General features: G+C 35.7%; 1 protein-coding gene and 1 long non-coding RNA gene across 4 annotated transcripts; both read left to right on the top strand.

Moving 5' to 3' along the window:
- The first annotated feature begins 17,826 nt into the window (after window positions 1-17,826).
- Window positions 17,827-75,519, top strand: LOC137250040 (esterase B1-like). Of its 2 annotated transcripts, none has more exons than XM_067782262.1 (5): window positions 17,827-17,893; window positions 65,965-66,277; window positions 66,347-66,497; window positions 69,413-70,146; window positions 72,505-75,519. In XM_067782262.1, exons 2-5 carry the CDS (start codon window positions 65,969-65,971, stop codon window positions 73,213-73,215), a joined length of 1,905 nt encoding a protein of 634 aa, XP_067638363.1. In that variant the 5' UTR covers window positions 17,827-17,893; window positions 65,965-65,968; the 3' UTR covers window positions 73,216-75,519. The 2 variants fall into 2 exon arrangements, with proteins under 2 accessions (XP_067638363.1, XP_067638353.1); XM_067782252.1 differs by having other exon boundaries at window positions 17,835-18,545.
- An 8,264-nt stretch (window positions 75,520-83,783) lies between these two features.
- On the top strand, window positions 83,784-85,049 carry LOC137238912 (uncharacterized). Of its 2 annotated transcripts, XR_010949242.1 has the most exons (5): window positions 83,784-83,980; window positions 84,049-84,114; window positions 84,175-84,363; window positions 84,505-84,663; window positions 84,726-85,049. It is a non-coding gene; the product is annotated as an uncharacterized lncRNA (long non-coding RNA). The 2 variants fall into 2 exon arrangements; XR_010949241.1 differs by having other exon boundaries at window positions 84,175-84,663.
- Window positions 85,050-132,950: the final 47,901 nt, after the last annotated feature.

Here is a 132,950-nt window from a genome sequence, read left to right as displayed (position 1 = left end):
GTTTTTTATAAAATTTTTTTTTAAGAAAGTTACGCCTATAAAAAATAGTTTTAGGTTTTAAGAAAGTTACTTCTCCAAAAATATTATATGCTATTTTTTCCTTGTTACGTAGGGATCGTGAAAATCTAAAAAAATTCGAAATTTCGCTATTAAGTTTTAAGTAATGTTCCGGTGTCATTGTAAACTTTAATAGTAAACAATGCCCGGTATGCTAGAGACTTAACTCTTTTAAAATAGGTTAAGGCCCTATTTTTATACTCAGTTGAGCAGAGCTCACAGAGTATATTAAGTTTGATTGGATAACGGTTGGTTGTACATATATAAAGGAATCGAGATAGATATAGATTTCCATATATCAAAATAATCAGGATCGAAAAAAAATTTGATTGAGCCATGTCCGTCCGTCCGTCCGTTAACACGATAACTTGAGCAAATTTTGAGGTATCTTGATGAAATTTAGTACGTAGGTTCCTGAGCACTCATCTCAGATCGCTATTTAAAATGAACGATATCGGAATATAACCACGCCCACTTTTTCGATATCGAAAATTTCGAAAAACCGAAAAAGTGCGATAATTCATTACAAAAGACAGATAAAGCAACGAAACTTGGTAGATGAGTTGAACTTATGACGCAGAATAGAAAATTAGAAAAATTTTGGATAATGGGCGTGGCACCGCCCACTTTTAAAAGAAGGTAATTTAAAAGTTTTGCAAACTGTAATTTGGCAGTCGTTGAAGATATCATGATGAAATTTGGCAGGAACGTTACTCCTATTACTATATATACGCTTAATAAAAATTAGCAAAATCGGAGAAGGGCCACGCCCACTTTAAAAAAAAATTTTTTTTTAAGTAAAATTTTAACAAAAAATTTAATATCTTTACAGTATATAAGTAAATTATGTCAACATTCAACTCCAGTAAAGATATGGTGCAACAAAATACAAAAATAAAAGAAAATTTCAAAATGGGAGTGGCTCCGCCCTTTTTCATTTAATTTGTCTAGGATACTTTTAAAGCCATAAGTCGAACAAAAATTAACCAATCCTTTTGAAATTTGGTGGGGGCATAGATTTTATGACGTTAACTGTTTTCTGCGAAAATGGGCGAAATCGGTTGATGCCATGCCCAGTTTTTATACACAGTCGTCCGTCTGTCCTTCCGCATGGCCGCTAATATGATAACTTGAGCAAAAATCGACATATCTTTAATGAACTTAGTTCACGTGCTTACTTGAACTCACTTTATCTTGGTATGAAAAATGAATGAAATCCGACTATGACCACGCCCAATTTTTCGATATCGAAAATTACGAAAAATGAAAAAAATGCCATAATTCTATACCAAATACGAAAAAAGGGATGAAACATGGTAAGGTATTTGGATTGTTTTATTGACGCGAAATATAACTTTAGAAAAAACTTTATAAAATGGTTGTGAACCTACCATATTAAGTAGAAGAAAATGAAAAAGTTCTGCAGGGCGAAATAAAAAACCCTTAAAATCTTGGCAGGTATTACATATATAAATAAATTAGCGGTATCCAACAGATGATGTTCTGGATCACCCTGGTCCACATTTTGGTCGATATCTGGAAAACACCTTCACATATACAACTACAACCACTCCCTTTTAAAACTCTCATTAATACCTTTAATTTGATACCAATATCGTACAAACTCATTCTAGAGTCACCCCTGGTCCACCTTTATGGCGATATCTCGAAAAGGCGTCCACCTATAGAACTAAGGCCCACTCCCTTTTAAAAATACTCATTAACTACTTTCGTTTGATACCAATATTGCTCAAACGAATTCTAGAGTCACCCCTGGCCTACCTTTATGGCGATATTTCGAAACGGCGTCCACCAATGGAACTAAGGATTACTCCCTTTTAAAATACTCATTAACACCTTTCTTTTGATACCCACGTTGTAAAAACAAATTCTAGGGTCACCCCTGGTCCACCTTTATGGCGATATATCGAAAATGTGACCACCTATACAACAACACCACTCCCTTTTAAAACCCTCATTAATACCTTTCGTTTGATGCCCATATTGTACAAACAAATTCTAGGGTCAACCCTGGTCCACCTTTATGGCGATTTCTCGAAACGGCGTGCACCTATGGAACTAAGGATTACTCCCTTTTAAAATACTCATTAACACCTTTATTTTGATACCCATATTGTACAAACAAATTCTAGGGTCACCCCTGGTCCACCTTTATGGCGATATCTCGAAACGGCGTCCACCTATGGAACTAAGGATTACTCCCTTTTAAAATACTCATTAACACCTTTCATTTGATACCCATATCGTACAAACGCATTCTAGAGTCACCCCTGGTCCACCTTTATGGCGATATCTCGAAAAGGCGACCACCTATACAACAACCACCACTCCATTTTAAAACCCTCATTAATACCTTTCGTTTGATGCCCATATTGTACAAACAAATTCTAGGGTCACCCCTGGTCCACCTTTATGGCGATATCTCGAAACGGCGTCCACCTATAGAACTAAGGCCCACTCCCTTTTAAAATACTCATTAATGCCTTTCGTTTGATGCCCATATTGTACAAACAAATTCTAGGGTCACCCCTGGTCCACCTTTATGGCGATATGTCGAAACGGCGTCCACCTATGGAACTAAGGATTACTCCCTTTTAAAATACTCATTAACACCTTTCTTTTGATACCCATAATGTACAAACAAATTCTAGGGTCACCCCTGGTCCACCTTTATGGCGATATCTCGAAACTGCGTCCACCTATAGAACTAAGGCCCACTCCCTTTTAAAATACTCATTAACACCTTTCGTTTGATGCCCATATTGTACAAACTAATTCTAGGGTCACCCCTGGTCCACTTTTATGGCGATATCTCGAAACGGCGTCCACCTATAGAACTAAGGCCCACTCCCTTTTAAAATACTCATTAATACCTTTCGTTTGATGCCCATATTGTACAAACAAATTCTAGGGTCACCCCTGGTCCACCTATGGAACTAAGGATCACTCCCTTTTAAAATACTCATTAACACCTTTCTTTTGATACCCATATTGTACAAACAAATTCTAGGGTCACCCCTGGTCCACCTTTATGGCGATATCTCGAAACGGCGTCCACTTATGGAACTAAGGATTACTCCCTTTTAAAATACTCATTAACACATTTCTTTTGATACCCATATTGTACAAACAAATTCTAGGGTCACCCCTGGTCCACCTTTATGGCGATATCTCGAAACGGCGTCCACCTATAGAACTAAGGCCCAATCCCTTTTAAAATACTCATTAACACCTTTCGTTTGATGCCCATATTGTACAAACAAATTCTAGGGTCACCCCTGGCCCACCTTTATGGCGATATCTCGAAACGGCGTCCACCTATAGAACTAAGGCCCACTCCCTTTTAAAATACTCATTAATACCTTTCGTTTGATGCCCATATTGTACAAACAAATTCTAGGGTCACCCCTGGTCCACCTTTATGGCGATATCTCGAAACGGCGTCCACCTATGGAACTAAGGATTACTCCCTTTAAAATACTCATTCACACCTTTCTTTTGATACCCATATTGTACAAACAAATTCTAGGGTCACCCCTGGTCCACCTTTATGGCGATATCTCGAAACGGCGTCCACCTATAGAACTAAGGCCTACTCCCTTTTAAAATACTCATTAACACCTTTCGTTTGATGCCCATATTGTACAAACAAATTCTAGGGTCACCCCTGGTCCACTTTTATGGCGATATCTCGAAACGGCGTCCACCTATAGAACTAAGGCCCACTCCCTTTTAAAATACTCATTAATACCTTTCGTTTGATGCCCATATTGTACAAACAAATTCTAGGGTCACCCCTGGTCCACCTTTATGGCCATATCTCGAAACGGCGTCCACCTATGGAACTAAGGATTACTCCCTTTTAAAATACCCATTCACACCTTTCTTTTGATACCCATATTGTACAAGCAAATTCTAGGGTCATCCCTGGTCCAACTTTATGGCGATATCTCGAAACGGCGTCCACCTATGGAACTAAGGATTACTCCCTTTTAAAATACTCATTAACACCTTTCTTTTGATACCCATGTTGTAAAAACAAATTCTAGGGTCACCCCTGGTCCACCTTTATGGCGATATCTCGAAAATGTGACCACCTATACAACAACCACCACTCCCTTTTAAAACCCTCATTAATACCTTTCGTTTGATGCCCATATTGTACAAACAAATTCTAGGGCCACCCCTGGTCCACCTTTATGGCGATATCTCGAAACGGCGTCCACCTATGGAACTAAGGATTACTCCCTTTTAAAATACTCATTAACACCTTTCATTTGATACCCATATTGTACAAACAAATTCTAGGTTCACCCCTGGTCCACCTTTATGGCAATATCGCGAAACGGCGTCCTCCTATAGAACTAAGGCCCACTCCCTTTTAAAATACTCATTAACACCTTTCGTTTGATGCCCATATCGTACAAACAAATTATAGAGTCAGCCCTGGTCCACCATTATGGCGATATCCCTAAATGGCGTCCATCCATAAAACTATGGCCTACTCTCTCATAAAATACTCTTTAATACCTTTCATTTGATACACATGTCATACAAACACATTCCAGGGTTACCCTAGGTTCATTTTCCTACATGGTTATTTTTCCTTATGTTGTCACCATAGCTCTCAACTGAGTATGTAATGTTCGGTTACACCCGAACTTAACCTTCCTTACTTGTTTTTTGTTGTTAGTATTCAAAACAAAAAGTTTTTCTTGATGGGACAGAGACCGAGATATTAAGAGCAATTTAGAAAATCCATTTAAAGCTATTGGAATCTTGCGATCGTTCTCATTGAGCTACAAAGAGTTGTTAAACGGAGTTCGGGTTACTGTAAAAATGCAACAAAAGGTGAAAAAATTCCGCTAGATGGCGCGCGATTCGAAATATTAGAAAAATCATACTCATCGGATGTTTTATGCAATAATTTTTTAGAGACTTCCCACTGAGCTACAATCTTAACTGCCCGATGGCAATGCATTACATGAGAGTTAAAATTTCAAAACGAGTAGGTTGCGCCTGGGTCAATAGATTAAGAAATTTCGTATTATGTGATGAATTGAAAATGTTCATCAGACAGCAATAATGCAACTAAAGGGTAAAAAAATCCGCTAGATGGCGCACGGGTTGAAATAATTAGAAATTCAGTACATTTAAATTTGGACATGTTTTCAACGAACTTTCCGAATAGCTAGATTCCTGAAATATAAAACTTGGCTCAGAATTCAATGGCAGTTTAACAAAAAGTTTCACTAGGTGCTGCTCGGATCTAGATATTTCTGAAAGAACGTACTAGTCGAATGGAAATGAAAATTTGGTACCAAATGAGAAACTCATCAAGTTTTGTCGCAAACCTCACACATACGTAGATCAGAGTATCAAAACAACGCAGAAAAAGGAGAAAATGAAAATAAGGTAAACATAACAAGTAAATAAGGCTAAGTTCGGGTGTAACCGAACATTACATACTCAGCTGAGAGCTTTGGAGACAAAATAAGGGAAAATCGCCATGTAGGAAAATGAACCTAGGGTAACCCTGGAATGTGTTTGTATGACATGGGTATCAAATGGAAGGTATTAAAGAGTATTTTGAAAGGGAGTGGGCCATAGTTCTATAGGTGGACGCCTTTTCGAGATATCGCCATAAAGGTGGACCAGGGGTGACTCTAGAATGTGTTTGTACGTTATGGGTATCAAATGAAAGGTGTTCATGAGTAGTTTAAAAGGAAGTGAACCTTAGTTGTATAGATGGACGCCTTTTTGAGATATCACCATAAAGGTGGACCAGGGGTGACTCTAGAATGTTTTTGTACCTTATGGGTATCAAATGAAAGGTGTGCATGAGTATCTGAAAAGGAAGTGGGCCTTAGTTGTATAGGTGTAGGCCTTTTTGAGATATCACCATAAAGGTGGACCAGGGGTGACTCTAGAATGTGTTTGTACGACGTGGGTATTAAATGAAAGGTGGTAATGAGTATTTTAAAAGGGATTGGTCCTAAGTTCTATAGGTGAACGCCTTTTCGAGATATCGCCATAAAGGTGGACCAGGGGTGTCTCTAGAATGTGTTTGTACGACGTGTGTTTCAAATTCAGGGTATTAATGAGGGTTTTAAAAGGGAGTGGCCCCTAGTCATATATGTGAAGGCGTTTTCAAGATATCGACCAATATGTGCACCAGGGTGACCCAGAACATCATCCGTCCGCTAATTTCTTTATATATGCAATACCACGAACAGTATTCCTGCCTTGATTCCAATGGCTTTTGATTTCGCCCTACAGAACTTTTTCATTTTCTTCTACATAATATGGTAGGTGTCACACCAATTTTACAAAGTTTTTTCTAAAGTAATATATACTTTGTGTCAAACAACCAATCCAATCGCCATGTTTCATCCCTCTTTTCGTATTTGGATAGAATTATGGCACTTTTTTTTTAATTTTTAGAAATTTTTTGATATCGAAAAAGTGGGCGTGGTCATAGTCGGATTTCGCCCATTTTTAATACCATGATAAGTACGTGAACTAAGTTTAGTAAAGATATGTCGATTTTTGTTCAAATTATCGTGTTAACAGCCGAGTGGAAGGACAGACGGTCGACTGTGTATAAAAAATGGGCGTGGCTTCAACCGATTTCGCCCATTTTCACGGAAAAGAGTTATCATCATGGAAGCAATGCTCTTACCAAATTTCACATGGATTGGTAGATTTTTGTTCGACTTATGGCATTAAAAGTATTCTAGACAAATTAAATGAAAAAGGGCGGAGCCACGCCCATTTTAAAATTCTCTTTTATTTTTTTTTATTGCACCACTGGAGTTGAATTTTGACATAAATTACTTATATACTATAAAGATATTAAATTTTTTGTTAAAATTTGACTTAAAAAATTCTTTTTTTAAAAATGGGCGTGGTCGTTCTCCGATTTTGCTAATTTTTATTAAGCAGACATATAGTAATAAGAGTAACGTTCCTGCCAAATTTCATCATGATATTTTCAACGACTGCGAAATTACAGCTTGCAAAACTTTTATATTACCTTCTTTTAAAAGTGGGCGGTGCCATGCCCATTGCCCAAAATTTTAAAAATGGTCTTTTCTGCGTCATAATGTCAACCCAACTACCAAGTTTCATCGTTTTATCCGTCTTTGGTAATGAATTATCGCACTTTTTCGGTTTTTCGAAATTTTCGATATCGAAAAAGTGGGCGTGGTTATAATCCGATTTTGTTCATTTTAAATAGCAATCTGAGATAAGTGCCCAGGAACCTACATACCAAATTTCATCAAGAAAGCTCAACATTTATTCAAGTTATCGTGTTAACGGACAGACGGACGGACGGACATGGCTAAATGGATTTCTTTTTTCACCTAGATCCTTTTGATATATAGAAGTCTAGATCTATCTGGATTAGTTTATGCCGTTACGGGGTACCGTTATGGGAACAGAACTAATATACTCTGACAGCTCTACTCAGCTGAGTATAAAAACTTCCCTTATAAAAATATACCAAAAAAAAAAGAAAAATGTATTAAACAAAGACATAATCCTGTTGAACTTTGATATTCAAATTTTAATATAATACAGCTAACAGCCTGAAGGATCTACTTATTTCTGGATTGACTCAATGAACAGCAGATCCGACCGCTCTCAATAATTTGGAACCATTGGAAAAAAATGTGTATAGTATGTTCTGGTATTTTTGCACCTTTGTGCCAACTCAGAAAGAAAATATTTCTCAGGGCCACATGTTGCTCAGTTACCGATTTCTTAGGAAAGGAGCGTCAGGGACGATAAAAAGTTTCCCCTTTGGTGAGCTTCATGTAAAATAAATTTTGTGTTATGTAAGTAGAGATGTTTATATATATAATTTAAACCACATAATATCTCATTTCAAATGACATGCAAATATTTATTATACCTATAATAAACTTTTGTTGAATACTCGAAAATAACGAGAGTATGTAATCGCCACGTTAACCGACTATTAAAAACAAGGTTTTTCAAATATTGCTTATTTAAATTTGTGCACACGATAGAATAAATTCTAAATGAAAAGTACGAATTTTAAAGAGTATATTAATCCACACACATATGTAGTTTTAGATAAAAGCGATATTGGATCTTGCGATGAACGGGGCCCAAACGAAGTACTTATTGTCATCAAATACAAAACAGGCGTATTTGCAAATAACAACCAACACCATGTTAGCCTAGAAATCCAAAGGAGAATCACATTTGTCAACAACAAGCAAAATCTGCTTACATCGTACTCAACGCTACCGGTTCCTACAATACTCGGAACAACACATCACTAGTATGCTTGTTTATAGGGTAAATGCACTAGTACCGGGACACTTAGCTTTGACTTCATCGCTTAAAACGCGTCTGCTAGTAATAATATTGCTGGTAATGATGGCATTATTTCTTTATTATTAGTTTGGCATGTGCATAACTTTTAAATATAGAATTGTTAAATTGAAAGAATTAAATTTTCAAAAAAGTTCTATTTTCATTGGTACGCGGACAGTAAAAATTAGTCCTCAGACTCTTTTTTTATGATGATATTTTTATAGTTTTTCTTTTATATAGATATTATTTTATGATAGTATTTATAAAATATTTATTAATTACTATTATTTTTTTTTTTTATATCGACATCAGACACACTTTATACGAACTATTTTGGACATTGTCATATCTCAGTTTTTTTTAAACGAAAATACTTAGATACTTTCTGGTATTTATAAGTGAAAAAGGCTGCTATACTTACCCTTATTTGATCCCCAAAGCTATCCAGAAATTATTGTTTTGATGCTCAGCGTGGCCAGTAAGACTATCGATCTATTGTGGAGCTACCTCTCCGGAAAGTATGCTGTTTGTGAGACAGCTCTCCCCAATCCTCACTCAATGCTCTCTAGAAGAGATTTCTATGGATGGTTGACCTGTCTAAAAAAAGAAAATTTTCTCCAATCCACAATAACATTCCGCTTAGGAATGTGGATTACCGAGCACTTGTTCATAGTACTAGGAAAATGAAGAGAGAGAACAGTCACCGGCCCATCAATAGAAAAAAAAAATTGCGCTTATATCCCATAAGCACTAAGCCACTGTCTTTGCATCCATTCTGTTAAACATAAGAAAGGTGCAGATAAATTTGTATAAAAAAACAACAATTTCATACACAAGAGAGGTGTAACTCTTGCCCATATATTCTTAGTATCCAGACAGACAAACTCGTACTTAGAAAACTCTGTCTGAATACTGAAAGACTATGACAAAAGCTTTTTTATCCATTTGCAAATGTTGGAAGACATAATTAATTTTCATTTAAAGCACTTTAATGATATATCGCCATTTCTTTCATATTATCCGTGACTATAAATTGAAAAGTTGTACTAAATTTTTTTTTAAATACCCGGTCGTTTATAATTTAGGAGAAATACATATTTTTATAATTAAAGTTACTATATTTCCAGCAGAGATAACAAATATTGTTATGATTAGTTTGAAATTTCATTCTTTAAGTTTTATACTTTTGTTTTTTCTTTTTTTAGCCAAATCGGCTTAATCGGTACTACTTGACCGCAGCCACTAAAACGAATATGAATTCGATTTAACTTAAGCTTTGTCAGTTTATGAAGAGAATATACAGGATTGCCTTGTTATTTGAGATTATTATTATCTTGATTTAAAATAAGCACATTGTCACACTGCCCGGATACTAGCGCGTTTACCCTTACGCAGTCTAAAATTTTCTCGAAGAGGTCAAGTGAATTAGTGCCGCACTCACGTAAGAGTTTTTATTTGCATTTTAAGTATTTATTCAATTTATGAGGAAAATGTATGCAATAAAGATATACACTCAGGGAAAAGACTTCAGATAATTTATATTACTTATTAATTGTAAAAAGAAATAAATTACGAGACAAGAAAGAACGGAAACGCATTAAAGAATGTAAATGGACTTACTACAACATTTTTGATGTGTCAATCTGTTTATTCATAGTTATTTATACATAAAAGGGTAGATGAATATTTATATATAACCTGCGTAACAAGCTTGAAAATCTATAAGAGTGTGTATTAGATTGGGTCGATTTATTAACCGATATCGCGCCATCGATTTTTCTATAGGACTTGACCTCAGGAAATAAAAAGTTCCACTACGCATACCCAAAAAAATAAATTTCTAGCATGCGAAATTTCATTTTTTTGACTTTTTTTCGACTTTGATTTTTGAGGTTTTTTTCATGACCTACTAAAAAAATTTTCATTTGATTTTAAAATTCTCATGTCCGACCCAAAAATGTAAAAATATTTTTTGCTTCAAGAAACTATTATCGAAAACGTTTTTAGCGAACATTTTTGGGTCGGACAGGGTATACATATGAAAATTTTTTAGAAGGTCGTGAAAAAGACCTTTAAAATCAACGTAAAATAAATGAAATTTCGCAGGCTCGAAAATTATTTTTTGGGTATGCGTAGTGGAGTTTTTTTCTGAGCACAAATCCTATCGAAAAATCGATGGCGCAACCCAAAAATGTAAAAATATTGTTTGTTTCAAGAAACTGTTATCGACAACATTTTTAGCGGACAATTTTGGGTCGGACAGGGTATAAATATGAACATTTTTTAGAAGGTCATGAAAAAAACCTTAAAAATCAAAGTAAAAAAAAAAAAGTTAAATAAATGAAATTTCGCAGGCTCGAAAATTATTTTTTTGGGTATGCGTAGTGGAACTTTTTTTCCTGAGCACAAATCCTATCGAAAAATCGATGGCGCGATATCGGTTAACTTTCGTTCATACAAATCGACCCACCCTAGTGTATATATGTCGTGTAGAGCAAGCTCGGATTTCAGGGTCAATCGCATATTATAAAGATACGGAAATAATAGAATTTACAAACATTAGGTTGAACAAATTTATATTTGAACCATACCTGGGATAACTTTTAACAAAAAAAAAAAAAAAAAAAATTGCATGCTTGCATGTAAGACCTTTCGCGTGCAACTGGGCCCGTCATTGTATCATACTCGAATTTTTCATTTAGCGACGATGACGATACGCCTACAGATCCACTAACAATGATACAAATGATCGGCAAAGCACGAATTGTCGATATGTAGAGCGATAAAATATTTGTGTTCATACATTTTATTGTTCGAAAGGAGAATGAAAAATGACACTGAAGATAGCATAACGCCGTCTATAAAACAAATTTGACAAGGGATGATGAGAAATCATTCCAGTATACATCAATTACCTAATCTGTCTTAAAATCAATAAAACAAAATTAATAAAATAAATTAAACATTGGCTGCATCCAATGTATTAAATGCGGAATGTATGCACATTGCACTGGAGGAGATGGCTTGTGCCATGCAAAGACATTTCACATGCAGTTAACTTTCGAAATGTTGAAATTAAACAAAAGTTTGCCGGTTATAAGCGCTTCCTCCACTGTCCAAGGAAGACATGATTCTCGTTCATTGGGTGCTTTCCCAGATTTAAGTAGAAATACCAACCTAGTCTGTTTCTGCTCTTCCGGGATTGCGAAAGAACAGAAGATCGAAACATATGTGATTCCTTATCACCAAGATCTTTTTACATTGTTAGTTTTGCTATTGGAGTCCACGGTTTTGAAGTCGTTGACCTTTGCGACGCATATTTGTTTCATTTGTGTGCTCTTCCATGACCAATCTGACCTTGTCTACTGAAAGACACATAACAAATTTTCGGTAGAAAGTGGCTGCACATCTTTCGGATCCAACATAACTTTATCGGCAAAAGAGAAGCCCATCCAGTTGACTTACACTGAACAACCAGTCTTCCGATTTTCTGAGTAGTTTGTGTATGTGTGCTGAAGCATCTCTCATAAACAGTGTACAAACCTCGGTGTTTATGTTTACTCTCCTTCGAAAAAAGTTGCAACTTGGCAGTACGACACAAATCGAAAAATTCGTATATTTATTCAAATAATGTTGTACACATGAAATGATTTCGAGACGCTCGTCACCCAGGAAAAAAATTACCACTCACCAGCACAGCTTCCTTTTGATACCCATATTGAAGTTTTCATTAACAGCTTCCATTTGATACCCATAATGTAAAAACACATCCTAAGGTTATTCTGATCCTCACTTTGGGTAATATCTCGAGACCCTAGTCACCCAGATGTATGAAAATTACCCTCTGCTAAAGAACTCATCAACAGCTTTCATTTGATATCCATATTGTATAAACACATTCTAGGGGTATCTCGGTCCACGTTTTGGCCTATATCTCGAGACCCTAGTCACCCAGGGGTACGAAAAGTATCCCATATTAAAGTACTCATCAGAAGCTTCCATTTGATGCCCATATTATACAAACACATGGTAGGGTTATCCGGGTCCAGGTTTTGACCTATATGTCAAGACCCTAGGCAGTTTAAACAAATTTTTTTTTGCTAAAAACCTTCCCCTATTTGATCCCTATGAGTAGTTCCTTATCTGGGGTCATATTGGATTAAGCGGTAGCTGGTTAATTTGAGGGTATACAGACATTTTCCGCTGGTTTGAAGCGAATCGTAGTCAGAATGCAGAAATTAATCAGAATTGCAATTTTTTTTAATTTACAAAATTTTTTTTTTAAATTCCATAGCATTTTTACCTTTTTCAGGAACTCCAGAACTTTTGAAAATCTAATGGGAATAGTTTTTTAAATTTTTAGATTTTTCAACTTTTTAAAAAATGCGAATATTTGGCGTAATTTCGCAGAGTTTTTTTCTCCTTTTCAGGAACTCCAGAGCTATCGAAACAGGACGGTTATTTTTTTTAAGCTAAAAATTGTTTGCAATGAGTTAACATATGTTACCCGGTCTATGAAAAGGTGGCTTATGACTCAAAAAAAAATTGCGAGAAACAGCTGTTTTTTTGCGAGAAACAGCTGTAACCAGCTGCTTTTTTTGAGTCATAAGCCACCTTTTCATAGACCGGGTCACATAAAATCTTTAATTGGCCATGATGCTTAGTTTACAATTTCAGCGTTGAGTCGTTCTGTGGTAAGCATGTTGTTTTAGAGCAGCAGTCATCGATGAGTCCGAAATTAAAAGATACGAAACAGACAGTTGGGAAAGCTGCGTACATAAAAACAGCGTTTTGCTAATTTTTAATTTAATAATTTAAGTACCTTCAAATTTTGTATGATTTTATTGCGCGGAAGAGGAATTAAAAAAAGTTAACTTTTCGCTTATCCTAATGCAAATTCCTAGTTACACAGAAAGTATTTTGATAAAAATTTCTCACCCACCACCTGCGCTGTGTGATAATATCCTGTTGGGTGATGGGTTTGTGAACCAATTTTTTATATACAAATATATGTATATATATTTTCATAAATAGTTGTAGGCTGATGAGCCGTTAATAGCTTATAAACAGACGGGGCAGGGCAGGCAGCCGATGGACGGCATACATTTAGCAAACGTTGGTGTCTCATTCTTGTTTATAGAACTTTTTCAGACACTCAGCCACACATAAAAATGCAAACGTTGCAAAAACAAAAAAAGTTACTTTTAATCTATATTAATGTAAAGACAACGCTGCGTCAGCGTTATAAACTAACAGAGCTCCAATCACGCTCACATACTACACACACACACACACCCAAACACGTAGACGCAATCATGATTGTAGTAATAAATGATGTGTACAGTGGGTCGCTGAGCTTTAAATTTTACTTATGACATATTTAAACAGGAATTAAATATTATTTTTTTTACAAATCATAGTTTTATTATTTCTGATTTAGTAATGATATTCTTTGATTATTATAAACTTATGTAGTTAGATACAAGTTTCATTAAACTTCATACAGAACTGGGTTAATTAGCAATAATCGCCTAAGTCCCGTATAAAGAAATGGGATTTAGACGATTATTGCAGGTGACCATAGAACTATTGCGGGTGAAACCAGATAAGGCTTGTTTACAGACTTTAAGTATTAAACATCTTAAAATATGTTCCATTTTTTCTATGAGTTTATACCTATTGAAGCAGATCTATATTACCACAAAAATAGATCTATATTGGTCTTAACATGCTACTAGCAGAAGTTGTTCTGCCCTAATTTTGGTCATTTGCATAACTTTTCAAAAAAGTTTACCTCTTACTCTCCCACCCGCTGTCTCTACCTTTTCCTAATTCTTTTACTCACACCTCCCCCTCTGCCTTTCTCTGCACCTCTTTCACCCTTTACGTCTTTTCCCTCACTTATTTTCTTTCTAGCTCTCTCTCCTTCACCCCTCCCCGTTCCGTCTATCGATATCTCCCACTTTGGTCTTTTGGAGACACATAGTCTAGACCCCCAGTTGTTCCAATTGGAGTCATTATAAGATCGAGAAATTTATCCTTTTTAAAAAAAGTTATCTCATCAACTTCAAATGTCAGTCAAAAAGTGTTTTTTGTGTATTTTGCGTATTATAGTAAATTTTAAAAAATTTTAAAGTTTTCAGCTCAGGAATTTTTGTTAAATCGTTGCAGCTGACGCATCCTACTTCAAAAGTACGAACAGGGTATTGCATGGTATACCCTGCTGTTTTGTTAGAAACAAAGACCAAAATTCGTGATTCCTTTTACTGATACAGTGTTTACAAAAACATTGTACGTGATTGGATAGTAAGGTTTAGGTTGAATTTTGTGTTTTGTAGGGTTTTGTTCGTTGTAACATATTTATACAAAGCTTTGTTCGATTTAAGTAAAAAATAAATAATTACAAAGAGAAAAAAGAATTATTGAAAAGAAATACGATTAAATTCAACAAATAAATAAAATCATATTAAATTAAAAAAATTAAATTAAATAAACCAAAACAAAACAAAGTAAAATAATGAAAATAAACTAAAATTAAATAATAAAAAAAAAGATAAAATAAAACAAAGTAAAGAAAATAAAATAAAATAAGCGAAACTAAATAAAACAAAATAAATGAAAATAAAATAAAATAAAATAAAGTAAAATAAAATAAAATAGAATAAAATACAATAAAATAAAATAATAAAAAATAAAATAAAGTTAAACGAAATAAAATAAAATAATATAAAATAAAATTAATGTAATTCAATCGGTTTTTAAAAGATTTCTTATCGGCGTGTTAGCAATTTATCTCCGGTGTGTTATCAAAATTGTGTCCATTTATTGCTGCAAAGTTATCGATATCTTGTCAAAGTGCTACCAATTCGTTATCGGCATGTTATTGATTTGTTAACGTCGACTTTTTCTGAAACAAATACCTTCAAAGCTTCAATATTATATCGATGATACATATGTACTTCGATAAAAAGACATTAAGAAACAATAAAAAATCGTTAGCAAGCTGATAGGAAATCGAAGTCTCGAAGCTATTAATTTCCTTTTTCTTTATCAGATCAAAAGTTATCAGCGTATTAAAAATTTCAGTTAGTATGTAACTGCGAAAACGTACACTGACGACCACTGAACAAATATTTATTTTGCATATTTATACTCGGCTGAGCAGAGCTCACAGAGTATATTAACTTTGTTCGCACAACGGTAATCCGTAACGGCATAAACTAATCGAGATAGATATAGACATCTATATATCAAAATGATCTGAAAAAAAAAAAAATTCATCTAGCCATGACCGTCCGTCCGAAAACACGATAACTTGAGTAAATTTTGAGGTATCTTGATGAAATTTGGTACGTAGGTTCTTAGGCGCTCACCTCAGATCGCTATTTAAAATAAACGAAATCGGACTACAATCGCGCCCACTTTTTCGATATCGAAAATTTCGAAAAACCGAAAAAGTGCGATAATTCATTACCAAAGACGGATAAAGCGATAGAACTTGGTAGGTACGTTGACATTATCACGCACAATAGAAAACTAGTAAAATTTTGACAATGGGCGTGGCACCGCCCACTTTTAAAAGAAGGTAATTTAAAAGTTTTGCAAGCTGCAATTTGGCAGTCGTTGAAGATATCATGATGAAATTTGGCAGAAACGTTACTCCTATTACTATATGTGTGCACAATAAATATTAGCAAAATCGGAGGACGAACACGCCCACTTAAAATTTTTTTTTTTTTTTAAGTCAAATTTTAACAAAAAATTTTATATCTTTACAGTATATAAGTAAATTATGTCCACATTCAACTCCAGTGATGATATGGTGCAACAAAATACAAGAATAAAGGAAAATTTCAAAATAGGCGTGTTTCCGCCCTTTTTCATTTAATTCGTCTAGAATGCTTTTGATGCCATAAGTCGAACAAAAATTTACCAATGCTTGTGAGATTTAGTAGGGGCATAGATTCTAAGACGATAACTGTTTTCTGTAAAAATGGGCGAAATCGGTTGAAGCCACGCCCAGTTTTTATACACAGTCGACCGTCTGTCCTTCTGCTCGGCCGCTAACACGATAACTTGAGCAAACATCGATATATCTTTACTAAACTTAGTTCACGTACTTATCTGAACTCACTTTATCTTGTTATAAAAATGCCGAAATCCGACTATGACCACGCCCACTTTTCCGATATCGAAAATTACGAAAAATGAAAAAAATGCCATAACTCTATACCAAATATGAAAAAAGAGATGAAACATGGTAATTGGATTGGTTTATTGACCCAAAATATAACTTTGGAAAAAACTTTGTAAAATGGGTGTGACACCTACCATATTAAGTAGAAGGAAATGAAAAAGTTCTGCAGGACGAAATCAAAAGCCCTTGGAATCTTGACAGGACTACTGTTCGTGGTATTACATATATAAATAAATTAGCGGTACCCGACAGATGATGTTCTGGGTCACCCTGGTCCACACTTTGGCCGATATCGCGAAAATGCCTTTACATATACAACTAAGGGCAACTCCCCTTTAAAACCCTCATTAATACCTTTAATTTCGTACCCTTATCGTACAAACACATTCTAGAGTCACCCTTGGTCCACCCTTATGGCGATATCTCGAAAAGGCGTCCATCTATAGAACTAAGGCCCACTACGTTTTAAATAATCATTAACACCTTCCATTTGATACCCAAATCGTACAAAGGCATTCTAGTCACCCCTGGTCCACCTTTATGGCAATATCTCGAAAGGGCGTCCACCTATAGAACTAAGGCCCACTCCCTTTTAAAATATTCATTAACACCTTTCATTTGATTCCCATATCGTACAAACATATTCCAGGGTTACCCTACGTTCATTTTGCTAAATGGTGATTTTCCCTTATTTTGTCTTCAAAGCTCTCAACTGAGTATGTAATGTTCGGTTACACCTGAACTTAGCCTTCCTTACTTGTTTCTCCTTTATTTGTTAAAAATGTTACTCATACGCCATGTAATCTTTCGTAAAATATTCCGCAATGTTGCTAGCACATATAAAAATTATTTACGCATATTAAACTACTATTACCCATAGTGCAGTGGCACTTCAGTCTCATAATGTACTCTGATTTTTTCACAACCGGCTTGTACGTAAACACAAAATCGAGTTTTTGTTTGTGATAGTATTTTTTATTGGATTTTTAATTGGCATTATTTACAGTGTGAATGTGTTGGGTGAGTGGGACAGTCGGAATGTCGTTACTTCGTGTACGCCATATCAATATTTTTGCATAAAAGCGCACATACACACTCATAGGTGGCAATATACATACATACCAACTTATATGCATATTGAGTTTGTAGTTATGCGCTACTGATTGACTTGAACTATACACAGCCAATGTGTTTGCCAATGCAGCCCTATTCGTGCTGTGCAATTCTCAGTTGGCGAACAACCCTTGCGCAAAACGGATAGATAACACGGTAATCGTTACGTTAACGATTTACAAAAAAAAATTATAAAAAAATAAATTAAGTTAAAATTGATATATGTACATATTTGGGGTAAAGATTAAAAAAAAGTCAAATAAATGATCCTACAGGATTTGCGCTGTTAAACAAACCAAAATAGAAATCGCACAAACAAGCAACAAGTGTTGTGAAAACGCGCGCAAAAAAGCCGCAATATAAATATCCGCTTAAATGTTGATATTCATACATACATATCTACATAGGTATAAAAAGAACAAATACATAAACATACTTTTATCCTGCGGTCAACAATAAAGCATACAGACGTCCTTAAAGTACATAAAATTGAGAATCCAGCGCAGTGCAGTGAATTGTGCTTAATTTAAGTGGCTTTGATGTGCTGGAAGTGAATTAAAAGGAGATCATACATACATACATATATATAAGTAACAAAATAAATATTCTCTTGGCATATTAAATCACAGAAATCCTTATTGTTTTGGGCGGTTTCTGTAGAAACATATTATGATTTTTTAAATATATATGTAGGTGCATATATTTGTATATAAACGAAAAGCGTGTCAACAATATATGAAGTAATAATCGACAGCGTAAATATGTCGTTCGATATTTCCTTTACCGACCAAATGCGGCTTGCGTTGGGGTAAGATTTAATAAAACTTTTTTTTACCGTTACTCGAACACTTTCATATAGGTCTTATCATTATAATTCATTTAAGGTTTTGTTGTTAAATCAAAACAAGTAAGGAAGGTTAAGTTCGGGTGTAACCGAACATTACATACTCAGCTGAGAGCTTTGGAGACAAACTAAGGGAAAATCACCATTTAGCAAAATGAACCTAAAGTAAACCTGTAATGTGTTTGTATGGCATGGGTATCAAATGGAAAGTATTAAAGAGAATAGTTCTATAGGTGGACGCCATTTCGGGATATCGCCATAAAGGTGGACCAGGCGTGACTCTGGAATGTTTGTTGTACGATATGGATATCAAATGAAAGTTGTTAATGAGGGTTTAAAAAGGGAGTGGACATTAGTTGTATATGTGAAGGCGTTTTCGAGATATCGACCAAAATGTGGACCAGGGTGACCCAGAACATCATCTGTCGGGTACCGCTAATTTACTTATATATGTAATACAACGAACAGTATTCCTGCCAAGATTCCAAGGGCAGGTAGGTGTCACAACCATTTTACAAAGTTTTTTCTAAAGTTATATTTTGCGTCAATAAACCAATCCTATTACCATGTTTCATCTCATTTTTCACATCATAGAATTGTGGCATTTTTTCATTTTTCGTAATTTTCGATATCGAAAAAGTGGGCGGAGCCAAAGTCGGATTTCGTCCATTTTTTATACCAAGATAAAGTGAGTTCAGATAAGTACGTGAACTAAGTTTAGTAAAGATATATCGATTTTTATCCAAGTTATCGTGTTAACGGCTGAGCGGAAGGACAGACGGTCGACTGTATATAAATACTGGGCGTATCTTCAACCGATTTCGCCCAATTTCACAGAAAACTGTTACCGTCATAGAATCTATGCCCCCACCAAATTTCACGAGGATTTGTTAATTTTTGTTCGACTTATGGCATTAAAAGTATTCTAGACGAATTAAATGAAAAACGGCGTAGCCACGCCCATTTTGAAGTTTTCTTTTATTTTTGTATTTTGTTGCACCATATCATTACTGGCGGCCACCGTGGTGTGATGGTAGCGTGCTCCGCCTATCTCACCGTATGCCCTGGGTTCAACTACCGGGCAAAGCAACATCAAAATTTTAGAAATAAGATTTTTCAATTAGAAGAAAATTTTTCTAAGCGGGGTCGCCCCTCGGCAGTGCGAGCTCCGATTGTATTTCTGCCATGAAAAGCTCTCAGTGAAAACTCGTCTGCCTTGCAGATGCCGTTCGGAGTCGGCATAAAACATGTAGGTCCCGTCCGGCCAATTTGTAGGGAAAAATCAAGAGGAGCACGACGCAAATTGGAAGAGAAGCTCGGCCTTAGATCTCTTCGGAGGTTATCGCGCCTTACATTTATTTTTTTTTATATCATTACTGGAGTTGAATATTGAAATAATTTGCTTATATACTGTAAAGATATTAAATTTTTCGTTAAAATTTGACTTTAAAAAAATTGTTTTTTTTTAAAGTGGGCGTGTTCGTCATCCGATTTGGCTAATTTTTATTTAGCACATATATAGGAGTAACCCACGTTCCAAATTTCATCATGATAACTTCAACGACTGCAAAATAACAGCTTGAAAAACTTTAAAATTACCTTCTTTTAAAAGTGGGCGGGGCCACGCCCATTGTCCAAAGTTTTACTAATTTTCTATTTCGCGTCATAAGTTCAACGCACCTACCAATTTTCATCGCTTTATCCGTCTTTGGTAATGAATTATCACACTTTTACGGTTTTTCGAAATTTTCGATATCGAAAAAGTGGGCGTGGTTGTGGTCCGATTTCTTTAATTTTCAATAGCGATCTGAGGTGAACGCCCAGGAACCTAAGCACCAAGTTTCATCAAGATACCGCCACGCTTATCAGCTTAATTACTCTGAAAAATCGACTACACATCTTTTACATTTCCTTCCTCCATAGGGTGCTCATTGGAGAGATTGATTTTTGAGTCAAATCATGTCACCTGTGTCAAAGAAATCTTGCCACGGGCGCTACTCACATGGGGGCGCCAAATGAGCCGCAAAGCAGAACTTCCTGTATAATTTGTATTGTTATTAAAACAGATTTCTGGAAAAAATTGTCTGTACTAAAAATGCATGCATATATCCGGAACACTTGCGACAGGTTTGGAATTATTGAAAGCATATATCTTTTTTCTCACGTTCAATATTACGACGAGAATTATTAAGAAATTCTTTAACATAAACTGTCAAACATTAATCTGAAACACGATGGAGCGCCAGAATACAAGTAGTTAGCGTTATCGTCGATGGGCTAGGGAATGTAGTAGGACACTAAGAACAATTAGCAGATGACACTAACACCGTAAGTGACACCAGAAGCTACAATTATTTTGCAAAATATACTAAATTTTAGTTTCATAACATTAGCTCGTTTCTGGTATGAAGTCTTAAAGAAGATTGATCATGTGCAGCTCACATTGCAAGATCCGGGGATGAATTTTAGAGAAGCGTATCATGATCTTAAATTATTAGCGACTCAACTATTCGAAAAGTGTTCTCGATCGTCTCCAACAAGAAATACGTACAAGATATACACGACTAAATAACCTCAAAAAAAAAAAAAATGGTTCCCCGGGCGCAAGAAAACCTCACTACGCCACTGAAGGGGACTGTTCCTCAATAACAATAATTACAATCACTGCAAATATTAATATCTTCTGGGTTCACGATTGCAGTGAAATTTTGAGTCATTATACTAGGGACTCATGTTTTAAAATTCCAAAAACAAAAAGATGTCTATATAGATTTTTTTTTTTGTTAAGTTAAGGTGTCTGTACGAGTTCAAAACGAACTTTTTGTCTGTGAATGACATTAGCGTTGTTTTATACTTGATAATCTTCGCTTTGGCATTTAATGTTTATGGAACTGTTATGGCTTCTATACAAAGCCATCGGAGTAGCATGGAATGAAATGGCGCAAATTGCTTAACTATCGAAGACGCCGACGAAGGTTCGTAATATTTCCAGTTGAATCATTGTGAATCACCATGAATTTAGTTAAATTGAGCGCCACATTCCTCACCTGAAAATGCAACCACTTAATTGCACTCATAGCCCTAATACTACAGATTTTTTAAAGTATGGGATTGATCGAATACTTTTCACAGGCAAGGTTTTGCATTGTCATTCACTTTAATTTATTATATAAATTTGATTATTCAATTTAGACTAAAATATATTAATATATTAAATGGTCTGTTACACAATTAATTAAAAATAATTGAATATGAAAATGGCAGCAGGGTTTTATGGGTGTGAAAATATAAGATACTTATTTTCAATTGGCGGCCACCGTGGTGTGATGGTAGCGTGCTCCGCCTATCACACCGTATGCCCTGGGTTCAACTCCCGGGCAAAGCAACATCAAAATTTTAGAAATAAGATTTTTCAATTAGAAGAAAATTTTTCTAAGCGGGGTCGCCCCTCGGCAGTGTCTGGCAAGCGCTCCGATTGTATTTCTGCCATGAAAAGCTCTCAGTGAAAACTCGTCTGCCTTGCAGATGCCGTTCGGAGTCGGCATAAAACATGTAGTTCCCGTCCGGCCAATTTGTAGGGAAAAATAAAGAGGAGCACGACGCAAATTGGAAGAGAAGCTCGGCCTTAGATTTCTTCGGAGGTTATCGCGCCTATCAAAAGATAAAGAGGCAAATTTAAAAAAGCAAATTATTTCGGGTAGTTTGAGAATAACTTCTTCGTTTTAACATATACAGTGATTTATTATCGCCGAGTTATCGGTGTGTTATCGCACATGAATGAAGCATTATTCTATTCAGCACACCATGCTTACACCGAACGAAAGTCAATCGATATTGGATTGCATGGGGTGGTCGCGAATAAAGAGAAAGCTCTGGGACACTAGGAATATGCCCTAACAAATGTTTTTCTGAACTTTTCTGAGACTTTCAACTATGCCTCGAGGCGAGCAATCATCAACCGTCTCAACTCGATTGAAGTACATCTGTCCTTAACAAATTGGATAGGCTCCATGTATCAAGGGGATGCTAGAATGCACGTGGGGTCTATAGCCTAAACGGCAGTTATAAAGCCCATTCTTTAGGATGGGGTCCTAGTTCGGTGGACAGCCACAGAAAAAGTAGGTTTACCAAAAAACTGGAGGGGTATGCAGATTACTAATTATATGCATAACAGGAGCTCTAAAAACTACCCCGACAGCATGTTTGCATTAAATATAGGTCAAAGAGATTTCATGGTCCCGCGCGTGAGCTTAAAAAGAGGTAAGGGGACACAATAGAGCCGTAGAGTCGGCGTAAGTGTGCGGTAATGGCAGAACATACCCTACAGGTGTAAACCGATGATCCTAAATTAACTTAAGGGGTCAGGTCTACTGTCACCCAGAAACAAGTAGATATTTCAGACTGCCAGATCGCTTCAGTGATTTTCAGGCGGGAACTGTAGCCTTAAAGATAGCAGCAGAAATTCTAGAGTAAGCGTGCTTAGGCTGCAGTCGCGTCAATATATATATTAGGGTGGAGTGATACCCTATGTATTTTTTGTTTTTTGCTTGGCCTAGCAATGAAAAGTTGCCTTTATAAGAGTTAACCAAAACAACCAAATATTATTTTCGTAGGATGGCGTTTTGAGGTGCCCCCGCCCCAAGAGGTTGAGCAAAATAATCACGATTTTACAAAGCTCATTATTTAGATATTTATTTTATTTCTTTTTTAATATACGTACATAACTTTAGTAAAATTACATATTATAACTAAAAAACGACAAATTTTAATTGGTTTTTTACAGTTTTTTGTTGCTAATAGTATGTTTCTAATCAAGTGTATAAGTAAGATTTTTACAAGCACATAGTAGGCCATGAAAATCAGTAGGCTTTGAAATCAATGACCACTATAACAACAAGCGAAAGTAAATCAATTACAAAAAAAAAAAAAAACAAAAAAAACCTACCGTCTTTTGCAAAGTTTAGTTGCGTTGGGGCACCTCTAAACATACGATGAGTGAAATAAAAATTTTCAACTTTATTTCTGGTCTAGAAAGGCAGCCAAAAGCGACTTCGCAAAAAAAAAAAACCACCCTAATATATATATTGACAGTCAAGCGGCGCTAAAGGCATTAATCTCAGACAGTACTTCATCAAGAAGGGTCCTGGAATGCAAAGAAGATTTGGAAAGACTTCGCTAAGGTCATAAAGTGAAAGAAGTTAACGAAAGGTTTCTGAGTCGGCAAAGGAGGGTGCAGCACTCGATGAATCGACGGTATGCGTCCCAACACGTTTGGGAGAAATCAAAAGGAGACAGGAATGGAATATGACTCATCAGGCAGGATTGGCATGGACAGAAGTGCGGGACTGAAAAATTTCTAAGATCATGTGCAAATACGTTATACTCACTATAAGGGGCGACAGAATTGCTAGATCTCGAGGCAGCAGCTAACTTTGGTCCTAAAAACGTCTAGTATTTGCCAAGAGAATGGAGATATTCTATAACATTGTAAGTCCTGATGCATTATTGGGGATTCTCGTTTAATCGTCAAAAAAATTCCGGTAACACTATGAATATTCAGGTATTTCTTGACCGGCAGTTTAATCTTAACTCAACCTATTCTATCGGTTTGATAAGTCGATAAGTCGTCGAAGGCAAACAATACAATTGAAATCGACAGCTTTTCGATATCAAATCGATAGCTTTTTGTTAATAAATCAATAAAATTTTCGACAACAAATCGAATTTTTTTTTCATTACAATTCGTTAACTTTGTGATAATTATCGATAACTTTTTATAAATAATCGATAACTTTTTGATAATTAATCGATAATTTTTCGATAACAAGTCAGTATATTTTTGACAACATAGCGATAATTTTTCGACAAATAATCCATAAATTTTCTATATTAAATCGATTTTCTATATTTATTCGATAAATAATCTTTAACTTGGTAAATTTGAATGTAGAAAGATGGGGTAAAACCACTCTCTAGAGAAAAAGAAGCCTTAAGAATATAAGACCACGATCGCATTTTTGGCCCATTATGCGCTTCTTCAATTTTTTTCAAATATTCTTAGCATAAAAATTCCACAAAATGCCGTTTAAGTACATATGGGGTATTTCATCCCATTTCGACCAATTTTGAACGCGACTCCTTTAGAATTGCCCGAAAGTTTTTCTTCTTTTTCTAGCTTACGAAAGACGTTTTTCAGAATTTTTTCAAATTTTTTCACCCAACTCTAAAAAAATTATGAATTTAAAAAAAAAAACACCGTTTTTGTTTTCAAATGCTATAACTTTTTCAAAAATTGACCCTTTGGGATCTTTTTTTTTTTAATTTATTTTTAAATGTACTTTCGGAAAAAATACAAAAAAATTTTTAAAGTTGTTTTTAATTTTTCAGTTTTTCGAGATTTTTCGAATTTCGCCATTTTTTTTTCTCATAAAAAACTTAAATCAATTCTGCAATCATCCCCACTAATCCCGGAGTGGGCAGATTTTTTTTATATTTTTTTTATTTAAATGAAAAAAAAATTTTCAAAAATAAAATTTTTTTTTATCAATTTTATTTATATAACAAAAAAATGTAAGAAAATGATTTTTAAGTATTCTTTTCTTTATATATTATGGTAATCTACGATAAATAACACAGCTGGACAGCGAAGGCGAGTCATTTTAGTCGTAGATTACCATAATATATAAAGAAAAGAATACTTAAAAATCATTTTCTTACCTTTTTTTTATATAAATAAAATTGATAAAAAAATATTTTATTTTTGAAATTGTTTTTTCAATTAAATAAAAAAAATATAAAAAAATCGGCCAACTCCGGGATTAGTGAGGATGATTGCAGAATTGATTGAAGTTTTTTATGAAAAAAAAAAGTGGCGAAATTCGAAAAATCTCGAAAAACTGAAAAATTACAAAAAAAAACTTTAAAAATTTTCTTTTATTTTCTCCGAAAAGTACATTTTAAAACAAATTTAAAAAAAAAAGATCCCAAACGGTCAATTTTTGAAAAAGTTATAGCATTTTGAAAACAAAAACGGTGTTTTTTTTAAATTCATAACTTTTTTTGAGTTGGATGAAAAAATTTGAAAAAATTCTGAAAAACGTCTTTCGTAAGCTAGAAAAAGAAGAAACACTTTCAGCCAATTCTAAAGGTGTCGGGTTCAAAATTGGTCGAAATGGGATGGAATACCCCATATATACTTCACATTTTCTTGACAACCACTTGAGATAAGAAATAAAAAATGAATAATTCACAAATAAAATAGTGCAGCAGAAATCTTGAGAAATCTGAATAATAATAATCTCGGGATTGCATGGCAAATAAAATTTAACGGAATTTAATAAATTAAATAAAAAATTAAATGTGGGGCGCGATAACCTCCGAAGGGATCTAAGGCCGAGGGATTGCATGGCAAATAAAATTTAGCGGAATTTAATAAATTAAATAAAAAAATAAATGTAAGGCGCGATAACCTCCAAAGGGATCTAAGGCCGAGCTTCTCTTCCAATCTGCGTCGTGCTCCTCTTGATTTTCCCTACAAATTGGCCGGACGGGGCCTACATGTTTTATGCCGACTCCGAACGGCATCTGCAAGGCAGATGAGTTCTCACTGAGAGCTTTTGATGGGAGAAATACACCCGGAGCGTTTGCCAAACACTGCCGAGGGGCAACCCCGCTTAGAAAAATTTTCTTCTAATTGAAAAGCCTTATTTCTAAAATTTTGATGTTGCTTTGCCCGGGGTGCAAACCCAGGGAATACGGTGTGATAGGCAGAGCACGCTACCGTCATACCATGGTGGCTGCCATTTAATAAATTGATTCACCAATAAACTTCGTTTTTGCGGAAATAAGTTTGTGGCTTCCCGAAGTGATTCGCTATTTGATTTTCGGTAATGCCGGGAAACTATGGAAGTAGTTGGATAGTCTGTCCGATACTCAAAGGTTAAACAAAATGTTTAAGTTATACTTCTTTAGACGGGTTTATAAAAAAATGTTGAGAATCAATTTTAAAATATGTAACACAAAACAACAGGTTAAAAATGCAGTTCGTGTGTATGTTCACTGAGATCTGTACAAACACACTTGCTTTGAGTGGGACTTTCACCGTACCACATTATGCGTTACATATAAACATGTATATAGATACTGATGGATGTATGTACATATGTATGTACTTTCATATCATATCAGCTTGAAATAAATACATATTTATGCGTGTTAATGCTGTTTATGATTACGAATGTATTCATCTCTTGAGAAATACTCTTAAAATTCTTGAGCAAAAGTTCTTTTTTTGGGCTGAGCAGAACTCACAGAGTATATTAACTTTTTTCGCACAACGGCAATCCGTAACGGCATAAACTAATCGAGATAGATATGGACTTCTATATATCAAAATGATCTGGGCCAAAAAAGAAATTTATTTAGCCATGTCCGTCCGTCCGTCCGTCCGTAAACACGATAACTTGAGTAAATTTTGAGGTATCTTGACGAAATTTGGTATGTTGGTTCCTAGGTACTCATCTCAGACCGCCATTTAAAATGAACGAAATCGGACCATAACCACGCCCACTTTTTCGATATCGAAAATTTCGAAAAACAGAAAAAGTGCGATAATTCATTACCAAAGACGGATAAAGCGATGAAACTTGGTAGGTGGATTGGCCTTATAATGCAGAATAGAAGGCTAGTAAAATTTTGGACAACGGGCGCTGCACCGCCCACTTTTGAAAGAACGTAATTTGAAAGTTTTGCAAGCCGTAATTTGGCAGTCGTTGAAGATATCAGGATACAATTTGGCAGGAACGTTTCTCCTATCACTATATGTATGCTTAATAAAAATTAGCAAAATCGGACAACGACCACCCCACTTTTAAAACATTTTTTTTTTTAAGTCAAACTTTAACAAAAAATTTAATATCTTTACAGTATATAAGTAAATTATGTCATCATTCAACTCCAGAAATTATATTGTGCAACAAAATACAAAAATAAAAGAAAATTTCAAAATGGGCGTGGCTCCGCCCTTTTTCATTTAATTTGTCTAGAATACGTTTAATCCCAAAAGTCGAACAAAAATTTACCAATCCTTGTGAAATTTGGTAGGAGCATAGATTTTATGACGGTAATTGTTTCCTGTGAAAATGGGGGAAATCGGTTGAAGCCACGCACAGTTTTAAACACAGTCGACCGTCTGCCCTTCCGCTCGGCCCTTAACACGATAACTTGAGCATAAATCGATATATCTTTACTAAACTTAGCTCACGTACTTATCTGAACTCACTTTATCTTTGCATAAAAAATAGCCGAAATCCGAAAAGTAAAAAAATGCCATAATTCTATACCAAATATGAAAAAAGGGATGAAAAATTGTAATCCTATTGGTTTATTGACGCAAAATATAGCTTTAGAAACAACTTTCTAAAATGGGTGTGACACCTCCCATATTAAGTAGAATAAAATGAAAAAGTTCTTCAGGGCGAAATCAAAAGACCTTGGAATCAGGACAGGAATACTGTTCGTGGTACTACATATATAAATAAATTAGCGGTACCCAACAGATAATATTCTGGTCACCCTGGTCCACATTTTGGTCGATATCTCGAAAACGCCTTCACATATAAAACTAAGGGTCACTCCCTTTTAAAATACTCATTAACGCCTTTCATTTGATCCCCATGTCGTAAAAGCACATTCTAGAGTCACCCCTGTTCCACCTTTATGGCGATATCCTGAAATGGCGTTCACCTATAGAACTATGGCCCACTCCCTTTATCTTTAATACTTTCCATTTGGTACCAATGTCATACAAACACATTCCAGGGTTACCCTAGGTTCATTTTCCTACATGGTGATTTTCCCTTATTTTGTCTCCAAAGCTCTCAGCTGAGTGTGTAATGTTCGGTTACACCCGAAGCTAGCCTTCCTTACTTGTTGTATATATGTATGTACATGTATGCATGGATGCTCCGCCGATTTTTTTCAAATTTGCAGGATAGCTTCACAGTAACACGAAGCGTGTTCCAGGTGTAGTTTCTTTCCGGGAAGTGGGCCAAGTACCGATTTATTCGAATACAATCTATTCACTATCAATTTTCTTTATATTTGGTAGATAGGTAGCCCTTTTTATCATAAGGCACTTATAACTGTAGTTAAGATGCTATGGCAGTGGACATATTTTTATTTATTTTTTATAAATTGATTAGCGAGTTTGTGTTACATTTAATGTAAGATGATAAATATTTATTTATTTAATTTTTAAAATTGGAATGCACAAACAATTTGCATGCACAAAAAACAAAAAAAATCTAACTTCCCACGCGCGTACAAAAAAACACCCATTTTTTATCGTTTTTGTGTACAAACTGCAAATTTTTTAGAAAACCGTGTAAATATTTACATTTATACATTACAAAAATTGAGAGTCTTTTTATTTCAAAAAACACATTTCAATTTTCTTATTACGCAATCAATGATATCGAATTTTCCGTTCTACTATTTCCTGCGGTTGAATTTCTATAATTTTATTTCACAGTAAATATTACGGTTATTGAGTTGATTGCATGTAAGACATTTTTTTGTTGGCATAAAAAAATGCAATATGCAATAATTTTTGTTATTTGTTTAGGTGGCAAATTTGCACAGAAATAAAAAAGTAAATATTTGCAAACGATTGTTTGCATATATGCAAGCCCATGTATATGTGTACATATCTAAGAATAACAAAACCGGGGACCCAAATATTATACCTTTTATAGTTAAAGTCCTTCAGAAAAAGTTTTTTCAGTCCGAAAGAAATTATTAAATCCGAGCTTTTATTTTATAGGAACAGAATAAAAGTCTGGCCCTATAACTATGAACGGTTCATCCATACAAAACGAATTATTGAAGTTATACTTCTTTACGCGCATTGTGAAAAAACGGTGGGAGTGAATTTTAAAAAAATGTGACACAAAAGTCACAGGTTGAAAATGCAGTTCGTGTGTATGTATGTATTTATTCGAAAACAAGTAAGGAAGGCTAAGTTCGGGTGTAACAGAACATTACATACTCAGCTGAGAGCTTTGGACACAAAATAAGGGAAAATCACCATGTAGGAAAAGAAACCTAGGGTAACCTGGAATGTGTTTTTATGACATTGGTAACAAACGGAAAGTATTAAAAAGTATTTTAAAAGGGAGTGGGCCATAGTTCTATATGTGGACGCCATTTCGGGAATCAAATGAAAGGCGTTAGTGATTATTTTAAAAGGTAGTGGCCTTAGTTCTATAGGTGGACGCCTTTTCGAGATATCGCCATAAAGGTGGACCAGGGGTGACTCTAGAATGTGTTTGTACAATAAAGGCATCAAGCTAAAGGTATTAATGAGGGTTTTAAAAGGGAGTGACCCTTAGTTTTATATGTGAAGGCGTTTTCGAGATATCGACCAAAAAAACATTATTTGTTGGGTACCGCTAATTTATTTATATATGTAATACCACGAACAGTATTCCTGTCCAGATTCCAAGGGCCTTTGATTTCGCCCTGCAGAACTTTTTCCTTTTATTCTACTTAATATGGGAGGTGTCACACCCATTTTAAAAAGTTTTTTCTAAAGTTATATTTTGCGTCAATAAACCAATCGGATTACAATGTTTCATCACCTTTTTCATATTTGGTATAGAATTATGGCATTTTTTTTTATTTTTCGTAATTTTCGATATCGAAAAAGTGGGCGTGGTCATAGTCGGATTTCGGCCATTTTTATGCCAAGATAAAGTGAATTCAGATAAGAACGTAAACTAAGTTTAGTAAAGATTATCGATTTTTGCTCAAGTTTTCGTGTTAAGGGCCGAGCGGAAGGACAAACGGTCGACTGTGTATAAAAACTGGGCGTAGCTTCAACCGATTTCGCCCATTTTCACAGGAAACAATTATCGTCATATAATCTATGCTCCTCACAAGGATTCGTTAATTTTTGTTGGATTTATGGCATTAAAAGAATTCTAGACAAATTAAATGAAAAAGGGAGGAGCCACGCCCATTTTGAAATTTTCTTTTATTTTTGTATTTTGTTGTACCATATCATTAATGGAGTCGAATGTTGACATAATTTACTTATATACTGTAAAGATATTAAATTTTTCTGTTAAAATTTGAATTAAAAAAAATTTTTTTTAAGTGGGCGTGGTCATTCTCCGATTTTGCTAATTTTTATTAAACATACATATAGTGATAGGAGCAACGTTCCTGCCAAATTGCATAGTGATATCTTCAACGACTGCCAAATTACGGCTTGCAATACTTTCAAATTACCTTCTTTCAAAAGTGGGCGGTGTCACGCCCATTGTCCAAAACTTTATTAGTTTTACATTCTACGTCATAAGATCAACCCACCTACCAAGTTTCATCGCTTTATCCGTCTTTGGTAATGAATTATCGCACTTTTTGGATTTTTCGAAATTTTCGATATCGAAAAATGGGCGTGGTTATAGTCCGATTTCGTTCTTTTTAAATAGCGATCTGAGATGAGTGCCCATGAGCCCACATACCAAATTTCATCAAGATACCTCAAAATTTACTCAAGTTATCGTGTTTACGTACGGCCGGACGGACGGACATGGCTAAATCAATTTCTTTTTTCGTCCAGATCATTTTGATATATAGAAGTCTATATCTATCTCGATTAGTTTATGCCGTTACGGATTGCCGTTATGCGAGCAAAGTTAATGTACTCTGTGAGCTCTGCTCAGCTGAGTATAAAAAGCACCCTACAAAAAACCGTGCGATAAATCCCTAAAGAGAGCGGTCTGCGATTGCTCTCTTTCGTCCACGTTGTGGTATAATTGATCCCCTATGGTCCCTTTTGGGTATATTTAGCATCAGTCAGTTTGAAATTTATGTAGCCAATTGAAAAAAACAATAAAAAACAAACAGCAACGAAATTAATAAAATGAAAAGATTAACTGTGATTGAATAGCATTATTTAAGAAAAATGCGGAGCTCTGTAACCAACCTAAAATATTAGGACGTAATATTTGTTTTGTTTTTATTAGAGTTATAGAGTTAAAAAAATTATGAAATCCGTAAGAAATTTGGTACGGATAGAAAGAAGACTTGTCCGACAGTACCTATAGGCTAACAAAAAAGACTTCTGTGACTCAGGCACGAAGAGAATATGTCCGACACTACCCGTATCGATACAAAAAGGGCCTGTCGGACACTTCCCATAGGGGTACAAAGAGGAATTGTCGAACATTACAAAAAGTAACTGCCCGGCAGTACCCGTAGGGGTATAAAGAGGATCAGTCCTACACTACCCGTTCAGGCATAAACAGGTACAAATTTTCTCTCCATAGGACATGCTCAAATAAAAAGGACCATGGCAATTGTAAAGAATGAATGCATCTCTTCAAAAATAATCTTTAATTAAATATTTTAAACTTTTAATTTTATTTGTTAAAAGTTTTGGTACGCTAATTTTTGTGCATTAAGAAGATCTAATCTATTATTTATAAAAATAGATGTACATACATATGTTTGTATGCAGCTTATGGACCCCGAAACCACAATTCAAAATTGCAGGATAGCTGCTCAGTGACCCGGAGAGTGTTCCTGCGAAGTATCTTTCTATTGAAGCAAATTCTTTTCACGGGTCCATTTGCCAAAAATTTGGTATATACGTAGGTAGCTCTTTGCATTGTTTAATTATGCCCGAAAAGTATAACTTCTTACGCGCGTCCGTTAGTACACACACGTTTTTTCATACAGAATCCTTCTTGTTTCAACAGAAAGCGGTGTATCAAACTTCTAGGCCATATGTTTTTTTAGGAGTAGTGGTTTTCTTTGAGAGGTTGTTATAGTTTTCAATGATACATTTCTAGTATTAGGTTTCAAAACAGTTGTTTGAGATAATCGATTGGTAAAAAATTCATGTCAACAGGATAAGACGCTGCTAAGGTATGCGGACAGACTTTTATTTTTTAAGGATAGACTTTTATTCTATCCTAAAAAAATAAAAGTCGGGATAGAATAAAATTCTATACTTAAAAAATAAAAGACGGGTTTAAACATTTATTTTCAGATTTATAAAATAAAAGTCCGGATTTAACTTTTATTTGGGGATTTAAAAAAAGTCCATAAAATGAAAAATATGCATGATTCCTTATGAAAATGTTATGCGGAACCCTGGTATTCCATAAACTTTCACATAAGACAATTTTCTACTTGAACTTTCACAACAAAAAAAAACAAAACTAATCTTATATATTAATTCTAATTGCTGTTTTTATGTACAGGTGCATTATTCGCTCTTATTTGGAATCCAAATCTATAAATAAAGTTTTGGTTGTAAAGATGGAGATTCGTGCTGTTAGCGAGCTTTGGGCATTATTGGTCGTAGTGCTTTTGTTTAGCTATATTTTATTAAAATAAATTGTTAAAAATAAACAATTGTGAGCACACAGAGAAATCTATTTGTACTAGGGCACTATTGTGAATATTTGATTAGCACTAACACTGCATTACCGGGAGTTACTAGCATTCGCCAGATGGCAGCGCAATCGCATGTATATTTATAGATGTTTGATTGATAGGACAGTTGATTTATGTTGATAATTTATATGAGACTTTTATATTTGGTGCGTAAAGTGACCACGGGTCCGGCTCGTAATAATAATAACTAATTATAAGGGGGTCTGTACATAAGTTGTGTTACAGAATAGCTTACCTTTTATAAACGTGAAATCACATACTGCACTTCGTCCGATTTTGGTTATTATGAGAAGTGGAAAAATACATGCCAATAATTAAAGGTAAACTCCGTTTGCCAAAGCTCTATTAAAAAAAAAAAAAAAAATAGGATATACTTTCCATATACTAGAGTTTCATACTGAAAATTGCTTCGACCTTAAAAAATTAAACAGTTTACTTACTTCATTATTAAAATAATATTTCAATGCCATTATTTAAATTAAGTTACTATTTGATAAGCCTGGAAAAGACAGAGGACGATATGGCTAACTTTTCGATTTATCGTAAAAACCATTGTAAAAAATCGTTTCAATTCGTTTAGGTTTATTGGATGAAGGATTCGAGTTCAAGCTAAAATCATATAACAATAATTTGCATATATTTTTTTTTTTTAATTTTTCTTTAATTGAAAAAATTTTCAGACACCCGCCACAGATGCGCCGATACATATTCAGATACGTTTCGAAGGTTGTTAAGCCTTTATCAGCTCAAATTCGAGCCTAAAACCCAAAAAACCATTCGAGAAATAAATCTTTAGCCTCGGTTTGATATAAATTCAGTTTTTTCATTATTTAGGTATCTCCGCCATGACTATCCATCTTGTATACTAGGAATGATATATGATTTCAATCCTAACTCTTTTAGCCAGTTTATTTAAAATATCGCATTTGTTTCATCTGTTAAAGTATTTTTCAGACACGCTTCTTGGGCCCGGTTTTTCAGTAGTTAGTTAAGCTAAGCTTAAATTAAGTTTGTTTAAACTCTAGTCACATTTAAGCTCCCGTTAAACTACTGAGCAGTTTTTTAGTCAGAGTTTAAGGCCGCTTTTGGGGTAGGCTTTTTTGTGCGGCAACATTGGTTTTTTATTATCTAGATAATTTGTAGACACGGCAACAGCTGGATTTTGTTTACCCAACAAACATGGCATACAAATTTCTCCAGCGAAATATATATCTAGTTCCGGAGGTGATATTCAACATAATTAGTTAATTATCCTTAATCCAGATAGTTCTCTAGTTGATATCCAACTTCATTCCCCAATCACTATCCAACCTTTGAAAAATTTTGTAAAATTTAGAGTTCACAAGTTGATCTCTCACGTTCTTGGCATTATCAAACTATTATCCAACCTTTGAGAGATTTTGTGAAATATACAGTTCTCAAATGCATATTCAACACATATCTCCAATTGATATCCTACATTGGATATCGAGCTGAGGTGCAGTTGAAAAAAAATCTCCAAGGTGGTACCACCAAAACCAGCAGCTCTTTATTGTGAGAAATAAACACCTGGTTGATAGCAGTAATAAGGCGTAATTAATCAATAATAAATTATATTTATTTTATTTTATTTTCGTGAAAATACTGTAGTATATAATCTTACATTCGAGTCCAGTTAGAGATCCACAAATTAGGAATACAATTTTTTCAATTTAAATAATATCATTCTTTGCTTTTCAAAATTTCCCTCTTTTGCTGAGTACGCTATGATTTTCGAGTTGAGCAACTGTTTCGAACTACTCTTGAGATTGTAGATGTATGCCTAGTTATCAACATGAGCTCTAATGGTACTCAAGTCCAAATGCTTGTTGGGTATATTCGACGCCATTTCTAACGAACGCTAATAACTGATAGGTTAACTAGAGTTTAACCCTGCCACATCGGACGCACAAGTTAAGCTTAAACTTCAGATAAAGCAAACTCAAAAAAGCGTAGTTTAACTGACAAACTGAGTTTAACTTGTACTGAAAAGCCCGGCCTTAATGGAATATGCGTCTTCAGTGAAAATAATTTGGGACAAATCCTGCGTTTCTTGAATGACAAATTTATACTCGTTACGTTGCAATGTGGAACCAAGACCTCTAACACCCTTATCTCCCAGGTCCAACCCTGTTAGAGGATTTTGATGACAATTAGTGAGTTAGCTCACTATTGGAAGAGGCGAAGCATTACAACAACAAAAACAATATAAATATACAACACTCTCTTATTACTTAAAAATAATCTTTTTTGAGATGTGTTTTACTCGGTTTCATATATCCTAAATACACTCAGGCATAATATTGCAAATTTTAAATTGAGGTTTTATTATGCGTTGAAATCATTCCAGGCCGAAAAATGCTGTTGCGCAGATTTAATCTTTCAAAAGAAAATTCATGAACAATAACTCGTCAAAGTGCCCACCTGTCACTTTGGAATACTCCTCCATGCAATGTGAAACTCTCAAATAACGCACTTTATTAATAGCACTAAAAATTTTTTTTATTTGATAATCCTCTAATTACCTGTAATGCTTTCACGCGGCTGGACCACACCAATGCTGTTATATATCATAAATCCAAAGTGCGAATTGTATTATCAGCAACAAAAACACACTTGCACATTAACACATTTAAAATTATGATTGATTAGTTGCTAAATAAATACATTAGTCATGAAGCGAGTTCAAAGTTCACCGAAGTGATAAAGCTTAAATTGCCCACAGCCACAGGACACATTACACAATTTGCATATCTATTGTACTTACGTGCCTTACACAAATCAGAAATGAGCACATTATTTTAAATATATACATACATATATAGGTATGTAGATATATGCATGTGTGTTTATTAGGATGGGGAATTTGTTATCGAAAAAGATAAATCCGTGATCTTTTGTTACAATAAATCGAACCGAAGCATGTCGTTATTTACAGTTGCGTTCAAAATCTCAGTAGTGCTAATGGCTCTTTTCATTTAAGGGGACAAGTTTTTTGTTATCACAACAATTTTTCGGTATCTACTGTAAAAAAATTAGACTAAGGAATCGGCTACACATGTAAGGATTAACCCGTTGACTTTTTAAAATGTTTATGCAATTTTAGTTGCAACGGCTTTTGTGTCAGTAAAAATCTTCGAAGTGTGTGAAAATGTGTATAAAAAATTAATATTGTGGCGAGTAGTAGCATCACTATGCTGTTAGTAAATAATCACAACAACAAAAATAGCAAGCAGCTACTCTTATATACATGTACACATTAAGGCAAGCAACACTTACGTACATAGAAGGCGACGAAGAATATCTCACATACACATATGTAGTCATCAGCTAAGGGAAAAAGTAGCTACTCACACATACACACGCATATGGCTAGAAGAAAAGCATAAACTACAAATATACATGTATATAGCTGGGTAAACAAGCATGAAGTGCAGCTGTTCTAGAACACAGGTTCGTGAAAAGACTAGACCTTAGGAGAATTGGCGAACGAGGCAACAGAGAGTATAAGGGCAGCGCATGCTGAGGAATGGCAAATCAGTTGGATTTAAACACGCTATTAGTTGTGAAGTATAATAGTGATGTAGTACTCCCAAAGTAGTCCAAATTAAGACCATTTTGTAATACTAAATATTGGAGTTATTTATTCGATTCGAACGTTAGCAGAAGGTGTATAATTATCAGGAACTTCCCAAAGTCGTACAAAATTATTGCGACTAAAAATAAAACAAATACTTGGCGCGATTAACCTCGTAACAGATTTAGGTCGAGCTTCTCCGCTAGTTTGAATCGTGCGTCTTTTAATTGTCCCTTCCAGTTGACAGGACAGGACCTACATGCTTTTTGCCGGCTTCAAACGGCACCTGCAAAGTAGATGAGTTTTCAATGAGAAGCTTTTCATGGTGGAAATACACTTTGCTAGGGAGTTGAAACCAAAACCCTCGGTGTGATGGGCGGAGCACGCCATGTGATCGCTACTATCTTTCTGAAAATTTTAAAAGGAACGATGAGGTTAGTTTAATTAATATTCTATAACCAATGACCATATTTTTATTACTCCTTATTCAGTTATGTTGGGAAAGAAGAATTGCTTACCTGAACAGCGCACCCTCATAAAAAACTTATTGCTGAAGGCAAAACTTGGTTGCCCCCCAATAATGGAACGTTATTCCGTCTTTATACTCAAAGCAGTTTCCATTAGCGGCCACGACGGAGATTAAATATGCCTTAAAATTGTCCTCAAGTGTTGAGACTGTCGGCGTTTGCGTGAGCATGACCTGGGTGCACAAAGTCCCAAAAAAGTCCCGTTGTTGAACATTTGAATTGGCCTTTGGCCAAATGGCGCTACATTTTATGGGCGAATGAGTGCAATATTTTCACGTATGGTAGAAAGGGATCACGCCAACATGTAAGATGGCCTCCAAACACCATCGTACAATAAAAACCGTAAAGCATATTATAACAGTATTATGGCCTGGGCATGCTTTTCTGCCACATGCCAAAAACAAAGTGTCACGTTTTTGGACGTTGCATCAATACAACGACACGAGCTAAACGAGCAAAGTAGCTAAAATATGGTTTGAGGAAAGCCAGATCAGCGTAATGGAATAGCTGCCAGAGTTACCAGACATAAACCTTTTTGAAAATGTGTGGATTGATGTCAAGCAGGCAGAAGCCCAACGCAAGCCAACATGGAATTCACAATAATGGGAAGATGTTAAAAGCGAAAACACCAGTTTCGATATCTTAATCAGATTTCGAAACATTGAGCAATACCAGGATCTATGCAGTGAAACTTGGGTTAAAACTATACCCTGCACTATGTTTCTTAGAGTTTCGAAAAAAATTTCAGAACATAAGAAATTTACCCACATTAATGTTAATATATCCTCATCCATAAACCGATATAATGTATTGAACTAATGTTTATTGTGAACGAATTTTAAAGTGATTGGCTCATTTGTGGTTCTAATTTCAAAGGCGCTAGCACATGTTTCATAATAAATGCATTGCAACATTTCTGCAAAGCAATGTAATATACTAATTGATGTAGTTATTTACGTGATGTTAGCCCACAGAAATTAGACTCCCTCATTGGTGTATTTGTCATAACACTTTCATTTCGCACTGGAAGATTGAACCAGTCATTGAGCTATGTTAAATAATGCCTCACTATTAGCAAACACTAGATTTCTAGGACCTATGCCATTTGCTGCTTCTAGGTCTGACAGCTTTGTCGCTCCTAATAGCTGGAGTTTTAGCCTGCCGAGTGCTGGACATGAGCACAGTACGCACTAGAGCGTTTCCTCCTGCAAATCGCACCTCCTTCATCTGCTATCGCTGACCGCCAAAAGAGAAGGTCTAGTTAGAATACCTATCATTAGCCTACAGCCTTCTTCTTTAGTGATAGGATTAACTTTGTTAGACCAAGGCAGACCTCTTTCCATTAACATTAATACTCGTTAATTTCTTTGCCTTTTTTATACTCAGTTGAGCAGAGCTCACAGAGTATATTAACTTTGATTGGATAACGGTTGGTTGTACAGGTATAAAGGAATCGAGATAGATATAGACTTCCATATATCAAAATCATCAGTATCAAAAAAAAATTCGATTGAGCCATGTCCGTCCGTCCGTCCGTCTGTCCGTTAACACGATAACTTGAGTAAATTTTGAGGTATCTTGATGAAATTTGGTATGTAGGTTGCTGGGCACTCATCTCAGATCGCTATTTAAAATGAACGATATCGGACAATAACCACGCCCACTTTTTCGATATCGAAAATTTCGAAAAATTGAAAAAGTGCGATAATTCATTACCAAATACCGATTAAGCGTGAAATTTGGTAGGTGAGTTGAACTTATGACGCAGAGTAGAAAACAAGTAAAATTTTGGACAATGGGCATGGCACCGCCCACTTTTAAAAGAAGATAATTTAGAAGTTTTGCAAGCTGTAATTTGGCAGTTTGGTGTACAAACTATGACCACGGCCACTTTTTCGATATCGAAAATTACGAAAAATGAAAAAAATGCCATAATTATATACCAAATACGAAAAAAGGGATGAAACATGGTAATTGGATTGGTTGACGCAAATTTTAACTTGGTAAAATGGGTGTGACACCTACTATATTAAGTAGAAGAAAATGAAAAAGTTTTGCAGGGCGAAATCAAAAGCCCTTGGAATCTTGGAAGGAATACTGTTCGTGGTATTACATATATAAATTAATTAGCGGTACCCGACAGATAATGTTCTGGATCACCGTGGTCCACATTTTGGTCGATATCTCGAAAACGCCTTCACATATACAACTAAGGGCCACTCCCTTTTAAAATCCTCATTAATACCTTTAATTTGATACCCATATCGTACAAACACATTCTAGAGTCACCCCTGGTCCACGTTTATGGCGATATCTCGAAAAGGCGTTAACATATAGAACTAAGGCCCACTCCTTTTTAAAATACTCATTAACACCTTTGTATGTAATGTATGTAATGTTCGGTTACACCCGAACTTAGCCTTCCTTACTTGTTAATTTAAGTGATTAATTTTATTCGCATGAAAATTATAATTATAATTAGTGGGCGTTACAAAACTAGTCAAAAACAAGTAAGGATGGCTAAGTTCGGGTGTAGCCGAACATTACATACTCAGCTGAAAGTTTTGGAGGCAAAATAAGGGAAAATAACCATTTAGCAAAATGAACCTAGGGTAACCCTGAAATGTGTTTGTATGACATGGGTTTCAAATAGAAGGTATTAAAGAGTATTTCGCCATAAAGGTGGGCGAGGGGTGACTCTAGAATGTGTGTTGTACGATATCGGTATCAAATAAAAGGTGTTAATGAGTGTTTTAAAACGTAGTGGGCCCTAGTTCTATAGGTGGACGCCTTTTCGAGATATCGCCATAAGGGTGGGCCAGGGGTGACTCTAGAATGTGTTTTTACGATATGGGTATCAAACTATAGGTATTAACGAGGGTTTTAAAAGGAAGTGGCCCTTAGTTGTATATGTGAAGGCGTTTTCGAGATATCGACCAAAATGTGGACCAGGGTGACCGAGAACATCATCTGTCGGGTACCGCTAATTAATTATATATGTAATACCCCGAACAGTATTCCTGCCAAGATTCCAAGGGCCTTTGATTTCGCCCTGGCTTCAATCGATTTCGCCCATTTTCACAGAAAACAGTTACCGTCATAAAATCTATGACCCTACCAAATTTCAAAAGGATTAGTAAATTTTTGTTCGGCTTATGGCATTAAATGTATTCTAGACGAATTAACTGAAAAAGGGCGGAGCCACGCCCATTTTGAAATTTTGTTTTATTTTTGTATTTTATTGCACCATTTAATTCCTGGAGTTGAATGTTGATATAATTTACCTATATACTGTAAAGATATTAAATTTTTTGTTAAAATTTGGCTTAAAAAAATTTTTTTTTTAAAGTGGACGTGTTCGTCTTCCGATTTTGCTAATTTTTATTTAGCACACATATAATGACATGAGTAACCTGCCCGCCAAATTTCATCATGATATCTTCAACGGCTGCCAAATCACTGCTTGCAAAACTATTAAATTACCTTCTTTTAAAAGTGGGCGGTGCCACGCCCATTGTCCAAAATTTTACTAATTTTCAATTTTCTGTCATAAGGTCAACACGCGTACCAAGCTTCATCGCTTTATCCACCTTTGGTAATGGATTATCGCACTTTTTCGGTTTTTCGAAATTTTCGATATCGAAAAAGTGGGCGTGGTTCAAGTCCGATTTCGTTCATTTTAAATAACAATCTGAGATGAGTTCCCAGGAACCTAAATACCAAATTTCATCAATATACCTCAAAATTTACTCAAGTTATCGTGTTTATGGACGAACGGACGGACGGACGGACATGGCTAAAACAATTTCTATATCTATCTGGATTAGTTTATGCCGTTACGGATTATCGTTATGCGAACAAAGTTAATATACTCTGTGAGCTCTGCTCAGCTGAGTATAGTAAATAATTGGAAGATTTAGCCATTGTTTTGGATTAAAAATAATCAAACAACTTAAATTAATCAAATAATTAATATTCAAACAATTATTAAACTTAATTTATAGCTTTGATTATTTTCAAAAAATCTGTTTATTACACTTTATCAAACATTTATTTTAATAAATTTAATACTTTGTTTATTTTTATTATTTTAAATAACCAAAATAAATTGACTTAAATTAAAAATGTATACTAACTCTGTAATTAAATCCAATCAAAATTGTTTAAAATAACAAAATAATTATTTTAGTCATGCAATTAAAAAAAATGTATTTATTTTTATTGGAACGATTTCCTATTATCCCTTGTCAAATTAAGTTTGTAGACAAATCGGTTTCAGCGTTCCGCCATAATCAATATCCGAGGACGAAAAATGATACTGATGATAGCGCAAAACCGAAACCGGTTTGTCTCCAAACCTAATTTAATAAGGGATGACAGAAAATCGTTTCAATAAATTAAAAAATGTCAGGCGGGATAACCTCCAAAGAGATTTTAAACCGAGCTTCTCTTCCAATTTGCGTCGTGCTCCCAGGATCTTCGGTGTGTTAGCGGGAGCGTGCTACTTCACACCACAGCGGTCGCGTTTCAATATATGTACATCAATTTTCCATCCCGTTGAAAAATTAACAAAATAAAACAAAGCGAATCAATAATCAACGTTTACGTTACAAGTATAACACGTTAAATAGAAGTTGTTACAAGAACTATATCTGTAAGATCCAAATTTTTGACAATCCTAAGTCGTTTTAAAGCTTCGTGAATTCCTTCTAAAATGAAGCTAATTGATGAGATTTCCAACGATAGCTTCGAAATTGCTAATATGTTTGCGGATTTCTTCGAATCTAATTATTCAAACACCTCTGATTACCCGCCATTGAATTATCTTTTCAGATTATCTCCCCTGAATTCCCAGGCAGTCCCATATATATGTACTGATGATGTTTTAACTCATCTGGAAAATCTAAAAATTTCTTACTCTAGTGGTCCGGATCAAATTCCGTCAGTTGTGTTGAAATCTTGTGGTCGATACTTATATCGAACTTTAGCCTGTTTATTCAATGCCTCCCTGAAACAAGAGATATTTCCCAAGAAGTGGAAAGAATCAGTCATAATACCACTGCATAAAAATGGAAGTAGAACCTATGTTATAAATTATAGAGGAATAGCTAAATTCAACACTATTCCTAAGCTACTTGAATCGATAATCACAGAACGACTTGCTTTTAGAGTATCTTCATTAGTTGACTTTTCACAATATGGCTTTTGCAAGGGTATGTCTACCATGTGCAACTTGCTTGAGTTTACAACCTTTGTATCCAACAGTTTTAAGACTAATTATGAAGATGATGTTATTTATACTGATTGTAGTAAAGGAATTTGATAAAGTTTCTCATTACATACTTTTATTCAAACTTGATCGGTTAGGATTTCCTCCATTGTCCTCTCTTGGGTTTCTTCTTATTTGAAGGAAAGAAAACAAACTGTTATATTTCATAATTGCTGGTCTCGGTTCATTAACGTTACTTCTGGTGTTCCATAAGGCAACCACTTTGGTCCAGTTTTGTTCCTGTTGTTCATTAATGACCTTCCAAGTGTTTAGAAGTGCTGCAAGCCGTTGATGTACGCTAATGATCTCAAACTTGTAATGCCTATCCGCTTACCCGTGGATAGGGAGTCTCTTCAGGCGGATCTGAATAGTCTAGTTGATTGGTGTAATGTTAACGCCATGTTACTAAACCTCCCTAAGTGTAAGTTCATGTGTTTTACAAGGAGGTCCTTCCAACCCCATGATTATGCCATTGAAGATTATATAATTAAGCAAGTCACTAACTTTATTGATCTAGGAGTTACAGTGGATCCAAAACTGGATTTTAAATTTCATATTGAATCTTGCGTGAATAGGGCTAAAGTTACTTTGGCTTTCGTTAAACGTTGGTCTAAGGAATTCAATGACCCATACGTTACAAAAGCTCTTTTTATATCATTGGTTACTCCTATTTTGGAATACGCTTCAATAATTTGGTATTCACGTTATCAGGTTCATTCTGACAATCGGTCCAGAAACAATTTTTGCTTTTTGCTTTAAAACACTTACCATGGGATACTTCCAAAAATCTTCCCCCTATTGCAACCGGTTAAAAATACTACAGTTTCCCATGTTAAAGAGCCGTAGGGAGATGCTTGGGGTCTTATTTATTGTAAAACTAATAAGAGGGTCGATAAATAGTCTATTTTTGCTTGGTGTAATCAAGTTTTACGTTCCAATCCTAATTATTTTCTTTAAATTTTTGTAGCTACATGCAGATCGAATTATCAAATGCATGAGCCACTTCGCTGTTTATGTCATGATTTTAACAAACACTGCAAATATTTTGAGGCCTGTGACTCGTTTATTAGTATTAAAAAATATCCTTTAACTACATTAAATTTGTAATTTGAAATGAAGCAAAGAATGCTAAACCGTGATAATACTGTTCAACCTTCTATTTAAAATATGAAAGTACTAGTTATTGGAAACTTGTTTGCAAAATTGTGATTTGATCATTATCTTTATATGTATGTACTCAAATTTGTTCTGTATAAATTTTATTCTCTATAAAATTTGTCTACTATTAATTTGCTCTATTGTTGTCAATTTCATAAATTCACGTGTGCCCCCTACTGAGCAAACAGCTCCCTCATGAGTACTTTGAGTGAGGTTGTTTTGAGATACTTACAAGAATTCATTTACAACATTTCAAACTTCTGCATACTTCTAAGTTTTGAATTTTAAATTGTCAAGCGTTTAATTAAATACTGTTTAATATTATTTTAAAATTGATGACTGCATATGTTATTTATATCTTCCATTATATCTTTAAATTCAGTGTCTGTATATTTGGTCTGTATAATTGTTTAATTTGTAGACTGATAAATAAATTAAAATTCGATTGTTATTAATTACTAAAAAGTCACACTCACTGGCAATTAATCAATAAACGATTGCCTAAAGACCACTTAATATAATTAATAGTAATGAAAATATATAATCAATATTTAACAGGTCTGATTTTATATATTCTACCTTACTTTTAAGTTTTGACAATTTGCCATCTCACTGTTATTTATTTATTGTACGGTGTATCAGGAATGAGTTTTTCAGTAGTTAGTTAAGCTAAGCTTAAACTAAGTTTGCTTAAACCCTTCTCAAATTCAAACTCCAGGTTAACTACAGAGCAGTTTTTCAGTCACCCTTTAAGACCGCCTTTGGGATAAGATTTTTTGTACGGCAACATTGGTTTTTTATTATCTAAATAACTGGAAATATGGCAACAGCTGGATTTCGTTTACCCAATAAACATGGAAAAAATATTTGTCCAGCTTCAAGGAAATATATATCTAATTCTGGAGTTGATATCCAACATAATTCTCTAATTATTCTTAAATCTGATAGCTCCCAAGTTGAACTTCAACATCATTCTCCAATCACAATTCAATCTTTGAGAAAGTTTTTTTTACCGTTCTTTAGTTGAGAAATGTACAGTTCTCAAATGAATATACTACACATTTCTTCAGTTGATATCCTACATTATATTATGAGTTGAATTGAACTCATTGTTGAATTTGAAAAAAAAAATCTTCTACAAGGTGGTTCCGCCAAAGCCAACAGCTGTTTATTGTGAAAAATAAACACCTGGTTGTAATGAAGCGGTATAAATCTAAAATAAGTTATAAATGTTTTATATTATTTTCGTGAACCTGCTGTAGTGTTGGAATCTTACATTTTAGTACAATTACAGAACCACACTTGAATACAAGTTGCGAACTGTATCTTTTTAACTTAAGTAACAGCACTTTTGCTTTATAAAAATCCCTTCTTTGCTGAGAACGCTATGATTCTCAAGTTGAGCCACTGAGCCACAAGCAACTCTTGAGATTAAAGAAGTACCTATGCTAGTTATCAACATGAGCGCTAATGGTACTCATGTCCCAAATACTTGTTGGGAATATTCGACGCCATTTCGAACGAACGCAAATCACCGATAGGTTAACTGGAATTCAAGCCTTCCAGATCGCCCGCTTAAGCTCAGCTGAAAGTTCAGTTAAAGTAGACTGAAAAACTGCAGAATAAACTTAAACGTAGTTTAACTGACAAACTGAGTTGAACTTGTACTGTAAAACCGGGACTTAGTGAAACAAGTATAAGTGATATATTCATCAACATTAATAACGGCTATAAAACTCATTGCAGGTCTAGAATTGGATAACATATTTAAACCAGCTAAACTAGTTTTAACTTTGTCGACCGGCTATCACGCCTAAGATCCTGGGTTCAAGCCCCGGGCAAAGCAACATCATAAATTTGGGGACATGTTTTTCTGTTACAAAAAAATTTTTCTTAGCGGCCAAAATTAAAAAAAAAAAAAAGCTCTGCTTAAAATCTCTTCGTAGGTTATCTTATTTTTTATTGTTGTTGTTTTTAAACGAAACCTTGACAGTGATATTTGAAATGCAAACAAAGCGAGTTTTTAATTGAAAGAAAATAAAATAAAAAGTTATTCAAATATGCTGCTCACGGACAACAAAAATTCCGGCTTAAATGTATTAAGTTGCTCATTGAAATAAATTTCGGTTTATAATAATCACAACCAGTCAACAAATTTGCATCAGACACAACAACTTTAGTGCAGGCGTATATGTAGGAAGAGAGGTATATATATATTTCGGGTTTACCCATGACGCAGTTATATGTTTGGCTCATCTCATCAGCTGATTTTATTTTTTTCACTTCACTGGTATATGGGTTGTGAAAAGGAGATGGCAAAGGTAAAATTTAACCCATTGACAATAATTTACTGCCGTGGCACAGTGTTTCGTGTAGAACAAGTTAGCTGGACAAAAACAAAGTTCTTATTCCAAGAAAAGTGTAATGAGAAATGAAAGAAAACAAACAATATAACGGGATTTTTGATTTTTTTGATATTTTTGCCCATATATATTGAGTAATTGAAGTAAGAAGGCAGGAGTGGCCGTAAAATGCATTGATTAATTTGCAAAACTCTTGTTGAATATTAAGATTCATATTTCTTTTAAGTGAACACTTTTACATAATTTTTTTGATGGATTTTAAGCTCGAAGGTAAGTAAAATTTTTTAATAGTAATTCTTTCGCAATAAGAGTATTTTCAATATATCTAACATTCCGTTATTAAGAAGAAAAGGTATTTTTTCTCTATATTTTTAACTTTAGGAACAAAAAAGTTACATACATCCGGGCTAAATTTTACATATGTTATAGTCGCAAGTATTCTCTAATAGTCGAAAGAAAAAACCATTCTTTGCACATGTATTTTTATTTTTATTTTTTTTGTAGATTTAGTTATCTCTACATATCAAATAGGATGTATGTACGTACCAGCTCCGACGAGATATTTGAACCTTTAAAGCTGATCTACAAACGGCAAAACCAATTCCCTGGTACAGGGAACAAACATGTAGCCATAAAACATACAAAAATAAACGCGCAAGGTCAACAAGTTCACACCAAAAGCAAAAAGGCGAAGATATTGACTTGAACCTGCCACAACCTACCGCACCAGTCACCAAAGCATAAAAACAGGTACACACAATGGATTGATGAAGATAAACCAAATCCAGGTTTCGGCAATACCAATGACGGCAACACTGCTCGTAGGTTTTTCGAAAATTCTGAGGCTAGTGCTGAGATTACGGGATTCGATGTAACGCTCATCAAAAGATTCGACACTCTCCGTCGCGCATTAGCATCTGGGTACAATATAAATATCCAAAAATTTTAAAAATTTGCGGTCGGGACTAAAAAACTATACATAGATCTCTATACATGGTTTAATATGCCTGCTATAGTTCATAGAATCTTAGTGTATAGTACTGATATTATAAAATCAGAAATTTTGCCTATTGGTTAACTTTCTGAAGAAGCACAAGGAGCCCGTAACAAAGGTTTGAGACGATTCAGGGATGATAACACATAAAAGCAGTCGCGTGTAGCCACGAATAGAGAGATGAATATGTTACTTATAACAACAGATCCGTTAGTCAACAGCTTAAGGGAGATACCTAAGAAAAAATTTAAAAGTCTGACTTCAGAAGTCTTAAATTTACTGTCCCCCGATAATGTTGGGGAGTCAATAAATACCCCAGTTGTTTTAAGCTTTCACAGTAGTGTTGCTGATGTTCATGACTATTCCACAAGTGACTCATCCAATGAAAGTGATCATAGCGAATAATAACATAATTATAAAAGATAACCTACCCTATAATTTTTTGTTGGATCAGGTTTTCTACTTTGTATGATACTTTACTTTTAAGTTTTTGTAATAAGTAATTTTCACATAATTAATTTAATTATTTACATTGTTATTATTATTATTGTAATTCACTTGTACATTCCTGACTGGTACTATAAAATAATTCTGTAAAAATTGTAGTGCCAGGATAAATACTCAAATAAATACAAAATATGTATGTACATATGTACAGTCACTCACATAAATAAGTAGACACCCCTTTTTGGATAATTCTTACAATTTTCGCTTTCGCAAATTTATTTTAACAAATTTCTCATAAGAAAATTTGTTACGAACTATAACAAAAACTAAATATAAAAAATTTTAATTTTTTTTCCGAACTTTTAGAATTTTTTAGATTATTGAGATTTGTATTCCATTCAATTTGAGTACAATAAAGTAATATTCTTAAGTCCTTTAAATTTTTTTGAATCTATGTCACTTATTCACATGAGTTACTGTATATGAAATAAGCAAATGTATGCATATGAAGTAAAATTTTTGAAAAAAATAAAATAAAAAAAAGAACATATGGCTGAAAAAAATGACGTAGTTGTAATAAATGACTGCATATGAAACGGAAAATCTCATAAAATAATTTTGTCCTAGCTAGCTTGTTCTACACGAAACACTGTGCGTGGTGGTAAATTTTTTGTAAAGAAATAGTTCCACTCCACTTTCAGTTATTTTTTCAGTAAATGCATCTAATTTAGCGCACTATTTTCCCACAACATACAAGAATTGCAAAGTTTTATGTTTTCTCTCCATTCCATTCGCCTAACACCAACACGCAGATTTTGAAAATCTGAACAAAGGTATGTTGTTGCTGTAGAGATGAGCCATCCATATAGTTGAACCAAGTTGAACCATGGGTTTACCAAAGTTGGTTATTTTATTTCCTTTATATTAGGTCGATTGAATGTTTGTCCGCTTTCCATACAAATTTTGCAATCGATTTTTAAGTAACGCATAGGTTAGAACACCGTGACAATGCAACAAAAAGAAAAAAATCCGTTAAGTGGCGCACGGGTCGAAATAATTACAAGCGTAAAACTAAACAGATAGGTTAAGACACCGAGAAAATGTAAGAAAAGGAGAAAATGAAAATAAAATAAAAATATTTTAAGCACTTCCTTTATATAAATGAACAAAAATCAGCGAAAAAATGTCTCCTTATATAAAGACATGTTCTTGCTAAACTTTAATTTTTAAATTTTGACGTAGAAATTGCAAAAATATTTATGAGAAAATAAAAATATAAAGATGGAGCGCAATTGATTGACTAATAACATCTCCCTTTCCTACCAACTTTCCAATCCAAGTAATGTGTGCGCTCTACTTTTATATTTTTACTTCTCATAAATATTTTTTGCAATTTCTATGTCAAAATTTAAAAATCAAAGTTTAGCAAGAATATGTCTTTATATAAGGAGAAATTTTTCGCTAATTTTTTTTCCATTTATATAAAAGAAGTGCTTAAAATGTTTTCATTTTATTTTTTATACTTTATTTTTAGCTGAAACGCGTAGCGCGTTACCAAGGTGAGAACTTTAGGTATGATAAGAAGAAAAAAATCTTCAAATCTCATTGATGAAACCATGAAAGTTAGATCATCGTTCCCAGTGTGGATTTCTAAATATCAGAGTACAACAATATTACGACTTTTTCTTACAATCTAATAACCATGATATTTTTCAGAAAGGGACTTCATACAGATCATTTTCGCTGAACATACTTAATGCCCAGCACTTATGTAGTGTGCTTTATTTGTACTTCAAGGTTAATGGGTCTTAAGAGGTCAAATTTGGAACAGTCACAACTTGGTGTACTAGAAAATTTTGTTCTTTGTATAAAGCTTAACATTTCATATCAATACTGCAACTCCTAACCATTAGTCCATCGATAGATATTTTTATCCCAGTTATGAAAATGCCGAGTCAATTTGAAGCAACTTGTTGCACTAAATATATGTGTAGCTACTTCCTGGTACGCAATTAAAAAATTGATGGAAGAAGAAACGGGTAGAACTTTCGAGTGTTATTATGAAATGTAACCTATTCTATAAGGATCAATATATATCTTAAAGGCCACCATCCAAACATTTCCGGATCTTGCACATATCGTTGGAGGATACCTCGGTACGTTTTATCTTTTGAATGCAAATTGAAAAACAAACTAGTCATGCTGTAGTATAAGTTCTGTAACTCAACAAACTGTGTGTGTCGATTTTCATAAATATATCCTTGTAACGTAGTCGGAAAATTACTGTTGCACAGTGCATATATGTATCTAATATTTTATAAAAAATCTCACAAATAAATGTTGATTAACGAGTTTTTTTACATACAATTGCTGGAAATGTAAACACCCATAGGTATGTGCATAAGCGGATTGAATCAATATCTGTTCTATGAAGTTATTGGCAAAATCTTTTAAATTTAACAAAAACATACATATGTTTCTAATTACCTCTTCTTTCATTCTCGGTACTACAGTCATATTATGATATAATATTGATATTAGGGTAGTCCATAAAATTAAATGCGTAAATTTTTTCCAGCTCTCATCTGCACACAATAATTCTAATGGCAAGGGCGTAGCCAGGATTTGATTTTGGAACAATCAGGGGGGGGGGGGGGGGGTAATCCAATTTAATGTTTTTTTTTTATACCAGGAGGAAGCATCGAAAGCCTCAAAGTTAGTGTGGCACTTTAACCGCACTAAACCTCCTACTGTCTGAGTACCATATACCCCCGGTACCACAGTCAAGTATTACGTTGGAAAGTAGGATGAGAAAAAAGCTCTACGTCTGTCGGAGTCAGGTTGAGCAATTCCAACCAATTTAATGTCAAGAAACAAGAATCAGTGAACTATACAAGTGCCAAATGGCGTTGATCTTGTGCAAATCGTTCTAAAGCTCTGAGTACCATATCCTTTCCTTTGTCCTTGACCATTTTCCTATCTCCAGGATTTTGCATGATATCCTAAAAAAAATGAATCATATTCATCATTACAATCCGAGAATAACTTTTGGATTTTCATCACTTTTCTTACCATTCAAACGATTTTCCAGAACGAAGTTGAGCCAGAGTGACTCGCGTTTCCCTGGGGAGTATGCGTTCCTCTTCCGCAAGTTTTGGTTACTGTTCCCCGAGTACTGGATTCACCGGGCAATTCCTGGCATAAATGTCCGACGCCTGTTTGTGGAGTACACCAAGGACCTCCTTGTCTTTTTTGCTTCATACGGCTGAGTTCTCAGGTGCCGGAGATGACTCCTTAAGTCCCTAGGCGGTGCTAGCTCATCAATCAGATGTCTGTTGGGATGCCCAGGTTTCTGGGTATTCAACAGGAACTGTTTGGTTAGCATCTCATTTCTCTCCCTGATGGGGATTATTCTCGCCTCATTATGTAGACGGTGTTCTGGGGACATAAGAAGATAGCCCGTGGCGGTTCTGAGCGCAGTATTTTGGCAGCCCTGTAGCTTCTTCCAGTGGGTAGTTTTTAGGCTTGGCGACCATATAGGGGACGCGTAGCACGCAAACGGCTGGCCAATTTCTTTGTATGTGGTAATGAGCGTTCCTTTTTCTTTTCCCCAAGTACTGCCAGCAAGGGATTTGAGGATTTTATTTCGGCTCTGGATTTTCGGAACAATTGCGGCTGCGTGCTCACCAAAATGTAGATCCTGATCAAACGTCACACCCAAGATTTTGGGGTGAAGGACAGTCGGTAGCGTAGTGCCATCAACGTGGATTTCAAAATGGTCGACATTTGGGACGTCCGAGTTATAGATAGGGTCGTGGATGATTTAGTCGGTGATAATGCCAGGTTTCGCGAGGCGAAAAAACCGGAGAGATCAGGGAGGTAGCCGTTTATTCTGTTGCACAGCTCATCGATCTGTGGGCCTGGGCCTGTGGCCATTATTGTGCAGTCATCGGCGTAGGAAACGATAGTAACTCCTTCTAGTGGCGAAGGTAGCTTTGATATGTAGAAATTAAACAAAAATGGGGATAAGACACCACCCTGAAGCACCCTTGTTTAATTCTTCTTGGCTTTGATATTTCGTTTCTGAATTGCACCGATGCCTGCCGACCACCCAGATAATTTGCGGTCCACCTTTCAAGACATGGGGGAAGGGTAGACCCTTCCAAGTCTTGCAGTAACGTGCCATGGTTGACCGTATCAAAACATTTTGATAGGTCTAGCGCTACGAGTACTGTTCTATGGTGGGGCTTCTGATTTAAACCACAATTTATCCGGGTGCTAAAGGCATTTAGCGCGGTGGTGGTGCTATGGAGTTTTCTAAAGCTATGCTGATGACAGCCTAGCTGCAAATTTGCTTTGAAGTGGGAAGTAAAGCCACGTCAAAACCGCCAATGTAATTTCATTGACCTCTGGGATTTCTGCAAAGACTGCAGAGATACGTAGGAAATGTCGATACAAAAATACACTTGAGCGATTTTTCGAGATTCCGCTTCGTTTGCAAGATACAATGTTTAAAAAAAAATAAGGAATATTTTAATGAAAAGTTAATAACTCACAGGCTTTTTGCAATAAATCTATACAATTTTTTTAAGAGAGTAGGCAAATATTTTGTCTACAAAAAGAAAAATATACAGGCGAGTTCTTAACTTTTCACTAAAATGTTCCATAAAAAAAAAATGTTTTCTTGCAAACGAAGAATGTAATTTTGTATCGACATTACCTATATATTTTTGCTTCGTAGTTGAAATTCTAGAGATCAATGCAATGAAAGAAATCTCTCATCAAGTAAATCAAATGAAAATATGACCAGGAATATTTTTTTGTATTACGCCATAATAAAAAACATAGCAAAACTTTTTCAGGCATTGTTTGACAGTCCCAAAGGAGGAGCGACCAAGCACGTTCAATGATGCGTTAAATATTTGTTCCATGTCTCTTTTCCCAACGGTACATTGATATATAAAAATTGCTGCGACGCTTCCAGTTTCCATTGCTCCTAGCGAACGCTCTTTCTCTTCCCTTCGAAGGTTAAAAACTTATCTAAGAAATACAATTGGCCAGGAGAGGATGAATGGGCAAAACAAACAAGAACAAGTAAAGAAGGCTAAGTTCGGGTCTAACCGAATATTACATACTCAGCTGAGAGCTTTGGTGACAAAGTAAGGGAAAATCCCCATTTAGCAAAATGAACCTAGGGTAACCTTGGAATGTGTTTGTATTACATGGGCTTCAAATGGAAGGTATTAAAAAATATTTTAAAAGGGAGTGGGCCATAGCTCTATAGGTGGACGCCATTTCGGGATATCGCTATAAAGGTGTACCAGGGGTAACTCTAGAAGGTGTTTGTACGATATGGGTATCAAATAAAAGGTGTTAATGAGTATTTTAAAAAGGAGTGGGCCTTAGTTCTATAGGTGGACGCCTTTTCCAGATATCGCCATAAAGGTGGACCAGGGGTGACTCTAGAATGTGTTTGTACGATACGGGCATGAAATGAAAGGTGTTAATGCGTATTTTAAAATGGAGTGGGCCTTATTTCTATAGGTGGACGCCTTTTCGTGATATCGCCATAAAGTTGGACCAGGGGTGACTCTAGAATGTGTTTGTACGATATGGGTATCAAATGAAAGGTGTTAATGAGGGTTTTAAAAGGGAGTGGCTCTTAGATATATATGTGAAGGCGTTTTCGAGATATCGGCCAAAATGTGGACCAGGGTGACCCAGAACATCATCTGTTGGGTACCGCTAATTTATTTATATATGTAAGGGCTTTTGATTTCGCCCTGCAGAACTTTTTAATTTTCTTCTACTTAATATGGTAGGTTTCACACCCATTTTGCAAAGTTCTTTCTAGAGTTATATTTTGCGGCAATAAACCAATCCATTTACCATGTTTCATCTCTTTTTACGTATTTCGTATAGAATTATGGCATTTTTTCATTTTTCGTAATTTTCGATATCGAAAAAGTAGTCGTGGTCACAGACGGATTTCGGCCATTTTTTATACCAACATAAAGTGAGTTTAGGTTAGTACGTGAAATAACTTTAGTAAAAATATATCGATTTTTGCTCAAGTTTTTGTGTTAACGGCCGAGCGGAAGGACAGACGGTCGACTGTGTATAAAAACTGGGCGTGGCTTCAACCGATTTCGCCCATTTTCACAGAAAACAGTTGTCGTGTTAGAAGCTATGCCCTTTCAAAAGGATTGGTAAATTTTTGTTCGACTTATGGCATTAAAAATATTCTAGACGAATTAATTGAAAAAGGGCGGAGCCACGCCCATTTTGAAATTTTCTTTTATTTTTGTATTTTGTTGTACCATATCATTACTGGAGTTTAATGTTGACATAATTTACTTATATACTTTAAAGATATTAAATTTTTTGTTAAAATTTTACTTAAAAATTTTTTTTTTAAAGTGGGCGTGTTCGTCATCCGATATTGCTAATATTTATTTAGCACACATATAGTAATAGGAGCAACGTTCCTGCCAAACTTCATCATGATATCTGTAACGACTGCCAAATTACAGCTTGCAAAACTTTTAAATTACCTTGTTTTAAAAGACAGCGGTGCCACGCCCGTTGTCACTAATTTTCTATTTTGCGTCATAAGGTTAACGCACCTACCAAGTTCCATCGCTTTATCCTTCTTTGGTAATGAATTATCGCACTTTTTCGGTTTTTCGAAATTTTCCATATCGAAAAAGTGGGCGTGGTTATAGTCCGATGTCGTTTATTTTAAATAGCGATCTGAGATGAGCGTCCAGGAACTTACATACCAAATTTCGTCAAGATACCTCAAAATTTACTCAAGTTATCGTGTTTAAGGACGGACGGACACGGCTAAATGAATTTCTTTTTTCGCCCAGATCATTTTGATATATAGAAGTCTATATCTATCTCGATTATTTTATGCGGTTACGGATTACCGTTATGCGAGCAAAGTTAATATACTCTGTGCTCTCTGCTCAGCTGAGTATAAAAATAAATATTGATTTGTAGAAAGAAAGAAAAATTTCAAATAAATAAAAGTATAAATATGTAATATGTAAAAATATAAATATGTGTATATTTACAGGTAATTATTATTTACTGACACTTTGGCCAAACCTAACCTAAATACGGAATTAAAAGTGATCTCTTCCAAAATTGAGCTTCGTCAGAAGCAGGATGATTCGAGCGATGTTTTTGACGGTCCACGGTTCTGGGTTTTTGTAGTTATATCCTAGTTGTTCAGAAATCGGCTTTGAATCCCTAAAAGTCCAAAAGTTCAAAAATTCCAGAATCCGCATTCATTTGATGATCTTTTGCTAATTGAATGATCCGTTGGATTTGTTTTCTGCACGAAAGAAGATCCAACTGCTTTGATTGTAAAACATTAACCACTGGCTCAAGATAAGACGAGTATTTCGAAATCAAAGAAAGATATAAGATAAGTTGATTGAGTGACAGCTGAGTGCAGCTGAAAGGCACTTGTTTTTGTTGAAGTGTTTCCTTCGATGGAAAGTTCTTTTAATCCATTAACGATGCAGACAAAGTGCTGTAGAAAGATCGAAATACTCCTGTATTTCTCTGACCATCGTGTTTCGCGAAAGGAGCAATATGTGGAACATATTTCTTTCTGGCAAGAGAACCACGATAAAAATTGATGACGTCCTTGATTGTTGCAATAGTGTTACGAATTTCGGGGACTTAATTTAATTCATTTACTAATAAATTCAATTTGTTACTTATGCAATGAAAGTATAAAGCTTGAGGATATTTCTCCCTCAAAATATCTTGCACAACATTTTCTTTTCCTGACATTGTTGAAAAACCGTCATATCCTAGTCCTTTAAGTTTCATGGGATCAAGTCCTGTTTCAGTGATAAAATTATCTATCGCGGTGGCAATTGTTTTAGCGTCCATAGCGTCTAGTTGAACAAAACCTACAAATTCTGTTCGGACAACTTACTTTTCTTCATCGTAGAGTCTGATACCAATTGATAATTTTTCATTTCCTGCTATGTCACGGCTTTCGTCCCCCATAAGACTGAATGCTGTAGCTTTTTTTGCATCGTTTATAATGTCATCTTGAATAACCTGTCCACAAAAAGTGATGATTTCATTCTGGATTTGGGGCGTGGTGTAAATAGCATTTTTTCCCTTCTTCAAAATGCTGCTTAAGATGCTGATCACCCGCTTTGATTTGGGGCCGAGTAGGTCATAAAATACACCTTAAAGCATAAAATAGTTTTCGAAGTTTGCTCCAAATCATGAGATATGAGGATAGAGGTAAAAGTTTTTAAACGATAAGCAGTAACAAGGCAAATTAAACAAGGTAGAATTGACAACTGAAAAATTTTAGTTTTGCATGAATTGTTACTTCAAAAAATTGCAAACAAGCGCATTAACCCTTTTTGGCCTAAGCATATATTTTGGATCCTACACATGATTCAACTACTGCAGGTTTGCTCACTCGAAGCACTCGAAATCAAAAATCAGTACGGGTTGCTTTTACTTAGCATGGAAAAGGGGGAGAAATTATATCTTTCTCAGCAGAAATTGTAATAGAAAAGGCTTTAAGTAGTATGTAGTAGTATTAGTGCTAGCAAATTCGTAATTCCGAATAGGTTTTCAGAAAATTGTAGATTTCAAACTAAATATTTCGGCATTTTGGCAACCAGGTTTAGCAAAAAAATATAACCAGCTCGGTCGGAAATATGCGAAAACTTCCTTCGTGAACCCCTTGGAGTCGCTTTTCATCGAAATAGATGCCTTAAAGAATTGAACAACTGATATTCTGAGTAACTCCGTAAACAGCACAACTTATGAATTTATGATTTATTCCAGGATATCACTTATCACGGATGCACGTTGTTGTTTTTTTTTTTTCAACAAAAGTATTAAAATTGGAAATTTTGTGTGTTTACAAAAAAAAAAATTAAATTTTTCGGAAGTCAACGGGTTAAATATTTTTTTTATTTGCAACAACAATTCATACAGAGAAGGGAGAACTGTCAAGTTCGCTATTACTTTGTTTAATATACTTTGAACAGTAATACTCAGATTTTTCTTATTTACAACACTTCTATCTTATCACAAATGAAAATGAAAAGTGATATTTAGCTGAAGTGATAAAGTTACACAATTCTATATAAATATGTAATTTGCGAAGCTTCACTGGATGGTTCTTGATCTTCGTAATACAAATGCATTGCAAAGTGCGCATTACTGAACAGAATAATCAAAATGCACTTAATTAGAACAACCAAGTCTCAAATGATATTTGTATTTTTATTTGTTTGCGAAAAGCTGCTTATGTATATTGTCACAATCAAAATTTTAGATATGATTTTAAAACTGGTTCTAGTTTAAAAATGAATACTTCTACCTTATACATAAAATTCAAAATGTGAAGGTAATATCATCGTTGTTCTTTCCTTTCAGTGGGAGATCATGGACGCCACAGAATATAACAGTTTCTATAATAGACGATATGAATTTTCTATTCTCCTCCACTATTTTTTCGTGCCAAATTTGTAATGACAGGTTGATTTGTGTTATTTCCAAAAAGTTCTTTGCTTCTCTGACTGCTCTCAGGTGCCGTTGATTTGTAGAGTGCTTATTGCAATATTCATGCATGTTTTTGTAACGTTGGAAAGGTTTTTTTTATCAATGATCCTAGAACACCTTGAACATTTTTTGGCGGAAAAAGAACACAATTTAAACACAATGCTCCCTTCAGTTTTTTTGAATACTGAAGCCAAGGAGAATACATTTTCAGCCATTCAAATTTAAATTTTCAGCCTAAGTCTTCGACGTCGTCATTAAAATTGTAACTTTCTCACGGTACCCAACATCTCTTTAGAAATTACATCTTGTCAGTAGTTGATAACTTTGATGATTGTCCAGCACAAAAGCCTGAATCGTGTGAGTGATATTCTTCCAAACTTGTTTCGTTTAAACATGATGATGGTGAAGTGGAAGAACTTGTTTTAACACGATCGGAGGAATTTGTAGGTTGATGACTAGAGGTCGAAGTTTGGCCTTCATCGCACTTCGAAGTGCATTCTTTCGGATCGTTCGATGGAATATCTGTTAAATTTTCTACAAATACGAGCAATTATTTGTTATTGAGAAACTCACAATGAATGATATCAGCATGAAGCTATAATTTTTACCAATCACACTATTCATTAGCATGTATACGCAGGTAATCTTCTAGGACAGTGGCCGAGTGTTAAAAAAATAGCTACAAATCCGAAAGTGGTACCCAATAACGCGTTTTGCACAGAATTTCTGCGCAGAACACTTTTACCGAATTTTTTGTGTGTACAACAAAACACAACAACCACATAAAAACTTCAAATTGGTTTTGCAAATATATCGATAATTATCAGAGATATCGGGTTTATAGTTTCGGATTCGAGATACTGTGGTCAAAACGCGTTTTTGGGTACCACTTTCTGATTTTTAGCTATTTTTTAGCATTCGGCTACTGTCCTAGAACATTACCTGCGTATACATGCTAATAAATATTGTGATTGGTAAAAAAACAAAAAATTTATATCATTTATTCAAACCTTTTGAACATGTAGGCTTGTGTTGCAGACTCAAACAGGAAGCAGCAACGTCTTCAACCCGAGTCGTGGCGGGTTCCGCAATCTCTCGTTTTGGTGCTTTGAAGACACAAGTATACAATTTTGGATCAAGCAAGAACAAAACTTTTTGAGGAAGATAATCTTCAAATCTGAATCCCTTCAATTTGAATAGTTTTGTGATTATGTTTGGAAATGCATTATATACTTTAACTCTTTCAGCCTGGCTTTTACTTGAAAAATTTTAATTAATAAAACTTATTTCGGTAACATTCTAGAACAGGGATCAAATTCAAAAACATTTCCAAAAATATCTGGAAATTTGTCGAAAGACGCGTTTTGACTTCAGTATTATTAATCCGAAGGCGGGAGTCTAAAATTTTGCTTTGTCAAAAGCACCGGATATATATATTTGTATGCGCTAGTGCATATATATATTATGGTGGATGTCAAACCCGGCTAACTGACAGATCCCTGACAAAGTTCAGGAAGATTTTGTAGTATCATCGTATAATATATATTTGTACGCATTTGTGCATATATGTATTCTGGTGGATGTATTTTCTGGAGCCCGCTGGTAATATGAATTTTTCTGGACTTTCCGCCTTGCGCCATTGCGATTTTATGAAATAGAATATATTTATTAATTAATACAATATCTCGAAACAAACAATAATATATCACAAAAATGTGTATAAAATGCATTTCAAAAGCGGGCGGCAGAAAATTCACCATCCAAAATTTCAGCAAACTCTGCCCGAATAACGTGTTGGCGCCTCTGCTTGGAATTACCAAGGTTAATTGCAGACTGCAGTTTTATAGAAATGTGACTAAATTTATCTAAATGGTAGCCACTGTGGTTAAAAGTGCTAAGGTTATCAGTAGTAAACATCTTACCTTTAAAAAATTTGCGTATGTACATCTTTGTAATTTATTATTAAACAATTCAACTTTTTTTTTGTTTTTTTTTTTTAACTTTAAATCAATGGCAGAGAAGCTAAGTCTCCATGAACCAAATGTATTCCAAGAATGTTGTATTAAATTCCAAGTAATTGTAATAATCCCACACTTTCCACTTCAAGAAAAGAATTTAATTGTAATAATGACTTAATAAAAACTGTTACTCAAGTAGTCATATTTGGACTTGAAATACTTCAGGGTCAATTGCATTCAACTTCACCAAAATTTGGTACTCCAATTAAAAAGTTGAACCGATAAAAACATCTGTAAACTTTTGCCATTTTTTTACTTTTTTTCTGTAAATTCTTATCGGATTTAGGTGGGATAGAGGGGGGCGGGTTTGTCAAGCACAAAAAATAAAAAATGCATCCCACTAAAATTAAAAATGGCAAAAATAAAAATAAAAGTAATTGTATAAATAAAAAAAATTATAAGACTTCATGAATTTAAGGGTGGGCACTTGCCCCCCGCCCCCCCATGCCTATGCCCTTGACCGTTTAGACGGTTAAGCGCCAATTAAGTAAGTAAGTAAAACAAAATTCGTATAGTGACACCATTCAAGAATAATTTTTACTTAATATATCCTTGGGTTAATCGCATATGCGTCGGAGGATTTGTAACACTAAAACCATGATATTGTAACGATTTTACTTGCAAATCCTCTTATTTGCCCTTTTGCTAAGTTCGTATCACTAAACTGTTGAATAAATGACTCCAATATTGAATAATGGAAAAATGGCCTTTATTAAAGTACTTCACAATAAGACTTATACTTTGCAACTAACTTGCTTAACAACCAAACTGATTGATAGTTCAAATGAAACTCTACTATTGCCCGCCAGATTGCGTGCTTAATCAATAACTGCTTGATAGCTAAAATCAAACTGAATTCCAGCGCCTCTACATTTGCTGCCTTTTATACTCTCCGACTTCAACGTTCGCATCTTCTAGGCGCTTCCAGAATCTACTAGTTGCCATCAGCTCTCAAACTTCTCAGCTGTAACTACAATTGCACGATTTTATAGCTTCTCTCATTGCATACTTTCAGGAGTATCTCAGATATATGCATGTGTTTGTGCATTGGTTCTCCGCTGCTCGTATACGTACATGGTATATATGTGTAGACGCAATTATTATTCCGTTTATGTAGATACATAATGATTGAATTATTGATGTGAATTCACGTCACTGCTTAGCATCGGCCTAGAGATAGCAGCACCTCTTAGTTTTGCTAATATTCGTAACAATATATTAGATTAGTTAAAACGAAAGACAACAAATAAATTTGTTATCAATAATTTTTAATGGCAATTTAGCAGGTCTGCTGCCTACAAAATCATTCAACGCGGTGAATAAGTTGATCAAATACAGCAAGCCTACAAAATGTATCCGTATTGTTTAGCTTTTCATACTGTCGTGACCTTTCAACCATGCGAGTTGCAAATGAAAATAAACCTGAAAAAAAAGTGAAATAAATAAGCATAGAACTCGCACTCAAGCGTAAATTTTTAATTGCTTGTCTTATCACGAATGTATTATCTATACACATAACCTCAAAGGCCGCAGAAATTTTTTATTTACAACTTGTCTACACCACACATCATAAATATATACAAACATATACTAGAGGGTCTAATTTTATTAGTGACCCGCTCAAAAGCTGTTGGGAATCAAACCAACTGTATTCAATTAAGTCGAATGAATGATGCAAAAATCACAAAGGATTTGAAAATTTTAATTTAAGTTTTATTTTTGTATAATAACTGTTATTACAGAGCGACCTCTGCTAACAGAAACATCTATTAGACGGAGACTCCCTTGGCTGGACGCGGGCAGATATTTGCTCTAAAATGGGATGAGAAAGCTTTACTGAGCGAATTCGAGCCCCTTACCGGCAGTCACTGAGACCAATTTTAATAACAAATCAATCAAAAACCTTTCTTCGACGAACGCGAACCCCTCGTAAGCAGACAAATTTATAGAATGAATACCCATTTATTCATTTTAAAATGTCCTACTTGTTGCGAAAATTTGTAATTTCCAAATGAAAAAGGGGCTCCAGGAATAAAACCAATTTTGCGTTAGATAAATATGTACTGAAGTTTAAGAAGTGTCACTACTTAGTGCAGCTAAAAAAAAAATATATATATATATAAGGCGCCATATACCTCCGAAGAGATCTAGGCCGAGGTTCTTTTCCAATTTGCGTCATGCGCCTTTAAACATTTTCCTACGAGTTGGTGGAACGAGACCTACATGTTTTATGCCTACTCCGAACGGCATCTGCAAGGCAGATTAGTTTTCACTGAGAATTTTTTCGTGGCAGAAATATACTCCGAGTGCTTGCGACCCCACTTAGAAAAACTTGCTTGGGCTTGAACCCAGGTGTGGTAGGCGGAGCACGCCACCACCACACCACGGCGGTCGCCATGAATAATTAAAAACAAAAAAAATGTAAATGCATAGATTATAATAAATAAAGATGCTGATTCATCCCTGATAGCAAGGGAATACTTTATTGGAAATTTATAGATTAAAGAGACTACTTTACTCCTAGTGATGCATCACCTAGGGCAATGATGCACTCGAGACCTCTATGCCAGGAATTGCCCGGTGAATCCTGTACTCAAAGAACAATACCCAAAACTTGCAGAAGAGGAACGCACACTCCCTAGGGAAATGCGAGTCACTCTAGCTCAACTTCGATCTGGGTACTGTAATAGGTTAAACTCTTACCTATCCAGAATCAACCCCGACACACAAAAAATATATATCCTGCTTGTAACGTGTCACCACATGACACCAACCATGTTTTCAACTGTATTGTGGAACCAACGCCTCTAACACCCCTCTCATTATGGTCCACCCCTGTTGAAACAGTAAGTTTCCTTGGACTCCCCTTAGAGGATATTGATGGCAATTTGCGATTGGTCGCACCTATTGGATGGGGCCATGGCGGAACGATACAAGGTGGCAGCATGGTGACTTACCTACAAACATAAATAATAATCCAATGTACTTTGTTTTTGTAAATTTGATGGACAAATGTCAAAATTGTACTGCGCCGGAAGTTCATGTATCAAATCAAATAAAAAAAGCTTATAATCAGCTGTTCCAGTGCCGAAGCACTGCTTCAACAACAACGACAACAAGAGCTTCGGAAACCTATTCGGTGTTCAACTACGGGTTGTATGATCGCAGCGATAGAGAGTAAAGCAAGCAATCGATCAGTTTTAGCTTGTACTTCAAGCAGTAAATATCTCATGCGTTAAACATCTCAAAAGCAACTCTCCTCACATTTGTGGGAAACTACAACCACAACTAGCCTTTCCTGCTTCCCGCGGATCAGCTTTTAATTGCCCTTGGTGAGCAAATATGTAATTCTTACTCCGGATTGAGTACCCAGATTTTATTCGCCTTTTGTGAGAGGCATGCATTTCCATGGATAAATTCTAAGGCGCTATCTGTAGAGGAAACCAAAATAGAATCATGAACTATTATATGCAAAGATACTATTGAGTGGACTGGAAAGAGCTCTTAACGCTGTTGGGTTAATGTGTTGCTGTGAAACCCACGATGACGCTAACTTTAGCTCAGCGCTTCTACTCAGCAACAAGCATAAAAACAATTCATAAGACCCAAAAGAAGCCGAGCCTTTGTCAAATAAATAAATTTAACTTTGCATTACATGGAAATGCGAAAATATCTCTCCTTCAATGAGGCCTTTTACGCTTCTTTTATGCTTATTATCAATTTACGGAGAATCACTGGAATGTCGTAATATGTTGACAAAGCTTTCTTTGAATTCTTTTGAAGTGTAGCTATGAATGTATGTATATAAACAATGCACTAGGTCAGAGGTGCACAACGTCAGCAAAACTTTAAATACAAACTTAAAATTCGTTGTAGTAGCATGTACCTGCAAAGAATCCCTGCAAATATAGCATGAATCCGAGATGAGACGAAGGAGTTTGCGGCAAAGGGGGCCATATGTGAGCATGTCCTATTTAGAGACCAGGACAGGTCCTTTTTCTACTCTTCTTAATGCACTTACGTGCACTGTTACTGCTCCTCCTTGTATCCTTTCGGGTACTGTCCGACATATCCTTTTCTTTCCCCTACAGTACACTTACAAGTATTGTACAGGTCCTTTCTGTATCCTTTCGGGTATTGTCCGACATATTCTCTTCGTACCCCTACGGGTACTTTCGGACAGGATCTCGCTCTTCGTCTACGGTTTAGGTTAGGTTGAACTGGCTGGTCAGTGAGGAACTCACACAGACTGATTGAGTCCATAGAAGTTTGCCTAACGACCAAACTGAAAAAACCTGTCAAAAAGCAGGACCAATGTTATAAAATATCTCCGTCCTCTTGGCAAATATGAATATGATCTGCGACATTTTGCTGTCTTGTGCTTGGTTACACAAATAAAAGAAAAACAAGTTTTCAAATAATAGATTATAGTATACTATTATTTTAGTCTCGGTATGGAGCTCCGAACTTTTCTTCAGTAATTCCTTTCAATTGTGTACATTTTTTTATTTACTCCATTCATTGCTGTTTTTATTGTTTCTTGAAATTGGCTACGTTCATTTCAAACTGACTTATCCCATCTGAACGCAAAAGGAACTAGAGAGGATCAATTATACCCTGATGTAGACAAAAGAAATGAAACGCAGACCATTCTATTAAGAGCCAAGTCGTACAATTTTTCCAGGTAGGGGAAAGATATGCGAAGCTCTTCTGGGTGCCTCTGCACTAGATACGTATGCACTTTAAATTAAAATAAATTGTTTGCCTTGCATTATCCCTCTCCGTTTATTTGCGTTCTCAATTTAATCTTCCAATGAACATTGTGCTAGCTATACAAACAATAAACAGTGACGACTTAAATGTACATTAAAAATTAGCACAGCTTTAAATTAGCCTGACAAATATCAATGTTTGGTAATTTCAAGCTTGACGTAACAAGACCTGGACTTTTGGATTTGCTAAAAAAAAATGGCATTGCGGCCATTAGCTCAAGGCAACAATGCTGAGTAGACAATCGGACTTTAAACATCGTATTATCAGCGAAACTGTTATCAGTAAATATCAAAACATGTAAGCTCCGGGTTCATTCACTCGTCTAAACAGGAGAACACTTATTATATCTCAAAACTTGATTTATACTGATTGGAATGCCGCATGCAGCCAAACCGGTTTTTTCGTTGTACCATCTTAAGTATAATTTTTTTGTTTTTCTCGTACTTCCCACATCTCTAAGATGCTGGTGCGTCGGCCATCACCGTGCAGATGGTGCCAGAATACCGAATAAATTAGGGTTTCTTTTCACTATCTCCCGAATAGTAGACACCGACACTCAATGGCCACCTATAAACTGGTTTTTGGGAATCGTCTCATAAGGCATCGACATGCACCCAAGAATAATGCTGACTAAATTAACCACATGTCGTTTAATCAGACACCGTCGACACTCAACGGTTCACTTTCCCTCAAACACTAGTCATCATCAACTATCCTTACATCAGTTACGTGTTCCACATTTTTCTACCGGATCTGCCATTGATAACCCACCGGTCCACCATTCTAAATCTATTGGTAACTCCCTCGCCGATTTAACACCAGTATTTGCGTTATTCGGTGGTGGACCACTACTAGTCAACGATTCATTATTTATCATTCATAACCTACAAGATAAGTCGCCACCTCAAAATTCGGTGAGATACTGACGGAAGGGGTTTCATTTCATATTTGCAATATGGGATTTTCTATGAATTTTCTTAATAATTTCATATTGCCCCGTCATGTTCCGATCTTTAGTCTTTGTGGCAAGTGTTGCCTCGTTATCTATTAGAATAGAGAAGGGAGGTATTGCCAATAAGACTGTGTATCGCATCCGTTATGCCAATACAAACAACGCGACGCAGTTAGCTTAGTTTTGTTACTGGTCTTCTTGGCGTGGTCTTCGGCCACAAAACTATGGCTTCACAACCGTATTAACTACATATAGAGTATAAAATTTTGGGAAATATCCCCTATGTTTTGCCAAAGGGTCGAGTGCAGGCAAATTTAGCTCTTATTGATTTGTTTATAGTAATATTCAGATGAGCATTCCACGTGAGAGTGTGTTGTTTCAAGTTTTCCAAGGATTTATAGACAGTCCTAGGTATTACAAAATCTATCTGTGCTTCGCATGGCTTGTGGGATGTGATTGGATTTTGATTGCAAAAGAGAGGATAAAGAACACCCCTTAAGGACTTCCTCAGGTGGCCACAATTGAATCAGTTGTCGTTCCCAGCTCTAGACTGATTGTTCTTCTCTTTAGCGTGTATAGCATCCAGCGAATGATCATTGGACTTAGATCCTCTGAAGTTGGCGGTTGTGAACATAAGTGTTTTGCGCGGATATAGTTTTGGTCTCCAAACCGGTATGGGACCCAAGGTAACTTTTTATAAGCGCGGGCGAAGGCCGCCAACGCAGAAGGGTGTTCTGCGCAAAAATACTATGGATACCAACCCGTTTTCGGAGCGCTCCAGGGCCATTTTTCGGTTTTTTGTAAATATCTTTTGAACGAGCTAAAATTTTTATTTTCCACCTTCGGATTATTAATACGGATGTCAAGACGCCTCGTTTGACACCTCTCTCGATATTTTTCGTAGCGTATTAGCAGGCGACCCCCCCACTAGACTTTTACCAAAGCTTCGTGGGTATTCCAGACTATATAGGATGAATCTGATGCTGCTATTGATCCCTTAAATAACTAACATTTTAATATGAAGTCATTTTATGGAGTTTTAGAATACTTATTCGCCTGTCCGTTAAAATCCTCTTTATTTCATACATTCTTCTTTGATGTAATCTCTTACGTAGATATTCCGACAAATCTCTTATAATGAACACTCATAGCTCAGCATTTGGATATAAATACTTATCTATCAACGTTTTTTGACCCCGTTGTAGCTTTACGGCTTTTAGACTTTCTTTTTATGAATTTTTCCGTTTTTTTTCCTTTTAGCTATATGACATTCAAAACTAATCAAAAACGTTTACGTACAAATCTAAAAATCATCACAGACACCATCTACGGCAAAGTGAAGGGTGTAAAATGGCACTCAATATATGGTGGTTCATATTACAGTTTCGAGGGTATACCATTTGCCAAACCACCAGTTGGACGATTACGATTTCGAGCACCTGAAGAACCAGAACCATGGACTGATGTTCGTCGTTGTACGCGTACGCATTCCAAACCAAGTCAACACAATATCATTTTTAATAGAGTTCAAGGAAGTGAAGATTGCCTTTATTTGAATGTGTTTACGAAAACGGTGAGATTTGTTGTTAAAAATACTCGAAACAAAAATTCGTTAATATTTTCATTTTATTTTCCTTTTCAGCTAAATCCGCAAAAACCAATGCCGGTTTTGGTTTGGATCTATGGTGGTGGCTTTCAAATGGGTGAAGCTTCACGTGACATGTACAGTCCAGATTATTTTATGATGCAAAATGTTGTTATTATAACAGTCGCATATCGTTTGGGTGCTTTGGGTTAGTATCTAAGTACTTCTAAAACGTATACAGGTATTAGTGAAGTTGTCCTATATTTTCCATACACGGAAGTATAACAGGGTGAATATTGAAATGAAAGATTTTAACAAGTCATACCAGAAAGCTACCAGAACTAACTCTAATTTTCGAAACAATTTCTCCAAAGGTTTAGGAGAGCATTGCGGGTGATGCTTTATCGCAGACAATTCCTGTACGCTTTGGTACTAGCCCCTTCTAGTACTGGACTCCCTCGTGAACCCCTTTTTTTTTTTTTGACCCCTCGAACTTTCTGTGGTTTGAGGACTTTTGCGGAGAGCCTCTGTCCGATTTGTTCGTAATATACCATAACTGCTCACTGCACACTTTTCTTGGGTGAGTGCGAGCACTTTCTTCACTACGCGTATGTGTATGCCTATCTTGGCTGATTCAACGTGATGGTCTGAATATATACTTTGACCTCCTAGCGAGCATAATTCCAGGACACTGTTATTATGACTGCTGTTAATTCGAACATTATCGATTTGGTTTCGTGTGCCCCGATCTGGAGAGAGCTACGAAGCTTGAAAATAAATCTCAAGAAATTGGGGCGGATATTATATTTTAGAGCTTGAATTTGCTGTAGGGCCAAGAGTTCTTATCCATTATGTAGTGAAAAAAAAAAAACAACAAAGCGGCTCCGATTTGCGCTTCACTTCTTATTAGTCGTGACCACTTCTATAGGAGTTGCAAGGCCATGTTGTCCTTCTTCCTTTTTTGAGTATATCGGATTATATAAAAATACGCAATGACTGTTGAGATTGCTTGCGTGATTCGCTCAATGATAAAGCAACGTAGACCCTTGTCCTTGTGAGATTTCGCAAGGGTCGTACATCTCAGCAATGTAGTACCTAGGCTGATACGATGTGACAGTCCTGTAGAGCTCTAAGAGTATGTGGCTTGTATGGAACGAAAAAATGTCTTCAGCAAATTGGGGTAGAAGAAAATACTCCCCTTTTTCAGTCTTTCGTGGTGCACGAAATGGTGAAATCCTTTAGAAATATTTTTCCAGAGTCCCTCTCTGTCGGCAATTTGTATCTTACAGTCGCAACCGCAATAACTTATCGATAATATGGCAATAATAATTTGGTGTTATTCCGATAAATAATCGATAACTTTTTGATGATGATTTTTTGAAAACAAATCGATAACATTTTGATAACAGATCAATAAAACGACGAGTGGTAATACTTCGGTGTCAAATCGATTACTTTTTGTTATATTGATAATAAATAGATACTTTTTTGACAACAAATTACTGAAACTCTTATAACGTTCAAAAAAAAAAATGAATTACTCCGATAACATATTGATAAAATTATGACTTTTTAGTAAATAAAACATATTGACAACAAATAGATGAATTCTCCATTACAAATTTTCCATTTTTTCGATAAAAATAAACAAATTATCTCGGTTATAGTATCGATAACTTTTCTATAAATCCTCAATAGTGATAACACTTTGATGAAAATCAATGACTTTTTGTAAAATACCTTTCGGTAAATAGTCGATAGCTTTTCGATAGCAAATACATATTGTTTTGATAAAAAATTACCAAAACTCCGACATAGAATCGAAAGCTTTTCGATAATATCTCGATAGCTTTTCGAAATCATATTAGTTAAATATCGATATCTTTTCGGTAAATAATCCATTACTTTACGATAATAAATGGATGAATTTTGAAAACATATTTGTTACAAGTGGATGATTTCTCGACTACAAGTGTACATTTTTTTCTATAACATATAGTAAATACCAAATTACTAGAACTCCCATAACTAATCGATAATTTTTCGATAATAAATCGGTAACTTTCTTCTAACAAATCGATAACTTTGCCATCATATCGATAACTTTTCGATAAATAAACAATAATAAATCGATAGCTTTTTCACAAAAACCGATAAATATTGACAACTCATAGATAATCTCAGCTATCGATAGCAAATATACAATACTTCGAAAATAAAACGGCAACTCACCTATACCACGTCGATAGCATATCTATAACAAATCTTTCCTCTAATTACCTTGCCTTGATTTGCTGTCTGGTTTCGCTCATATCAACTTTAGATCCTACAATGTTTCACTTTATGTTACAGTGTAGTGATTATACTTATTCTGTATTGCCCAACAAGGCATACCGATTAAATACATTGCACCTATACCTACCGTACACTTGCATTATACTGTAACGAATTTAGTGAAACTCCTCTTATTTGCAACCTTCTGCTAACGTTCGTATCGCTAAGCTCTTGAATAAAATAACTCCAATATTCAATAAGGCAAAATGGTGTTTATTAGACTACTTTAAAAATACTGCAAAATAACACTTATACTTCGCAACCAATAGCGTGCTTAAATCAAACTGATTGCTGCTTACCCAGCTTTCGCTCTTTTTATACTCTCTGCTGTCTCGTTCGCATACTTCTAGGCGTTTCTTCTTCTAGAATTTACTACTTGGTTACCAGCTATAAACTTACCATCTATAAACTACAGGTGCACGTTTATAGCCTCTCGCATAGCCATATGCGCGTGTATATGTGAGTAATACTTCCACCGATGATTGCATACTTTTGTGAGTATCTCAGATATATGCGTGTGTTTGTGCGTATCTCTCCGCTGCTTGTGTGTACATATATATGTGTAGACATAATGATTGATTTGTTTATGTACATACACGTGACTGCTTAGTATCGGCTTAGAGATGATTGTATCCCTTAGTTTTGCTAATATTCGTTACAATACATAGCGTACCACATCCAACTACGGCGCTTACACATACCTTACGCTTTCATACTGGATTCCTCCACACCGTGAGCAAACACGTTTACACAATATACACTAAAAATCACTATCAATTCACATTTTAGGCTTCCTCACAATAAACGATCCTGCGTTGGATATACCCGGAAATGCTGGTATCAAAGATCAGGTATTAGCATTACGCTGGGTGAAGAAAAATTGTCAATTCTTTGGTGGTGATCCTGAAAATATAACAGTCTTTGGTGAAAGCGCTGGTGCCGCCTCTACACACTTGTTGTTGCTCACCGAACAAACACGTGGCCTATTCCATAAATGCATTCTAATGTCTGGCACTGCATTAGCACCATGGGCTAATACACCACAACTCAATTGGGCATACAGATTGGGTCAAGCCACAGGCTATCGGGGCATTAACGTAGATAGTCAAGTTTTAGAACATTTACAACAATGTAAAGCGAGTACAATAGCGAGAGTGTGCAATGAATTGTTAACAACTGAAGAGCGGCATCAACGTATGATGTTCAGTTTTGGTCCAACGGTAGAACCATATGAAAGTGAACATTGTGTTATACCAAAGGCACCTTTAGAAATGATGCGTACAGCTTGGGGTAATGATATACCGTTACTGATTGGTGGCAATAGTTCAGAAGGATTACTTATGTTTACTGAAGCACGCAAATATCCTGAATTGGTTGATGAATTATGTGATAATGCAAAATATTTAGTGCCTGACGATGCTAATGTGAGTGAGGATAAACGAAAGGAATATGGAGAAAAGTTGTTGCGGCTACATTTTGGTGATAACGAGACGAGTTGGAAAAATATATTACATTATGCTGATGTGAGTATGTTTATATGTATAAGCATATGCTGATATGGCGGACTATACATTTTTATTAGGAAAAAAAAATTAAAAATAAATAAAAAAAAAATTCAAATTAATCATAACACAACAAAACAAAACAGAAACTTTTTCTTGCAACATGGTAACATTGGTATTTTTCAGAAAACATACTTTGTACACCTCATTTTCGCTAAACATCCTCATAGTGTAGCACGCTTGAGTTATTTTTTATTTGAACTTAAAAATTAAAGAGTCAAAAAAGGCCTCTGGTTATTATTATTGCTGTTATTGAGCGTCGATGCAATGATCTTGCGGCCTTTTACTATATGTGGAGGCTTTTAATATGCTTCTTTAGGCATATCACATGTGGCTTAGGATTCACGTCAACTAGATGGGTCTACCTTGCCAGAGCGGCGCATTCGCAGAGAATGTGAACCGATGCTACATCCTCCAGCCTACAAAAGTGATAGATTTGTGTGTCGGATAGATTTTACTTAAATGACATCGTATACTACGGTGTCCCTTATAGTACACAGTAAGAGTTCGTAAGTCCTCTGCTTGGATTAATGAGTTTGGATGATACACTCCTTACTGAGAGTATAAACAATTTGGCCTGTCATTGTCCGGGACTTCAATTCAGTGTTGTTTGCCCTGCTTTTTTCCCAGTTATATACGGTTTCCCAAGTATGTGCTCTGTGAGTCCACGGAAGGTCTCTAGATCATAGAATACTGCTATAGCACCCTGCTTGGCTCGGTATCCTGCCCATCCTAACAGTACCTTGTTTTTGGCTCCCAGATTATTAAGGTCTTCAACTCATTCATTTTCTAGCTTAGAAGTAGCTGTGTAGGAACGCAAGGCATACAAGGCTGCCGCACTGTCTGACAAAATTAGATTACTCCTCGAGGATAAGCCGGATTTCTGCATGGATTTCTGCCAAGAATAGTAGGCTTGCATCCCATTGGTAACGATTTCATGAAGTTCGATTCATATATAACAGCTTCCGTTTTTTTCGTGAACCAAACCTCTGAGTCAGGATCAGTATTTGGATGCCCTGTTTCCAAAGATTTATGCTCACACCACGAAATTCCGTGAGATGCTGAGCGTAGGGCTTTTGCATCACAACGTTGCAGTATGGGTGTTTCTATACAATTTCTTGTTTCTTTCATTTGCACCGATCTTTAACTCAGAAATATTTTGAAGTATGAGTGCAGCAAGTGTTACCTCTTTTTATATTAGAAGAGATAGGGGAGGTATTTCTCTTAAGGCACTAAGTGCTTTAGCAGGTGAAATTCTTATCGTATTCGTTATGCAAACCCAAACTAGTCTATGCAGTTTGTTTCATTTTGTTATTGCTTTTCTTCGGCCACCAAAGTAAGAAAGCAAGGTGACTTCACAACGGTATTAAATGCCCAGTATGCCATTTTGGGAGATAGCCTTTATGTTTTGCTATAGAGTCGAATGCAACCGAAGAAAACCCTTTTTCCTGTTTTAAGCTTGCATCTAGATGAGTATTCCAAATGAGGTTTCTGTTCAGTGTTACCCCCTAAAAATTTCGCTTCCATTGAAAATCGGATTTTTGTGCCACCCAAGAATAGTTCTGGCATGTATAGTTTTCTACTCCTGGTAAAAGGGACTAGGGCAGTTTTGTTTGGCTTGTTTGTTCTTCGTACATCCCTTTTTTGCAAATACCTAAGTCATCTGCATACCCTTGTGTGTCAAATCCATTTAATTTCAGTAACTGAAGTAGGTTGTCTTTGACTAGGATGCACAAGAAAGGAGAAAATATACACCCTTGAGGACAGCTCCAGAGTAACTTTCATTATCTTAAACATAGATAACACTCATCGAATGAACATTGGGCTTATACCCTTGCCACCCGGTAAAGTTGCAATAAATCTGGAAGAGTAACCGCTTCGGTGTTCCAAAAAGTATTGCTTCCTGTACAAAACTTAACACTTCATACCAAACACTTTAAATCTTTACCGTTAGTACTTCCATAATTTTTTTTACCACAGAAATGAGAATGCTTAAGTATTTAGCAACATGTTGCATCAACACGTAGCAACATATTCCTGCCTTCGGGAAAAATGTGAAAAAGTGATGGAAGAAGAAATATTGGATTTTCCAAATGTTTGTATGTAATGTTGCTTATTTTATAGAGTTCAATACTCCTTAGGAACCAAAACTTTAAAACTTCAAGATCGACTATACATGTGTTTAGAAAATGTATGTGTGCGATGTCACTTTTCAAGAAAATACCATGATTACTTTGTTGCAAAATTGTTGTGCGCTATTACTATCGTTTTTGATTGTTGTGATATGAATTCCCCATTTATTTTCCCACTTCATTGCAGGTATTTTCCTACAAATACTTTTGGCATGGCATTCAACGAACTTTGTACTCTCGTCAACAACATGCAAATGCACCAACATATCTCTATCGCTTTGATTTCGATTCGAAACACTTCAATTTGATGCGCATCATCACTTGTGGTCGCAAAATACGTGGCACTTGCCATGCGGACGATCTATCCTACTTATTCTATAATGGGGGAGCTAAGAAATTGAAAAAGCGCAGTGCCGAATTTCGTACCATACGCCGACTAACCACAATGGTGGTACGTTTTGCCGAATGTGGTAATCCCAATATTCCTATGAATGAGGAACATGACCATAGCTACAAGCAACAACAACAACGGCTAACTCAGCAACCTCTACAACAACAAACGCTAACTGTTAACAGCCAAAATGGCAATAATAAAGATGCACTGCTGTTGGTTGAACAAAAAGAATGCGGGGTGGAACGTGAAGAGCTTAGTTCAGAAAAAAGCCAAAAACTTGATGCTACTGATGTGAATAGTGGTTGTGATGATAGCGTGGAGGTGGATACAATTTTGAAGGAACATGAAATGTTACCACAACAACAATGGCTGCCAATTTCACGCAATACCGACGTATTCAAATGTTTGAATATTTCCGATGAGTTGGTGGTGATGGAATTGCCTGAAGCAGAAAAGTTACGTGTATGGGATGAAATGTATGAAGATAAAAAGTTACTCTATTGAGTGCATGTTAGATCTTAGTTTGTGATAGTTGTCGCAAGTTGGGAGCTGAGTGCTGGGGGTTATAAATGTTTTTTTTTTTTTTGTAAAGCCTGTGCTCCTTTACGTTTGAGCGATTTGTGGTGGTTGACAGAGGTGATCGTGGCGCCTTTGACGCATCAAACGTAGTGCGATTAGAATCAGATAGAGATGATGAGTAGATGAAAAGTGGTATATTTTGGTAAAGGGAAAAATTATAATAATATAATATTAGATAGAAATAAACAACATTAGGTTTAATGTGGGCACATAGATCGTTCCCGAGATGGTCGGGCTAGCACCTTAATGGTGCTATGGTACCGGAGCGTACCGGATTTGTATCCGGCAAAGGACCATCACATCGATAACACTCCCCAAAGCCTTCGGGGAGCAACCTTATCGCTACAACAACAACAACAACATTAGATAAATTTACACATTAGAATGCGCTAGTAGTTGAATATCGCAAAAATACGTAAATTTGAATTGTTAAAAATTCGTATTTTTTCAAAGTTTTGATTTATAACTCTGAAATATCATATTGATGTCCTATGATCATTTTCATAATTTAGCTTTTCTTTAATTTTTATAAAAGGTAGTATGTTATCAATATACATATGCATATTAAATGAACAAATAAATTTTGCTCTTTTAATATCACAATGGGACCTTTTGGGCCTAAGTGCACTGGTGCTCGCACCGGTGGCCACTCTAACCTGATAAAGAAATAATTATTTTTTTAATTACAGCAACGAATAGAAAAATGGCAGTGAAAGTGTTCAACAAATTTGTTCAATAACGTTCTACTCTTTTTTTATTTCCGATATTTCACGAAAATACTTCGATCAATTTTGTAACCGAAACAAACTATTCTAAAATGGTTTCGAAAAAATCGTGGAAATTTTACGAAAAGTTCGAACTTTTATTTGTAGTACACTATCATCTTTTTTTTTTGAATATGGAATAAAACTTTCAAAAATCGATGCGAATTTCGAGAGACCTTTAACTTGCGATGTATTTGACAAGGGATGACGGGAAATTGGTCCAATACCATCAATTATCTACCATGTTGGAAAGTCAATAAACAGAATGAGTTTATAACTTTTACTTTGTTAGACCAAAATGCATACTCAAAAAATTTTGAGCACTCCTAATAAAAAGCTCGAACTTTTGATAATATTCTCTCAATTTGTTTCGAAAAGTTTTGGATATTGGTTTTCACGGTTTCTATAAGAAATTCTTAGAACTTTTTATTCTTAAAGTACCGAAAATAAAAAAGAAATGAAACTGAGGATATACGATAAAATTTTTTTTAATCTATGATTAGTTTTTGAAATATAAATTCATACGCAGCCAACCTTTTTCGAAGATAAGTCTAAGTAGTTTTCAAAGTCTTCAAATTTGGGTAAAAGGAATTCAGATATGAACTTTTTTTGCATAAATATAAGATCACATCTCAATTTGTTCCAAATATTTATTTTCAACAAAAAAAAAAAAAAAAGCAAGTGCTAGAAATTTACAAAAAAGTTAAGTTCTATATATTATAATTTCAGTTAGAATATAGATGGTAGGTTGGTTTGTTGCTGTGCCGCCCGGATTCCAATAATTGGAGCCCAAATAGCGCACGGCGCGCCATTTTGATGCAAATTTTGTCCTGGAACCCTTTGCGGCTGATTTCGTATGGCTAGTCGGTACTCCGTTCGAACCATTTGGAGCGGACAATAAATCTGCTGATATATTTTTGGCAGTATATAACTGTACATTGTTAAAAACTTAGTATATGTTAGAGCTGGGGATTCACACAGTTAGTGCGCGACTGTACCTTTGCTGCTCTCATCGCTGGAGCTCCTGTATATGCAGTTAAAAGGGATTCCCATTCTCTCAGCATGAAGGCCTGTGGCCCGTGATTATGGCAGTGAACATACATATTTCTTTTCTTGACTTATTTAGTAGGTCTCGGCCCGTTTTACTTGGTTATCTTGCAGGTGCAGGAGGTGTACCATTTGGAGATTGCTAACTCCGTGAACCTGCCATGTATATTTCGGTGGTAGAAGTGCCCCTGCCCTTGCAAGCTCGTCTGCCTTCTCATTAGAATGTAGATACGCACATACATTCCTTTTTAGGATGGCAGTATTGTATGAAACATTAATTGCCACCAAATAAAACTTGCGTCTTCTTTTGACCAATGCTTATTTCGACAATCAGAATAAGGCCAAATATAATTAGTTATAGCTCAGATATTGGATGACAATATATACACATTATTTAATAAAATTTTAAACTGGAAAATGCATTTTTTATTAAATAACAGAAAAGTAAGTTTCAGAAGGAGAGTGTATTTAAGCGCCATGATTATTGCAGATGTGACTCACTTAAGCTTCAACAAAATTAGACGGAAAACATTTGCATTGATAGAAGGTATGTTATGATCTATCGACAAGCTATTTAATACATAAGTCGGTCAATCTGATGATTGTGATTCGGATAGCAAAGGTTGCTCGAGAACCGCATAACTTAACGCTTTTCAGACCAGTTCCAACGTATGCTGGGTTGCGTTTATCCTTCAACATCTTAAATTAGCATTTCTTATAAAGGTTTGTGTGATACTGTTGAACAGGGACTAATAATATTTTCGTCGAAAAATAAAAGTCCATACTACAAATGGCGAAAAAAATTAAGTTCATTTTTAAAGAATTTGTTTGCTATTTTTATCTTTCTCTGCTGCTTTTTTCACAAAATACATACTGACAGGTTAAAAAATTGTTTTGGATTAAAAATAATGCGCACTTATTTTCGGAATTTCCGTCAGCTTAAAATTTACAAACATATATCCCATAAGAATATGCACGAAAAAGATATATATGTTTTATTTACGCATATGTGTGTATTTTTGTATGTAGGTATATATGTACACTTACATATGCCGAAAAAGTGCAAACTGTAAAAACTTTAGTTGTAATTAAAAACCTACATAAGCGCCTTGATGTATGTTGCTCGTTTATCTGCGTCTGTCCTTTGGAAAAAATATTGCATATGAAAATTTACTAAGTGCTCATGCACGAACGTATGTATGTATGAATGTATGTATAAAGTTTAAGTTGTGCCTTTTCGCCGGCGGAGTAATTAACAATAGTAATTTCATTACGCATAGCACTTGTGTGAGTTGTAATGTGATATTTGCAGAGATCGCAAATAATCGGTCCCATAAATAATATTTCCAACAAAAGCAATTTGTTTAATGAGATGGTGTAAAATATATATAAATTTAACAGTTAAAATAGTGTTACGAATTTTTAAAAATCCACGATAGTTCTGCGCCTTCGATTATTGTTCGAATCACTGAACTTTCGAATGTATAAAAGCAAATGTTCAGAACATAAAATGCTCCTCATTAACAGCACTACTATGGTAGTAGATCTTCACAATTTAATGTATTTGCATACTTCACTTATAGCGTGTCAAAATCAAACTGATTCTCTCTACATTAGCTTGTGCTGGTTTAATACTCTCAGTTTCCTAGTTCATCTTTTTCTACCAGGAACTAACAGCCTTCTCGATTAGTTGTTTATCTACTTCTCTCATACCTCATATTCACTGTTACCTTCTACGTATAAATCTGTATATACGAGTATATGAGAAATATGTGCTCTTTATTGCTGTGTACATGTACGTTTGCCTTTTAATTATTTCATCTGCTTGCCTTGCTGTTGTTGTTGTTCAGCATTTATTACTAAGGGCATAGTGGCGATCGAAACTGTTAATATTCGCCATAGTATTATTATCGCTGGAACATAAAACATGGTTCAAACGAAGTCGGAACTATTTGTGGTCCTCTAGGACGACGCTTTGTTTGAGAGTACTACATATTGTACATTTTTGGGCCATGCCATAGGTAATCCTTTCCTTCGACTGTTGTTAGGTAAATAACGTGCTAGTTGGGTTCATTTCGGAATTGTTTTCGTGGTCACTTTGGTGCCACTTCATTTTGGGGCCCATGTTTTGATTATATTCTTTATCATAAGGCAAAAAACACCCTCAGAAGTATCCTAAAACAGTCCCAAATCAATACCAAAATATTACGGAAATGCGAAACGACTCAGGGGTCGCCGCAAGATCGAACCCGAAGTGTTTCCGAAGTAGACCTGAAAATGATATCGAAAAGCGTTTCGATCTATTTCTGAAATAACCTCCAAATGGGTCTTTAATTGTTACTGTACTGCTATATGCTACTAAATGTATGATCTGGACGGGAAAAATCATGGTTTTGTCCTTAATTTTGACAAATTATAAAAGTTTGGTCCTAAAGTAACCGTGAAACTATTACGAATTAGTTTCAAAGTCATATCATTATAATCACGAGGTAGTCCGAAACGCAACATGTAGAATGTGTAGATGCTACGGCGAGTCGACTGGCGCAGCAACGAGTGTTTTTAAAAATAAAAAAACAGAAGCAGAAAGGCGTGAGTGTGAAGAGTTTGAACTGTCATCTACCAGAAATAATTTACCAAAAAAATTTGATCCATTATTTTTTAACAAAAAGCCGTCGAAAGACGGAAAGTAAAAGCTCGGGAAACTCCAGTAAGGATGAAAACGGAATTTATATTCGAAAAGCCTCAAATTCAGTGTGGAAATTTAACCAGCGCACAAACTCATATCTTCCAAGTAATATTTCCCTACGGTACTATCGGGAAGTATTCTGTCGGGAGGAGTGTTGAGCGCTAGGTTCTACGTTTGTTGAGACCGCCTTCTTGTTTATACTCACCGCAATTGCCACTTCTTATATTCGCTGCGGTTGGAGCGTGATTATTGCTCTAATATTTCTGTAGAACGCTGATGAAACCTTGTTCTTTTTTTTTTTGTTTTTTTTTTTACTATGTTTGTATTTTGCTCACAAGCGCTAAAATATGCTGTCGCTTGTCGCACGGTTGAAGAGGTATTATCTCCAATTCGTGCTTAGTTCAATCGCCCCAACCATTGCAATTAGTTTTGCACCCGCAAAGCTTAGTCCAGCTCGCCCGCTGAGAAGTCGGAGCCTTTCCTGGCTTCGTAGCAACTTCATTGCTTTCGCTACTGCATCCCATGCTGAGCACCATTTTGTGTTGCTTTGTAGCATGAGCCCACGAACGATTCGGGAGTGTAGTCCTCTCCAATAATATTGCGTTAAAAAAAAAAAAAAATAAATGTAAGGCGCGATAACCTCCGAAGAGATCTAAGGCCGAGCTTCTCTTCCAATTTGCGTCGTGCTCCTCTTGATTTTTCCCTACAAATTGGCCGAACGGGACCTACATGTTTTATGCCGACTCCGAACGGCATCTGCAAGGCAGATGAGTTTTCACTGAGAGCTTTTCATGGCAGAAATACAATCGGAGCGCTTGCCAGACACTGCCGAGGGGCGACCCCGCTTTGAAAAATTTTCTTCTAATTGAAAAATCTTATTTCTAAAATTTTGATGTTGCTTTGCCCGGGAGTTGAACCCAGGGCATACGGTGTGATAGGCGGAGCACGCTACCATCACACCACGGTTGCCGCCAATTGCCAATTGCGTTATTTCGCCTAAAATTATAGAACCTAGGATACCTACTAAAAAAAAACATTATATACATCTGCTGCTGCTTCGCCTCCACAGTAATCGCATATGTTGTGTATGAACCGGCAAAAGTATTCCTTACACCATGCATGGCAGGTTTGAAATTAGGTCAGGTATGAATTCAGTCTGTATTGTCTGTTATGCGCGCAGATCTCCCGTGATCAGGCACGCTAATTTTGGTACTAAATAATCAATGCAGCTTCTTTTGCTAATATCTCGATAAAATACATTCCTGCTATGATCAGTGTTGCAACATCTGATACCGTTTTAAAGGCGCTGCAGATACAAAACGCGCACAGGCGATAGTTTGATTTATCACGGGGAAATATGATTGATAGTACGCGGCACCGTACCATACAGAAGCCCCGTAAAGCATTTGGCTCTTTACAAAACCAGAAAGAAATTTACGCCACCGTTCCTTTGGTCTTCTTGCATTTATGATTATCCCGAATAATGATGCAACGGCGTTTACAGCTTTTTAGTCAGCGTACTCTAGTTGGGTTTTGTATGCTAGCTTTCTATCTTATATATTATTTCTAATTGTTGTTTTTAAGTGCGAGTCCCTTTTCGCTCTTATTTGGAATCAAAATTTATAAATAAAATTTTGGTTGTAAAGAGGGAGATTCGTGCTATTAGCGAGCTTTGGGCATTATTGGTTGTAGTGCTTTTGTTTAGCTATGTTTTATTAAAATAATTTGTTAAAAATAAACGATTGTGAGCACATAAAGAAATCTATTTGTACTATGGCACTATTTTGAATATTTGATTAGAACTAACACTGCATTACCGGCAGTTGCTAAAATTCGCCAGATGGCAATGCAAGCGCTTGTAAGTTTTTATTGATAGATGATTGATTTATGGAACAGCTGATTTCTGTTGATATTTGATATGAGATTTTTATATTTGTTGCGCAAGATGCGCACGGGTCCGGCTAGTCTATCATAATTCCTAGCTACTTTACTGCTGTCAGCGCTTCGATGTCATGGCTGCCGATTTTTTATAGATGAATATATGACCTACCCACCTTCTTCCTATATGATATGAGTACTGCTTCCGGTTGTTGCTCCGCAAGCTGCAATCCATTTTGTGTGAGCCACGGCTGGATGTTCGCTATAATCGTATAAGATCTTATGTTTGCAGCTCAATGTAAAGTCTAAAAACTGATCGTTAAATTCAACCTGATCCGTATGATTTTCTTAAATATCTAAATCCGTGCGAGACCTAGAGACACTTTTTGTCAAAAGTGTTTAATTATCATTTACCTCTTGGTCACATTTTAAGTTTCTTGAGCTCGCCGATCTCAAGATTCCAAATGTCATATGAATATTCAACTATCTCGAGCCATGTGCATATACAGCTTAAAGCACATTGCACTCAGAGGACCCTTTTTATGATCAAGCAGTTATGTGTTATCTCTGGTTATTTATACTCGTATACACTCACACAATAACAAATGTAAGCAGTCATAAGGACTTTTCATCATAGCTACATACATACACACATATGCATATGAATGTGTAAAGCTTTTCATTTTGTATATTCATTTAAGTATTTTTCTCGGTTGGCCGGGAAAATGTGCGCAAAAGGCGATTATTAATATGCTTTTGTATGTATGTATGTATGTATGTATGAATATAGTAATATATAGGTACATTAAAATTAATTATGTTGCCTGTAGCTTTAAAAAAACTTAAGCCGACATAATAATTTGTAAACCAATAGTTAAGTACAGAGGCGAATTCCTTTGTTTGAAGACCAGGTCAATTTGTTAGTGTTGTTAGGCAGTGGTCGCGACCTTTTGCATTTTCGCAGCAGAGGTTTTCAACTGTGGTAATTTAGTGGCATAGTCAACAAATGCGCATTAAGCAGGAAATGTAATTCTTTCCTGTTGTTAAGTAGCTACAAAGAACTTATACTACTAGTATTAATTTCGCACAGAGAGTTGAGTTTAAAAATTTAATAATGAATTGCTTATAAATTAACTGCTTAAATAAGTAAGATCGTCTTTCTCATATGCTATGCTAAAATTCATCAGTACCTCGTGCAATATGTTGGGTGCGAGCTACAGTCATGGAAAAAAACCGGCTGCTGTCTAATAACACGACTGAGTGTGGTAGCCGTTGAGAAGAAGAATAAGCGGGCATTCATCGTGGCATCCCTCTATAGCCTATACTTCAGAGTCACCACCCCTGTGGGTTAGGCGTAGTAGAATATGCACACGGCAGGCATGCCAGACGTAAGAGGCGACTATAATCCACAAAGGGGTGCATTGTTGGTTTTCTAATTAAATTGGTTTATGTTGATCTTCGGATTTTCATACTCCAAGCCGACAGTGCACCTCTGTAACAAATTGCCGTCATCGTATTAGTGACGAAAAGGGATTGTACTGATGGTTTAATTGGTTTGTAGTTGATCATCGGATCTTCACACTCCAACCCTATGAGTGCACCCTAAAACCGTAACAAATGTACGTCATCTTATTGATGACGATAAGGCTAAACAATCTTGAGTGGCTTTACTCGAAAGGGAGCAGGGTGGACGCTGGTATCACCCTGTGGGACCCCAAGCATGGTCCTTATAACAACTGCCACCGCGGTAGCAGGAAAAAAACCGGGTGATCTGAATTATTCAGGTCTCACCTTCCTGTTCTGGGATGGCCCCCTTGTAGGAGCATCGCGGTGGTTGTGGTTTCATATCGTAATACTGGGAGGGTGACCCAGAATGCGTAGGATTGGCTCCGTGGAAGTTGACAATAAAACATGCTTAACGAAGTTAGGCAGTCGCTTCTTCGTTGGAGTTTACAGTAAAGTATTCTCTTCGGAGTAATATGGTCTTCTTTGGTGCGAGGTGGGCAAACACAGTTTTTACGTTAGAGAAATATTGTTATTTTACATTAGAATTCTAATGTAGTTCTCTAATGCATTTCGAATCGAAAACTAGGTTAGAATTCGACTGTGAAACGATCCGAATAACACTAGAAATGCGATGTTATGATTATTGTCAGAGTTATCGATTATTTGCACGACATGATCACTCATCCTTAGTGTTATACCAACAAAATAAAAATAGTGAAAAGTTGTGCTGAGATATTTTATTAGCTGTGAAATAAGTTTATTTTATTTATAACAAAAATAGTAAGTGAAAATGAATAAAAAAAATTAAAAAGGGAAAGCGAGCAAATTATTGAAGTGCTATGGCATGAAGAAAACGCTTCCTCATCGGCACCTCAAACCAACGCTGAGCCCAATCCTGAGGGAATAACTGGAAGTGAAAACTTAAACACAATACATAGTAGTGAAACATGCGATAGTGATACAGATGACAATGAATCAGAGGAGGAAGATACAGACTTGAGACAAGACTTGTCCGACTGGGCCATCGACTTCAATATATCGAGTGCTGCGACTGACGTTTTATTGAAAATTTTGGGGAAACGCATTTCAGAACTTCCTTTATGCTCTAGGACCCTCAAGAATACGCCAAAAGAATCAAAAAGAGTACAAATGGGTTCGGGTGAATATATTCACTATGGAGTTAAAAAATCGTTAATGGATTTCTTGCACAAGAATGACTTTCGTGATATTCGCTTGGATTTAAAAATTAACATTGACGGACTTCCTTTCGTCAAGAGTTCTAGTTTACAAATATGGCCAATTTTAGTTAATATAAATGGGTCAGATGATGTTAGGGTTATTGGAATTTATTGCGGTGACAGCAAATCAGCGAGTGCGAACAACTTTCCAAGTAATTTTATTGATGAATTACATTGTTTAATGGAAAATGGATTACTCTTTAACGAAAAGCTTTACACTGTGACTTTCCGAGCCTTTAGATGTGACGCACCCGCAAGAGCATATATTCTTGGTATTAAAAGTCATTCGGGGTATTCCTGTTGCCCTAAATGTACTCAAAAAAGGGGAGTCAAAAAATCATAAAATGGTGTTTATTAAAGAAAACTGTTCCCTTCGAACTGATTCAGACTTCCGAGCGCGTTTAGATAAAGGGCATCATGTTATTTCAGAGCCAACCGTGATTGAAAAACTTTGGTTTGGACTATATGCACATAGTCTGTCTTGGAGTTACGAAAACTTTATTGATGGCTTGGTTAAGGAAACGTAATAGACGCTATTCACTATCAAATCAACAAATAAAGTTAATAAACTCAAGACTGCAGTGCTTATATAGCCAAGTGCCAAACGAATTTTCTATGCGTCCACGATCCCTGAAAGAACTTGAATGATTCAAAGCCACTGAATTGAGGACATTCTTACTTTACACAGGATTTTTTTTATTGAAAGATATTTTGGACCCAGTTAGATATAGCCATTTTCTCCTTTTTGCTCTAAGCATTAGAATACTATTAAATAAAGATCACTGTATTAAATACAATGAATGTGCTAGCCATATGTTGGATAAATTTATAGAACTTCTACCCGAGTATTATGATAGGGATTTTCCAACCTTCAATTTCCATTGCTTAACCCATTTGGCAAGTGATACTTTGCATTTTGGACCTCTGGAAACTTTTAGTGCCTTTAAGTTCGAAAATTATTTATCAAAATTCAAACGAAAAATTCGGAAGCATAACAATGTCGCTACACAGGTATATAATCGTATAGTGGAAGAAATCATGTGTTCAAAAATAAAACAAGCCCAGTAATAGAGCTGAAAAAGGGGAGTTTTATAAATGGCTTACTCTCATATGTAAAATCTTCATCATTTTACTTTTCGCGTAAGGAACCTGACAATTTTTACATTGTTTCTGAGAAGTTTTATAAAATAGAGGCTATTAACCAAAACGCCATCCTTTTAGGGAAAGAAGTATTAAATTTAGACGATTTTTTTGAGGCACCAATACGATCTGGAAGTCTAAATATAAAAACAACCAGTAATTTGCAGTTTTCAAACGCTATATTTCAACATAACTTAAACGAAGTTTCAGGAAAAGTAATAAAGTTTAATTTTTATGACAGCGACCTCCATTTTTTTCCACCTTTCCTTCATTAATTTACACATATGTATAAACGTTTAGCTTCAAATTCTTTAAATTAAAACTTACTGATTCAACAGAACGTATATTTTTCAAACAGACAGATGAAGACAGAATGAATTTCAACAGATTTTTTGAAAGCGCCACAGCTAACAGCCCCATAAAAAAAAATGGTAAACATTTTTAAATCAATAAAGTATTCGAAGTAATAAACCATTTTGATATTTTTATCTTTAACCAGATCTTGAAGAGTTCGGAAAAAAAATATTGGACCATATACAAGCATCGGAGCAAAAAATACACAAAGGTAAAACAGGACCTACATTTTGTTTAATATATCAGTAACTAATATGTCTTTATTTTACAGAAATGCATCATAATGAAAAATCTGTCAAGAAGACTATGACGCGCATTTTACAAGAGACGCAGCAGAGAACAAACCATAGCCAAAAGCGTTGTTGTTGTTGTTTTGTTGAAAACTCCTTTCGATGATTTGGAAAAGTTTCAAAACTTTGAAAAGGAAGTGCAGGACCATGGCAGCAAATATGAAAACCTGGTAATATATTAATACTTAATGGCGTACATATATGAATAATTTATTTTCAATAGTGCTTTGTAAAAATAAGCGTAATATTTCCATATTATCTAACTATGTTTTTATCTACATTATAAGATTTCCAAGAATGTATATTTTCAGAAAGACGAATTATCCACCGTAATGGTCACACTGCCGAAAAGTTCGTTAGAAATGCATGGCGGAAAATATTGACAGACGGTGTTGCTCAGCAGCTATGTTGGAAAGGGACAAACGAAAAAAAGGCTGTAAGAGCACTCAGTGTGACGTCCGCCTTAAAAAGTATAATACTACCAATTGTGAAATACCTTTAGCACTAATTACCTATTTGTTTTTGTATTTAGGTACATTTTCGTCCAAGTTTCCGCACTCGACAAATTCAGATGTCGAGGGAACTTCGATATCATTCTTTCAATACGCCAAGGGACGCTTCACCAAGAAAAAGTGTTATAAAGAAAATAAAAAAGCAAACACACAGGAATAGGACCATTAATGTCTGAAACCATTAAAGTTTCAGTTTTAAGTAGGATTTTTAATTATTTTTAATTTATTTTTAATTATGAAATGTGCAAATGTACCTTCAATCACTGTTTTGTATCTGTGCAACGAATGTATTTAAGTTTTAAGTATGGTTTTAATTTATTATAATATATAGAAAAAGCCTTTGAAATATGTTCATTCTTAACACACAAGCTTGTAAGCAAATTAAGTTTTTGATAAAATAAAACAATGAAAATTTCGCTGATTTTAAATAACTGAAACTAATTGCGCTTCACTTCAAAATTCTCATTAGAAACCCATTAGGAATTGACGTTAGAATTCGATTAGAATTCTAACCCTTTTCTCGATATCGAGAACGAAGTCCCCCTTTTTGTCGAGAATGCTATAATTCGCGACAGTTTTGCAAATCGTCCTCTAACCTTCTACCTTAGAGAAATACACTAGAATTCGATTCGTTTTCTAATCGTTTTCTAACCTAAATGTTTGTTGGGTATGGAGTAAGCTGCCCGAGTACGTGCTTATCTGTGCACAGGTGATTCAAAGACGCTTCTGCGGAACGTCAAGGAAATGGTTGGTTACATCCCATAGTTGTGCACAGTTGATTAAAAAGGATGCATAATAGGAAGAAAAAATATGGCGGATATTCTGATGATATAAAATTTACATTTTTTGTTCCCGTTTGAACCTGGTTTTTCTGATTCCTGTCTCGCTAATGCCTGTCTAGAAGTAGAGGGCCTATTATCGTAGGAGTTTTGGGGCGGGTTGTAGGTGGTATTTTTCTGTAGGGTATCCGCATGCAGGAGCGTATGGTGACGAGAGTGGCACGTATTGCAGTTGTAGGAACTGGTGCATCTGGTCACTGTGTGTCCTGGGGATAGACAATTCAGACAACCACTTGTAGATTTTATAAATTTAATCCTTTCTGAAGGTGTTAACTCGCAAAAGCGTGAACAGTTTCGTAATCTGTGCTCTGCAGACTTGCACATTTTACACATTGCCTTTGACATCGGTATGGATACCTTTGTTTGAAAGGCACCAAGTCTTTTCGTAGGGGGTTCTGTTGATTTTCGCGACGCGTTTGGTGTTTGCACTTTCGAAGTGGCATGCCCGGTAAAACCAGACACTGTTTCAAGTGTCTGAAACCGATTAGACAGGAACTTATCCATATCCTCCCACTTGGATATGTCCATTTTATGATCTATATTTTGCTCCCATAGAGCCAACGTGTTCTCTGGTAGCTTGGTTGAGCAGAGATAAGTCAGGATTTCATCCCAATTGGAAGTGTCAATTTTGTGGCATTTGAGGGACGAAATACAATTATTTATATCATTTTGCAGCTTTTTTATTGAACTGCCACACTCACTTTCTACCTTTTTTAAGTTAAATAAAATTTGTAGTTGTGTGTTAACTAAGATACGTTTGTTTTCGTATCTTTCACACAAGTTTTTCCAGGCCATCTCGAAACCTTCACTTGTGAGAGGGCATTTTTTAATGATACCTTTCGCTTCGCCCTGCGTTTTGTTGTTGAGATGGAATAACTTTTCCACCCCTTTCAAACTAGAATTGTTTATGTATATTTGCCGTGAACAGGTCGCGAAAAGTTGGCCAAGACAGATAATCCCCTTTAAAAGCTTCCGTGTCGCAAGCAGGGAGGCGAATTTTACGCGCATGAGGTTCTTGCTCAGGGTTGACGTTCTTTTCATCCTTCTTGTATTTTTCTGCCTCAGCAGATATAGACGCTGAACATCGCACATAGATTGCGTATGCTGCCTTTTGCTTCTTTCTGATCGCCATAACGTCATCCGCTGACACCTCATCAGATCCCAATAGTGAATCAAACGCAGACTTTACCTTCTTCCACAAGAGCCGCAACTATTCCTGCTGTATTGCAAGGGTGTGTTTGCTATGGTCTCTCTCCGGAATAAGGCTGTAATCTTTATCAAACTCTGCGATTGATTCTGCTAAACGGATGTAGGTTTCCATTGTTTTATTTACGTTTATTAACGAGAAAATTTCCGATTAGAAAAATAGAACTCTTCTGAGTTAAAATGCCTGCCCAGCCCTAAATCAAAACTATTGAACTTCGAGTTTATTATTTATTTTGTTTATTGCAGACTTTTTGTCTTGGTAGCGGCAACGAAAAGGGTTTATTTTATGGACTTTTTGTCTCAGCGGCAACAACAAAAAAGAGGAACCACTCCGCCACCTCCACAGATAATGGGTGTATTTTTGAAAAAGTGAAAAAAAATGCGTGCGATATTGCAAAACAAGCGCAAAAAAAAGTGTAAAAAGTGTTTAAAAAGTGAAGTGAGCACCGGATTAATTAATTAAATTGAACTTAATTTCGTGTTTGTGATGTGCAAAAAAACAACAACACAAAACTATTTAGTATGGTGCGGAAAATGAGGTTAGGTTACCCTCTTCCTCGTGTTGTGTCTGGAAAACCTTACCACTGGTGGGGGGATAGACCAGATAATCACAAGGATCGAAATAAAATTAATAAACCAAGTGATTTAATTTTTTGAAATTGGAAAGAAAAGATGGTGCTCACTAAATAACTTCACTTTTTCACTTCTTTTTGATTTTAATTTTTCGCGCACTACACGGGTTTTTTTTCTTTATTTTGCAAAAAAAAAAAAAGTGGCAAGAAATATAACACTTACTTCTTATTGGTTTTTGTGCCGGAAAAGTTGATTGTGCTGTGCTGTGGTTGGCGAATATGCTGTGGCTCTGGTCACCTATGTACAATAAACTCCAACTTTTTCCTTGTCAATTTTCGGCTGCTAATATCGTGTTGTATAATATGTAACTTCCAAACTTCTTTGTTATGTTCTGCTGGGATATGCTGTGGCAAATAAATTCTCGTGGCAAACCTTTGTCAAATTGTTTAGTATGCAAATGTGCTGTGCAGGTTGATATGTGGACCGTAATTTGTAGGTGCTTTTAGTTCCTTTTTCGGGGAGTAAGGACCAATGTTCGGCCTGGGTGCGTCTGAAACCGGCAGTGGGTAGGCGCACACGGGTCGATCTCGGAATGGATGGGTCACTCAAAGAAATAAATAAGAACACAAAGAGGATTCCCTCGTTATAAAATAATATTTAATTAGAGTGTAAGGAAATATAAAGAGGATACAATATTACCATTGCGTATAACATGACGATGGTGATCCTGGGCAATGTGAACTGCTTGGCGGTCAATCGAGAAAGAGGCGGTTATCCCGTTGATGGCAACCGCTAAGCCGCGAAAAAGTCTTCTGGTATTAAGGAGGGGAAAAAAGCCACACACACAACAACCCCCACATATAAGTGCATGAGTGCTGACAACCTGCACACACACGTGCATGTGTATGAAACGCATGCATGTGCATGCATGCACACAAATGCGGCGTGAGTGTGGGTGGCTGGAAATATTATTAAAACGTTAGGGAGGGGCGCCGTCAATCAGGTAAAAGTTAGGCATTTGGCCTAAACACGAGTTTATTAGAGTTGTATAAATGTAGCAAATAATGTTCAGAATAAAGTCGAATGTTGCATATAACTAAACTGCTTCGGGCCGGTAGTTCAGTTCCAACAGGGTCCCTCGTCGTGGAAGATTATGGATAATTGTAAGGGTGGGTATTTCCCACGCTTCTTTTTGAAATTTTTGTAAACTTCGTTGGACCTAAGCATCTGATCAGGCATACGCTCGTATTACTTGTGATTAATGAGATGCGTCTTCAATGCAGTTTGTAAGTACCTATGTTTGATGAATTATAGTAGTCATTCATTTGGGAAAAGACATTCTGGCTTATAGATGGCATCTGTAGTTATTCAAGGAGAACTGACGTATGCTGAGCAATCGCACTAGTAACTGTGGCTAATGAGATGTATCCTAAGTGTAAATGGCTTAGTAACAATGATTAATGAAATTGGTGTATCTTGCGAGTGGGTGTGTTAAGTACTTGTGAGTATGACTGTCTGGTGGTGCAAGATATTTCAGCCAGATATACTCACAACGAACGGATATTTCGCTTTATAGATTACGCCTAAGAGGTTTTTCATGGAAAAAGTCATTTTAGATCTTATGGATGACGTCGTTGTAGTTAGTTCACAGTGAACGTGCGTTTTGGATCATATGCCATATAAATCTTGTATTACATCCCTAAATTGTGTTGCAAATTCCTGGTGCTCAGAAAGGGTTGCTCACAATGCCCCTAATACATGCATTTAAATTGTGGGCCTGTAGCATGTATCTGATCTACACACAAAGAACATGTTACAAGGTAATTACTTGTGCACAGAGAAGAACGTACTAAGATCCGGGGTGGAGTAGCTAATAACCGGTTGCCATTAACCATAAAATGGCTGGAGCTTGATACACTCCGACCTTACCAAGGTAAAGACTTGTAATTAAATCGCCCGATTACAAGCAAATTGGTACCAAACGATTCGGCAAAGAACTGTTGGGAGAAGACAACATAGAGCCGATAGTTTGGGCCATTGCAGTAGATCCGTGTTTGACACCGTGGAGTTAGGTCTACGAAGACAAGTATCTGCGTTATAAGGCACTATCGACTTCGGAGTCACCACCGGGTAAAGCAAAACGCTAGTGCAAGCAAGGATGGGCGCAAAGGGTGATAGGTCACAGAAGCGGATGCAAGTGCCAACCATATGCGTGGAGTGGAAGCGACACAAAAGATAGAGGGAGTCTGTATTTTGTTAAATACTCCTAGACAATAGGGGTAATGTCCCTATATATGTTTGTCCAACATCCAGCAATATTTCTTTTTTCCTTTAGAAACCCTAACTCAACTGACTTTAGCAAATTCCAGAAATATTTAAAAACAAAACTGGTAGAACGAAAAGAAGCTGCCGCTATAGAATAGCTGGAGTAATCCAATAACTTTCTTTCAAAAACGTTTATGACTACGTATACTTGTACCTTAAGATGATTCAGAGGGAAAGCAAAGCCATCATGGTGAAGGATGAAGCTTGATCTCCTTAGAGGACAGGTGAAATAAATAATTAAGCTGGAAAGGTTTGCGGTAGCCGAAGCCTGCATGCGTGAGTACAAGGATCTGCTGAGGAGGGAACCTTTAGAAATCCGAAGTCAACGATTTTGAGCAAATTCGGGAAATATTTGAAAACAAACCTGGGAAAACCCAAAGAATTTGACACTATAGTTGCAGTAATCCAATAACTTCCTTTCAAAAACGCTTATGACTGCGTACAAGAGAGCTTGTACCTTAAGAAGATTCAGAGGAAGAGAAACGCTGTCATGGTGAAGGAAGAAACTTAGTCTCCTTAGAGGACAGGTAAACTTAATGTTAAAGCTGGCTAACGTCGCGGGAACTGAAGCGTACAGGAACTAGTACAGAGATCTGCTCAGGATTTACAAGCGCAAAATCCACAAGGCGCGGAGAGTCTCGCGGAAGAATGTTTGTGTATACATCAAGTGCTCCAGTGAAAGAAAGAGAACAAGGAATGGTCATGCAGTAGTGACGCTTTTCGACGCACATTTTTTTCGGGAGATGATGCAGAAGAGCTGGTAGAGAACACAAACATTTCTATCACGAAGCGGAAAGTAACGGTTGCTTGATGACTGATACCAAGACCGAAGATGAGTGGGAGAAGGAGTGTGAGTAGGAGTGGGAGTTTTCCAACTTTCCCGATACTTTTTTTTAAGGAAACTCTAAACAAGTAGTCTAAATTTTTCCTACATCTCTTAAAATATCATACATCACTCATTTTACAAATGTGCTTTGAAGTACATCACTCGTATTGCCATTCCAGAAATACAAGCGAAAATCGATAGTATACAAGAATTTTACAAGCAGCATATGACCTCGATATATGATGCGATTCATCACAAAATCAACCACAGGAATATAAGGTTTTCATAATTGACAAAACTGCAACAGATGGTATCATCAAAACTTTGAAAGTTAGTCAAAATGTGCCAACATCTACTGCCAATTGAAGTGAAGAAGGACCTTGAATATTTGCTTAAAGGATACACAAGAAAAAGGAAATCAAAAACCCGACATCTGCTTGATGAATGTACGAATATGTCTAAAAGATTAAGAAAGGCGGAAAAGAAAAATAAGAAAGGGCGACCAAATACTGAGCTAAATTGATGACAAAGCTTTTGAAGGAAAGTTGCTCATTACCTTACCAAGTAGTTATATATTTATTAAAGGATTTAGATAGCTACCAAGCAACGACTTTTGGCTTTAATTAACCTGAAGCGAATCGTACTAGTTCCGAACTAGTGTCGAACTTTCTTAGTGCTGATTCTCTCCCCTCTCAGTGCTTTCAATTGATACTTTTTATATTGTGTTGTCCTACGAAATGGCGATTGCCGCCCTTTACTGAACTTTTGAACGCGTTTATATTGTTTTTGTAGCGATAAAAAAAACTGTCCGAAGGTTTTCGGGAGTAATGCCGATGTAGGTGGTCGTTTACCGGATATAGAAGTGGTACGTTCTGGTAATAAGCACTGTTAAGGCACTAGCCCGGTCGTCTAGGGAGCGTGTTAATGTGACCACATTGTACCTTCTAGGTCATACTGTCATAATGTCTCCCACTTTGCCTCTCATTACTGTTCAGAATGAACATTCACCCTTAAGAGATCATATCATATTTGAATCGACTTTGAATTATTTCGTACAAACAAATTTAAGAACCGTTCGGAGATATGCGGGGTTCTCGCAAATCTAGTTATGAGATTTATCAGGAACCATGTCGGTAGTATCTTAAGATATAGCAAGCTGATATCGGTTTTTATTGATAAACTGATGTCAAATATTAAAACGTTGATACCTCCATAACAAGCCTATAAAAAACCGATATCACATATCACATATCTTACATAGAAATTTTGTCTGGAATATTTGAAGGACCATCAGGACATGGACTTTCGACACCGTCCATGATTCTAAGCAAAGAGTTATAGAGCGTGATTATTTTGTCCTGTAATATTGGATGCGATTCTGAATATCTCTTTCCTTGGCATATTCAGTAGAGGCTCTGCTCCTCTCTGGTGGTAGTAGGGCTTGGTGACTTGTAGTTTTCTCGGTGATTTTACAGGTACCCGTTGAGTACCAATTGCCAATTGCGGTTACCAAGACTGTCTCATTCGGTGCACCAAGACTGCCTCATTCGTTTTTTCATTGCCACCTTGCATTTTTTGACGGCCTAAGAGAACATATATTCGTAGCTCACCATCGCTTCGTTCTTGAGGGAAACCGCACCTTGAAGTTATTGTCGATGTTGAATATGAGTGATATATGTATGCGTCCGAATATATCTTTCCTGTTTATTATTTCGACGGAAAGGTACTTTGGTATATTGGACCTTTTACTAAAGAGTATAGTACTGTCCTACTAGGGTTGATATTGAGGCAATTCCCTGCAGCCCAATTATCTAATCTGCTTAGCGTAACCTATATAATTGCGCTTAACGTTGAGGGAAAATACCCCGAAACTTCGATTATTACGTCAACTGCATATGCCACTACTTTTACGAGTATTCCATTCCTATAGAGTTCAATTAGTATCTCGTTAAGTGCATCAGCACAAAGTAGTGGGAAAGAACCCCACCTTGGAGTGTTCCACTCCTCACGTTTCTTTGGTCGTTGTCACAGATCTCATGTCTGTTTGAATAATTCTGTTTTCCAGCATCGATTGCATCCATCAGCAATTGCGGTTATCAACTCCGGCCTTTTGTTGGTATTTGACAAAAGCGATGGTTTCAATGTTGTTGAAACTCCCTCCACATCTAAAAAGGCAAAAAGTGTGTACTGTTTTCAGTGGACGGATCACTCTACAGAAGCAAAGAGCTCATGAATCAACTGAAAGCGTGCTGCGACTTAGAAATTGTTGGCCCTGTTATTATGGAGTCACCATGTAGTTGTCCAACAGCCCCTCAAGTGCCTTAAGCATAAAGGATGTAAGGGTTATAGGTCTGTTGTTTTTGTCGTTTTCGTGCGTACGTCTGACAGCTATTGAATGGTGTTTTTTGCCGTCAGTGCTTGAGCTATCGGTTTCGTCAACTCCCCTGCTATGTAGAGAAAAACTTCTTAATTTAACGAATCGAATAAAATGCATGATTCATTAATCTTTTACTGAGAAAAGAATAACGTGGATATCACCATCATATTGCCGTTTGAAAAAAAAAATATTGGGAAATAATACATCATTAATCAAGTTGCCCCGGTGTTCATCTCAATTACCTACTTTGTCAGAAGCTGTGAATTACAAGACCTTTTCATTTTATTGACATTGTAAACGCATGAATGTGTGACAGTAATATTCAATTTACTACGATAAATGGCATTCAGCAAGTGTTTTACAATAGAAGCTGCAACGTGAAAAGATTTTCCAAAAATGTAGATATGAAATGTTAAAATTTACACAATAATTTTTCATCCAATAGTCGTTTTCTCAGGCACGTGTCATCTGCTTTCAAAGATATTTACTTGAGTTAGGTAAATTAATTGTGATTATAAAATATTGTGCTGGGTAGGCATTCCTGACGTCTATTATGCATTCTAATTCTAGTCTATTTCTAGCAAATTCTTCTTTGTTATTTCTTTATTAAAAAATTGCATTAACAATAGTGATAAACTATTTCAAGCTTATAAGTATTTACTACTAGCAAAAAAGCATTAATCTATTCATAGCTTTTACAAAGCTGCAGCACTTTGCAATCGCTGCGAATTCTGTAGGAGCTTTTTATAAAAAGCTACACCAACAACACAATTGTACAAGCACACACGTATGCACTTGTGTAAGCTTTTCGCTGCAAAGTGTACACATATAAGAAAAACTTGTGTTGCCGTTTAAGATTGCTTAAATAACCCAAAGCCACATTCAAATTCCCCAAAACTGTAAAAAGTTACCAATATAAACTGCAAAAATCACACTAATAGTTTTGTTTCTGGAACTCGTTACTTGATAAAGAGGAAGTGACGAGAACAGGCGAACTGTTGCTTTGTGCTGCCTTCCATCTGTTGTCAATTTCTTTTTATTTGGATACTATTTTATTTATATGAACTTTTAACAGAAACAGAGAAAGTGTCGCATTATACGACCCGTGATGTTGTTGTTATTGTTGCTGTAGCAAGAAAAACACTTTGTGAAGGTTTTGGGGAGTGTTATCGATTTTGATGGCCCATGGCCGGACATATATCCGGTACATTCTGGTAACAAGCACCATTAAGGTACAAGCCCGACCATCTCGACAACAAGTTAATATGACCCATTGAACCTTCTATGAGATGGTAGTCAAACCTATTCTGCGGGAAGCGGTCTGGTGGAACGCGCTGGAGACGGCAAGCACCACAAAAATATTAGTGGCAGTATAACGGACGGCGCTGGTTGGTATCAGTGGTGCTCTTAGAAAAACACTTACCTTGTAATTGTAAGTCATGCTGAACATACAGGTTTCGTGAAATTGATTATGGATATTTTGAATTCGGGCATTTTAGCCTTCTTACCAATTTCGACTTTATCACTATTGTGAACCGATCACGGCTCGCTGTGCAACCTTCACCCCAGTTATGCCCCCGAGAAAATGATGGAGAAGGGGACTCATCTGTGGCAGAGGACCCGTTATCTTTTTCACGGTCGGTTCATGTGTCGAAGTTCGACGGAAAGGTTTGTGGTGGGTTTTTTTTATCAAGAAATTAATGTAAGCCGCAAGCTTAAGTTGGTTGATCACTGCAGCTTCTTCCAAACAGAAGTTACCGCGATTAAGCATGCGGTGGATGAAATGCTCTCCTGTGCTATTATGGTTCGGAAATTCAACATCTAATCGGATAGCCAGGTGGCTATCAGGTCATTGTGTTCAACTAAAGGGGAGTGCCTGACCTCGCTCGAGATTGCTTCGAATTATTTCATGGTTAGACTATCTGAGTCCCAGGCCATAGCGATATCCCGGGCAGCTGTCATGCGAATCTCTTAGCTCGCATCGGTACAATTGAACCGGATGGAGATGGCGAAAGGGATATACTATGGACACATTCTGTATATATGCGCTCTTTATTGACCGGCCAGCGCAACCTAACCTGTAGGGATTTTGGGATTTCACTGGCCACCTGGGCTGTTATTTTATATGTTATCACATATGGACCTTCATGCTGTCCAAGTGAGATTCCCCTACAAGGAAAATTACCACATAACCTACCGCGACATAATTATTCAAAATATCTTTGCAAAAATATAGCCAGCAAGTTGACTTCAGCGCATAAAAACACCCACAAATGCAAGCCTCAAAATTGCTGCAAACTACTGCAGTAGTTGTTAACAGCCAAAATAGCCAACAACAATAAAGTTTTATTTTTGAGAAATTTAACTTAAAGAAACAGACAACATGAAGTAATTAAATGAATAATCGTATTTTAAGGCCTTAATGGAGCGGCTATTGTTCATAGATAACTATTATTGTAAAACTTCCCAAAAACTCCACACAACATAGAGTTTTCCAAAAGTTACCCACAAATTCTCAAAAATCAACACAAAGGGCGAATTGCCCACAAAACCACAACGCCGCTTTTCCTGTTTCTGCAAAGCTCATATTTCTTTATAAATAAGCTTTGGCACGTTTTGGCAAATAGCATGAAAATTGTTATGCTGTTGATTATGTTTCAGCTATTTTTGATATTTCTCCACAATAGCTTTGACTCTCTTTTAAGCTTTTGTTTGTTTTTTCCACTCTCTGTTTTGTTTACATTGCGTTTGTTATTATTGCGATGTATTTGCAAAAATGTTGAGTGGGTAGACAGAATATGAAAAGCCATTGCATTTTCAATGAAACAATAGTTGCTCATCCGCCTGGTGGATTCACAAATGTAAGTAGATACGTATGAAGTTATTACAACAAATAAATTTGTTATCTACGAAATTCAATATGAGGCCATGCCGCTGCCAACTTCGCAAACATCACAGGAACAGTAAGGGCAATGAGAAGGCTAACAAACTTGCAAAGGCAGAGGAATTGGTGGATGCTGCGAAGGCTGTCGAGATGCATCAATCACTCGCAACAATCAAAAGTAACATACGAGGGTTGCTATTTATATTTTGAGCCTAATAATGAAAAGACAGTAATTTATTATCGAAAATGGCTTTATTGTTTTTCGAAGTATTCTTCATGATAATCAATGCACTCATGCATGCTTTCAAACCAATTTTCGTAGCACTTTCTCCACTCCGTTTGAGGTATTGAGGATTGAGCTTTTGTCAAATTATGCGGGATTCAACGCGAACAAATTTTTTTCACAGCTAAATGTTCATGCAATATCTTATTGAAGCTCGTCATGCTAATGCCTCAATCTCACGATAAGTCGTATGACGATCTTGTAATATAAGTTCGCTCACAGCGTCAATGTTTTGTTGCACAACAACTGATTTTGGACGACCTTCACGCCTTTCGTCCCTGAGCGAACGACGGCAACGATGGAATTCGTTATATCAGCGTTTCACAGTGGTATGAAGCCCCATCATCACCCAAGTGGAAGTAAGTTGTTTAAAGCACTCCCGTCTTCATAATCCACGCCGAAATTCGTAAAAAATCATCGCACGAAAATTTTCACGAGTTAATTCCATCTTTTCGCTGAGATACAATTTTAAAGTTACTGTCAACAACACAAGTTGTGCTCAAATATCAAAATTTTCTGAAGAAGGTTATGCTTAAAACGTCAAACATTCAATTGAAAACGTCAGATGGCGCCGGCAAACAATTAGGCTCAAAATATAAATAACAATCCTCGTATAACAGCTTACCAGAAATAGCGGTCTCCAGTTGGTATTCCTCGAACACCTGCAAGATGACCAAGCAAACTTGGCCGACTTAGCATAATAAGGAATCAGGACACCTGCTAAATAGGACTTCTTGCCGAGAGAATGGGGATCCCTTTCGGAAGCATTTTTAGGAGCTCCAGCGAGGAGAATAGTAAAGAAACAGTAACGCACTACTTGTGCGAATGCCCATCTCTAGCATACACTAGGTTTCAAACTAAAGACATTTATATACTGTCGGAACTTTAGGATGTTTCCAAATGCTCCGTAGATGATAGCCCTACAAAACAGGCAGCAATTGTTCCCAAAATCAAGTAATTAATACCCGGGCAGGACATCAACCGAACAGTATAATTTAAAGTATCAGTTGGTCGTAGAATTTGGTGCCCCTCTGTATAACAGCTTCAACATTTCCCATTTGAATTACCGAAGCTTTGTTGAAAGGTGCTCCATAGGAAGCGCATCCGTATAATGTGCGGTTAATATGTTCGAAGACTTATTCTGGCAGTCTGGAGTCAAGTAAAGCTTCCACTTCATATAGTAAATACATATTGATATCTGGGTCAGCGAGAGCTTCGTGGTTTTATTCGTACAGCCCTTCATCAGAAGGGCCGTATACCTGTTATTTTTTCTAAATTGCCTTCTAGGTTCATAATTGCATTTTTTAGCAAGTTCCATTAGGTTATATTTACGTTGATAGAGAAATGGACGAAGTCATACTCAGTTCAGCACCTGTGAGCCAATTCCACCGGACCAACGCAGTGAATCTTCCTTTGTCGACAGCAAGTCCTTCCCTGCTTCCTCTCTCATTTATTGCAGTTTTATTCAGGCCAAATAAAGTAGGACTTGGCATCCTTTGCGGTACTCATGATACTTTATCCTCTTCAGCACTGTTGAAATGATGAAGCGGACGTCGATATCCCGACCTGGCAGGGATAGATTAACTAAAAAACCCTTATAGTTCCGGCGATTGTTTAAAGCTAAAATTTTCCAGAAGCCCTTCGAAACCTGAGGAGAGCCCACTGCTCGCTTAGCTGTCTCTTGTTTCAGCTATTCAGAAGTAGGCAACTACTACCCAGCAATTTTTTATATTTCGATGACACCGCGGTGTTCTGACACCCTTAACTTACTGCACTCAAAAACTTTTTTTTCCACAAGTGGAAGAATGTTCGTCTTAGAAATTTCCTCATAAAAAACAATTCAATTTTTCTAAAAACTAGAAAATCTGCTAGGAAATTGCCTGCCGTATAAGAAAAATCTTATAAAATATGTCTTATGTGAAAGCTTCTAAGAAAAAATAAGCTGATGACACTAAAATTGTTTAGCTTGGTTAAAAAAGGAAGAAGTTTTAAGCCGGAAGTCGGAGCATTCAGCCTCCTCAAGCTGATTTACTTTACTACTCTAGGTCATCTCCCTAAAGATTTTCACCTACTAAGTGCATTCAAAATGTTCCCAAACGGAGTCCCACAGACACCGTCTGAGCCGCAAAAAAAACCATTCTGTGTCTTAAAGGATTCTAATCAGTCCCAGAAGGCTCTACCTACTTTTCCAAAAGTCAACAGATCTTTATCGATAAGAAACAAATATCGACAGCATCATAGCAAAAAAAATCTTTTGTGTTTGCTTCATACTCTTTAGAAAATATCTAGAATATACTTGTGACGGTATGTCCATGCCATAAAGTCACATCAATTTATTTAACACGCTTAACGTCGTTTAAGTATTTTGTATAGAAATGTCAGCAATGCCCTATTTGCATAATTTAGAATAATACTCAAACCGCCATAAACTGCAATTTTTCAAAACGAATCAAACCCGAAAAGACTAATTTCACTCAAATCATATTATTCAAAGGAAAAAACTAGAAACAGCTGATTATCTGAACATTGTTTCTTATGAAACGGGGCGAAACAGAGAGGTGGGGTCGTGTGACGCGATATTTATTTTATATACGGAGGAAAATTGTCTCGTGCAGATGTGTTTAATTTTTTAATTTTTTTGTCATATATAAGCACATACAATCATAAAGTATTTCAAAGAAATAAGCAAATGTTTAGCGGCAAAAACATAAAGGTTTCCTGTATTATTCAGATCTTGTAACCTTTGTAAGAACAAAATTTTTTTTTCGTCTGGAAGTATTAGGAAATAGAAAAGCAAAAAAGTTTTAAAACAAAGAGGAAATTGCGAAAATTAAATTTTTCGAACGAGTAAGGATAGCTATTTTTACTCTACCGTACACAAAAAAAATCCTGGTAAGTTCTATAAATTGTTTTTAAAAGGAGATAATAGTTCCACTCTTCTGGGTACACATACCTTTCCTTTTTTCGCTATAACTCTTAAAATATTGACGTTTACCAATGACAAACATTAGTATAAGGGTCACATATATCGAGGTCAATTCAATTTTGGAAAAGAAACAGTCTTTAAAATCGATACAAGTCTGATTTATTTCTAGACCATTTCGGGTTAGTTTCGCAATTTGCATCTTTATCATTTCAGAATTGTTTTGTTGGTCATATCAATACTGTTCCGAGATGATTTAGGTTAGTTTTCTGGAATATTTCGCTGCTGCTCCTGAATTATTTCGTGGATATTTCGGTACAATTTCGGCAACTCAAAAGTATGATTTTGCTACTATTTTCGGACGGTATTACGTTTAATTTCGAACCCATTTCGGACTATTTAGAAAATTTTTTAATCGGTATGATTCTGAGTCTTATTTCCCTTTTAAAATTATTTAATGACTATTTCCTGATAACATATCAGAACCGTTCCAATATTGTTGTTAATATAATTTCGGATTTTTTTCTGGATATTTCGTCAAAATTTCGGGACTCTTTCTCTATCATTTAAGAACTGCTTATTTTGTTGTTATTGTTCCGAGATTATTTCGAATAGCTTTCTAAAACATTCCAGTACTACTCCCGAAATATAATCGAGCCAAGTTTGAAATTTTTCGCAATTTGTTCCGAGTTCATATAGGAACTATTACAGCATAATTTTGTGACTATTTCAACATATTTTTTGGGAGATGTTTTGTGTATTTTGGGAATATTCCGGCTCTGTTTTCGGTATAATTTGCTGAATATTTCAACATCCTTTTAGGGCAATTGCAGCTGTTCTTAGGATGTTTTCAGAAACATTTCGGGATTAACTACGGGCGTGTTTTGAGATTTTATTAGTGATCATTTCAAGATCATTTCTGGGGTAGTTTCAGGACTGTTTCGCAATTTTTTTGGGAATTTGTTTGTAATTTTGGCACAGTTACGGGTTTTTTTGGGAGCCCTTTTCGTGAATGTTTTCGGTATCAATTCGTGTATATTTCGGTACTGTTATTAAATCAATTCGAGATTATGTCACAAGTACTTTCGGGACTTTAAAAGAGGTTCAATGTAAGAAAAGTCTCAAGGTAGTTTTACAAGTTTTAAAAATATTATCACCAGAATAATCATATTTAGAGTTGGGATTGTACCGGGTATTTACCATTTTTATGGGTAAATACTAGGAAAATACCACGAATATTCCTTTTTTGTATCTTTTTTTGGGTATTTAAAAATCATTTGAATCAAACTGCGTGGAATTACAATTCAGCAATTAAATTTATACGTCATTTGAAATTAAAAAAAATTCCGTTACACGGAGGCAACAATTAGTTCGAAAGGAGGCCAACTTTGGATCGTTTGCACTCGTTATGAACTCATTTAGGAGCCTCTAACATAAGTCTTATACAGGCCTCCTTCTGATATCATATATGAGCCTCATTGGCCTCATATACTGCTAATTTTGAGCTTTTTAATGATACTACTTCAGGGCTTTTAGGAAGAATTTTTTACACATATCCGAAGCGGAAAATATAGGGGAGAAAATTGTTGTGGTAAAACTCCCATGAGGATAAGATAGATGTGAAATAAGTATTAGTTGAATTAATTATTTATTTAGAACAAATTGTTGCACACAATTTCTGAGTTTTTATTTCAGAGCTGCCTAGGTTGCTGATTAGAATATTTTTCGTTTGTTCATAATTTCTTCAAATTGGAGTCATAAAAAACTCTTAGGTGATAGCATTCTTGAGGCTGATATTTTTCACGTAGAACTGTAAGCGCTTTAAGAATGCTTAAAGGGTACACATATTTACGCAAACAAATCTACCCTCAAACATGCTCACGACGCTCATAATTTAAGAATCTGAAACGAGTCCAAAATAAATGGGCAATGTAGGAATCAGAAAAGCGAATAGCGTAGGACGGTTAAAGAAAATTTAATTTTTGCCTTTTATTTAACGGCCTATAAGCTCCTAACTTATCATGCAAAAATTGTCGTTTATCAAATATTTATGTTCGTCAAACACGTTACGACAATTTTTCATTTTAATACAAAATGAATTACAATTGTACATAATTGTTACCCTTGCTATTCTTTTTTTGTATAAGCATCGACGTTTTTCCGCTCATGGACGCTTCTCGATATTTTTAATGTGACCGATGAACTGCCACGCTCTGTCCTGGTGTGTCGGGCTATATATGCCTCCAATAAGCGCTGAAAGTGCCTAATAAATAGGCCATATAGGTGTCACATAATCAAAGTTTATTAGAGTTAAAAATGGCACCAGAGAGTTCCAGTAGATTATAATATGAGCTGTTTAATACTGTTTTCACACAGAAACTTAATGATCTCATTTCACCTTCTAATGAAATCGTAAATTTTTTGCTTTCACACAGAAGTAATTGCTCGATTAGTATGAAGGATGAAATGCCAAGCGAATAAAATGACAATGCTATATGACAGAAAATCATGGCGGAACGATACAAGGTGGCAGCATGGTGACATACCTACATACATAAATAAGAATTCCATGTACTTTGTTTTTGTAAATTCGATGGACAAATGTCAAAATCGTACTGCGCCGGAAGTTGATGTATCAAATCAAATAAAAATGGTTATAATCAGCTGTTCGATGCGGCCACCTTGTATCGTTCCGCCATGCAGACAATGACATTTACTTTGACAAATGACATTTTTAAGCACTGAACACACCAAAAACTAAGAAACTGAACGCTCCCAACAGAGTTGCATTGTGCTTTTGACTTCATTAGGCATTCGATTAGCTACTAATTAAATAATTATAGATTCGAATTTTGAAGGTAAGACGCTTACTTAATGTAGAAAACTGCCTTTATTATTCAATAAGCCGTCTGTGTGAAAACAGTATAAAAGCCTTTTAAGACTCATGTCGGACTCTTATCATATAGGACGACCATTACAAGAAGGGAAATATATTGGTTACGGCCTCCCAAATGAGCTCATACCGACTGTAAACGCCCCAATTTAGATATTTATTCGACTCTTTTTTGACTTAAAATGTTTACTGGGTAAACTTAAGTTTTTGCAGTGGCTTTCATTATTGGCTAAATATTTTTGAAAATCGCTGAATTACAGATAAAAACTAATTCAACCGATAGCGTAATGGATAACTACCCACCAATATAAGGCAAATTGGGTACATTTTGGATTGAATTTGTGTTTGTTTCCCACATTTTCCAAAAGATTATTTTTACCCTTCTTTTCGGTAAATATTTGGGTATTTGCCCATTTCTACCATATATAACCAATTTACCAGGTATTTACAATTTGGGTATTTACCACTTTCCCATCTCTAATCATATTGGATAATATTAACTCATACTGGTTGTAGCTGAACGAAAATTTCGTATCCAAAGATGTGTAACTCGTAAAGTAGTGGAGAGAAAAACGCAGAAACTTGGTTTATGTTTATACAAATGACCCAAATTTACCACAAACACCTTATAAAGGTTAAGCAATACAAACAGCAACCCACACTCTGATAGCATACATACGAACATACTCGCAATTCAAACGACAACATATTGTAGCAGCAAAGGCAACTTTAGAATTGCTGCTGTGGCCAGTTTACTAGTTGACATTGCGTTAGAAGGTTGATTTTCAATATTTTTTAAATTAACGAATTGTTTCTATGTGATGCTTGTAACATTACAATCAACTGATCAACCTATTTAATGAATAATAGCAATTAGGTAATTGAAAAACCGTGTAGCGAAAATAAATGTAAAAGTAAAGTGATACCCAAAATCAGCCTAAAATTTCAATATAAATATCAAGAATTCTAACAATCAAAGTCAATTTAAATCATACAACATTAGAAAGGAAGTGGCGAGTTCGTGAAAATAATGCAAAGTGCTAAAAATAAAAATATTCGAATGTTTGGACAAATGTTGAAAATATAAAGTATTTTTAAAATCTTACAATATTGTTAGTAAATGCGCAACAAATAAATGCTGCAAACAGTGATAAAATTAAAAAAAAAATAGATATATATATATATATATATATAATAGATATATATATATATATGAGCTTTTCGCCCTTGTAAGGATATAAAGCAAGAGGGTATTGCAGATAAAGGAGCTTCGTACAGAACTTTTTCATGGACACTTATACGTAGTATATTGCTTGTGCATACATCTATACACATGTTCATCTACATATGCACACACACAAATACATATATATAAATAAATGTAACTGCACTAAACTTTGAAAATAAATAAAATTGAATCTACTAGCCTTGTTTATCCTTTGGAATAAAGTATTGAAATAAATATTTTGTGGAAAACCTACTGAGCGCAACTGATAGTGGGTTAATCCAACGTTATAGGCTCCAGGAATGAAGTCGTTGTCTCATTCACAGAAAAATGGTTTGAAATTCACATGATTCAAAAGACTTTCGTATATATAACTTACAAAGAATACCCTTATTTTTTTTAAATTTTCATTATTTATCACGTGAATTTAACATAACTTAATGTAGATTTTGGATTGAGTTATATACAATTTCCAGCATGTTTGATTTTATTTTAAGATACCTACAAAAGGAAGCAGGGAACGACAGTTACGAGTTGGTTCATTTGACCTTGAATTGATTTTTCATCCGGATTGCAAAATCCAGGTGCAAAATCTTTTAATGCTGGAAACGGCTACTTTAGACGATTACATATCTGGAGCGGCTAAGTTAAACAGTCTATATCTGATTCATATGGTACAGGGTGGTTAACTGTTGTACAGTGCAAAGAGTTTGCGCCATTCTTTTCAAAATTTAGTTTGTAGGCAACCGGCACTAAATATGGTTCAACAGCGAAACCGGTCTGTCTCACAACCAAATTGTGAAAAAGTTGCCGAATATTTTTTTTTTTTATAAATTATTCTTTTTTTAATTTATTTTATTTTGTTTTATTTTATCTATTTGAATTAGTTTTTATTATATTTTTTTTATTTATATTTTGTTTATTTAAATTTTTTCTATTTCAATTCATTTTATTATATTTTATTTTAATTAATTTTATTTTATTTTTCTTCATTTAATTTTCTTTTATTTTATATTATTTAATTTAATTTTTTTATTTTAAAATGTTCTCCTTTGAGGGTTTATATTAAATATCGGTTATAAACAACAAGATACTTAGTGACATTTAATTCTATTAACTTGGGTGGTACAAAAATACAATTCTCAATGGAGGCTAAATATCTAGCGGTCACACTGGATAGAACCCTCACGTGGAATGCTCATTCGGATGCTATCCTAAACAAGGCAACAAGAGCTTTCTTCGCCTGTACTCGTCTCTACGGCAAAACATGGGGGATTTGTCCAAAAATGGTATATTGGACATTTAATAGTGTCGTAAGGCCAATAGTCACCTATGCTTCTCTAGTTTGGTGGCAGAAGGCCACGCAAAGAAAGACAACGGCTAAACTAAGCAAACTGCGTCGATTAGTTTGCGTTGGCATAACCGCCCCTGCTGACGCACTTAGTGCTTTAGTGGGAGTACCTCCCTTCCCTATTCTGATAGAGAAAGAGGCAAAACTAGGCGCACTAAGACTTCCAAATATTTCTGAGATGAAGGAAGGAAATATGATAGGGCATATGAAAGTAATAAGAAAATTCATAGGAAATCCCTCATTACAACTGCGTGACGTAATGTCCCCTAAGCTCAGAATCTCACGGAACTTTGAAGTGTCCATTGTGGGCAGGACACACTGGGAAATAGGGAATCCTTATAACGGCCCTGACTCAGAGGTCTGGTACACGGATGGATCGAAATTCGATGACGGAAGAACGGGAGTTGGTATCTATGGGCCATACTTCAAAAAATCGATACGAATGGGATGTTACCCCACCATATTTCAGGCAGAAATTCATGCAAGACAGGTCTGTGCTAGAGAATGTGTGCGGAGAGGCTCAACATCGAAGAGCATCTACATTATGTCAGACAGCCAGGCGGCACTGCGTGCCTTGCAATCCTTCACAGTTACATCTAAGCTAGTGGATGAATGCACTGAAATTCTTAATGCCCTGGGAGCCAAAAACAAGGTTTTGTTGGGATGGGTTCCCGGACATAAGGGACATGAAGGTAATGAACATGCAGATTACCTAGCAAAGCATCAGCATTCTATGGTCCAGAGCCCTTTTGTGGACTCACAAAAGCACACACCAGGGAAACTATAAGTAACTGGGAAACTAAACAATTCAGACGTCACTGGATTGATTGCACAGGGCAAATATAGGCCAAACTGTTTATACTTCCGGAAACGAAAGTATCAGCCAAACTTATTAACGTAAACAGGGAGGACCTAAGAACTCTTACTGGGTACTACACGGGATACTGCGGCCTACGATATCACCTAAGTAAATTAAATCTATCTGATACCCTAATTTGTCGTTTCTGTGAGCTGGATGATGAAACGCCGGTTCACATTCTCTGCAAATGCGTCGCTCTAGCTAGGCAGAGACTATCCCATCTAGGTGGTGGGACTCTTAATCCCAATGTGGTATGGAGTAAAAAGCCTGAAGAGGTACTTAGATACACAAGAGCCTCCAGATACAAAATTAGGATGAAAGGTCTTGCACAATAGATCTGCGCAAAGGTCACAGTGCTTCCAGACCTATTAATAATAATAATAATAATTCTATTAACTAGTTACATAGGTTTGGTTATACAGCTGTTAGTAAGATTTTCTATAAATAACTGCATATGTATTAGGTTTGTCGATAAAATAACATCCTTCTGTATCGCTCGTCACTTTTCGGTGAGTTGAAGTTTCTCAAGGCTACAGTTTAATGGTTTTGGGATAACTCGAGTTGAGGATATTATTATGTGTATTATGTCGACTCTGTGCAGTTTCCACATCTCCTTAATTTCGTGTGCCAAACTTTGATATTTTCTTAGCTTCTCCGCTTAGCACTCCTGTATGTTGTGTGTATGTGGAACACCTATGTATGTCTATTACGCAAGCCTGATTCTCCTGCTTATTTACGATCGTTATATCAGGTCGGTTATGTGGCATGGTCCGATCTGTTAGAATAGACCGGCCCCAATACATTTTGAAGGCGTTATTTTATTTTATTTTATTTTATTTTATTTTTTATTTTATTTGATTTAATCTAATTTTATTTTATTTTATTACTTTTTATTTGAGTGTATTTTAATTAATTAATTTTTTTTTAATTTAATTTAAATTTATTTCATTTTATTTAATTTTATTATTTTTATATTTTTTTTTGTTTGGTTATACTTAATTTATTTAATTCAATTTAGTTAAATTTAATTTGATTTAATTTAATTTAATTTAATTTAATTTAATTTAATATAATTTAATTTAACTTAATTTTATTTTATTTTATTTTATTTTATTTTAATTTATTTTATTATATTATATTTTATTTTATTTTATTAAATTTAATTTAATTTAATTCAATTTTATTTAGTTTATTTTTATTTGATTTTATTTTATTTATTTTACTTTGTTATATTTTATTTTATTTATTTTATTTAATTTTGTTTATTTTATTTTATTTTAATTTAATTTATTTTATTTTAAAATGTTTAAATGTATAATAGTTTTATTTGGCTTTTCTTACCTAGCCGGTTGTTTAAAGCTTGAACAAAATTTCCTTTCTTTTTAAGTTTAGGTATATTTTCACCTTTTTCAAGGGTACTTCTTTGAATTAAAATAATCATTTTAGTTATGTCAAAACTTCCTATTAATTATGTTTTCTTATCTAACGGAAAACAATAGAACACTTTAGTTCCGCCTCATTAGTTCTTACAGTTTAAATTGATTATTTAACAGCTGGCGAAAATGAAATCATACGTAAAGTGATAAGAAATTCGTGAGGTGATTCTAATTCTGGTTTAGTGTGGTTTTTCTGTGGTTATTCCGCTGTGTGTGTGCATTTATTTGTATACACATTAGAAATTGTGATGTGTATTTTTTGTGTAAATAAATGCGCAGCTCGTTGTTAGGTTCAATTAATTTAAATATAACATAACTTAATCGTCTCAAAACTTTTCAATATGCGCTGACTGACAAATCCGTATCATAATACAACTGCTCGTGATATCTGTGTACCCTATCTCTTAGTTAATCTATCTCTTGTGATTCTATATAGCAAGTATTCCTGGAAACTGTGTTACATACAATTTAAAAATAAAAATTCTTATTAAAAATTCTTCCTAACTATTTTCGACATGGCAGCTATGCAAACAATTGATCAAATAAAGCTCGGCTTCAAGTAAGTAGTTGTTTTTTTTTAGAATTTATTTATGCTTAAATGTACAATTTTGTTTCTTCATATTAGGAAACTTCCTATTCAGTTATAAGATGTTTACATGACACCTGTTATTGAATCGAAATAATTATTTTATCAAAAGTCATAACTATGTCTAAAATCACGTCATCGAAAAGATTGTATAAAAATGCTTCAAATCACTAGACAAATCTATACAAATATCATTCAAAATTAAAAGCCCAAATATGAAACATTATAAGTTTTCAAGATATAAATTATTAGTGTTTATTTAAGAGGTATAAAATGCCCTTAAGCAAATAATTTTGCGAATCACCCTATCTCAACTAAGGCGATTATGAGTTGTGGCCACAGAATTCACTATGTAGTTCGCGAATTTCTCTCTCGTAATTCGTGGCCATTAATACTTACAACAAAATACATATCTGCAAAAGCTTTTAAAGACCTGTGTGTATTCAAAATTCATTTTTTTGTTAATTTTTTGAAGGGGTTTGATTTGTTTTTGTATTTTAGACCAATTTTCAGGGACGCCTTATCAAACTCAGTTTTCAGCCAAACTGATTTAAGCGTTGGGCCGCCTTTTCTAGAAAATTATTCCAAACTTCATATTTTTTCTTTTTAAAGTTTAATCGTGTGATGAACGTATTGAAAAACTGTGTTCGTTATGAAACGTTAAGGTTTTGAGTGAATTCAGGCGACGCCGGGTATGAGATTATGAGTTAAGAGGTTCTATAGGTATCTCGAATGTCCTCTTGAGAATTCTTTTACATATCGTTTTTTTTACTTAAACGATTGTAGATATTTAAGGTATGATTCTCGTTTTGAAAACGAAAAGATTGTTCGAATGAATTAATGAGCTTCTCAAGACCAAAATAATGGCGTATGAATGTCACAAATCGAATGTTATATACACCAATTTACAATAAAAAGAAGTTTCTCTTGTATCACCAAAAATAAAAAAAAAGTTCCGAAACCCTCTCAACATAAATTTTTAACTTATGGTTGAACTTTTGTTTTTTTTTTTCAATTTGTACAGCAATAGCTTTATGCAATTTTTATTTTTATTAACGAAGCGCTTTTTCGATGTAACCAGGTTTTTGTTTTTCTACTACGTAGCAAAAATTAAACCTATTTTAAAAACTAATGAGCAAGGTCGCCCTCACTGACCTTATAGTTATGAAATATTAAATTGATAAAAATATATTGCACTTATCATCTGTAATTGAAATTGCCCGTAAATTGATAATATAAATAAATGCAGTATCGTTTGTTGTATTAATTTATTTGATGATTGTTTGCTTCACTCTTATAATATATATGTCTACATATTTACATATATGCCTTTCATAATTAAAAACAAACACACAAAATTTGGCTCAGGTTCTTTATTTGCCACTATCCCTTATTTTAATTCCTCATTCTGAAATGTAGATAACGTAAATTCGCTGAGGCGTTAATTACTCAAAATTTGTATAAATTTGTATTTATGTGAGTAATTATTGCTTGCATAATAAAACGGCCTATTAAAACGAAATCCCAAATTAATTCATAGGAACTTGTAGATGCAAATTATTTTGCAAATATTTCAATTGGTATTATGCATATAAAGAGAGACTTTACACTGAGATAAATGGTGCTAGTAAAATCAACAAATCGGTTCTGTTGTTCTTGACTTAAGGGAGATTCGGTGAAATTGATTGAATTATGGTTAATTCGACCGAGTTCTTTGTCAAGCGAAGAAATTAGTTTATTCATTTCAACAGAAGAGAAATTGTCGCTCTTAAGTTAACAAAATTCTGTAAAATTGACAGATTCCTAATCAATCTAACCGCTTTTTTTGTTAACACGACTCATCTCACTGTTCATTTCAACAGCGATCAACAGTCAACACATCAGCAAATTTCAAAGAGAATTTTACGCTCACTGCGCTCTCTACTTGGTACTTATGTATGCTATGTACTATATGTATGCACATATTTAAGTATGTATATGGCGTGCTCCGCCTACCACACCAAAGACCCTGGGTTCAAACCCCGGGCAAAGCAATATGAATATTTTAGAAATATGGTTTTTAAATTAGAAGAACTGTTCGGCAAGCATTCCGAGTGTATTTCCGCGATGAAAAGATCTCATTGAAAACTCATCTGCCTTGCAAATGTCGCAACATAAGTACTTTCGTACAAAGCTGTCGCAACAACTTTTTTTGACTACCAAAACGGTCAATTAAGAATCAACGATTTGTGCGCAGTTGATTCTACATCTTGTTGCGATGGATAAAAATTGACAGAAATTTCGGTTGAATTTTCCCGTATTTCGGTTGGTTTTACCAGTCTTTTTCTTTCAGTGTACTCAGACTCGAGTTTCCGAATAAAAGGTGACTTGTTTGTTTTTTCTACACAAACAAAATACCAAAATTTTACCAAGAAACTCGAGTCTTGGCGACTTCTCGTTTTTTTTTATCAATACTCTTAAATAAAAACAGTGGCTTTGAAAACAATTCTGATAAGCGATGCCATAGAAAAAAAAATTCACCAAAATTAGTTCAGTTCTCGCATTTTTCCCATTCGCTCATTCGAGCGGAAAATTCCCTCATGTTTCCTCATGCAGCCGAAACACACATCATTTTGACTTGGACAGTAAAAAATTGCTTAACTATAACCGAAGCTATATCGTGCCCAGCAAAATAGCACGGTACTTTAACTTCATAGATGTACATTGGAACTCGACATTGTCCATATCTTCCACGATGTACCTTCAGACTCTTATTTTTTTACGTTCTTATGACTTCTGAACATCAGCATTACCAATTTACCACTCTGAAAGTTACACCTCATGTCTTAATAAATACTTTGATATCATCTTTAACTGACATCAGCCATTCCTCAAATTCTTTCATTCAAATATATTCGGAACACTTTCGTTTGTCCATGTTCCGCATCCGATTGGAAGTGCTCAATATTTCGATTTAATTCGAATTGCATTGAACAAGAGGATTGTTAAAAGGTAAAAGAATTCGGTTATCTTTGTGATCAGCTGACCAACTAAAAATTATGAATTTTAAAAAATATTACTTTTTATTCAATTGGCCTGCGAAAATCCTGTTTACTATTTTAGCAAATTTTTATAAAAAAGTCCCACAAAGAGGAAAAAAGCCTTCTATTTGGCATCACTGTACCCATACCCTACTACGGGTTAGGAGCCAACCATAAAAAAAGGACGCAGACCAACAAAAACTTGAGGTAGCATGCAGATTACTAAAGCTTCCAATATCAATAAGGCCTAAGGGCTCAGGGCAGCTTGAGTGCGGGCCGTATGGCCATATGCCTACATGGTACGGTGCCTGCGAGAAGCGTGCTTAAGCGGCATTCGCGTCAATATATATGTGACCCGGCCTATGAAAAGGTGGCTTATGACTCAAAAAAGAAATTGCGAGAAACAGGTGTTAAAGATAAACAATGCATTCCTTCAGTTTCTTAGTAGTTTTTTTTTGTATTATGAACAGTCATGCCCAAAAGGCAAAGCACAAACTGTTTCTGACCGATATTTTGGCCCCATTGCCATCGAAAAAAATGCTATCAAAAAAATGTGAGGATGCTTCACCAGCCACCAAAGTGGCATCAAAGGAACCAAAGGCTTCATCCTCTTTCATTTGTGTTTTTCTTTCTCTACATTTTTAGTACACTTCTAAGCAAGTTAGGACTTTTAGTTTTCACCAAGTGAAAGAGCGTCTCAAAAACTATCGAAATCAGAAGAAAGTAGAAACATTTTTTGTGAGTCATAAGCCACCTTTTCATAGACCGGGTCACATATATTGATAGTCAGGTGGCGATGAAGGCAACAATCTCACATAGTACTTCATCAAGAAGTGTTCTGTGATGCAAAGAAGCATTGAAGAGACTTTGCTCAAGCAGAACCATACACCTATACTGGGTTCCCGTTCTTAAAGGTATAGCAGGTAACAAAAAGGCATATGAGTTGGCACAGGAGGGTGCAACACTCAATGAAAATCCGGCTACAGCATACAGTAAAATTTTTTGGAAAAAATTCGATGACAAGAACGCTCAAAAACTGTATCAAGTGTAATGTTTATATCCAGTACATACTTTTGTTTCTTATATAAATAAGTCGCTATAATGATAAAATAAGGCTATTATCAAAACGATATTGATTATGCACTATGTGACTTTTTATAAGACAGAGCAGGCTAGGCATTTTCCTTAATGTAGACGAAATAGCTTCAAAGCGGCCACTCCTTGTAAGGCATTGTTCTTTTGGTATCAAGGGATCAACTTGTTTGCTCCACACCTTGCCAATTTGCTTCGAAAAAAGAAGCAGAGACTGAGAAGCTTTTCTACTGGGAAACTATTACATCACACGCATGATCTCACTTCAACTCTGCTCCATATAATAACATAATGCCGCCAAAAGCGAGCTTTGTCATATCATCGTTCGAATTAATTTTATTCGTATAAAAATATTAGACTGTTTCAGGTAAAGAAAAATGTATATCAGTTATGCTCTAATATTGTTTTTGAGTATAGACTGTGTCTATTATAATAGAAATGTAGCTATAATTCTAAGCTTTTTTGGCTCGAATATTGTCTACAGCAATAATGAAATGCTCTTCTATCAATATTTCTCAAAAAACTACGCACAATCGCTTTCTAGAACAGAAGTCCAACTTTATTGAAACTGCTGGACTATCGTTAGTGGATATTGATAACAATTTGTAAGTGATCGCATCTATTGGATGGAGCGAAGTACTGTTACAAGCAGAATGAAGGAATTGGACACTACACGTCAGCTCAATTTTCTCCTCCGTATAGATTAAGCTTTAAAACTTTACTAGTAGCTAATCGTCCCAAAAAAACTTTAATTTTAAAATGGTTTTAGTTTCAATTTTTAAAAAGAAAATATTTCAAACTGAAGCAAGTAATGTAATTTTTAATTATTGCGGGTTAAAACGGTCAGGGTTATGATTTATAAAAACTGTTGTTATTGGACGAGACCATTCGAATTTTTCAAGTTCAAAGGAAAAAGTAACATCAAAATTATCTTCACCCAGAAAAAACCCCTACTTTAGAATGAGGAAAATCTTTCCAAAAAAATGTATTTTTAGATTAAGGAAAATTTCAACAAACAGAACAAAGCAAGCCATTTCCTAAATTGAACTACCAACAACAAAAGAGTAGCTTTGGTACAAGCTTACATACACTATACTGTCCAAAGAATAAACTCTGTAGTTAAAGCAATTAGGAAAAGTTACATAAAACAAAGGCACGGCTTTAGCTGAATGTGTTTGTAACAAGTCAAACATCGCAGGAGTGCAGTTTCAAATACAATGCCGGGGAGAAAAGGATGTGAAGAGACCTACAAGATAAAATCGAAACAACCGTCGTATTATTCACCCTGATTTCACGTTATTTCAATGATTCTCAAATTATTGACTAAAGGACAAAGGGCTGGACTCAATGTTGGATTTGGCTGACATATACATATACTAGCATAAGAGAATACATAACTGTATATATACAAGGACATACCTGCACTCCTTATCACACAAAATCCAATTTCAATGGCCTACAGTGCCTAGAAGTTGACGAGTTAGTAGGAAGTTTTAGATAGATATGTAAGTAAATAAACATGTTAGTATTTATTGTATGCTCATAAGACTAGATAGGAAAAAAATTGCGAAACACCGCCCCTTATGCTGAGGGTCTCAGATATTTGAGTTTTATACCTTTCATGAAAATAAAATGATATATTAAGTTTGGAACGAAGCTAAAATTGTAAGTCCTTAAAGAAGAAGAGATAGACCCACCAATCAATATACCGAAATAATCAGCATGACGAGCTAAGTTGATTAAGCCATGCCCACCTGTATGTCTATCTGTTTGAACGCAAACAAGTTCTTAAATTTTTGCGGTGTCTTGAATTAATTCGGTGATCGGGTAAATTTGGGTGTACGATAAAATATTTTTCGAAACCAACCGGAACCCCTATAGCATATATATATCTCCCATACAACTGATTTTTCGTGATTTCTTAATCATTTTATTACCTAAAAGATTGAAATTTCAAAGAAAACTAACACTAAAAGTTTAAATTGTTGTCTAAAAGAAATGTTAAGATCGGTTATACATATGTATAATATATATCACATACAACCGACCCGGTTAGATAAGAAGTTTTACGTAATTTCCCCTCATTTAAAAATCTTGAAGTTCCACGAGATTCTTACATATAACTCATCAATTATTGTCTGAAGAAGTCGTGAAAATAGGTCATATATATATCTAATATATGTATATCCCATATATACAACTGGTGGCTCAAATTGTACGATTTTTCAGATTATTGCTCAGCTCTATTCATGAAAAAGGTATGAGCTCTTCGGCACAACCAAGAACATTCCCAGAACAATTTTTTATTTCGTATGAACACTAACCCAGTCTAATGTATACATATATTTTTGCAACATTTGGAACAAAAGTGCTGCTACTAAAAGCTCTTCATGATTTCATACAGTTGCCAAAAATAGAGAGAGTGTGCAGCCTTTGGAGAAATCGCAGTAAACAAACAGTTTCTCTCTTTTAAGAACATGAATGAAAGAAAGCTCATCCTTTTGATATGTTTGATAAAAAGGACAATAGCCTTAAACAACACGCTTCCATTGAAAAATCATACAAACAGCCCCTATTGTATATGAACATATGGTATATATTTGAACGTTATATTAAAACAAGTAAGGAAGGCTAAGTTCTGGTGTAACCGAACATTACATACTCAGTTGAGAGCTATGGAGACAAAATATGGAAAATCACCATGTAGGAAAATGAACCTAGGGTAACCCTGGAATGTGGTTGTATGACATGTGTATCAAATGGAAGGTATTAAAGAGTATTTTAAGAGAGAGTAGGCCATAGTTCTATGGATGGACGCCATTTAGGGGTATCGCCATAAAGGTGGACCAGGGCTGACTCTAGAATTTGTTTGTACGATATGGGTATCAAATGAAAGGTGTTACTGAGCATTTTAAGAGGGAGTGGGCATTAGGTCTATAGGTGGACGCCTTTTCGAGATATCGCCATTAAGGTGGACCAGGGGTGACTCTAGAATGTGTTTGTACGATATGGGTATCAAATGAAAGCTGTTAATGAGTATTTTGAAAAGAAGTGATCCTTAGTTCCATAGGTGGACGCCGTTTCGAGATATCGCCATAAAGGTGGACCAGGGGTGTCTCTAGAATGTGTTTGTACGATATGGGAATCAAAGGAAAGGTGTTACTGAGCATTTTAAGAGGGAGTGGGCATTAGGTCTATAGGTGGACGCCTTTTCGAGATATCGCCATTAGGGTGGGCCAGGGGTGACTCTAGAATGTTTGTACGATATGGGTATCAAACGAAAGGTGTTACTGAGCATTTTAAGAGGGAGTGGGCATTAGGTCTATAGGTGGACGCCTTTTCGAGATATCGCCATTAGGGTGGGCCAGGGGTGACTCTAGAATGTGTTTGTACGATATGGGTATCAAATGAAAGGTGGTAATGAGTATTTTAAAAGGGAGTAATCTTTAGTTCTATAGGTGGACGCCTTTTCGAGATATCGCCATAAAGGTGGACCAAGGGTGACTCTAGAATGTTTGTACGATATGGGTATCAAACCAAAGGTGTTACTGAGCATTTTAAGAGGGAGTGGGCATTATGTCTATAGGTGGACGCCTTTTCGAGATATCGCCATTAGGTTGGGCCAGGGTGACTCTAGAATGTGTTTGTACGATATGGGTATCAAACGAAAGGTGTTACTGAGCATTTTAAGAGGGAGTGGGCATTAGGTCTATAGGTGGACGCCTTTTCGAGATATCGCCATTAGGGTGGGCCAGGGGTGACTCTAGAATGTTTGTACGATATGGGTATCAAACCAAAGGTGTTACTGAGCATTTTAAGAGGGAGTGGGCATTAGGTCTATAGGTGGACGCCTTTTCGAGATATCGCCATTAGCGTGGGCCAGGGGTGACTCTAGAATGTGTTTGTACGATATTGGTATCAAATGAAAGGTGGTAATGAGTATTTTAAAAGGGAGTAATCTTTAGTTCTATAGGTGGACGCCTTTTCGAGATATCGCCATAAAAGTGGACCAAGGGTGACTCTAGAATATTTGTACGATATGGGTATCAAACCAAAGGTGTTACTGAGCATTTTAAGAGGGAGTGGGCATTATGTCTATAGGTGGATGCCTTTTCGAGATATCGCCATTAGGTTGGGCCAGGGTGACTCTAGAATGTGTTTGTACGATATGGGTATCAAATGAAAGGTGGTAATGAGTATTTTAAAAGGGAGTAATCCTTAGTTCTATAGGTGGACGCCTTTTGGAGATATCGCCATAAAGGTCGACCAAGGGTGACTCTAGAATGTTTGTACGATATGGGTATCAAACGAAAGGTGTTACTGAGCATTTTAAGAGGGAGTGGTTATTAGGTCTATAGGTGGACGCCTTTTCGAGATATCGGCATTAGGGTGGCCCAGGGGTGACTCTAGAATGTGTTTGTACGATATGGATATCAAATTAAAGGTATTAATGAGGGTTTTAAAAGCGAGTGGCCCTTAGATGTATATGTGAAGGCGTTCTCGCGATATCGACCAAAATGTGGACCAGGTGATCCAGAAAATCATCTGTCGGGTACTGCTAATTTATTTATATATGCAATATCATTAACAGTATTCCTGCCAAGATTCCAAGGGCTGTTGATTTCGGCTTGTAGAACTTTTTCATTTTCTTCTACTTAATATGGTAGGTGTCACACCCATTTTACAAAGTTTTTTCCAAAGTTATATTTTGCGTCAATAAACCAATCCAGTTACCATGTTTCATTCCTTTTTTCGTATTTGGTATAGAATTATGGCATTTTTTTCATTTTTCGTAATTTTCGATATCGAAAAAGTGGCCGTGGTCATAGTTTGTACACCAAACTGCCAAATTACAGCTTGCAAAACTTCTAAATTATCTTCTTTTAAAAGTGGGCGGTGCCACACCCATTGTCCAAAATCTTACTAATTTTCTATTCTGCGTCATAACGTCAACCCATCTACCAAGTTTCATCGCTTTAATCGCCTTTGGCAATGAATTATCGCATTTTTTCGGTTTTTCGAAATTTTCGATATCGAAAAAGTGGGCGTGGTTATAGTTCGATATCGTTCATTTTAAATATCGATCTGAGATGAGTGCCCTGGAATCTACATACCAAATTTCATCAAGATACCTCAAAATTTACTCAAGTTATCGTGTTAACGGACAGACGGACGGACGGACGGACGGACGGACATGGCTCAATCAAATTTTTTTTCGATACTGATGATTTTGATATATGGAAGTCTATATCTATCTCGATTCCTTTATACCTGTACAACCAACCGTTATCCAATCAAAGTTAATATACTCTGTGAGCTCTGCTCAACTGAGTATAAAAATCGAGCTTTATCTTCTTCATTGTAGAACTGTAAATATTATCCCGCTTGATATTGTTAAGATAAAGTTCAAAAATATCTATGTAGTTATGTATGTACATATGTATGTACATAGATGCATTGAGAAAAGTTCAAGGCCATAGGTACGCACGTGTATATATTGTTGTTTTGTTTAATGTCTGAATAGTAAATTTTTTGTGAGAGATATCCGACTATCGCACAACAGGGATTCAAAAATGTTTAATTAGAATCTTAAAAATTCTGCAGAAAAGCAAACAGCAGCTTCGATTTTATTCAAATTTCTTTAGTAAAATTCCTTCTTTGTAATTTTAGTTAATTTAATAAAAACTTACATACTAAACTGACGCCTAACCGTTTATACGGTTCTGGCCGTCCAACAAGGCACGCCAGTCGCATCTAGAGTGCGCTAACTGGTAACACTAAGGGACCTGGTCGTTCTAGCCTGCTTTCGCAGGCGCGTTCCTATAAAAATCATTTCTTAGTCGGAGCATCATCTTTTATTCGTATTGTGACGAGTATTACCATATCTAAGCTGTTGCTAAGTAAATGCGCAACAACAAAAACATTAAAGGGACGATTAATGGTGACTTATAACCATATAACCATAACCAGATAAAACAGCTGATCGAACCTACTTTATGGAAATCAATATAATCGATACCATAACCATACCATAGCCAACCAATTGGTTTTTGGTTTTCCACCATATCCATAAATACAAGGTATAACAGGTGCATAGCGACCTCCCTCTCTAAAAATAATAACATAACATACAGTCCACAAAAATACTAAATAATATAATAACAAAAAAACTATTCGCCCTTCGAATTACCAAAGCTTAGACAATATCGAAGCTAACGGCTTATCTGGAATACATTTTTGTTAATTCGGATAAGCCGTTTCTTTGTTATCAAGCCGGACTTTTATTTTGGCCTTAAAAAATAAAAGTCCATATTTAACTTTTATTTCCGGACTTTTATTTTTAAAAGTCCGAGTTTAACTAGTTCTATCGGACTTAAATAATAAAAATACAGATTTTACTTTTATATGTGGACTTTTATGGAAACAGTTCGGAAAATAAAAAGGACGCATGATTCGACATGATATTGCTGTAGGGATACCTGGGAAGTCAAACATTTTCACCTAGGACACTTTTTGACCAGGACTTCTTCGACTCCGAAATAAAAATAATTATTATTTTCCGTCCCTGCATTAATCATCATTTACCAAATACATACAAGGCAACGAAGAGATAACTCACACATAGATGTAATCATCAGCCGAAATAGTACTCACATACACACACGCATAAGGCTATGCGAGAGACTATAAACTACAAATATACATGTACATATATGGGTAATCAAGCATGCATTTCGAGAAGTTACTAGACCTTAGGAGAAATGGGTAGGCGAGACAAAAGAGAGTATAAAAGCAGCGAAAGCTGAGTAGCCAGTTATCAGTTTGATTTAAGCACGCTATTGGTTGTGAAGTTAAATGTTATTGTGAAGTACTTTCAAAGTAGTCTAATAATTTTTGCATTATTGAATATTGGAGTTATTTATTCAACAGCTTAGCGATTCGAACGTTAGCAGAAGATTTGGAATAAGCGGAATTTCACTAAATTCGTTAGAGTATAATGTGGCCTAGTCAGCGTACCCGCTGCGTTGAAATTCACTGGACTATGTTGATATATCTCGTTTCTATCGAACACTACCAAAGCCGCCTCATCTAATGTTGTCTCGGTCCGTACTTCTGCCCCATATTTATTTGATTTATATATAGCAGGAGGATACGATAAGCGACTTGTAGAGCATGATTTTCATTTGCGGAGAGAGCCCCTTACTTTTCAATTGCCAACCTAGTTCGAAGTGGTATTTTTTTGGTATTTTTAACGAGAATGATTCTTAGCTAGATTTCTAATGTGATGTTTGTATTTCTGTTAATGCTGGTTCCAAAATAAATACGGTATTTTCCTATTTAGAAACTATGGCTGCCAACAGTGGCGCGATTGTCTAGGTGCAAATGCGCAGACTCTTTGATTGATGAGAGCAGGTACTTCGTTTTGTCCTCATTCAGCAGGGCTTACGGCGCGGATATTGAGGCCGATGATATCAGTGTCGTCAACATTCGCCAGTAATTGCACGCATGGATATAGAATGCTATTCAAGAGCGGTTCAGTTTTGCCGCTAGAGTACTTTACTCCATCATTAAATTAAACAAGTAAGGAAGGCTAAGTTCGGATGTAACCGAACATTACATACTCAGTTGAGAGCTATGGAGACAAAATAAGGAAAATCACCATGTAGGAAAATGAACCTGGGTAACCCTGGAATGTGGTTGTATGACATGTGTATCAAATGGAAGGTATTAAAGAGTATTTTAAGAGAGAGTAGGCCATAGTTCTATGGATGGACGCCATTTAGGGATATCGCCATAAAGGTGGACCAGGGCTAACTCTATAATTTGTTTGTACGATATGGGTATCAAATGAAAGGTGTTACTGAGCATTTTAAGAGGGAGTGGGCCTTAGGTCTATCGGTGGACGCCTTTTCGAGATATCGCCATTAAGGTGGACCAGGGGTGACTCTAGAATGTGTTTGTACGATATGGGTATCAAATGAAAGGTGGTAATGAGTATTTTGAAAAGGAGTGATCCTTAGTTCCATAGGTGGACGCCGTTTCGAGATATCGCCATAAAGGTGGACCAGGGGTGACTCTAGAATGTTTGTACGATATGGGTATCAAACGAAAAGTGTTACTGAGCATTTTAAGAGGGAGTGGGCAATAGGTCTATAGGTGGACGCCTTTTCGAGATATTGCCATTAGGGTGGGCCAGGGGTGACTCTAGAATGTTTGTACGATATGGGTATCAAACGAAAAGTGTTACTGAGCATTTTAAGAGGGAGTGGGCAATAGGTCTATAGGTGGACGCCTTTTCGAAATGTCGCCATTAGGGTGGGCCAGGGGTGACTCTAGAATGTGTTTGTATGATATGGGCATCAAATGAAAGATGGTAATGAGTATTTTAAAAGGGAGTAATCCTTAGTTCTATAGGTGGACGCCTTTTCGAGATATCGCCATAAAGGTGGACCAAGGGTGACTCTAGAATGTTTGTACGATATGGGTATCAAACGAAAGGTGTTACTGAGCATTTTAAGAGGGAGTGGGCATTAGGTCTATAATTGGACGCCTTTTCGAAATATCGTCATTAGGGTGGGCCAGGGGTGACTCTAGAATGTGTTTGTACGATATGGGTATCAAACGAAAGGTGTTACTGAGCATTTTAAGAGGGAGTGGGCATTAGGTCTATAGGTGGACGTCTTTTCGAGATATCGCCATTAGTGTGGGCCAGGGGTGACTCTAGAATGTTTGTACGATATGGGTATCAAACGAAAAGTGTTACTGAGCATTTTAAGAGGGAGTGGGCAATAGGTCTATAGGTGGACGCCTTTTCGAAATGTCGCCATTAGGGTGGGCCAGGGGTGACTCTAGAATGTGTTTGTACGATATGGGTATCAAATGAAAGGTGGTAATGAGTATTTTAAAAGGGAGTAATCCTTAGTTCTATATGTGGACGCCTTTTCGAGATATCGCCATAAAGGTGGACCAAGGGTGACTCTAGAATGTTTGTACGATATGGGTATCAAACGAAAGGTGTTACTGAGCATTTTAAGAGGGAGTGGGCATTAGGTCTATAGGTGGACGCCTTTTCGAGATATCGCCATTAGGGTGGGCCAGGGTGACTCTAGAATGTGTTTGTACGATATGGGTATCAAATGAAAGGTGGTAATGAGTATTTTAAAAGGGAGTAATCCTTAGTTCTATAGGTGGACGCCTTTTCGAGATATCGCCGTAAAGGTGGACCAAGGGTGACTCTAGAATGTTTGTACGATATGGGTATCAAACGAAAGGTGTTACTGAGCATTTTAAGAGGGAGTGGGCATTGGGTCTATAGGTGGACGCCTTTTCGAGATATCGCCATTAGGGTGGGCCAGGGGTGACTCTAGAATGTTTGTACGATATGGGTATCAAACGAAATGTGTTACTGAGCATTTTAAGAGGGAGTGGGCATTAGGTCTATAGGTGGAGGCCTTTTCGAGACATCGCCAATAGGGTGGGCCAGGGGTGACTCAGAATGTTTGTACGATATGGGTATCAAACGAAAGGTGTTACTGAGCATTTTAAGAGGGAGTGGACATTAGGTCTATAGGTGGACGCCTTTTCGAGATATCGCCATTAGGGTGGGCCAGAGGAGACTCTAGAATGTTTGTACGATATGGGTATCAAACGAAAGGTGTTACTGAGCATTTTAAGAGGGAGTGGGCATTAGGTCAATAGGTGGACGCCTTTTCGAGATATCGCCATTAGGGTGGGCCAGGGGTGACTCTAGAATGTGTTTGTACGATATGGATATCAAATTAAAGGTATTAATGAGGGTTTTAAAAGCGAGTGGCCCTTAGATGTATATGTGAAGGTGTTCTCGCGATATCGACCAAAATGTGGACCAGGTGATCCAGAAAATCATCTGTCGGGTACTGCTAATTTATTTATATATGCAATACCACTAACAGTATTCCTGCCAAGATTCCAAGGGCTGTTGATTTCGCCTTGTAGAACTTTTTCATTTTCTTCTACTTAATATGGTAGGTGTCACACCCATTTTACAAAGTTTTTTCCAAAGTTATATTTTGCGTCAACAAACCAATCCAGTTACCATGTTTCATCCCTTTTTTCGTATTTGGTATAGAATTATGGCATTTTTTTCATTTTTCGTAATTTTCGATATCGATAAAGTGGGCGTGGTTATGGTCGGATTTCGGCCATTTTTTATACCAAGATAAAGTGAGTTCAGATAAGTAGGTGGGCTAAGTATAGTAAAGATATATCAGTTTTTGCTCAAGTTATTGTGTTAATGGCCGAGCGGAAGGTCAGACGGTGGACTGTGTATAAAAACTGGGCGTGGCTTCCACCGATTTCGCCCATTTTCACAGAGAACAGTTACCGTCATGGAATCTATGTCCCTACCAAATTTGAGAAGGATTCGTAAATTTTTGTTCGACTTATGGCATTAAAAGTAGTCTAGACTAACTAAATGAAAATGGGCGGAGCCACGCCCATTTTGAAATTTTCTTTTATTTTTGTATTTTGTTGCATCATATCATTACAGGAGTTGAATTTTGACTTAATTTACTTATATGCAGTAAAGATATTAAATTTTTTGTTAAAATTTGAATTTAAAAAAATTTTTTTAAAAAAGTGGGCGTGTTCTTCATCCAATTTTGCAAATTTTTATCTAGCACATACATAGTGATAGTAGTAGCGTTCCTGCCAAATTTCATCATGATATCTTCAACGACTGCCAAATTACAGCTTGCAAAACTTTTAAATTACCTTCTTGTAAAAGTGGGCGGTGCCACGCCCGTTGTCCAAAATCTTACTAATTTTCTATTCTGCGTCATAACGTCAACCCATCTGCCAAGTTTCATCGCTTTAACCGCCTTTGACAATGAATTATCGCATTTTTTCGGTTTTTCGAAATTTTCGATATCGAAAAAGTGGGCGTGGTTATAGTCCGATATCGTTCATTTTAAATAGCGATCTGAGATGAGTGCCCAGGAATCTACATACCAAATTTCATCAAGATACCTCAAAATTTACTCAAGTTATCGTGTTAACGGACGGACGGACGGACGGACGGACGGACGGACATGGCTCAATCAAATTTTTTTTCGATCCTGATTATTTTGATATATGGAAGTCTATATCTATCTCGATTCCTTTATATATGTACAACCAACCGTTATCCAATCAAACTTAATATACTCTGTGAGCTCTGCTCAACTGAGTATAAAAATCGCACGAGAGGATTTCACCCTGTGTGAAACCTTGTTTAGTTTCGAGTGGACTGGAGAGGTCCTTCACAATACTGACTGAGGTGGTGGTATTGCTCAATGTCATTTTGCAGAGCCGTATAAGTTTTGCGGGAGAACCAATACATATCCTAGCGGCATATAGGTAGCTCCTTTTCATACTGTCGAAGGTGGCTTTAAAATCGACGAAAGGTGATATCTGTAAATTTCCTTTCGTGGGGTTCTTCCAAGATCGCCGGACATTGAAAATTTTGTCTTTGCTAGATTTACCAGGCCTGAAGCAGCTTTTGTGAGGTCCATTGAGCGGATTCCCACCACGAATACGACAGCGAATCTGGGCTTTTTTTTCATAAAAACTACAGTAAATGTCACAACTGTTAATCGTTTTCTTGCCACGTTTTTCGGCCTTATCAGTAAAAGGTTGTCTTTTTTTCAGAAACTTTTTGTTGGGTTTTTTGGGAGTGTGTTTTTACGTGGAAAATCCAAAGAAAAGCGCACAACCCGCTCAGCGGAGATGAAACTGTAACTTGCACGTTTTTTTTTATCGATCCTCGTGTTCCAAGACAAACACGCGCTTGCAAAAAACTTATAAAATCGACTGAATTACGGGTCAATTCAACCGATGTTTCTGTCAATTTTTACCCATCGCAAATAGCTGTTGAATCAACTTTGCAGAAATTTCACATCCCAGATTGCACGGTCAAATAAAAAAAAAAAAAAACAAAAAAAAAAAAAATTCATCAAATGTAGTTGTGTTAAAATAAAAACCTTTTTTTTCTAAGGATTTTGAAACCGCGGTCGCCGTCTATCTGTGGTGTGTTAACTAACAATTATCAATGTCACCCTAAACATAACAATGAAAACCGTTAAATTATAACACTGGCTGTTAACACAGCAGTTTTTCTTCTGTTGAAATGGCCAAACAAGTAGTTCTCTTGACAAAATACTCCTTTAAGTTAACCATAACGCGATCAATTTTACTAACTGTTTATTCGAAGACAGCAAACCTGATTTGTTGATTTTATTACTTCCATTTCTTTTGATGTACACATGACTCCCCCCGATTTATTAACCCTAGGACTAACGTTGCGGTCTGACAGACAATTTTGTTGTTGTTGTTGTTGTTGTTGTAGCGATTAGTTACTCCCCGAAGGCTTTGGGGAGTGTTATCGATGTGATGGTCCTTTGTCGGATACAGATCCGATACGCTCCGGTAACACAGCACCATTAAGGTGCTGGCCCGACCATCTCGGGAACGATTTATATGGCCACATTAAACCTTCAGGCCATCCCTCCCTCCCCACCCCCAAGTTCCATGAGGAGCTTGGGGTCGCCAGAGCCTCGTCTGTTAGTGAAACGGGATTCGCCGCTCGAAGGTGAGGTTGACAATTGGGTTGGAGAAGCTATATATTGCGCTACAGAACCCCTTGAATCCCGACAGACAATTTTCAAAAATGTTAATAAAAAGTTTTGGGTTCCCCAATATTTTTCGACAAATTGTCTTTATAATGTTCCATGAGGAGTTTCTATTCCAGTATAGAACAATATCGTTCCAGGTTGTGGTATGTCAGACTAAAGCGTAGAAACGATGCCTACCTTATAAATATTGGTTATGAATGCAACTCTGTCGAATATCAAGAACAGCTGACACAAACAGTTGAATGCAAAATCAAATTAGTTATTTCCTTTCAGTCAAATAGTGTGTTTTGCACGTATATATTACCTTGTGGTCTGTCAGACCAGACCACAACATAGCGTTAACGACTCTTTAAGTCACCAGTAGCCTAATGCTTAAGAAAAAACGTCTACTAGTTTTATAACTGAAACTTTGGAAACCAATCTCAAAGACAAAACTTCGAATTATTCGAAAATGAGAATAGTTATTTAAAAATGGGAAACCGTCATTTCGATACATTAAAATATCTACATATAATCTATACATGATAACATTTCGACACAATATTAGGTTCAGTTTTAAATTAATACAAAAAATATTTCCGGGTTTTTATGTGCTTATTCTGAAAATTTTCAGGTTAAGCCTTGTCGTGATTATGATGCCCATCCTCCAAGTTCTTTGGGTGCATAACTTGTTGACATGAGTTTGCCTTGCATATTTTTTAAAACAAACATGATTTTGCTTATTTGTTGTTTTTGGAAATTGTTTGTTTATCTAACCATAATTTTTTTTAGCAATAACTTTGCTTCGGTTTGTTGCAGTTTCGGCAAAAACTAAATGGTTTTAGTGACTAAGCTGACAGTAAATGTTTAAATATTGACACATGTATATATTAAAATACATATGTATTTGTGTTTGTGAATCTTTAAAATATGTGGTTTACATAATCTAGTTGATGGCTTTGAAAACTCTAAAACACACTTAGAGGGCCTTAACTGATAGAATGTGCCATTAATGGTCGCGATAATGATAACGAAAAAAATTAAAAGATAACAAAGGTCAATAACGATTATAACAGAAAAAAAATGAAAGTTGTTGATAATAACACAATTTCAAGTGATACAATGTTTTATTCAAAATAAAATTGCAACAAGAACCCATGCAGAGATTTTTAAGAAAAACTTTCAAAATCAAAAGGACTGACATCAAAAATACATCGACGCCTCAGTGTTATATCACCAAATCTAGGATGCCAGTTGTAAATAGCCTTATCGCAGAATTTCTTTCAAATACACGCTACCGCTAAATTTTGTATAAGAATACCGTATCCCAGATTCGAGTCTATAGGAATCGTGTAAAAAATTATATTTTTGGCTCATTGATATGCTTAAAAAAAATGATTGAAAAAAACACCATCACTCAGACGGTAGTCTACATTCTAGACCTCAATTTCATCATATTGTTGACTTCAAATTGTTGAAACATAATTTTTCCACCTGTTACTACTACAAGCTCACTCAAGGCTCTGCCTAGGGTTGGCATCTTGCCGATGGTGGGATGGCTTAGTCGAACTCCATAGCTGCCGACTATGTGTCTGAGAGCTTTAGAGTCTTCCATCTACGTCATTCGAACTCATACGACAGCGGCGTGACATCGGTGACCAAGAACTGTGGTTATGAGATTATTTGCAGTCAAAGAGTGTATTTAGCTGTATTTTAATACATCTTTCCCGATATCTTGTATTTATAACAAGGATGAGAGAGTTAAAAGATAAAGGCGCATCAAGCTCAGTGATGCTGCCATTCCTGTGATGCTGAGAATCTAATCAGAGTATAAAATTGGAGAAGGATACGGATCATAGGGAGTAAGAGAGCCCTCCCACAGTATCGTGAAACATTGAGAATCTTCTATTGCTTAGAAGCAGTGGTCGACCCAACAGAATTGGAAAGTGAGCGTTCAGCATGTACCGTGATGCGATAGAAACCCTCGGAACAGCAATCAGTATGAGAAGGTATAAGCATCAGCGACAGAATGAAACAAATACGCATACCTATTAAATTGGCACTAGATCGATCTCTTTCTCTTTTCCACGTAAAACTATGCAAAACTATTAACGCACAAATATTTATCATTAATTATAAACTTATTTTTAGAAGCAGTTGTATGCTTCTTGCAAATTTAAACTTCCGGCAGGCAACGCAATGTTTTTCTATCTCGGTTACATGAAGGTTAAACATCAAATAGTTTCTGTAGCAAAAGCTCTAGTCTTTTAGCCGGGAGTTAATATTTTGGTTGAAAACGGCGACCTTGTAACTGATGTCCAGAGAGTGCTTAGATTATGGAGGGAACACTTCTCTGCTCTCCTAAATGGAGGCAGCAATTCACCGCGCAGAGATGAAGAACCCGATCCCGCAATCGATGATGATGGAATATATGTCCCCCCGCCCGATTATGATGAAGTTAGAATAGCAATAACCAGATTGAAAAACAACAAGGCCGTGGGCGCTGATGGATTGCCTGCGGAGCTATTCAAGTTCGGCGGCGAGGAGTTGGTAAGGCGCATGCAGCAGCTTCTTAGCAAAATATGGGCGGACGAAAGCATGCCCGAACACCAAATTTTGTCATTAAAATCTATTTGATTCATTAAGTCATAAAGAGATAATCCTACGCTCATAAAATATCAAAATTTGTAAAGTATATAAATGTGTGTGTGTATGTATGTACCAGTGTATTAGAGCGTTCAAAAAATATATTTTTCTGTCAAATTAAGCCTATAATAATAGGAGAAACGATAGTACTCATCGGCCTTAATTTTAATTGTTACTACCTTAATTAACTAATTTTTGTTGTGATTTATCTGTTTGTCAATTTTGAGGATTTTGGGTTCGAAAACAAATTCAAGTTCTAATTAAAATTTTGTTTCTTTTAAGAGATGATAGGCAGTTTTTTCTAAGGCTTCAAAAGTTTTTGTTTATGGAAAAAAATTTCTATTGAAAAGCAAAAACAAATGAACCAGCTCGCTTAATTTGTTTTTGTTTTCCAATTGAAATTTTTATTCAAGGAAGCAGAAAAAACTATGAATTTTTAGAAAAAAAACCCTCGGATGTCGCTTTCGTGCTTATGCGTAAATGGCCTTCATACCAGAGATAACTGGCATCAAAATATTGTTGGCATGATGCGGCGGTCTGCCAGAGTTCAGAACTTTATGGTGGTAGTTCATAGATATAACTAGGTTAGGATATGTTATTCTAGTTAAGATAATTATATATATACATATACATTGTAAATAGGTATAAGCTGGGCTTAATTAAACTGTAATAAATAATTAAAAAGCTCGGACTAAAATCACTTCGGAGGTTATCACGTCTTACATTTTTTATTTTATTTTTAAATAATTAAATAAAATAAATAAATAAAATCAAATATATCCTAGGAAGAATAAAGACCAAAATTTTTGTTAAAGCGTTGTGCTCGTATTCGAACCTATAATCTTCTTATAACTGCGCAACCAAAACTTTTCTACCTGAATCCAAGAAACAATAATAATTTTTTTTGAACGATGTAATATGTTTTTATATATTCGAAAATAAGCGTGATTCGCTATAAAATTTTGACTCAAAGAAAACGCCGAACATTAAAAAATAATAAAGATGACAAATGACACAAACACGTGCTTTATATTGACATATCTACAAATATGTATGTATGTAAATACAAACATTTGAGTACCTATACTGATTTCCCAGCAGAGAAATTAATAAGTTCTGCTAAACTTGCTGTTATAGAACTAATTCCATCATAATAATTTCGAATCCGCGTTATTTAGTTCATGTGGATAGGCTAGACTCAATTTAAAAAGTTTTTACTTTTCGCCTTGAGAAATCTTCAATGGGACTCTACGTATAATCTTCCTCTTTACACTAATCGGTTAAAACTGATAACTCTTCTACCCTTGTAAGTCGTAGAGAAATGCTAGGTGTAATATTTATTGCTAAACTATTAAATGGATCGATTTCAAGTCCATTTCTTTTGAACGAAGTAAACTTGATGTACCATGCCGAATTTCAAGGCATTAAAAACCGATAATTCTTAAACAGTGCAGAAGCAATTTCCAAATAAACGAACCTTTTCTATGTTTGTGTGAAGATTATAACTCTCACTCAAGAATTATTGATGTATCGGACTCGCTCTTTGCCAAGAAAAAACGAACGTTCGTTTCGTAATAGAGAATGAGGCCCTAAATTTCGTCATATAGTTATTTTTTCTATTTTCGATATTACATTCTAGATAGTTGCTGTTTATTTTCGATTTAAACCAGTATAAAAAACATTTTCAAAAAGAAATCTAAAACTACGAGAAAGTTTTACAAATACTACTTCGAATTTTTTGTTCGAAGTTCCCTAATTGTTTTTTTTTTTTTTTTTTTTGTATGAAATTTATTCTTTGTTCTGAAATTTATTTATTTTTTTGAATGCACGGTCCAAAATTTCAGCCTAAATTTTGAACCATTCAGCGGTTTAAGCAATTTTTGAAACCTTTTGGAAAAAAATTCGCTATGTGTTTCATTTTAAAACTAATTTGAACAATAAGTCTAAAATCTTAAAATTGTTTTATAACAAGAACAAGAAACTTGTATTATCTTTTGGGTGTGAAAAAGTACACAATTTTTAAAAACCTTAAAATATAAACTTTTATACACATGTAGTTTAAAAAAAAGATCACAAGAAAACACTCAATATTTTTTTTTTCTAATTTTTCTCTTTTAAATCAAACTTAAAAATATTTTATTTGAAAATAAATACAACTTTCATATTTATTTATTCAATTTCTCTTAATAACATTGCTTCCGAGATGAGTGTTGTAACCATAAATTTAAGCCCTAAAGTATTTTTAGAGCATTTCGTGGACCCTTGAAAAAATTACCAAGATGTCCTCGTACGTTCCAATGGATGCATCCAAACAGCAGCTTGGGCGAAATTTTGTGAAGAATGTGAATATTGATAAAACAAAATATATATTTTAAAATAAAACAACTTCATCTTTGTCTTAGACAAATAAAACAAAAAAATTTCTTTACACACATAAATTGCGAATCCGTCAGGAAAAAAATATACTCAAAAACCTATGACACTTTTTTGATACCTATAACTTGTATTTTGTTGTATAAAAATTGGCTGGGCTACAAAATTGCATACGAAATAAATTTTATTGACGAAATTTGATAAAAATTAACGCTGTTATTTTTCTGTTCGGCGCTGTATATAACTGAACTATTTATTTCTGGGTTAAACTGTGGAGCTCAGAATCGGTTTTGTGATATCCGTATACCAAATACGGATTAATAAACTAAATATTAATTGTGATGGGGTACATTTTCCATGTTCTAAGACTGTTGCTACATTGACGAGTTAATTAAACTAGTTTTTTCGCTTGGCGGCCGTCGTGGTGTGGTGATAGCGTGCTCCGCCTACCACACCGAAAGTTATGGGTTCATGCCCCGGACAAAGCAACATCAAAATTTTAGAAACAAGTTTTTTCAATTTTAAAAAAATGTTAAGCGGGGTCGCCCCTTGAATGTATTTCCGTCATGAAAAGCTTTTCACTGAAAACTCATCTGCCTTGCAGATGCCGTTCGGAGGTGGCGTAGAACAGGTAGGTCCCGTACCGCCAATTTTTAGCTAAAATTAAAAGGCGCACGATGTAAATTAGAAAAGAAGTTCAGCCTAAAATCTCTGCGGGAGTTATCGCGCCTTACAGTTCTGTACATACCTAATTTATTTTTTGCTTGGAAAAGCGCAAAAGATATTCTCTACCGGGTATAAATTCATGCCTCTATATATACTTACGTAAGTGTGCTTGAATTCTTATACGATTAAGAAAGCAGATATCATCTGAATAGTGAATGTTGATATTTACATTAACTATTTGCCATTTTATTTGTCATTTGCGTTCAGGGTCAAATTTAAGCTCCGGCAATAATTTGTACCTTTCAAATATCTAAATATAAAAAAACAATATGTGTGTGGGGAAGGGGTAAATGATTTATGACATTTACAAAAATTTCCTGTATGTGTATACATATTCCTGAACATACATATTTTTATCATACACATGATTTCATCAATGAAGATTGTTACAGATATATGTATCTGTATCTCAAAAACTGGCACAATGAGGTAATTGTCAGTATTGAAAAAGGAGTAAAACGGCTTAAAATGCAACTAGCCGAATCGTTCAAACTTTTGTTCCCTATAATTAGGCCATGCACCTAACTTTGGCTAGTCTGATAGCACGCAGAGTTGGGCAAATTTGGTCAACGGCGAGAAAACTAATAAAAAATGGCGGAAAAAAGATTAATATTACCAACTAGTTATCGTGGAATAGCCACGAGGAAATTTGGAACGGCTTTTCTCCAAACTTTCGTGTTCTGCTTTTAACTGTGCTCAATATGTAGGATTAGCGGAAACTGTAAAAGCAATGTCAACTCGTGAACGGCGCACGGTGGGGTATTTGCCCAATCTAGTTGGCCAAAACTAAAACAGCAGTTATTTTCCTTCAAAAAGTGGTGAAGTGAGTCATTGTTATGAAAGGAAATATTTGACAGTAAATTCACGGTGTTCCGTGCAGAATTACTATGGATCGGGCCCCCGGTTTCGGATGAGCCCGGTGTAATTTTTTGCATTACATGAGATATATCAATATGGGTATCAAACGAAAATTATTTTACTCCGCATTTCTATAGACATTTTTAAGAAGGGTTGCCACTTAGGGTTGCACCTCACCTTCTTTTTTATATTTCTTGGTATATCCACTACCATTTCGGAAACGGCTTAACCGATTGGAATCAAATTTGGTACTCGATATAGTATTACATTTTAAGACTTTTCACATAGGTGTTGCCACCTTTTGCCAATAAGGGTATCAGTCTCTTACAAAATTAATCACCACTCAAAAAATCGCGTGGCTGCGCAGCCGGTTTTATACTCAGTTGAGCAGAGCTCACAGAGTATATTAACTTTGATTGGATAACGGTTGGTTGTACAGGTATAAAGGAATCGAGATAGATATAGACTTCCATATATCAAAATCATTAGTATCGAAAAAAAATTCGATTGAGGCATGTCCGTCCGTCCGTCCGTCCGTCTGTCCGTTAACACGATAACTTGAGTAAATTTTGAGGTATCTTGATGAAATTTGGTATGCAGGTTCCTGGGCACTCATCTCAGATCGCTATTTAAAATGAATGATATCGGACAATAACCACGCCCACTTTTTCGATATCGAAAATTTCGAAAAATCGAAAAAGTACGATAATTCATTACCAAATACGGATTAAACGATGAAACTTGGTAGGTGAGTTGAACTTATGACGCAGAATAGAAAACTAGTAAAACTAGAAAATGAAACTGAACTCTACAACTTACTTAAAATCTCTCTTCTGAATATATAAAACTATTCCCGACACCAAATCAAGCTGAGAAACGAATTGCGATTGGTATACTCAAGACGCATCTGTCAGTCCATCTCACCAGCTTTCTGCCTTAACAGCATTAACATCCAACTTGATTAGATCAGATATTTTACAAAAGTATCGCGTTCAGCTTGTATCCAATGGCTTCTTTTGTGACCCCCAAATGATGAGATGAAGACAAAAAAGAACAGAATTGTATATGATGGCCGGGCAGCTTTGTTTCACTACTTCGTACTTGGTTATCTGTTTAGAAAAATATAAAAATACACTATTGGCACAACGAACTTGCTAGGGAGCACTGAGCAAAGATGACTTGATACGCAACTCTCTCATTTTTTGCGCTCTCACGAGGGATTTATCTCAAATTTGTGCTGGCAACAATCACAGATAAATCCCTCGCGCCAGCTGAAGCGGGTGCCAGAAAAAAAAAATGTGCCAGCTAAAACGGAAAACGGGCCAAACATTTCGATAAACTTTAGTTTGACCTACAACTGTAGAAAAGCGTTCAAAAATTATGAGAAAAACGGTAGAAATATTTGCTTTAGTGTAAATATTATTAGTTCGAAGGCGGAGGGTAAATATTATTTCCCATTCAAAAGTTATCACTAAAAACAGGTTTTGTAAATATGAAGTCCCGATGCAACCAGTCCATTTTGATCACAGAACCTGGAACGTCAGACATATAGGATAAGCCCTATCCATTAAATGATGTTAACTATTATATCATAGGTCCGATTTACTGAAATTTCAAAAGAATATATGGTTTTCACTGCGATTTAAATGCGTTACAATATTTGACTAATTAAATTAATCAAAATGTAAATTTTACTTAGATTTGTTTATATTTAACTCTAACTAGTCGTATTATTGTAAAATAAGTTTAAAGAAATAAATATTTTACGACTATCATTTTATTAAATGATTGAAACTATAATCGCCGAAATTCAGATTTTATTATTCATTTTTGTTTGGAGTGGCATCATTGATAAATGTTATAAAAAATGTGCATTTTGACAGCGCTCTCTCGAAACAAAGAGTTGCAAATCCATTCATCCATGGTATTGAGTGATTGCGTGGATCTTGACCAAATTTGGATAATGAAGGAACGAATTTCTCTCTCATATTAGAAATATGCGCAGTCTGAGTACTCTGCAGAAGCTGTTAACTTAAGAAAAACTTGTGAATGCACGTGTTTTGGATCATCTGTTATAGTTTAGAAAGGTGGATCTTTCGGTTTTTAGGAAATATTTGCCTCTGAGATTTAAATCCACAGTTACTGAATCGACTTTTAATAAGTAAATAATTATCCATTAATGAATTTTTCGTGGGGAACCAGAAACAGGTGACCGCCGCAAATTAGCTTTTGGGTACTTTCTTAATATCACTTTCGGCACAGTACGATTTTGACATTAGTCCATCTTTCTTTTGCAAAAACAAAATATATGGCAT

The sequence above is a fragment of the Eurosta solidaginis genome, chromosome 1, assembly GCF_040869045.1.
Source record: "Eurosta solidaginis isolate ZX-2024a chromosome 1, ASM4086904v1, whole genome shotgun sequence".
NCBI classification, from domain to species: Eukaryota; Metazoa; Arthropoda; class Insecta; order Diptera; family Tephritidae; genus Eurosta; species Eurosta solidaginis.
Note: the sequence above shows the minus strand (reverse complement) of the source record. Positions and strands in the feature narration are given on the sequence as shown.

Excerpts from the sequence above, each read along its gene's own strand:
- LOC137250040 (XM_067782252.1), top strand. The coding sequence starts at position 18,499 with ATGTCGTTCGATATTTCCTTTACCGACCAAATGCGGCTTGCGTTGGG. Across the intron at positions 66,278-66,346 it reads TGAATGTGTTTACGAAAACG|CTAAATCCGCAAAAACCAAT; the intron begins GTGAGATTTGTT and ends TTTCCTTTTCAG. Across the intron at positions 66,498-69,412 it reads ATATCGTTTGGGTGCTTTGG|GCTTCCTCACAATAAACGAT; the intron begins GTTAGTATCTAA and ends TTCACATTTTAG.